The sequence below is a fragment of the Phoca vitulina genome, unplaced genomic scaffold (genome assembly GCF_004348235.1).
Source record: "Phoca vitulina isolate PV1807 unplaced genomic scaffold, GSC_HSeal_1.0 scaffold42, whole genome shotgun sequence".
Taxonomy (NCBI): domain Eukaryota; kingdom Metazoa; phylum Chordata; class Mammalia; order Carnivora; family Phocidae; genus Phoca; species Phoca vitulina.
The window spans coordinates 12,241,626-12,385,804 of NW_022589745.1; the positions used below are offsets into that span (position 1 = coordinate 12,241,626).

The window sequence follows — 144,179 nt, forward strand, 5'->3', positions numbered from 1 at the left end:
GGGCCCTGCCCATCTGTCTCAGCCTCCCTGAACCTAGGAGGGCTATTTCCTGTTTGCCACATTCAGCCCCAGTTCCATGCCCACCACCTTCAGCCTGGTGTCTCTGCTTCAGCTCTGACCCGTGACAACCCCCCGAACCTCCCTGCTGTCCACAGGGTACAAAGCGCACCTTCTCCAAGGAGGTGAATCCTATCCTTGGAGAAAGCCCTCTGACTTCCCAGTTTATTTGCCCCATAGTTGCTCTCTGTCAACGTTAGGGAATTCTTTAGGATTACTCATTACTCCTTTACAGATTAACTATAACTGTTGTTATAGTTAGTAATTCCTTGTGTTAAACTTTTCTCTGTTCAAATAAGTGTATGCATTCTGTCTCCTGATTGTACCCTGACTACTACAGAATTGTGGTGGGAGGGTCTCAGGAGACAGACCACAAAGATGGGATCTAAGGATTGGTTTGGCTGGGTCTTCAAACTTGACTGTAGTGCTGGGTTTTTGTTTTTGCTAATGGGATATCAGATGCTGGTAGTCTATGGCATGCAGTAGCATCCTGGTTAGTCAAGCTATCACCTGTGGTTGAACGTGGTGAAGTGCCAACTGAAGGCATGTCTTGGGGGCCCCAGTGGCTCCTGCACATGGTCATTATGGTGGTGAGGATAACTATAGGAACTGTGGTGTGGGAGGATTCTTCGGAGCACAACTGAGCAATTACACAAAGAAAATGACAGTCTAGTCCTTTCACTATCAGCTCAAGTATATTGAAGGTCAAGAAGGCCCTAAAATGTGCTGTTATTTCTTGTAGCCACAAGGCTGACATATGAAAAATCAACCAAAAATTTATTGTGTCAGCTGCTGGATTACAATGACAGTTGAATTCAGAGTCTAACCAGGTTTCTTATGTGACAGTTAGGACATTTGGGGGGAAATACTAGACTACTAAAATGTGGAGTGAGAATATCTGGTTGAACCCAGATGAAACCAGCAATCTTGAGCCTCCAAGTGACTCAGGGGTCCCTTTGCCACTGAATTAGCATCTTCTAGACTAGCCTTCCTTTACCTGAAAACCTCATCATAACCCTACCGGGGGTAGGTTATTCCTATCCCATGCCTTAATAGTGGATGATCATTTTCCTCACAATCCACCACAGCCACACCTGTTGCCACTGGACCCGTAGCTGGGGGCACATCTCCACATGCTCTAGCCATACAGATATATGCTAAAGCCCCGGGGGAGATAGTTTAAACCAAAAAGGATTTAAATTGTGTTTCTATATAAGCAGAAACCCAGGAACATGAATGGGGATGGATTTTATGGATGTTAGACCAAGGAGGGTGGAATATAACAATAGATCGGGCCAAATGTATTGATATTACTAAATATTCCAGATCACATGCTAACTCCTATATCCAGCCATGGCTCTCAGAGCTTACTTGGGAATGGTGAGCCAGCAGGAGCCATGGAATTTATAGAGTGAGGAAATACAGAGAATTTCAAGCCTCACCTCTACCCTCCAAAAGACGATAACTCTGCTGGGGAGGAAACCATGTGAAAAGTGAATCAAAAGCCATCTCTTGGAAAGGCAGCCACCTTGGAAGAGTAGGAAAATAAGCAATATAAACAGCCAGAACTGTGGTCCTCAGAGGACTGGGCTGGAGGAGTCAGAAACTATTTCCTTGGAAGGGAAGGGCTTTCTTTGGAGCTAGACAGATGCCTCGGTGTGAGGAGACCATGGCGACGGGGCGGGATAGGTGAAAGAGGGAGGCAGGCTTTTAGATCAAGAGGGGAAAGTATGGCCCCAGATCAGGGTCATGAGATCTGTGGAGCCTGACAAATGTCCCACAGATGCTTAGGAAAACTCAAGGTCCCAACGGGGCACTGACTCCCATGTGTGAAGTGTGATCTACGGCCTCAGCATCTTCGGCCTGTATTCAGGGCTGTGGTGCATTTTTTCCAGATCCAAATGGCTTATAATCACAGTAATAGCACTTTGACAAGATACCATAGTATCTTGACTAGGGATTCTGGTACAAAAAAAAAGGGCTCAGCCCTTGGGCAAGTCACTTCCCCTTGGTAAACTTGCCTTCCTGCCTAAATGGTGAGGAACTTGCAGTGGGCAACCCTTCAAGCTCTGAAAGTTTAGGATTCTAGTCCTTATGTTCTTTCATTCGGTCCACACAAAGTGTCCTATTTGAAGTTCTGGAAATCAGTAAGCTAGGAATAGGGGTGCCAGGTTGTCTCAGAAGGGACAATCCATGTATGGATCAGCAGGGAACGAAAAGTCAATACGCCCTACTCGTTCTGTCTCCCAGACTCTGATGTTCATAACCCTGTGTCACTTTAGGTTTCTAAGCATTGGTAGGGGTTGGTGAGTCAAAGGTGCCATTAAAAGAACTATAATCCTCTTTTTTAGCTGAATATAAAGAACATATTAAAAATCCATTTTAAATAGTTAATTGACCAGTGTCCCTTTAGAGGTATAAGCTCCCCAACCCTGGGGTGTGCAGACATCGGCAGAATGACTCCCTTCTAGGAATGTCATAAAAGGGCATTTCAGAATGGCCTAGAACCCAGGGAATGCATGCCAATCTGCCACTTTCTGGATTTATGCTGATTAAGCCATGAGATAAATATGTGTGCTGGTCACGTGGGGTTAGGCTTACTCCACATACCACAGCAGAGAAAGAGACACTTCCTTTGTTCATGGGCCCATCTCTGAATTGCATGGACCTTACAACCCTGATATTATCAGGACTTGATGCTTTTTTCTTAAGTAAAGCAGACACTTGTGAAAAGAAGTAAGAGAAGACCCCAGGAGCTGGGAGACTGCCACAAGGCTAAATTGGATCTGTCATGAATAACAAAATAAAGATGAAATATGCCTTATTATTTGCAAATTTAACTAAATCTATTAGAAATATTTAATTATAGCTATAAAAGTTGTCATCAAAATGACCTACCCTAATATGAACATAGAAGAGTAGACAATGAAATCTTCATTAGTTAATTAAAATTTCTTAATTTAATGAAGTAAGTGTCATTCTGATAGATTAAGTTAAATAAATATGGTAAGCTCTGTAGTTTACAAATGAAACCCTGAAAATAAAAATAGTCAAGAAAAAATAACATTCTGTCTTTGTTTTGTTCATCTGTTCATTCAGTGCCCTCACTATAGTCCGATAGGACATGCATAGTATCAATGTCAGAGCTGGAAGGATCCAAGACAAGGGATGGAACTCAGTAAACCTTTCTGCATGCACAGATAATCATCTCCTCCAGCACACACTGGACACTCAGAGGAAGAAACACCCAGTGCCAGAAGCACTTGCCTTTTACTAAGGACAAAATATATCTTCTAGAAGGGTATTGCTGTAATGGGGGCTTTATAGACATTATCTGACATGTTTGGATGAATTGCCCAGCGTAGATGCCAAAGATTGTTTTAGGTTGAACCAGGGGTGAGAGAATGAGGACGATTGGATGTCTGTCTCTTCCGCTACTGCATGGCAATCATCCTTCATAGATTGCAAAGCGAGTTTAGAAACTTCATTAACCGATTCAAGCCCCAGCCCAGGACTTGCTGAGAGGAATTAATTAACCCTGGCTTCTGCAGGAAAGTGGGCCAGTCTCAGGACCCCAACAGTAGGCAGGATTCCAACACTGTGATGTGTGTTATGTGAACCAGCCAGTGTGGGCAGATCCACTTGGTAAAGGATTCCTTTGTCCCTCTACACAAATCTGTCCTTTGAGGTGATAGTTGTATATACCTCCAGAGCTATCCTAGATCCAGTCTTTGAATGATCAGAGATTGATTGAAGTCTTCATTCCTGGACCCTCCATTCATATCTCATTACCACTTCCCGAAGCTGTCATTTCCCTTACTCTGTGACGTATCAGTCCCTAGGCTGTGGAGTCCCCAAGCCCTGAGATTCAACTTTGAGGTTTCTTAAGGCCATAACAGCTGCCAAAAACTAGCATGTTGAGGAGAACCCCAGGAAATGTGTAATGGGAGCCATGGAGAACTGGTGGTTTGGAGAGCAGTGATGTGACCCAGTTCCTCACTTCCCATTGACACCAGGTGATTTGTCACCAAGCCTGGCTTACTGGGGGACACTGTGACCTTTAAACCTTTGTACATTTTAGCTGTGCAGACACTCCTATTCAAAATGTGACCTGTTTCTAGCCTCAGTTTATACATCATGGGCCCTAGGGAGATGACTCTCATAATGCCATCTTCACATCACTTATCTTCTCGTTCTATAGGGAATTAGAACCTCAGAGCTCCTGGGAAGCTCCCATAACTTCTGGACAAGTAGTTTCTAAAATGTGGAGTTCAATATCTTTGGTCTTCAGTGTTCCATGGATATTGGGCAGTGAACAGGTAGGTATCCAGATCCATCATCCCTGCCACTTCAGCCAGCTCTGCTTGTCTGTGTTTCACCTGCTGGTATTCTAGGCAAGCTTTTGTTTAAGCAAAGGGATTTTTTTAGGCAAACATGTTTAAAACTATTACCTACCAGTGCCATTGTTGTGAAGAGTAACTGGAGGAAGCTACACTGAGTGCTTAACACGTGGCCTACTTGTATCGAGTGCCCATGAAAATTCACCTTGCTAAATAAAGCACAGTGATTGAGAGCATGAGTTCTGGAGCTCAGTTGCCTGGTTAAGAATTCTGGACCTGCTAATTACAGCTCTGAGAGCTTGGAGCATTTACTTAATATCTTTGTGCCTCAGTTTTCTTCTCTGTAAAAATTGGGGTTTTAAAATAGTAGGGATCACATAGAAAGGTTAATATGCATAATTCACCTTCTGGGTTTACCTCCTGGTAAGTGCTATCTGTAAGCATTTATACTTATTTGTATCCTCATTACTAATTACTGGTCCGTCTCCCATTCCCTCTCTTCAGTTCGTATTTTCCAAGTCATCCTCCCATAGAGTCATCAAAATAAATCTCTGGAAGGCATAATTTCAGCCATGTCAGTTCACAGTTTAAAATCTTTCCATATCTTCCTATCACCCTCATATATTTCTGCCTTCTTGTTCAGCCTTACCTCCCATTGAACTCTCACCTTTTATACCCCCAGAAGAAAAAACCTATATACTCCAGCCACATGAATTCCCTGATGGCGTCATGTTCTCTTGCCACATGCTGTCAATTCTATCTGATAGAATCACCCTCTTGTCCTTGTCCCCTTGGAGGTCTCCCTCCAGTCCTCAAAGTTCAGCTAGCTGCTATAACCAGGATGACCTCCTTGACGTTCCCTCAAGCTGACCAGACTAGGTTAGATTTCCCATGTTCTTCTTATGATGTGATTTTGTATTTATTTCTACTATAGTAATTACCGAATGGAATCATGTATTTTATGCTTCCCCTCATTAGAATGTGAATTCTCTGACTTTCATAATTATGTTTTTGGCAATTAGCACATGGTCTTATACTCAGTATAAGTAATTTGGTAACTGAAAAATGAAAAAAAAATTAGTTCAGAGAAGAGATGAAAAAGGTTTTCACATAGAATTTCCTCCCTTTATCCCTGGGTCAATGATCTTGCCTATCACCTCAGGAATTCAGAGATGCTAATTTGACAACCCTCTGAAAAAGATTCGGTAAGGGAAACTATAATTCTATAGGTACAGTCTAGCTATCTTGAGGCTACAAAATGAGTTAATAACAGGTAGTTTAAGTCAACATGCCATGCATGGCTGCTTCTCAAACAACCCAACTCAGTCTAAGGCTAGAATGGAACATTTATTAAAAACACTGGCAAAGTCTGTCAGAGTGAGACCTTTCATATCTGTAATTCCTACCATCTGTAACATCTTATGTTACATAAGATCCCCAATTACCAGTAGCAGTGTTAATCCATCATCTGTCCTAAATATTTTTAGCTGTTCTTTATATACCCTACTTAGCTCTTCTTTCTGTTTTTGTAAGTGTATGTTCTTTACTTGCCACAATTAATTTATGCTGACTTTATCATATTATGGGACTATCCAAAATCCTTTGGGAATGATTTTTTAGAAGTATTATAGGGTGCAATAACAATTTATATTGAAATCAAATAAAAAATTACAAGTCTCTTAATTAAGGAGAGGCAATCGAGTTTTCCTCTCCTTTCATATAATATTACAAATATTTCTTATTTTACTTAATAAGAAGTCACTCTATAAGGTTTGTGTTACTATTTGTAATAATAAGAAAAAATACATTTTCAGGAAATTACTAATGCTAATGACTTTAGAATGTATCTATTCTATCTATTCTTAATGAGTACTAGAGAATTATTTACTCTTCAAGTTCCAGTTTAACATAAAGAAAATCTTCATCAAATACATATGAGCAATTATTTGCCATTTGTTAAGTCAGAAGATGATATAGAGCTGTATCTCTATTTCTTTTGGAATGGTAATACTCTCATGTATCACTAAATAGTATCGCCTGCCTTGTGAAGTATTGAGCTTCTTCTTTATGCAAATTTAGAAGGCAAGACTGGAGACCATACCTCAAAATATACCCTTATTGTTAGCACACTTTACAAATGGAGATGATTTTGTGAGTAATATACAATATGGGTCCCCACACCTGACCCCGTAGGTCTACCCCGTGATGTCAGAGGCAGCTGACTATGATAGGTGGGCAGTTCTCAGGCACGTTGCCAGTGGTCTGCTCAGGGGCGGAACTCTCTCTCCTCACATTTTTGTTTCTCACTTTCTCTGAAGTCAAGGAAGCTTGCTCAACTCATGTACAGGTACAGCTCAGGGATAAAGCTCAACTAATAGAGGCAGGGAAACTGTGAATGAATGCTCCAGCATCCAGCCCTTCAATAAGAGAATACTTAGAAGTTTCCTGTGCAGTTTCTTAGAGGGTTTTGAGAGGACTGGACCCCAGTTGCCACATAATGTAACTTGTTCAACAAGGCATCTGGTGTTAGGTGCCCCTCTTTTCTTGTTTCCTTCTCTCTGTTCCCTTGTTCCTTCTGTCTGGTTCATCTCCTCAATAAACTGCCTATGTTTAAGTCCTGGTATTGGGCTGTGTTTTGGGGAGGAATTTGAACCAAGATTAGGCTACAAAGAAAACGTTGATGAATTCCAAAACGGTACCAGTAGCAGAGATTAAACATTCTGATCATGATACAATAATACTAATGTTAATGACAAAATTAGAGTACCAAACCCAACAAAATCCTCAACTACTTGGATATTGAAGATCACTCCTAAATAACATTTAATGGATTGAAAATTATACCCAGAGTATAAAACAGCTTAGTAAAAACAATAACAAGAAGCAGCTAAGGTGTTGCCACAGAAAAATCCATTTCCTGAGTTTTTCCATGCACAAAGAAAAAAAAAACACTAAGTGTTCCACATGAGATCATTATAAAATATAAATTAAAAATTTAGTAAACAAAGATAAAAAAGTTTCACCAGGAAAGCAGGAAATAATGAAGATAAAAATTACTGCAGTAGACATTAATAGTTGTAACTAACAATTACTGATCTGTTACCATATGCAAGGCCCTTTGTTATTTTTTAATAATTAGTATCATTTCACAGATGGTAAAACTGAGGCACAAAGTTGCCCAAGATTACACATTTAGTAAGTCATGGGACCTGAATGGAAACCCAGGCTGCTGTCTGAATTTGAGCTCACCTCCCTCTTTTAAGCCATGCACTTGCCACTCAACAGCTAGTTCTTACAGCACACACATACATGCATGCAATAAATAAAGCATGTGTTTTTCTAATCAAGGCCAAAAAGGAAGAAACACAAACTCAAAAATACTAGTTCCAAGGAAGTATATGTAACTACAGAAAAAGAGAAAATAGTGAAACAATGAATAATTTATAAAAGTTTTTGTTAAATAATTTTAAATATGGATAAAATATATCACTTTCTGTGAATATATAAACTACTAAAATCAAAAGAAATGTAAATAGTACATGAACAAGGCTCCCAAATATGGAAGAAATCAGTAATACTGACTGAGAATGCCTCCCTATAAGTATCAGTTGAAATAGTCTCTTAAGTAATTTGTTTCAGGTCTTCAAACAACACATATGTCTTTACATATTTTTTAATTCTAGAGTTGATAGAAAAGATAAGTAAATCTGATTCTTTTAAAGAAGCTAGCATAAATTCTATAATAAGGATCATGTACGTGCATACTTATACATGTACACACAAAACAGACTAAAATCACTAGTGATATCACTAATATTGCTGTTATTATTTAGAAAAATACTAAATAAAACTAAACCAAAGAGAAGGCAGCTATTTATGATACTACATTATAAAAAAGTATACAGTATGACTATGTAGAATTTATCCCAGTATTTAAGGATGGTACAATATTAAGAAATTTGTCAATATTATTCTTGACCACATTTTATCTCACAGGAAAAAAATATAATCTTCTTATTAGATACTTAAATGGGCATTTGGTTAAAAAATTAATTTACTTAACAAGGAAGTTGTCTAGGTCTACTATGGGCTATGTATTACTAGGCAATTGCGATAGAATGGTGAGCAAGATGGAGAAGGACTTTGACTTGATGAAGCTTATAGCTGGCCAAAAAATTAATGGTAATAAAGCAATTATAAATATAATATGTGTTATGAAAGAAGAAATATAGTGGGTTATGGCAACATATACCTAGGGAAGATGCAAAAATCTAAGGATTGGAGATGGGCCTTCAAAAGGAAGTGATCTTTAAGCTAATACAAGAAGACTGGGAAAGAATTAGGTCAAGGAATTTAGTGAAGGGTGAATTCTGTCCAAATTCTTCCAAAAATTGAAGAGGAGGAAAGACTTTCCTAACACATTCTATGAAGCCAGAATTATTGATACTAAAATCACGTGAAATCATTACAAGAAAAGGAAACTAAAAGCTAATATCCCTATGAACATAGGTGCAAAAATTCTCAACAAAGTTTTAAAAAGTCAAATAAAAAATGTGTAAGAAGGACAAAAAATCATGAATAAGTAGAGTTTATCTCAGCAATGCAAAGTTGGTTTAACATTCAAAAATCAATATAATTCACCATATTAATAGACTAAAAAGAAAAAAAAAAGATGTGATTATCTTAATAGATTCAGAAAAGCATTTGCCAAAATCCAACATGTATTCTTTTTTAACTCCTTAATGATATTAATAATAGCTTTTTAAAAGTTTTTGTCTGCTAATTTTATCATTGCTGATATTTATGGATATGTTTCTATTGTACAGATAAATGTTCCCTGATTCTCTGCATGTCACCTAAATTTACAATATGTTGTATGTTGTAGATGCTATATTTCTGAGAGTCTAGTACTTTTGTGGTGTGATTGATTGATTTAAATTCCAGTATAGCTAACACACAGTGTTATATTAATTTCTGTTGTACCATATAGTGATTCAACAACTCCACACATCACCCGGGGCTCATGACTACAGGTGCACTCCTTAATCCCCATCTCTTTCACCCATCCCCCTACCCACCTCCCCTCTGGTAGCCACCAGTTTGTTCTGTCTAGTTAAAAGTCTGTTTCTTGGTTTCTCTCTCTCTCTTTCCCTTGGCTTGTTTTGTTACTTAAATTGCACATAAGACTGAAATCATATGGTATTTGTCTTTCTCTAACTTATTTGCTTAGCATTATATTTTCTAGCCCAATCCATGTCATTGAAAATGGCAAGATTTAATCATTTTTATGGCTGAGTAATATTCCATTCTATATATATACCACATCTTCTTTATCCATTCATCAGTCAATGGACACAAGCTACTTCCATAATTTGGCTATTGTAAATAATGCTGCTATAAACATAGGGTGCACGTATCCCTTGAATTAATGTTTTTGTCCAACATGTGTTTTTGATAAAAGTTCTCAGCAAAATAAGAGAGAGAGTCTCAATCTGATAAATGACATCTACGTATAGCCTAAAACTAACAACACTCATAATGATGAAAGACTAGATGCTTCCCCTTAAGATCAGGAACTAGGTAGGAATGTCCATTCTTACTACTTTTGTTCAACATTGTGCCAGAGATTAGTTGGTGTAATAGGGAAAGGAGAAGAAGTAAATAGGATTCATATTGAGAAAGAAAAAGTAAAGCTATCTTTAGTCACAGATAGTTTATGTAAAAAATCTTATGAAATCAAAGAAGTCCTAAACAAATGGGGGAGATTTACTATATTCACAGATCAGAAGACTCAATATTGTTAAGATGTCCATTCTTCTCAAATTGATATGTAGATTCAAGGAAATCTTAATAAAATTCCAACAAGCTACTGTGTGTGTGTATATGTGTGTGTGTGTGTGGAAATCAACAAGCTGATTTCCATGCAGAATATGCTCTACCTTCCTGTGGAGATGTACAATGAATAAAAAAATTTGGTATTAAAAAATAATGTGTTTGGGGTGCCTGGTTGGCTCAGTTGCTTAAGCATCTGCCTTTGGCTCAGGTCATGATCCTGGAGTCCCAGGATCGAGCCCTACATCAGGCTTCCTGCTCAGTGGAGAGTCTGCTTCTCCCTCTCCCTCTGCCACTCACCCTGCTCGTGCTCTCTCTCTCTCAAATAAATAAATAAATTTTTTAAAAAAATAATGTGTTTAACCTTGTTTCAAAAGTACTTGAAAACTGAAAAAAAAATTTTTTTTGATGGAACATCAATTAACATCTCTGGGAACATATTTCAGGAAACTTGCTAAAGGCAATCGTATGACAGGCATGCTCAGATATATGTCACAGGAAGATGGTGTTGGCTGTATAGAGAGTGGGCAGGAGGAAGAGTAAGGGCTGGATGATCTTCTAAAGAAAAAAATGGTGAAGCATAGAGGAAATAAAGCAAAATGAACTGGGAGAAGTTGATTTTGAGACCTCTTTAGAAAAGATATTTGTTAGGACTTAATGATTAGCTGAAGGAGTTAGGGTAAAGAAGAAAGAAGAGTCATTCTTATGAGTTTAGCTTGAGTCTAAAACTATGAATATGAAAACCCAAGATGATACTGGCACCTTTCCAAAACTATTTTCTGCCCATCTTATGTGATATTCAGAAGTCTCAGGACATAGAAAAATGCTTTCCCAGCTACTTAGCAACTTAAATTTTCTAATGAACATATTATCTTTGATAATCAGAGTTTTAGAGACAAAGTGGAACCAAGTAACAGGACTTAACAGATTTCAGGATAAATGGCTATGGACTGTTAGGACAACATGCCTAGATTGCTATCCAAGGTGCTGAATTGATTTGTCTAGTTACTGGAAACCGGCTTTTATTGCCCTTTTGCCTTTGCCTCAAGCTCAGTTCTCTGAAGCAGCCTTGTCCCAGACCAAGCTAGACTTCATCTGATAGTATGCCTGCCCTTGCCAGGACTAACTGACTCTGACTTTTGATCAAGACAACAGCCTGATTTCTCAGCTGGACTCCTGGCATATCAGCTGCAAGCTGCAAGCTGTGTCCACAGATGTTAAAAATATCCTGGCAGGTAGGTAAGTATTTCCTCCAGGAATAAAGTTGACCAGCCAAGGGAGCAGATACTTTGTTACTGTGGATAGTTGTGAGCTATAGAAATTAATTCTCCAGGTTTCATTTCAGTGCATTCGGGTGTCAGAACCCTGAAGTTTCCCCTTTACAGGCAGCTTCCATTGGCTGCCGGCTTACATTGAGCTTCACCCTATAAGAGACACATTCTCTTCCCTTACGGACTTCACATCTACTGTAAGAAACAAACATATAAAGTGCTGTTCCGTGCCCTATATTTAGCATCAAATAAATGCATTAGAGACCAAGAACAGGGAAGATTAGCATGAATTGGGGTGGTTAGGGAAAGCTTCTGGAAGACGTAGAGTATGACCCAGGCCTTGATGTCTAGGTAAACTTCAGATAGGCAAGGAAGAAGAGGGGGTGCATTAATGACTATATCATAGGAGTGGAAATGCCCATGGCACACGAAGGTAGTTAATACTCACCTGGTTCAGCCTAGAGCTCCCTATACTTTTAGCTTCCCCACCCACATTCACATATAACACTATCACCTTTATACCCTTCCCCACAGGGTTTGCATTATTTCTCTTATACCAAAGGAAGGAAAATCATATATATTGACATTTTGAAGAAAATAATTTTATAATTTCCTCCAAGTTCTTTTAATATTTTCTGGAGACAGGCTTTTTCAATGTGGAAGGAGCCTTTTAAAACCACTGGTCCTCAAGTCACAACATTGTAAGAATGGCTAATAAAATATAACTCCTGACTTGAAACAAAGCCTGTCATGGGGCAAACAAGGACAATGAAAAAATGAACAGTAAGTGCAGGCAGAGAGAAGAAACTAGAAATATGCAATTTGTGGGGAAAACAGGAAGATTTCATAGGGAAAAGACTTTCTCAAATGAGTTTACAAGATCTCTCAACTTAAATGACTCTACAAAAAAATTCTGAGATTTATCTAAAATCCTACTTACCACAATTTCAAAAGGTATTTTTATGGAATTTGTAACTTGATGTGACCAGAGCAGAAAAACTCCCTTCTTTGTAGTCTTTGAGCTGAAGAGAAAGAACAGTCAAGACCTCTCTTTATTACTGTATAAAAGGTATATGAGGGTGTGATCAGCAAGGCTTTGTTTCTTTGTTTTTTGTTTTGTTTTTACGATTAGAGACCAGGATTTTGGCATTGGATGGAATAATGTATTAATGAATATGAATAGTACAAGTAAATTGTATAAAAAGTATAAGTACATATTATTTAGTATTATTTAATCACTTAAGTTGTGATGACTAAATATAGTACAGACATTTCAAGCAGCAAATGCTTGCCTAGAAATTCTATCTACTCAATGATACCCCGGAGTATGAAGTCAGTGTGAATACAGATTACATATATTCACTGTTCACCAGGTTTCATGAATGTGGCCAGCTAAACTCCTCATCTCCATCCTTCCAGAGAGCCCTGATTAACAACCAACTTTTTGGCTGGCATGAAGGGTATTCCTCACTAGCTGTATTCCTCTTGACAATCACACATACACTCATTTTTTCATGTCTCTTGACTTTCAACACTCATTTAACTAGGGTCTTTCTCTTCCTCTCTTGGTCCTTTCTCTTCTCTGTCCTTCCAGCTTGTGTCCATTTATAATTTATCAATGTGTCAATTTACAGAAAATTTCCCATTCCTACTCATTTCCCTTTGAGTCTCAAATAGATATAATTATTGTACCTTTGTCTTTTGTATAGAGAAGCTCTCTTTTGGGGACTCTGACCCATTGATAGCACACACAATTAAGTCTCAGGTGAAAAACTTAAAATATGCAAGGATACTCTAAAACAGTTTCAATATTCAGTTTTTAAAAGAATTGTTTTAAAGCTTAAGTTGACTGAAAAATATACATATATAGAATAAGTTAATGGCCGACTTTGTTGAATCCATAAAAGGCTACTACTCTCAAAAGATAGAATGCATGTTCCTTAGCATCCTTGGACAAGTAGGTCTCATGCATCTCTAGATATCAATCATGCCTCTTTTTATTCTATACCTTTTTAAATAATGAAAAATCTTTGCTGAAATTAATAAAATATAGCTGGTCCCAAGAGCAGAATATTTTGCGTATTTTATGTTGTATATAAAGAGAGGTGGAAGGCAGATGGTGTGATTTGCTGGTCCCCAGAGAGGGTGTTTAGCAAATATCGATGTTTAGCAAATACCTATGATCATGTGCTCATCACCCACTCAGCATTGAACATCATATAAAATAGAGGTATATTTTTAAATATATGTACCAAACTTTAATTTTCATTTCACACTCAAAACTTCTGTACAAAAAGAGGCAAAGCAGGCAAAAAAAAATTACAATGACTTTAGCAAACAACGTATGACAACTTTAAAACAGCTTTGTGTATGCAACAGCTTTTATAGATGTAGTGGGGAAGTTAGGTTCCAAAATGTCTTTAAGATAAAATTCCACTGTTTATTATTAATGTCTAGAAAAATTTGTAGCTGTTTGGATACAAGACTGAATGAGAATTCTCTGAATTCTACTTGTACAATTGGATTCCAAGATTGGGTAGGCTTTGTTTTTCTTTTGAGGAAGCATGATTATTACTTTTTTGTAACTTAAATGTGATGATGTATCAAAAACCTCAGTTTACCATTAATGTCTTGATACAATGATGATGACTAGAAGCAAATGATGAAGCATGAGTTCTAACAATTAAGAGATTACTATCAAGACTTTCTTTCTGGTTGTTAATAAATACTCCAGCCCTAATGGGCTACCACAATTCAAAACACTCACTGCCACTTGCTTTCATTAGCAGCTCTTAGTGATGCATGAAAACTTCTGAGAACAAAGTCATGGTGCCAAAGTAGCAGCGCATCTGAGAAATGTAATTTTCACCTGTTGTCTGCCCCCAAATAAATATCTGAGTAATGGAAAACACTGTTTATTTGAAAACTATGAAACATCAAATATGAAATATAGTTAACATCGACATGGGTACTGTGGCTAGCACTTTCCCCCAAACCACCCACGGGTCTTAAACACATGCAGCGCACACAGGAAAAGAAAACATGACTTTTCATGGACTCCTGATGCCTGGAGGACAGTCTGTTAAAAGAATTTGTCTCCCACAGTAGCTCAGGAGTGGACCCAATATCCATTACCTGTTAGTGATCACAGACGTTCAATTAACTTGTCCTCCTGATCATCAGAGGCAACTGGGCTTTTGAAAATCCATGGACAGGTGGATATTAGCTTTGAAACAAGGTGGCCTGGCTATATTGGGGCAGGCCAGCAGCCCCTCCTGTATGTTTGGTCCCATTTGATAAAAGTCTAATTAAAAATTATAAATGTGCTCAACAATTTCCTCTGCAAGTCCTTTCCTCTCTCCAAGACTTAAGCTCCTCACCCAATAAAGGGAACAAATGGACCCAATGATGATAAACATTGAGTGCCTCTATAATTCTTGTCTTGACCGTTGCTGCCCAAAGATGACGTGAGGCTGCCAAATAGAACATTTCTTAAGCTGAACAGTCAATGAATTTTCTCACCTGTTGTTACCCCATTTCCTGGCTTCTTCCAAGGTGTTAAAATCCCTAGGTTTGAAAAGGCCATGAAGGCCATCTAAGTGCATTCCTGTCCTGATGAGAGGAACCCCCCCCTCATCCAAGGAGCTGTACTTGTTCAGCTTGAAAAGTTCTAAGGAAAAGGGCCTTTTTCTCTCTGTTGACTGACATTTAGATATAAACCAGAGAATCTGTTCTGTCACTTGACTGGATTTTTTGTTGCTGTTGTTAAAAATAAAACAAAACAAAAGTATCTTTCCCCTTTCTTGGAGGACTCGAGAGAATGCCAGCTGGATGGAAATCAATTGTGTCTGACGGCTCATTCCTTGGGACATGGTGAATGACACCCTAATGTACCCAGGCCCAACTTCTGGGATTATCAATCACTGGGCAACCCTTTCCTTCTATCAGAAATAGGCAAGTAATAAAATAAGCCAGACTGAAGATTGACTTAAAAGTGTCCAATCTCATCCCATAGTATGTATGCATAGGCCACATGGTGAAGAGGGAAAGAGTCAGGAGTGAGGGATCCTGGGCTCCAGTCCTACATGGGGGTTGATCCTGTTTGACTTCACCCTCGTCACATTTCTCTACTGGACATTGGAACAGGAGAATTTCAAGGTTCCATTATAAGCTCCGATCTGCAGACAGAATGACTCTAGGCCTGGTCCTATCTTCAAGACAAGGTGGGGTGATGATTCCTGGACTCTATTTCCTAAGGAAGCATGTAAGAGTCAGCCATTTTATTGGCTCATTGCCTTGTAGGGCTCTTGGAGATCGTCTGTTCTAATTGCCCATTTTATAGATGAAGAAAGTGAGACACAAAGAGCTTAAGTGAATTTCCAAAGACCACATAGTGGATCAATAAGGCTAGGACTAAATCCATGTACTCAGACCAAAGTTGTACACATTGCAGCAAGCTAGCCATGCAGTCAGGGAGGAGCTACCTTTTAAATACTAGGGAACTGGAAAATGTAGCATTTCCCCCCTCTGGAGTCCCCAGTTTTCTGGAAATTAGTGAAGTACCCGAGACCTCTGTCACCACATGATCAGTCCACAAAGGGCAGGGCCCATTTCAGGAGGGCTGCTGGGTACCCAGGACCCCACAGATACCTGGAATGTCAGTAAAATTACCCAAAGCCAGAGGGTTGAAGTGGAGAGAGGACCGTCCTGTTGCCTGTGTGTCCTTCCTCCCAGCCTGTCCCCCACTTCCAAGACAACCACCTTCACAGCTCAGCTATGACAGCACATCTATCTATTCTCACTTCTTTCTTACAAATGGATTCAAGCGCAGGTGATTTTCCTCTTGCAGAATCAAAAGGGAACGTTAGAGGAATATAAATCCAGAGAGAAGGGGAATATGTCGCTAAATAAAATAACGTACAAACAAAAAAGCTGCACATGTGGTTTGCAGTCTGAGGGAAGAGAGGTGAGGGGCGTGCTGAATTCCAAATACTTGAGTTTGTGTCTTCACATGCATTTTTCTTTTCTTGGATTCCTCTCTCCCTCTGTCAGGATAACGGTTGTGTTTCTTGTAGCCAAGCCGGCACAGGAAATCAAATACTTCGTGTTTCTATAAGTAAACTTCCCAGAGAGATTACACATCTAGAATTAAAACACTACCACAAACTATTGGGAATTTTGGATTGTTACAGGTGTAGTTAAAGGACTCCAGTAGTAAAGATCAACATCTCCAAATTTTGGCTTTGGAGAAGAGGGTTTTGTTTTAGACATCAAAGGTTAGGTTCTCAAGTCAATTTATGCTCTGCTGGGTTGAGTCAGTCAAGATACAAATTAAAGTCCATATATTTCAGTGACAAGAAGGAAACGGTTATGTAAATACACAAGTATTAACATCAATCTGTATTAAATTATGTAAACATATACATCTTCTGAGGTCAGTACATAGATCCTCTTCTTTGAGCAGAGCTCTACTGAAGCATTGCTCGAATCTGTTTGGAAGTTGATTCATCATTCAAGTGCTTGGTAGTGAACCTGGATGGAGAGAAAGCAATGGGGTCAGTGTGTAAACAGTGCTCTGCCAATACTTCATGATGACTCTCAGCCCTTCTTTACCTTGAGAGACACAATGGCTATTTAGAAATCAAACTTGGGCTCGTTCCTTACACAAATAACCACACTTCATGCCCAGCGTATTCTCGGATGGATTTAGGATTTGATTCTTTTTCCTAAAGGAATTTTGCAGTGCGGTTATTCAACAAGTAGACCTTTTATCTAATCAAATAAATATACAGAGGAGATAGAAGCCATCACATTTTCCGGGGAGGTCAACTTCACGTGAAGGAGTGCAGCATCTCAACCATCTAGGCTCCCGCTGCTGAGTTACAAATTTCAGAATGTGGATCTGCATCCCAACATTCCCCCAAAACTTCAACGCTGATGGTTTTCTACTTTCCTGGGAAGGTTTATGCTCATTGCCACCACAAGGGGGCACAAAGGCAGGTAAACAAACCAAAATAAGGAGCAGCGCAGTCTGCAGCCTCCCCATTAACCTGGCGCAGGCACGGTGTATGAAAGGAAGGAAAGGGGAATTATCATGTCATCAAACCTTGCCAGGTCCTGGACACTCGTGTAAGTCCTCATTTCACCCACACTAACTCTTTGCGGAAGAGGTTCCCGCCTCCATTTTACAGGTGAGAAAACTGAGAATCAGAGAGGTGAAATGACCCATTTCAGACCACAAATCTGCCAATGTGTGTGATTCGTGAGGGATCTGTGGCTTCTGATTTGGACCCAAGTCTGTCTGCCTCAAAAGCCATTCACCACAACACCTACAAGAAACCACAGATGCCAACACTCAGATGGGACTCACTGCTCAGCCCAGTGCCCTGCTCTTCACAAAGCCTTGCTCAATTAAATGAGGCTGGAAAGTTAAAAAAAAAATTCAGGCACCAGAGTCTTACTGCATATGGGAAGTCAGCCTGCTGGGAAATGGGCACCAATGGAGAAAAGCTTGGTTCACGCACGGAATCTGGAAGGCTACTCTGTTAATGCTACATCTGTTCTGAAGAATGATGACCTAGCAGCTCCACAAAACAGCATCAACCTCAGTTTTATTCATTAAATGTGTGGCTGTTTCTTCATTTATTAAATGGGGATAATAGATCACCTTCCCTCTCTTGAGTTGTGATAATTAAATGAGACAACATACTCGGGAGTGGAGTATAAGACATGAGCATTGTACACAGATAGAAGATTATTGATCCAGTCCACTTACACTTATTGAACACTTACTGCATGCACAACAGTGAGTGGGACTCGGGAAAATCAAAGATGAATAAGAGAGCGAGGACCATAAACCTTCCAGATTGCAATCCAGCAGTGGAATGATTTACGTGGTAGTATGATTTAACAAATTCCTGTACATGTGTCATGGCTGAAAAATAAGAATCCCTTCTCTGGAGTGTATTAAGCACGTGTATCCTTGGAAGAGCGGCTGCCTGGGCATCAGCTGTTAGCGGTGAGAAGCTGAAATGAGCCATAGCTTCCAAATACTTGGGCCTCCGGCAGGGTAGAGCACATCACCCAGGGAGCTTTAGAACAAACACAGAGTGGATGCCTGTGTCCCCACCCTGGAGACTCTAATTCATTCGGTCAGGTTGGAGCCTGAGCATGAGAGTTTTCAAAAGCCACCCACAATTTTCACATACAGCAGGTGAAGGGGCAAGTGAGACTCAGGAAGCTTCTTCTTCTGATGAGTCTCCACTGACCACAAGGCAGTGCAGCCTGGAGTCAGGCCCACGGCCTGTGGGGTCACCCAGACCCAGGGGCATGTTCTAGCTCTGTCCTGTGCTGTGTGACGTTGGGCAAGTTATTTCATTTCCCCACATCTCAGTTTCTTCCATCTGATAAAAATGGTGCTGACTTCAACTGGTTGTTGGGAGGATTAAATGTGTGAAGACATGCACGGGGTTAAGCCTGGTGCTCTAGGGCCTGGTCCCCAACAGCATCTAAGTTTGAAGTCTCTCTGAAGGGTCACAGGGCTGAGGCTTACCTGAGGGCATTCAGTAGCCCCTCCACACTGTCCGGGGCCTGTTCCTTCAAAACCTTTATGCAGCCTTTCATCTGGGAGGAGAAAGCACAACATTTTGTTAATAGCCTAGCAACTGTGTCCATGATAGTATCCGTTCATACCACCATCGGTGCCTAATCAGATCGTGTTATTTCTGCCCAGAGAAATCAAATACAGAAATGACCAACAGACCTTCCTACTCCTTCATGTTAGTGAGTTGCTCTTTGGGGCACTTCTAGAAGCTGTGTATCACTTTTCATACTCTACTGCCATTGAACATTTCATGTGTCTGCCATTCGGGGCCAAAGACTTGAGACTGTGATCTTGTCTTGTGCTCCAGAGCCAAGCGTAGGGCTACCCCCACCCCCCACCCCCAGTAGCTGCTCAGTGGACACTGACTGCATGAATTACAAACCCAATGATTTTATGCCACCCCTCTTTCCAGGATGCTATTCCTCCTTTAGCTGTTTGATTGGCATTTTTTTTTTTTTTAGGACAGAGCTAAAGGTCACCAAAACCAGGAGGCCTCTGCACACCTCATTACCTTCATCAGGTAGAAGTAACCACCACCTCTTTGTGCTTCTAATAGCATGCTGGCATTTATCAGAAGATCTTGGAGATCTTGGAGATTTTAGTGCCTGAATTATCTTGGCTCCCTCACTAAGAGGGGACTGGTGAAGGACAGAGGTTAAGAATTTGAACCACTGGGGCACCTGGGTGGCTCAGTCATTAAGCGTCTGCCTTCAGCTCAGGGTCATGATCCCAGGATCCTGGGATCAAGCCCCGCATCAGGCTCCCTGCTCAGCGGGGTGCCTTCTCCCTCTCCCTCTGCTTCTCCCTCTCCCTCTCCCTCTGCTTGTGTTCCCTCTCTCCTTGTGTCTCTGTCAAATAAACAAGTAAAATCTTTTTTTGAAAAAAGAATATGAACCACTTGGGGGTAGACAGCTTTGGTTTCCTCCATCCTTGCTTATTTAGTACCTGCATGAACCTGGGTAAGTTTCTTAGTTTTTTGTGCCCTTGGAATATAATTTATTCATAATTTGAGAAGTCCATGAAAACTAGGTTTACAGAGATCACATTATATTATGCATATCCTAGAATTTTTTTTTTTGACAAAGAAGTATCTTCCCGCAAAAAATACAATCGCTCATTTTAAACTCAGATGTTCATGCTCTGTATTGAATTTGGATAGACCAAGGACCTCTTTTATAACGGTCTCTTTCAAATATTTTCTGTGGGTATACTTCTGGTGTGTAGGAAGTTTTATCTTATGGCCTGATAGACCCTGGTAGATTGATGGAGGTAGCCAGAAGCACAGGGTTGAGAGTCATTTGAGGGTCACATTATAGGCTCATCAAGAAAGAAGGTCATGGTCCATCAGAGGTGCTGGACAGGCAGGATAGGCAGAGCCTACAACATGACAGGTGTGTGCCATCCCGAGCCTACTCACTTCCAAGAATGGGCTCCAGCCCAGGGATGTAGAGATTTGGTCCCTTTCCCGGTGGAGCTCATGGTCTAGTGGTAGAAGAGACCCCCAAGGTTCTCTGATAAGTGCCCGCATTCTATCAGGAACACAGAGAGCCTGGCTTTCTGGCACCCAAGAATGGCATCTCTTCTCTCAATGACCCAACCCTTCTGGGCCTCAGTGACGTGGCTCTGACAATTCACTGCCCCAGGGCTCCCCCCCTCCCCTCTGTCCACTTGGGAAAATCCTAGCCCTTCTCCAAGATCCACCTCCATCATCACCCTCTGTCTCTTCTTGAAGCAGAATAAGCTTCTCCCTCATCTGGGTTTCCAGGGTGTGTTCTTTGTAAGTGCATATTATGAATGACACACATCTCAGGGCTTCACAAATCAATATTTGTTTTTTCACAGCTGATGACACTTAAAGGATATATAAACCCAGTGCCTATAACTGCTGGCTTAGAAGCAGACTGGTATCTGAAGGCGCCCCTTTATGGTGTCAAAGGAAATGGCCCATCTTGAATACATGTTGTATTTGGTAAGCCTGAAACTTTCTTAGAGAAACATGCACACTTCAGTATGAACAAGCTTTTCCTAGTGAGACTGAGGAACAAATAGATTTCATGAAGACTATGAGTGGTTAGATTTAACATTATATAATGATTATGGCCTCAACAGAAAGACTCAGTAAATGACCAGCAAGGACAAGCTTTTAGAATGTTAGGGATACAAGCCATAGTTGTCCCCAGTGTGTTTTTAATTGTTGACTCTGTGACAAGTTAACAAGTGGCTCTGGTCAATGAGAATGTCCTGTGGGTACCAAACAATAAACTCAATCCACATTCAAATGATGTTCATGGAGTTATTAGAGTTATTTATATTTGATCCATAGTATAAGAATGTTAAAGCCTCACAAAGAATATAGTAAAAATGTTCATTGGTACAAAAATAATTCCATGATATACTGTGATGCAAATAAAATACAATTATAGCAGGGTGCTGATCTGTTATGTACACACACACACACACACACACGTGCATATACACAAACATCCATATAAAAGGAAGGGAGGTAGATATGCTGCCATATTGACCATGGTCATCGCCTATGGTAAGGTTACTATAGAAAGATACATTCAATTTTCTGTATTTTGATTTCTTATGTTTTCCTAATTCTTTTATACTAAATACTTTTTTTCTTGGTAGACAGAAAATAACAAAATCATACTAAAAAATAAAAAATAATAATAAAGGCTCTATGAAGAACCATGCCTAGCTGTGCTAGGAAGCCAGACCTTCAAAATAAGTAGTCTAATTCCACTTTAATTGATAAATTTCCTTAACTCTCTTCAGACTCGTGGTCCCTCTGGGCATGAAGACTTTCTGTCTGCACGGTACTAAAGTATCAGAGAGGCTTTTCTGTGCAGATGAGTGAGAACAGGGTGTGCCCCCCAAACTTAGCACAGTCAGAATGAGTTAATCCCAAAGGGGCCTATTGTGCTCTTAAAAGGCTTTATATTAACACACAGGATACACTATGGGGATGATGCTGCAGATGAGGACTAAGAGGAGATGTCCCTTATGCTACAATCAACAGAAGTCACTTGCACACCAAAATCGTGAGTTTTCCACTTATATTCTTTCATTCGGCAAAAACACTATGGAGTATCTATTGAGCATCATGCTCTATGTCGCGTATGGTGTTAGGCGGTAGAGCAGGTGTTGGGCATACAGATCATAGTCTCTGCCCTTACAAACAAACTTGGAGTCTGCGAGGGAATCAGAAAATCCAAAATGGTCAGTGCTCTGGGAGCCAGCAGAGAAGGGAGGTCCTGACCATGCAGAGTACAGGAGATGTGTTCCTGAATGAGGGGACATTTGTGGAATGGTTTAAAGGAATCCACCCATCAGAAAGAAGGGAGGGTCCTCTGGGCAGGGAATGGGGCTCAAGCATATCTCAGTGACATCAGGTAGAGCCACCAGTGGGGGTTGGTAGGAGAGGAAGTTGGAATGTTGTTTGAAATTTGACCATGGTGTCTCGTAATCCAGTATCCCCCAATGCTGTTTACTTTAAGACACATATGACATATTAATATCTATATATTCATATGGCACACTGGGTACCCAAACTGAAGGGGCAGTTTGCAACTAAGTGACTATTCACATCTGCTCAGCTTCTCTGCAGGCTGAGGGGATTAGTGTCTCTGAGCTCCTGCTATGGTTTTTGATTGGATGTTTTGCTTGTAAGCACATGAAAAAGATTGGACTTCTTGCTATGAGGATAGCTGCCATGGGGGGGGCGCTTGCATCTTGGAGAGATCCCCACCTCTGAGTAGTGGAGGGAGGAGAGAGAGAGAGAGAGAAAATCAAGGTCTGTCTGGCACCATTCACGAGAGCTCTTATTTGGAAAGCAGAGTTCATCACTATTCTTACATCAATCTTGGATGTCTTGCAGAACGCTCCCACGGGGTGAACGTGGTCATAGAGAATGATGACCCCCACCATCACCCTCATGCAGAACATCAGCGTTTCTTCACTTGTGAACCTACTCCTGTACTCCCTGGAAGAGAGAAGAAATGGCAGCCGCGTTAACTTCCTTGCTGGAGCACGTCCATTTCTGGCCACTTTAGACTCCTCCAATTATCTCTTGAGAACAATCCCGGACCTGCAACAACCAGGGTAATATGCTCTTAAAGAAGCCCATGATGATAATTCTCCCTGAATCTATCCAACCAGCAATTCAGTGTGAAAATAAGGTAAATTAGAGGGCAGTAAATTCTCTTCTCTTCTGCCCTTCAGTGGGCCAGCTCGTCACGTACATCACTCCCCCCACCCATCAATCTTGAATATTTTATAGCAGGACCCTCTGGCTGTCCAAGATTATAGAGAATAATGGCTTCATTATGGAGAAAAAGAATCAGGCTCATTTCTACAGAGCGGCTATCATGTCTCCAGTCAGAGTAACTTCCTTTGTTAAGACACAGGCTGCAGATTGAATTGGATTGGCAAAGATACGTAAAAGAAATTATGTGCCATTCATTGGGGCTGGGAGTATTTGTGGAGTTTGAATTTTGTTCACTTACCTTGACAGGGTCCCTGATGATTCAGATAATTCAAGATAATTCTAGAGGCTTTCTTAACTAACCTATTTCATTATGAATTGGGCCCACAATGAAGACGATTACTATTTCTGTCTTGGAATAAATCTTAACTTTGGTATAAGTGAAATATTTGAAATTAACACCATATTACATTTGAACAGAGCATCACATTTCATATGGCTCTTTTGAGGTCTCTGGCCCTCCCAAGCCCTCTGCCGCATAGATGGCATTATGGGAACCTCACAGGAGAAGGAAACAAGGCCCTGCAGGCCATACCACCTGTCTACAGGCACAAAAGTGGCTGAAGAGATAACTGGAACCCTGGCTTGTGGGTGTGGACTTCCTCATTACCACGCTGCCTCTCCATTAACAACCTTTGCCACTTCTAACAATCCAGCAGCTAGTTTAAGTACAACGAAACTGTTGTGAGAGGCAGAGTCAGAAGGGAAGGGTAGGGAAGGGTAGGGAAGGGAGAAAAAGAGAAGGGAAGAGGGACAGAAGTCTGATAATCCATTATCATTCTTGCAACAATATTACCCCTTCTGCTCTTCGTTCTAAATCTTCTGCCAAATCTCTTCTCCAATATACTTATAATAATAATAATAATAATAATAATAATAATAATACCCAGTCATTTAGGCAGCCTTCCATTTGGCCCTTCCCCATCTTCTACAGCATCTTTGGTTTGGGTCCTGGTTTTGCCGTCTAACAACTACTCAACCTTTGGGAAGTCGGTTAACCAGTTTGAACCTCAGGTTCTTCAACTATACAATGGGGCTGATTACATTTATCACCCAGAGTTCTTTATAAAATTAATTCAGATAATATACCTGTAAATGTCAATGTGCTGACCCGAATGTTACCACCACCACCACCACCACCACCACCATCATCAATATCATCACCATCATCAACAACATCGTATTAACAAGCTCTCTCCACGTGACCTCTAGACCATGAATCCGCCTCTGATCTCACTTACGGCGTTTCCAGCATGACTTTACAAACACTTGTCATCGTGCTGAGGCAGTCTGTCGTGTTCTCTATTGGCAGGGTTTTGTTCTAAATGGGAGACACAAAAGTATATTAGCCCTGCTAGCAGCTTCCCTGTGCAGTTAAGAAAAAAAGCACCTCAGTGCTCAGCCTCACTTACTTCGGAGACAAAGTGCATGGTGGCATTGCTAAGGGTTTTCAGCATTGGCGTGGCTTCTGCATAGAAGAGGGACATTCGATTGGCCATCTCATTATTGACTTCATTCTCAATGTCTAGCTGATGAAAATAAGAAGAGAAGACACAATTGATAAAGACAGGGTCAGAAATCCCCAAACAGTGTCTGCTGGAAACGGAATTACAGATGAAGGCTGTCTTTTCCCCGGGCCCTGCCTGATGCAGCAGTCAAAGGACGACGTGGAGAATGGGTGTACAGACCAGGAGACCCAGGGGCTCACATGCATGTTGTTGATGCGGTTGCGACTTATCGTCCTTCTGTAGTAGCTGAAGTCGTTCTGAATAGCTGGGTTCCTCATCTGAAATTCAGAAGAGAAGAAAAAAGGTCATCGCTCCCCACCACAGAGAGGATATGCATTAGGAGCCCAAACTCTAGACTCGGTAAATATACCAGGACATCTCTTGGTTATACAATAATCAAAGTAACTTCTGGTTAAAAATACTCAGAGCCTCATTGTTTTAACATAGGCCCTGCTTTTCCTATCAGCCAGATTGCAGGGAAAGAATACATGTTCTCAATCAGCACAGATACTTTGAAAAGATTTCCTCTTCTCGAATTTGGCAGATTTTGAATTTCCATGCACAAACCGCCATCCTACATCACGTTGACTATAAGGAATGCAAATTCTCACCGCATTTTATGTCTCTGTAGGGAAGGAGCTACATCGTACTCATCTATTCCCCGCCCCACGGCATTAGCAGAGTGCTGGCACACAGTAGGTCCTCAGGACAAGCCTGCTAAACTGTCTTAGCGTGTGTGGTCTAACCTTCAGCTCATCAAATCGCAGGGTAAAATGGAGAATTTCCGCGAACTCCTTTGCCAGGGCCTGCTCCCGTTCCAGGTGCTGGGTTGGCGTGTAGGGTGGACAGGTCAGAGACTCTAATAAACTCTGAAGAGCTTTCTCTGAAAGTCAAAGTGATAAATATATATCTGAGGTAGCCCACAGAGATCATTCTAGAAGCCCAGTTCTTAGGCCCCGTTGACATTCTCAGAGATAACCTGCTTGAGTCTTTCTTCTCCATGTCTTTTCCCATAGCCATGTACAGTGCGACATGTGAAGAAAGGAGAAGGAGCCCATCAGGCCCGAGCAGGCTGCCCCCCTACCTGTGGAAGACCCCCAGGGCCACACAGTTTTGCCCATGTCCCTCAGAGCTCAGCTCAACTCTCAGTGTTCCATAGTGCCAGCTCCGACCACTGTTTGGAAACCAGACACAAGTTTTTGGATCCTGTCCATGAGACTGTGTGGTACTTTTCTGCCAACTCACTGCCATATCGACCTCCATTACTGTCCTTGAAACAGTCTCATTACTCCTTCTTGTCTATCCCTAAACATTCCCTCCCATTTTCCCTTCAACATATTTCTAACAATACTGACTCATTTAATCAATCCTCTGCAGCGGGGGTTGGCCAACAATAGCACAAAGGCCAAACCTGGCCCATGGTCAATTTTTACAAATAAAGTTTTATTAACACATAGCCCCACTTTATTTCCATTCCTTAATGTATTGACTCTGGCTACTAATGTGCTACAATGGAAGTGTTGGGTGGCTGCAACAAAGACAGGGTGGCCCACAAGCCTAAAATATTTATTATCTGCTCTTTACAGACAAGTCTGCTAGCACCTGAGCTACAGTCCTTAATTGTCTTTTATAGCATCTTTACAAGGACATCTCTTGCCTTTTCCATTTATGGGGATGTACTGCTTTCTGAGGTAGTCAGTTCTACCTTGGTCTGCTCTGACAGGTGGATCTTTGTCCTTCTGTTAAAAATCTGGCTCCTTAGGATTTCAGTTCATTGGGTCTAGATTTACACTTTGAAGAAACAGAGAAGGAGGAAACAGGGAGAAGCTAACCGAGAGTCTCCAGAAGCTCTCTTTTCTTGAAAGACTATTTTAGTTCATTCAACCATTCCCTTTGGGTCTTAGCTTCAAGTTCTCTCTACACCATGACTATTATTCCCCTAAAGTATTTCAATTTCTCTAACTCTTAAAATGTGACATTCATTTACAGCAAAAGTAAACATGACTCTCCCTTTCCTCATTCTAGCTGTATTAACTAATGAAACCTCAGACAGCTTTACTCTTGGGGGAGTGGTTAGATCACACAGGTGGTCACATCGAGCCAATTGTTAACCAGACTCGACTTTACTCTTGCTTCTGCAAAGCCATCCTGTACCCGTACAGGTTGTTTTTAAAGCTTAAGGGCAGAATATTGTTTGTTTTTCCCATATTTTACTATATTAAATTTATCACATGACTCCAGCAAATCAAGATTTTGGGGTTAGCAGGTAACCTGTTCATTTCAACTTCTCTGTCATTTAGAAATGTGATCAGCCCACAACAAAACTGTTAGCTGAGAACAAGACCACAGGACATCCACCAGTAGAGACATGCTCAATGTGCAGGTAACTGCAGGGCAGAGAACTCTGAGATGAATTTAAAGAAATGAAAATGACAGGTGTTTCTGTCCACGAATGGCCTCTCCTAAAACACTGCAGATGGATGTGGGCCATTCCCCAAAGCACTGAGCTAGCCCTTTCTGCTCCTTAAGCAAACTCTGTAACAGAACTTCATATGCAGGATGAAAACTATAAACACATACTCACCTAGCCTTATGGAAAATTCATAAAATCTCTTTAGCCTCACAACCAGAGGACATACTGCATTCCAAGCTTTTTCTTGAAGCTGAATGTCGTTGGGATTCTGAATTGCCTACAAAATCAAGATAAAATTGTCTGTTTAAAAGGAAGCAATAAGCTCCACATCAAAATGCCTTAAGATTGAGAAGGGATTTTAGTTTAAGAAAATACAATGCCTGACAGACTTCACTAATGTGCTCGTAAACTGACATCAGTTCACCGAACTGTCCTCCAAGACGTTCAATTAGAATGGAGATTTTAGCCCTTGAACATAATGTAAATGACCCTACAATTAGATCCTGTCATCTTGTTTCTCTTATTTTAAGTGCAAAAAATTGCAAATCTAATTGGAAGCCATTCAGCCTTCCTCTACCACATTTTGATTCTACTAAAGTAGAGCCAGAGCTCATTAGGAAGTGCAGATCCTGTAGACATCCTCCTTTTTCTATAATATGTATTACGTGCCTTCTGTTCTGTGACCTACAATATTTAAATCAATGGCGATCCCTAAGTAGAAAGACCACCTCTTAAGAGGCTGTCACATTCTTGGAAATGTTGTTTTGTCTGGGTTTCAGCAGCTTACGGATTATGTTAGTGGGTTTTCTTCCAGAAAGATGGGGACAGTGGCAGTAGGGTGTGCCTGTAAGTGCGTATAGACGTGCTCATGTGCGCACGTGTGTGTATGTGTTGACGCTTCCACAAAACTAATTATTTCAAAAAAAGGTGCGTGAAGTTTCTTGCCTTTAAGGCATTATGAAGTCTTAAAAGCCACGCTGACAATCTTCTTCTTTGTTTTGTTTTTCAGGGATTTCTTTTTTTAAGCTCAAAGTCATTTCAAGATGGCAGACCTGCAGGCTACTTAGAGCAACCTAGTTTCTGGCTGATATTTGTGATACTGTGGGACCTGCCAAGATTATTACAAAATGCTGAGAAATTCATGCAAACCCAGACCTCATGATTTACAGTTTTGTCTTTTTTTTTCTTTTCTCATGACTTATATTTCAACTGTCGTCCTAGACTTTATATGTATATTTCCCTTACATGAAGTAATATGCTGAGGAATCACTGTTTAAACGTCAGTCCTGTGCTATCAAATGTATGATTGAGAAGAGAATGGCTAATGTTTTACACAGTCTACAGCGCCGTGTGCTCAGATTAATGTACTAGAATAAAAGGGGCCATTCATACTTCGTGAAAACCACATTACCCTCCTTGTTCTTCCTAGTACACAAGGAAATACTAGGGCTATTACTTAATCTTGCTGGGTGTGTGTGCATGTGTGGGTTTCCCTTCTCGTCTGAGGGTGTTGTCAGCTCAGTGTTATCATTGGCATACATCTCGGATCTCTGGCCCCGCGCCCTTGTAAGCCTGCAGGTCTGCGAGGATGCTCTCAGAATCCTGGAGGACGGCGCTGATCTGGTTCCATATTTCCCTCTCTCCTTCTGTAGGCTGGGCATCTGAGCAGAAGGGAAACAAAAGACACAGAGGGATGATGTTTACAAATGGCTTGGAAAGAAGATCAGCATTCAGTTCTACCTGCTAGACAGTCCTGTTTAATTCCTGCAGGTTTGGTCTTTACTTTTTTTTATTTTTATTTTTTATAAGCTGCTAGGAAAGGAAGCTGAGACAACTTCTGTCCACGACTCAGTTCAAGCCAGTCATCCATCTGTCTGCACACGTTACACCAAGCATGTTGGAATCACTGCGGGCACTTTACTCATTTGTGTAGGACATACTTTTTGCACACCTATTATGTGCCAAGTGATTAAGCGGGTGATAGAAGGAATAAATATTGTCTTTGGGGGGCCACGTTTAATAGGAGAAGCTACTGAATAGTTCTGTTATGACTAAAAATCTGTGAATCTGAGTATAGGTGGGAAAACAGTCCCCCTTATATTACCATAGAAACAAATAAGCTTAAAATATTAATCATGCAGAGCCATGACAGAGATGTATCTTTCTGGAACACAAAGTCATGGAGAAAGCATTGAGATTTATCACTGAACGTGAACTAAAGAAGTATAGGATTTATTTATTTTTAGTAAGCTCTACACCCAATGTGGGGGCTTGAACTGATGACCCCAAGATAAGGACTTGCATGTTCTACTGACTGAGCCAGCCAGGCACCCCCAACAGGAGGTTCATTTTAAAGCACTTGTACTGTTCAACATTGATCTTGACTATAAACACTACCCACAAGAATAAGTGACACATTCAGGTTTACATAAATAAAGAACATATTCTAACAGCCACAGAAGCATTTCCTTAGCTCTTAATTCCCACTTTTACATTGCATTCCTATAGCCAATATATATTCTTGTCCCCAAGAGTATTTTGTGGAAGTTGGTGGGTGGAAGTCAAATGGTGGTAAAGATTAGGTTTTATCTCCCAATACCTATAAAATAGGTTACATGCCTGGGCTAAAAAGGAAATTAATCTCCATCCCAAACAAAGGCACTGCTAATGGAGGAGGGGGATAGCTGTCACCTCCTAAAAATTCATTTTCAAAAATCCAAGTCCTAAGATAGTGAATTCTCTCAGCAGACCCCACTCATGAAAAGGTAGGATGGAGTTACGTCAGGTATAACACTCATGAGTGCATCGTGAGGAACATGACAGAGACCTACTAGGTTATGGTACAGAACCTAGCCTGGGAAGCTAGATTACTCCTTTATCCTTTTCGACTCTCCCACTGCTTCTGGAAAATTCTCAGGTACAGTGTTACGCATGATATTAATGACTTCACAGCCTATCCTTTCCTGTTTCCCAAACTTCTCTCAAAGTGATATGGGTGTCTTAAACAGAAACCTTTAAAACCTCGTAAGTTAGGAAGCCTGTAACTGAGGAGAGTATTTCAGTCAACAGAATTCCAGGGTAATTTCTGAATAAGAAGAAAGTCCGGGAAGAGAACGTGTGACAAAAATGCAACATGAAGGTCCTAGAAAACAAAGAAAAAGAAAAAGCTCATTCCCTCAAATCCTTTCCCTCCTTTGACGAATGCACTGAAAAATCGGAAGCTAAAAAAGGCCATTTCCTAGAGAGAGAGAGATTTGAAGAGGAAGAAAAGAAAAACAGACTGTGACCAAATTCTGGGGGGCGTGGGGGTAAGCTTCTTTGAGTGTAATTATAAAGTAGTATGTAAAGAAGACACTTAGAGACCAGGAAAGGGAGCCTTCTGATGGTGGCTGAACGATGGCTCCATCTGAGAGAGTTGTCACTTGAAGTTTTAGACAAAACAGAATTAAAATGAAGTGGCTAGAAGACGAGGACCAGACAAACACAAAAACCCATTCTTCTAGTGATTAACACAAAAGAAGAAAAGTTTCAGTCAGTTTTTAAAAACGAAAGCCCTTTCTTAAGTGCTTCAAAAAGAAGATCATCTCCAAGAGAGTGGCCTAAAAGTGGTACTGGCCACAGACGGGCAAGCTCCGCTCTCTGATATGACTCAACCCCAACACTGATGTGACCACAAAGAGCTGGATGAGTGACATGGGGTGCTGTCACATCTCTCTCAGGGGTGGCAGAGTTGGGGCTGTGGAGAAGCCCTTCCGTCTTACAGGAACCCTCTCACAGCACTGCAGTGATCTGTGAAACAGGACCCCCCAGTCCCAGCCTTCCTCTCTGAGAAAATGTTTCTTTTGGCAGATGTCCTGGTGTCTTATTAAAAACGTTTTTTATATGGCCCCATTTAGCAGGGGTGGGATCGGGTCGAAGAAGTCCAATTCATCATTCCTTCTTCATCCCGACTAGAAACGTGTTGGCTCGTTTTCTTCCATAATTTGTTAGTCTTCTTGGATGCCCTATTTTTTTTTTTTTCTTCTTCCCCTGTCATGGAACAGAAGTCACTTCTTCATCTAGCTATCGACTAGGCCCTTGATGGTGGCAGCAATGGTCCCTGCCTTCTAGGGACTCAAGTCACATGTGGGGTCAACTTGCAAGGTGGAGAGTGCTGGCTGGGGAGAAGCTCTAATCTATCTGTCTTTGTTTTTTTTCAAATAGAAAAAGGACTCTGTAATTCTAATTTGGCATTGGCTCATATCCCTATGGAAGTTCATGATTCATTCTACTTTGATCCCCCAGCCATGTGACCAGACAGCCAAGACTAATTAATGAGAATCTGACCCATTAGGCCACGGGACTCTGGCTTTATTTCATGTGACCTTAAATCTCCAGGGCCTGGCATGATGCTGGCACATAGTATATGCTCAAGAAAGATTTGCTGGATAAAATACCTGGATGAATGATTTACTTCTCACACTACGTCTTAATGATGATTTTTCTGCTTGTCTTTGAATTGGAAGATTTTTGGAGACAGAGTCTATATTCTTATCCTCAGTGCCTCCATATGTCCTACCCATTGGAGACACTCAATAAATATGTCATGACTCAATGAACATATGAGGACATTGACCAGGTGGTAGAGGATGTGGGTGTTGGGAAGCAGTGAAAGAAATGAAGATCCTATTACTTCTGGATCCTCTCCTCTGGCTCTTCTTCCAAATAGTTTCTATACTGTTAACCTCTCTCACTATTATTGTTTTTATATATGTATATTTATCTACCATCAAATTGGCTATTCACCCTTTCATTAATACTTGTGTTTTTAAATCATCCATTATTCATCTACAGCCTCAATGTCTCTTCAGTATGGTTAACACACTATTAGGATATTTGTTGAGTGAAAAACTGCACCAACTATGTTGACTATCCCAATCCTAAGGCTGTTATCATTTGTTTTCTGGACTATCTCTTTGAGAGGCTTTGGGGTCTTTACTTCTGGTTTTCTCTGTATTTAGATTCAGTTGGTAGCCATGTTTTTAAAAATATATTGTGTCTTCAGATGTCAAAGGGAAACATCTTGAAAAATTAGTGATTGAAAAGGTACGCTGATATTTAACTGATCGGCAACCTTCTAAAGCACCTGCTGAGGGAACAGGAACTCGGAATTATGGGTTTTGTTTTTCTACTTTTAACACAAAGATTGACCTTTAGTCAAAGGTACACACACATACATATGCCCACCAATAATACTACTGATGTATTACTGATGGACATGAGGCCTTATTTCAGTTGTAGCCAGTGAATCCCTCGGTGATGTTTCCTCTAAGAATCACATTCTAAAATTCTAATCATTGTCAATGATTTTATCTCCATTGAGAAGAATGGTTACATCAAGCTGGGCTGCTCTTGTCCAACAATGAAGCTGTTAAAAAAAAAAAACAACAAACAAACAACCCACCCTGTGATTTACACAGGCAATTTAGAAACCAATCCTCCAAGGGGCCCCGGAACAAGCCTATTCAGGGCCATTCCCCAGGCGATGATTTAAAACCCTGTTCTGGATTTGCTGTTGTGCGAAGTATGAAAATGTATCATGTGCACTGTGACCTTGAATACATTGTCAAGAACTCGCTGAATTCTAAGTGCCTAGAATTTTTTAATGGAAAAATAACCCTCTTATCAAGGAAGATAGTGAGGCCGTATTCATTTTGTTTACAGGGGCCCTATTTACCCTCCTTTGGCTCAATTTGCTAGTGACTGTGGATATTAACTGTCAGGATTCTGGTGTCACTGGGGTCAGGTGGAGGCTTTGCTGTGGAGGCCTGTGATGTTTACTGAAAGCAGAATGCCGTGCATTCCACGGGGCGGGCGGATGGAGAGGAAGGTGGCTGAGTGCTTTGTTTGTCAGGAAGGAACATCTTTGGTGAACATACCCCAGGGCACAGGCAGCGGGGCTCAAACCAGAGTAGGGCTGTCAAATCAAAGGGTTCTTATCTTTGTAAATCAGCCAAGGACACACTGTGTCTTCACAAGGGCCGGGGAACACACATACCTTCTCCTCACAACCTATTCAGAACTGTATGGAAAATCTGACAGAGAATCAAACAAATTAATGGAAGATAATGTGAGCAGAAGACACCATTTATTTGGAGATGTGTTTGGCTTTGAAGGAAGCCGTGGCATTTCACCAATAGGATATACTGCTCTCTCACACCCCAGCAGCTGTTGTATAAACACTGAAGAGGATTTGCCACAGCCGTAAATTAAATCCCTAGCTCTTCTGCCCCACCACTTCCTTACCCCTCCACCCTTCTCCCCTTCAGGAAAGACTAAGAAATATAACTAATTATCTGTGATTAACATTTGGGGATATAAAGTTGGCAATGATTTATAGCAGAATACTAGCTGCTTGCAGAAACCACATAAAATTGCAAAGGTCCATTGGAAAATGTGTGACTGGGCTGACATATTTATTTGCACAGGGACATTAGTCTTCCAGCACCAGAGCCCTTTCCTATGGAAGAGTGAATGAGGGCCTGCAAAAAGCAGGGAGGGCTGAGGTTGCTGGAAGGCTCATCCATTTCAACCCCATGCTGTGGGATCCCGGTGATGCTATGGGAGAAGGAGGGAACTTCAAGGACGGAGAGTTTTGAGCCTCGGGTCCCACTGCCACCTCTGCCACTCACTGAATATAGACTTTGGGGCACCTGGGTGGCTCAGATGGTTAAGTGTCTGCCTTCGCTCAGGTCATGATCTCAGGGTCCCGGGATCAAGTCCCGCATTGGGCTCCCTGCTCAGTGGGAAGCCTGCTTCTCCCTCTCCCACTCCCCCTGCTTGCGTTCCCTCTCTCGCTGTGTCTCTCTCTGTCAAATAAATAAATAAAATCTTAGAAAAAAATTAAACGAATATGAGACTTCAAGGCCCAATCCGTTCATCTCTCTGGCTCTCAGATTACTTCTTGGTAAAGGGAGGGACACTGACAAGAGCCCTGTCCCCTCCCTGTATAGTCTTGTAGGGACTATGGCCTAGAGGGTCATAATGGGATGTTGACATAGATCAAAAGCATTTAAAAAGAGAAAGTGCTGGGGCGCCTGGGTGGCTCAGTCATTAAGCGTCTGCCTTCGGCTCAGGTAATGATCCCAGGGTCCTGGGATCGAATCCCGCATCGGGCTCCCTGCTTCTCCCTCTCCCACTCCCCCTGCTTGTGTTTCCTCTCTTGCTGTGTTTCTCTCTGTCAAATAAATAAATAAAATCTAAAAAAAAAGAGAGAGAGAGAGAGAGAGAAAGTGCTGGAAATTTAATGACTCGCTGTGACTGAATCTCCATGTTGGCATAAGTATTAATTGCTTTCCAGGTATGTTCTGTTCTGTTGTTTTTTTGTTTGTTTGTTTCATCTGTAAAGTGACCAGAAAACATCTCTTATTTTCCCCCTTTCCTCTCCCAAGATTATCTAGCCTCCTCTGAACAACCTTAGCAGAAGTGAGGGTACCAGAGAAGGGAGAGATGAAAGAAAAGCTGAGTTGTATCACTATATTGTACACCTGAAACTAACGTAACATTGTATGTTAACTACACTGGGATTAAAATTAAAAACTTAATTTAAAAAAAAAAAAGAAAGAAAGAAAAGCTCAGTAGTGACAGGAGGTAGCCTGTGTCATCAAAATCATCCCAGCTGAGGGGCTCATCTGACACTCCTCCTCGTTTCAAGAAGTAGGAAGCTGTAGTCCTAATAGGTCACAATATCCAGAGCCTTTCTGGGAGTATAATGAGTGGCTTGGAGGCTTTAGAATTTCCTTCCTAACTAGCCCCCACCCCCACCCCATGACCACTATTATTGTTCTTGGTATTCCTATCATGCTCATAAAGGTGGATTTGTCTTATAAGAAGAACATTTCTCAGTTACACTCTGCCAAGAAACATTTCTTCGACCTAACTCTAGAAGCTGCACTTTCTCTTCTGGCTAGCCCGCCACTTGCTCTCCATTCTCTTCTAGGCTTCCCTACTACCTGTACTATTGTCTCTGCTCAACGTGCTTGCGTCTCTCCCCAATACAGTTATATACTCTTGGAAGAAGAGAACATGTTCTCCTAATGTCCCCCCAATACTGATGTGCCCTATGTCATCCCTCTGTGCCTCTCTGCCCCCTAAGACCCCATCCCCATTCCTGCTGCTCCTGCCTGATGCTACAATGCAGGAGATGCACTGCATATAATTACTGAATCAGCATCAGTACAAAAAAAAAATCAAAGTTCCTAAGCTGATATTTCATGTCCAGCTCTATGCTGGACACTGGAGATGCAATGCTAGAAGCATAAGATGCCATCCAAGTCCTCTCTGCAGGGAAGTTCATGCAGAAGTGAAATGATACCAAAGACACCTAGTTGTGAAGAAGCAACGGGGGACACCAGAGCCAGCAAATATGTCCACAAATAGAAAATATCTATTTAAATTACACACACACACACACTGAGAGTTAAGTAAAGGAAAAGGCCACCACACATTGCAATGGGGAGTTTCTAGCAGATGTAGAAGCAAGATATACAAGAGCACAAGAGTGGAAGGATCTGTGACAAGAGTCTTTAATTCTTCATGAAATGAAGAATACATGTTGAAGATCGATTCTAATAAGTTGAAGATGTATCCTGTAATCTCTACAATAAGCATGAAGAGGCAGAACTAAAAAGCCAACAGAAAAGATCAAAGAGAATACCAAAATTATTATATTTAATCAAAAGGCATGAAGACATTAAGAGAAAAACAAAGGGCAAATACAACAAGTAGAAATCAACATCAAGATAGGCTCAGATACAAACATTAATTAAATGTAAATGGGCTAACGACTCCAATTAAAAGGTAGATATTATCAGCTTGGATGTAAAAGCTGGGGCCAACTACATGTTGTTTACAAGAAATACCCTGTAAAGATAAAGGCACAGACAGGATGGGGAAACATATGCCATACAAACAATAAGCATAAAAAAGCTGTTATGGTCAAAATATAAAATGCTTAATGATATATTTAGCAAAAGATATGCAAGACCCCTAAAAACTATACAACACTGCTGAGTGAAATCAAAGAATATCTAAACAAATGGAAAGATATACCATACTCATAGGTAGGAAGAATCAATATTGTTTAGATATCAATTCTCAAACTGAACTCTGGATTTTATATCATTATAATCAATATCCCAGCAAGGTGATTTTGTAGCAATTGAAAGCAGATTACAAAATTAATTTAGAAAAGTAAAGGAACTGGAGTAGTCAACAAAATCTTGAAAAAGAACAACAAAATTTGAAGGACTTACTCTTCTTGACTTTAAGATTTATTATTTGTCATAGTTTGGTATTACTTGGTGAAAAGGATCAATAAATCAATGGGGGAGAATAGAAAGCCCAAACATATAACACTGAGCTGATTTCTGATAATGGCATTCAAGCAATCTACCTGTGCTAGAACAAGTTGATAGCGCATGAAAAAAAAAAAAAAAACATTGCTCATAAAATAAAAATTAGTTCAGGATTGGTCACTGGTCTAATGTGAAGCTTAAATTTCTAGAACTTCCAGAAGGAAACAGTATAATGTCTTCAGGACCTTGGGGTGGGCCATAATTTCTTAAAGAGGAGATAGCATGCACTTAGTACAAAAGAAAAACAATAATAAATTGCACTTCACCAAAATTTAAAACTTCTGTTCATGCAAAAACTAGGAATAAAGAGGCAAGGCACTGAGTGAGTCAGAACATTTGCAAGCTATTATCTCATGAATGACAGGTATCCAGAACACCTACAAGGAACTCCTACAAGTAAGAATGCATAAAAGACTTGAGTGGATTATATATTCTAAAAATGCTAAGGGAATATTCAATAAGCACGTGCAAAAGCGTCCAACATTATCAGTTATCATGGAAATGCAAATTAAAGCCACAAGGAGAAAACATCCCATAGTCACTAGAATAGCTGAAAGGAAAAAGATTGACAATGTTAAGTTTTGGAAAAGATGTGTTACACCTGAGCACTCTAGACTGCTGGTAGAAATGGAAAATAGTACATCCCATTTGGAAAACTATTTGACAGTTTTTTGAAAAGCTGCATATAACTGACTCAGCAAGTCTACCCTTTGGTATTTAAGAAGGGATGCATGAAAAGATTCTACAAGAATGTTCACAGCATGTTTACTCATAGTAGCCAAAAACTGGAAGTAGCCTAGGTGATCATCAACAGGAGAATGGATATAAAAACTGTCCCACAATAAGAGTATTCAGCAAAGGGGCACCTGGGTGGCTCAGTTGTTAAGCGTCTGCCTTCGGCTCAGGTCATGATCCCGGAGTGCTGGGATCGAGCATATAATTACTGAATTAGCATCAGTACAAAAAAAAAAATCAAAGTTCCTAAGCTGATATTTCATGCCCAGCTCTATGCTGGACACTGGAGATGCAACGCTAGAAGCATAAGATGCCATCCAAGTCCTCTCTGCAGGGAAGTTCATGCGGGAACTGCTCCACAGGAAGCCTGCTTCTCCCTCTCCCACCCGTCCCGCTTGTGTTCCCTCTCTCGCTGTATCTCTCTCTGTCAAATAAATAAATAAAATCTTTAAAAAAAAAAAAAAGAGTATTCAGCAAAAAAGGGAACACACTATGACACATGCAATAACATGGCTGGATCCAAAAAACATTATGTTGAATGAGAAAAAGATAAAAAAAAAACATATACTGTATAACTCCATTTATATGAAGTTCAAGACTATAGATTAGCTAAATTAATCTTTGAGATACAAATCAGATCTGACCAGTAGTTGTTTCTGGGTGTTGGTCAGGGACAGGGGATTGACAGAGAAGAGGCATGCTGGAACTCTGGAGTGAAATATCCTGTCTTGACAGAGTGTGGCATTGGTCAAAATTGATTGAAATATACACTCAAGCCCTGTCCATTTCAGCACATGTAAATTATGCCTCAATAAAAATAAATTTTAAAAAGTGGACTAGTCAGGCAAAGAAGAAAAATTATCTATTTTGAGTGGATGGAATGGCTTCAGAATTAACCAGCAGCAAGAAATCAGATTTTCTAAAAGAAGCTTTTTTTTTTTTTTTGTAACGGCTTTATTGTGATATAATTCACATGCCACACAATTCACCCATCCCAAGTATTCAATGATATGTAGTATATTGCCATTGTTGCATAATCATCACCATCATCAATTTTAAAACATTTTCTTATCCCTCAAAAAAATTTGTAACCATTAGCAATTGCTCCCCATTTCTTCCCAACACCCTCAGGCCCAGACGACCACTAATGAACTTTCTATCTCTGTAGATTTGCCTAATCTAGACATTCCCCATAAACGGAATGATACAATATGTGCTCTTTTGTGGCTGGCTTTTTTTCACTTAGCAGAATGATTTCAAGTTATCCCTCCATCAATACTTGACTTTTTACCACTCAATAATATTCAAGTGAATGGATATACCATACTTTATGTGTCCATTCATGACTTGATGGGCATTTGTGTTGTTCCCTCCTTTTGGCTATTATGAATAATGCTACTGTGAATATTTATGTACCAGTTTATGTGTGGACCTTTGTTTTCATTTCTCCTGGGATGTACCTAGGAGTGGAATCATTGGGTCATAGGGTAACTTTATGTTTAACATCTGAGGAACTGCCAAACTGTTTTCCAAAGCATCTGCACCATTTTACATTCCCACTGGCAGTGTAGGAAGGTTCCAGTTTCTTCACATCCTCACCAACACATTTTATTATTTTTATTGTGAAGTGCTATCTCATGGTGGTTTTGACTTGCATTTCCCTCTTCGCTAATGACAGTGAATGTTTTTTCCTGTGCTTATTGGTCATTTGTTTATCTTTGGAGAAATATCTACTCAGACCCCAGAGGAACATTTTGATAGATAGAGTTGTTTGCTGAGACAGAGTTTCTCTGAAGCAAGGTGCCCTTGCATAGATTTTAATCTACTGGAACTTCTGCCTTTCTTGGAGACCTTCTACTCCAAAGTGGACACTGTATGAAGGTTTGAGGACATATGTCACTCTATAATAGACTCAGAGTTCTGATTTATGGCTAACTCTATACCACCTGGCAAGGGAAAAATAGGGAACCAAAAACTAAAAGGAGTCTTCTGTGACCAATTCCGGAGACTTCAGCTCTGGATCTGGGAACTCGAAAGTTTGTTTGGTCAGCTCCACTGTCCCAAACCCTAGGGTGGGTTAATGCTTCACTTGGATGCATTAGTTAAATGTGGTTCCCAAACTGGCTGATCATCAGAACCACGTGGGAAATGTGGGCAAAAACAGATTCCTGGAACTAGGCCACTGAATCAGAATTTGGGGAGAAGCTGAGACAACTATGTAAAAACTATATCCACCAGATGTTTCTAATGATCATTTCAGTCTGGGAATCACTGGAGTTATTTTGCTGGAGGGCTAATGCCTGCTGCCCACTTTGGGTGCCATAACAGGTAGATTAAATTAAACAATCGTCAACAGACCTTCAGGCATCCATCTTCCTGTACACTGTCCCCAAAACCATCACTCAGGCAAGATTAGGTTGCATTTTATTCCCCCTCTGTCTCCCAGCCTTCAAAAAGGAAATGGAAATATGACAAGGAGATAGAGACAGAAAAAGAAAAAAAAAAGTAGTGGGATAAAAAAAGAAAAACTCAACAACAATAAAAAAGATGTTAAATTGTTGTGTAAAAATGTGAGCACAGGGTGTAGAACTCCCTGCAAAGGTCAGACAAGAATTTAAATTAAATCTACACAACTGGAAATCTACACAACCTTAGGACAGATGTATCTAATTTTGTCTTATATTTTGACCCAGCTTAATTATATCTATTTGACCCAGTTCAATTATATTCCATCACCGACTTCAAAAAGAATATTCAACACTCAAAGTAGAGGTGCCAAATTTATTTAAGCTGTTGCTACATGCTGTTTGGCCTTCCTTCCTCCCTCCGTTGCTTTCTCCTTAACTCTTTGCAGTCCAGACTCTATACGCAAAGAAATATGTCTTGAATCTGTTCTGCCAGTTGACTACAGTAGTTGGGCAGCTCACAGCCCACCCTGCCCATCCCCTCCCAAGCCTTATCCCTCTGGAGCGTTCTGCAGCACATGAATCCATTTACAGTCCCTCCTTCTTTACTGTCTGTGCTCTCCTGACTGCCTCCATCCAGCCTGTTCTATTCCATTCCTTCACATGGCCAGCATCTGTTACTAAAGCTCGTTTGGTGATCCGTGCTCCATGCTCAACATGGGGTGAAGTGCTGGGTTGCAAACCTGAGTGGGGCCCAGACCCTGCCATCAGGAGTCTGGGTTTAGTAAGATGTTCTCTTTCCTCTACAATGTAGTCTCTTTTCCTGATCCTCTGACTCATCAACCTCCCGTTAAGCATGAGCATACCTAAGGTTCCCACATGCCAAGCTTTTGTCTGCTCTCGAGTTTTCCCTCAGAGAGTTCAGCTATTCTTTTTGAAGGCAAACCGCAATTGTGGACTGCTAGCCCTGAGCTTCTGCAACCGCTGTGGTCTAACTCAAACCAGCCTTCCATTTCTGCCCGCATTTCCTTTCAGCAAGAACGTGATGCTCTGTCTAAATTGGGGCTCTTGCTAGTCTTCAAACACGCCCTTCCTATTCCTATCCCTATTTCCACTGTTGGAAAACTCCTCTCCCTATATGCTTATAGAAAAATCACCCATTCTTTAAAGCCCACTCTAAAGGCCACCTTTGGCTAGAAGACCTCTCCAATTCCTTCTGCTGTCTTCCATTCCCTGAAACTAGATGCATGTTCTTTCTTCCTCTTTACTCCCAGACCACAGTGTGGTCTTAAGCCCCTTATTTTTATCTTGTCTCGAAAAATGTGCCTATATTACCCTGCACAGCAGTCTGAGACTCCAATGACTGTGCTTGTTTAGCTCTGTCTCCCTGGTGTTGCCTGGCTTACGTGGATGTTCATAACCATAATGCACATACCACTATTGTGCTGAGCTGAGATCTACAGACTCACAGAGAAATCATGGCCACAGCCTACCTTTGCTACCCTCTGGTCCATCACCACTCTTTTTTGAAAACCATCTTTAGGAAAGAGGATTTTCAGGATCAAGAAAAAAACATTTTTTCCATGAGATGTGTTAGTTCGTAGATAACAAAGATGCTCTCTAGTCAGGAATAGGATGATGGCTGTCACACTCCTCAGAGCTGCTTGTGATGGGCTCTTGAGGAGGAGAGCCAGAGACTTGTGCTCCATCTCAGGTTCTCACTCATTCCCTATGTGACATCAGCCCAGCTATTTATCTTTTCAGAGTCTCACTGAAATAATGTTAACCTTCTCCTAGGGGTTGATGGGGAAATAAACAGTTCACATATTTTTTGGGTAAATTTATAGTTTTATGTTTTCCTTACATACTAGTGCTCTAGTCCTAATGAGCCCCAAGGCATGAAAATCCAGTCCATAAGGAACCTTGTTGAAGATACTATAGCATATCTACAAATGGAGTTTTTGGTACCATAAACCATCATCAAAATTCAAGATATTTAAATGTTCTTTTTAGCCACCATGACCTTTTAAAAATAAAAAAAAAATTAAGAAATTATCCAAAGTACAAGATTGAGTAGACTTGAGTGCTGGGTCTTAGGAGAGAGGAAGAGCAACAGTCCTTCTGCAGCAGTGGGCCGGGGACCCCCTGAGGCATAACCCCAGAAGCCTGGTACTCCAGAGAACACCCGTTGAAAACCACTGCTTTAAATCCCTGCAGATTGTAATTTTCTCACTTGGAAGGCTTTTCAAATTAGTCTTGACAAAGAACTCAATACTACTCTTTGTAAAAGCATGGAAAACCAAGAATGCAAGAACAGCTAAATGGACAAATGGGGGCCACTGAACCTGGTAGGCATTTATGAGCAGGATGTGCAGGTGCATGTGGAATTTAGAGCTTCAAAATTAAATGCAGGCATTTAACTCCCCTAGGTGTTTATATGCCCCCCCAACACACACACAAGTTTTGAGTGAATGGAGTATTTTACCTTCACCACTGTTTTGGACTTTGTACATGCTGGATGCAACAGTGTAACATGCATGTGACAGGAAGTGGAAGGAATCAACTAAACATGCAAGTAGTAAGATTAGGGGGATGGGATATTAGGTCATTTATCTTGTAAAATTCTTAAAAGTTATTAATAAATCTTCATTTTAACAACAAGAGCAGCCACAACAAAGATATGTGTATTGGAGTTGTAAAAGTTACACCGGGAAAAAAAAACCCAACATTTTTTTGATGTGTCATATCAAGCTGGTATTGATCCCACCTATACCACTTACCAAACCCAGCCAAATCCAACCCAAACCTACCCAACCAAATCCAACCCAAACCTACCCAACCAAATCCATCCAAACAGCAGCAGCAAAATGAGCTTCGGGATCACTTTTCCTTTTTATGCAACTACCTGAGACCTACCGAAGATTCTGAAAAGACATATATATCTAGGGAGCAGTCACCTTTTGCTTTACTGTATCTTTGAAGGGACTTCTAGCCTTTACCTAGAAAATCTCTGTTAGCAAGTTTAGTCTATATGTAAGGAAATTCTGACTTATTTTTTAATATACATAAACACTTGAAAAATTAAAGTTTAACGCAGGTTAAAGTTTGCAACAAATGGTAAATACTGGGGAAAAAGTACATTTAATGTGCTTGCTTTTGTGGAATTATAATTTAGGAAAAGGGGAACATAATAGTAAAGGTGCAAATATGAGCTTAGTTGATAAATTTGCAGATGTGTCACTCATCTGCAAATATATTCAATCAAGAAAATAAACAAGATAAGAAAAAAAACCCAATATTTTTTCAGTCATAATTCACAAGCCATTTTACTTAGGAAAAAAAAAATAAATTTTTGATAAAAGAAACATAACCTTCAGATAAAAGGGGTATATCTCAAAAGTTTTACATAGTTTTATATAATCAAATAACATAAACAACAGAGATGACTCAAAAATAATCTATAAGCCTATTTTCTAGTTTTGATATTTTTTCATGTCTAGTGATATTTGTTTTATATTAATCTATGTAAGTTACTACATGTGCTATTTTTCTTTAGAATATGATATAGTGTTTCATAAAATTTATTAAGAAAAATACATGATGATGATTGATGCTGGCTGATGAAAGTGGTTCTAAAATCAAAGAAAACCATGGACACATTAAAAAGATTTTCTATTAGATTTTTAAAAAAAATAATAGAAAAGAAAGAAATGAAATAATCTTTGAAGACTCAGAAAGAAATGCATAGTGACATGTAGATTTAAGTATCACATAATAAAATTTAAAAAAATCTTTACGTTATAACTTCTCTATCAACAAGCTATAAAGAAAGCAAAAAAGTTCCCATCATTATCTTTTAATTTTTGGAACTTACTTTCAAAATCCAGGAAAAAGTGTGGATAGTTTTCAATTTCCCTGGTAAGGACTTTGAGCAGGTTTCCCATCCCAGCAAACCTAGGAGAGGCAACATAAAACCAAACACCATTAGCAGGATGAAAAATAGACTTCGGCTTCTTCTTCTTCTTCTAAGAAAAAAAAATAGACTTCTTAAAGGGCTGGACCTATTTTACTAACTTGCATAAATCACACTGGACCCCCATTAGTTGCATCTGAAGAGCAGATATAAAGCATCTCCATACCAGGTGATGACTAATAACTTAGCAACTTCTTCCTAAATCAGGGACAGATAAATATCTCTGAGGTTCTGGCTCTCTAAAAGTTAGGGATATCTGGTGTAAACCATATAATGTATGACAGTGAGAAGAATGTCACAAGCTGTCTCTGGAAAATACACTTGTGTTTTGTGTCTCATTCACTATAATGACAATTAACCAAAGAAGATGGTATTCTAAGAATCAGGTATTTTAGTTATAGGAGGCAGAGCTTAGGTATATTCTGCATTGTTTCCTTCTCCCCTTCACCAATTCCCTGAATCTTTACAGTTAATACTTCAGCATTGCTTTGTTTCCTTTCTACTGATAATAGGAACATACCATGTTAATGGACAAGCACAATGAGGATATTATTAAAATATCTGTCCAGAAAGGAAAGTTTCTTAAAATTTCTGAGGAAAAGAGTTTAGAAAACACAGACTTAGAGCCCAAGGGACCCCTCATGGCCTATACAGGAATCCAGATTTCCCAGAAGTGCAACTTCCTGGCAAGTCAGAAACTCTTGTAATTTGACATTTCAGTGGTAACAAGATTGGCTACTTCGTGAAGTGCAAACATGAAAAAGTATTGATATTAATCCAAAAAGTTATTTTCAAAGAAATTACAGTGTAATTGCATGAGGGGATCAAACCAACAGAGAAATACAGATGTGATATATATTTGCAATCCCAACTTAACAAAAAAGAATAGGGAAAACATAGTTTTACTAGGTAATCAGCAAAATTTCTACTGCTCTCAGCTCTAGACATTAAACTATCTTTTTCAGGAGGCCACTGGTCCATTCATTCATTTGGCACATATTCATGGAGCCACAGTTTGATGCTGGGTGCTGTGCTCTTTGGAAGGCATTTCTCTACCTCGTGACTCAGACACCTCAGTTTGTAAAGGATCAACTTGAAAAATCATTGGACCAGTAAAAGAAAACCGCAGGGCTGCAGTTTTCTGTGCACGGGGCTTCAGACAGTGTTTATGCTGATACAGGAATTCCTAAAAATACACCACTATATGAAAGATGTGAGGAGCGGAGAGTGCTTTGTGTGAGACAGTATGTAGCCAGCAGTTCCCTTGGATGCAGAAGGTGATATTTTAGTCCTCATAATCCTCCCCTGAGAAAACACCTGCACACATCATCCATGGAATAGGCCACTAATGTGAAGCTAGAAAAGAGCCTGGGGAAGCCCGATTTCAATCCTAGTTCTGCGTCCTGCTACCTCTGTTAGCCAGGACAAGCTGCTTAATCTCTCCAACCTCAGTCTTCTCATCTGTAAAATGTATTTTTGAAATGTATCTATTTCATTGAGTCCTGAGGATTAATGAGATCAAAATATAAAATGCTTTGCAAATCACTTACAGGAAGTACTCAAGAAATGTTATGTACTACTGGTATGGATAATGATGATGACAATTACCACCATCATCATTATCATGATTATAACAGCCTTCAAATACTTATTTAGGATTATCCTATGAAAGATGGGTTAATAGGTTGTATGCAGCTCTAGGGAAGAGAGCTGGGGTCACTGAAGAAATAACTGAAGAAGATCTTCATTCAATGTCATGAAAAAAAAAATTTAACCATTCCAGTTGTCTGAATATTGAGGGATTTGCTTTGTGAAATAGTGAGCTTCCTGTAACTGGCAGTGTTGAAGTAGAAATGTTCTCTATCAGCCTGTAAAAATATTATAGAAATGAATTATGTGTTGGGCAGAAGGTTGGACAAGATACATCTTAGACTTCTGCCATCTTGAGACATGTATCTGGGCATGTGCATACACACCCACACACGTGCACTGGGAAGCAAACAGCATGCTTCTCTCTTCCAAAAGAATCTTCCCTATTCTTTCTGTCATTTTTCTCTTCTTCCTGTGCCTTTATGCACATTTCTATTTAAGATATTTTTGAGCAAAGCTCTGTATGAGGTAGATTCTGCCAAATTAAAGCTTAGAACTGGTGTAGTCCATCCCTGCCACTGGGCAATATTCACAAACCCACCTGGGTCTCTTGGAAAGAATCTGTATCCAGCTTAATGAACAATTCCAATTCAGACCCGGAGACGTTTCTGGTAGGAAGATGATTCTACTGTTTAGTAGCAGTCCCAACTTTCACATAAAATGCCTTAATGGAAGTTAAATATTCTTGATTTTCCTTGTTTTGTGCTATTAATGTGTCACAAGAGACGTGAATGGATTTAGCTCCTTCCTAAAACTTTGTCTTGTACGTGATTTTACTGTCAGACTACCTGGGCGGAAAGTATGTCAAGCCTTTAAAATTAGTAATAGACACACTCAAATATCTGCCAGCTACAGAATTCTATCTGTTCAAAAGGTCATTTCAGCTGGCTGGCTGATACGATCAAACATTTTGCAACATGATTCTAACATCAACTGCGGTCAATTAAGGAACTCCCAGTATTCTAGATGTTTCATATACCCAAAAGGAACTGTCTGGAATGATGACTTTGGGACTTTTTGTAGTATTAGGGGTGAAGTCCAATCCCGTGGAACCTACATTTCCATATACACTCTTTGAATAAGTACAGAAAGATTTGATACTTCTTGCTCCTCTTCAAGGTCACCAAGATTTTATGGAAGTGTATTCTGATTTCAGGTCTTCAAAGTGAGTTAACATCACACAGACGGTCACTGAGAAGAGACCCCAGAGTCCACTTGGAAGGGACCTTCATCTGTGGGGTTTCCACCACCGCCCCAGCCATATCCTCCTGGCAGTGACTCTGCAGTCTTTGCAAATAACTCCTCACTGCATAGAAAATACATCTCTATGCAGCACATTACGAGTGAGATGGTTTAATTCATTCATATGAAGATTTTTAAAAAATATTTTATCTTGTTCAATAAAAGAACGTAAGATAAGTTATTATACGCTATTAGAGAATGCAAATACTTACATAGCAAAAGCGGGGAGAAGAGAAAAAAAAGTAGAACAGGAAGATGAAGATAGAGAGGCAAGGAACACGTGAATTATAGGACATCTGGGCCTCAAGGTCTTCACATTTACTGCAGATAAGTGTTCAATTTTGACCTAAGCTTCTGCCGGCCAAAGCAAAGGAGAAAAAATGGTCTCTTTCAAGATTTGGTGTCCAGAAAATAAAAACAAATGGGTTATGCTGAAGAAGTAGAGGTTTTTTTGTTTTTTTGGATTAAAAAGAAAAAGGAAAAATTGATCATAGCTAAGAGGCAGCTGAGACAAAGAGAAATCTCCTCTGGCTAAGAGTAGACAGAGGAAGTCATTCATATCTGAGGAGGAGCCAAGGCTCCCAGCTCCCGCGGGCATAGAAGTGGTTTCGCAGCTGAATGAGTGGCAGAACAGCTTGGCAGGCAGTCCGGGGCTGTGCTTGAGAAAGCGGGAATTCTGGTTTCCACATTGTATTTGGGTCTGTCCCAAGGGACGCCAGCTACCTGCCATTCTCCCTTATGGTGTGGGAACTTCTATCAGAACAAATACAGAAACTCAGCAGGAGCTCTGCATCTCCTAGGAGGACCTTAACCTGAGTCCCTTAAAATGATGATGGTGATTCTGATGATGATTCTTGGCAGTTTCTATAAGGAAAGAAGTTGTTTATGTAAGTTCCAGGGACAGGAAAATTCTCCCCGGTAATGCAACAGGGGGAGGAGAACCATTTTGAAGGAGAGAAGTATAGCCAAAAATGTAGATGCTAAAGTACTAAAATACTAGAAATAGAAGTCACAAAAGAGGATGGTAAGAGGGATTCCAGGCATAAAAGAGATCAAGTAATAATGTATAGAGCATGTTTATTACTCAAAGGGTATGTTGTCTATATTGTGAGGTGTAGGCTTACTTTAAACACACACACACACACACACACACACACACACAACTCCTTTGACATCTTCAGAGATCATCTTGACGTGAAGCCTTCCTGGGACTTGCTATAGCTACCGTGTGCACCTGAGTGTTGTGAGATCTGAATTCATTTCTGCGAGGAGAGTCTGGTAGAGGTGCAGCAAGGGAAGAGGACAAGGTCTTGGCTATCAGATGAAGAGAAAGGAAAGGTGTATCAAGTTGGGTAAGACCTTATTAAGGGGTGGGCCCTGCAAATACACTCTCTGACTCTTTTAGTTGGGAGGTCTCTTGCTTTTAGAGGATAGCATTGGAAGGTGGTTCTCATCAGTTACCACTCTGGATGGCCCTTTGCTCTTAGAGGCACCAGTCTTCTTCCACGGCTGGATTTTCCAGGACTACCCCTTCTCTACCAAAGCAAAGGTCTACTGGGTTCTTGGCATGTTGGCCTTAGCTATTGGCTGGACCTGTTTTCCCATGGCATTGTAAGCTAGGATTCACGGAAAAAGATTAAGACATAGTCTTGAGGATTTGAAGCACAGAGTAGCTCAAAATAACAATATGGCCAACTGGTGTTCTCAAAAGATGTACACCGTAAGTAGTAGATGAAGGAGATCACCCAGGAAAATTTGAAAGAGCTGCACAAGTATAAAGCACCATCCAATTCTCCCATTATTCTAGAGCAATTCATTTCAGCTGTGAGTCCTGGGTTCCTCATCTTACATAATGGTCATATAATAATATCTTCTGCATGATGTTCTTGCAAGGACTAAATGAAATGGGCGTGAAAAGATTGTGTATACTGTAAAATGCCATGCAAATATCAGCTACAATTATTCAACATTACAAGTCATTTTATGGTTTAAGATATTCAGAGAATCAAAGAAGTATAATATCCCCTGACTTATATAAATTCCATTTCTCTTCATCTTTCATGTTTGGTCTCATGAGATCCATGTTTCTTTATGCAAATCACTTTCACTATCACCAGGTCAATATTTAAAGGCATTAATAGTTAACACTGCAAGATATTTTTCTATGTGCCAAATACTGTATTTTAGATATATTTTTCTTATTTTATCTTCAAAATATACCTAGGAGAAAGATACATTTTCTAAGGATCAGAAAATTTAGGATTATTAAAATTAAATATAGAAGCTGATTGAAAAAATATAAATTCTTATAAAAAACCAAAATTTTCAGAAAAACAATATTTATGCAAGTTTGTAATAATTAGAGGTTGGGGTCTTCAGATAACTCTGTATACATTATTAGCCATTTCCAACACAAAAATTCCAAGCATATACAAATGCTTCCGAAAATAGGAACAACTAGGTCACTCTTTTAGTAAATGTTAGAAAAATCATTGAAAACTGCAAATTTTAACCAAATGATTGTGTCTATGATTGTGTCCGATTTCATAAATACAGCATAAAGTCCAAGAAAAACATAAATATCTAATGAAGAAAACCCTGCCAAAGTGACTCATGAAACATCTCCATTGAAAAAGAATGAAGTGAGGATGGGTTAGCCTGGTGATGGGTATTAAAGAGGGCACGTTCTGCATGGAGCACTGGGTGTTATACACAAATAATGTATCATGGAACACTACATCAAAAACTAATGATGTAATGTATAGTGATTAACATAACATAATAATAAAAATAAATAAATAAATAAAAAGGTAAAAAAAAAAAGTCAACATAACTGAACTTAAAAAAAAAAAAAGAAAAAGAAAAAGAATGAAGTGCCAAAAGACAAAGGGGTAACGTATAGATTTGCCAGCAATCTAAAGAAGAGGAAGTTAGGATTATTGTCCACTCAGTCCCAGGAGACTTGGTTCCTTCCAGTGTTGGCCTTCCTCAACACTGATTCTCTTGATGACAGTGACCTATCTAAATAAAAGGAAAAAGGAAACTCCTATCCCAAGACAAGGGAATCTGATAGCAGTTTGGTGGAAACTTTCTCCCCTTCCTCCCCCCCAACTTTGTTTTTAAAATAAAAAAAAGACACCTGTAATAACTACTGGAGAGATTCAGTCAATTACTCATTGAACACCCTGACTACACAAGGCACATGGGGGTGGGGTATGCAATGACAGAAGGCAGGGCCTCAGCACTCAGGGGATGCATATTCTATTTAGGGAGATAGCAACAGGCTTAAGAATGTGATCTACCAGGAAGCATATAACACATTTCTGATAAATGGTAAGTGCTCAAAAATGTTAACTGAATGTAAAAATAACAGTATGTACTTGGTACATATTAATAACCAATCAGAAGAATTATAGCTTATTATTATTATTATTTTTAAAGATCTTATTTATTTATTTGACAGAGAGAGAGACAGCAAGAGAGGGAACACAAGCAGGGGGAGTGGGAGAGGGAGAAGCAGGTTCCCGCTGAGCAGGGAGCCCAATGTGGGGCTTGATCCCAGGACCCCGGGATCATGACCTGAGCCGAAGGCAGACGCTTAACGACTGAGCCACCCAGGCGCCCCTATAGCTTATTATTATATTACTACTATACACGAGAGGGACAAGAACATCCACAGTTTATTGAGTGCCTACTGTGTGCGTGGTGCTATGCTTGAGCTTTCACACATTTTAGTTCACTCAAAACTCATAGCAACCCTTGAGTTCACTATAATTATCTTCATGTTTATTGGAAGAAAAAGAGGTTCAGGTGGTGAAAGCATCTTTCTGAGCCCTGCAGGAGAATAAAAGATAAAATCATCTTTGACTTTGAGAGTCTGGGACCCCGAAGTCTATGCTCTCTTCCCCATAGGAGGAGGCCTGGAGCTCCAGACCCCTAGGTGGCCTCTGTCTGGGGACTTTGGGAGTCCATGAGCTGTGCAAACTGCATGCAGGCTAACCTGCTATCACACGGATGCACTCTCTCTTCTTGGAAGAGGGTCCACAGTTTCTGTTCCATTCCAGAGTGGCCTGTTTCACATGAGCACTGCTCAATGCCATAGATAGGGAGGGACGTGAAAACCATGGCAAGTGGAGTGTCCCAGAAAAGCTGGCTTAATAGAAATGAGCTGTCCTGAGAGCATGAAGCACCCTATGGATCTGGACTGGCCAAGAGAAGTCCCCCAGCTGGGGGGTGGAGGGGGGTGGGATTTAGGGATGAGAGGAGAGCAAAAGGCACAAGCTGGGTGACTTGTCAAGTCTTCCAAATACAGAGGGCTTATTCCTCAAGGTTCTTTTACTGCTATGTAATTTTGAAATGGGTCCTTTCACATTTTTTTCCCAAGTAGTCTAGAATGAGGGCGTTTCTCTAGTCACTGTAGGAGTGTTAACAATGACTGTAGAGACAGGCCCACATGTCCCTGCCAAGGGAGGCCCTCATCTCCCATGGGCGACAATTTGGGATGTGCATGTGGTATTTTCTATGACTACTTTCTTGGCTCTGGGCGCAAAATGATTTCCATGGGAGTTAGCTCTAAGCTTCCTCAGTAGAAAACAAAGACTCTTAAAAAATATTTCTCTGCTAACATTTCCAGTTCCAAAAGAGAGGAGAAAATTAAAGGACACACACACACATACACACACATACACGTGTGTGTATGTGTGTGTGTATAATTTGGAACTCTGTTTTTGTTTGGAAGGAAAAATTGAATAATAGCATTAGCTGTATTCCCAGAGTGTAAAACCAAATAAAACCAATCTGAGCTTGCTTTTAAAAAATGTGGTCATAGTTTGTGAGGAAATTAATCTGTTTACTGTAAGTAAGACATAACAAAGGACTCAGGCCCAGGGTGCAGACATTATTGTGAACGCTGACCTTTTCCTGCATCCACCAGAATTTCAACGCCAATTTTCTTGATTAGAGAATAGGCCCTCAGAAGATTTCTTTAGTAGCTAAGACTATTTGAAAGGAGAATTCCAAAGCCAAGATCACCTTTATCAATAAGAACAGAAGGTGAGGAAAAAAATAGATAAAACAGTAGCCCTGCAGGGTTTTACCTTCTAATATTTTTTTCCTTAAGGTCTAAGATGACAAATGCCCAATGCCTCTATCAGAAGGGATGGGTTTTGTTAGCCCTTGGAATGAGTCAATACCTTCCAGAATCTAAAATACTTAACATCCCTGCCCCTGGTGCAAAGATTTTAAGAAATCAAAGACTTCGTGGGTGACTGGTGGCACCTGGTGGCTCAGTAGGTTAAGCATCTGCCTTGGGCTCGGGTCATGATCTCAGGGTCGTGGGACTGAGCCCCACATCAGACTCACTGCTCAGCGAGGAGCCTGCTTCTCCCTCTCCCTCTGCTGCTGCTCTCTCTCTCTCTCTTTTATTTATTTATCAAATAAATAAATAAAATCTTTTTTTTTAAAGAAATCAATATTTTGTGACATAAGAAGTCCTGGTTGATCCTAACATTCTTCTGCGGCACCGCAGACAAGCCACGGACCAATCACAAACACAACAATGACATATATTCATATAATATCACACCTTTGTCAGAAAGGTGTCTGGCCACATTCACCCTCAACTTCAGCATGTGTCAAATGTAGAAAAGGTATTATTGGACCCATTTTACAGACCAGAACTCACAGGTCAGGTGTAGTGTCTTTCCCTAAGTCTTCCAGATGGATTCTGGACTTCCTGATCCAGAGTCCCAAATGTCATCACAATATATCCTATATTAGAACTGGGATCATCTTTTTATAGCTTCTATTTTGACAAAAAAGCACTTGCTCAAGGACCCAAAACACATTAGGGCCAAAGAAGGGACCAGAATGGAGATAGCCTGCCTCTCGATCTCATGCTCCATCCACCAACACAAAAAGTAAATGGGACATCCAATCCATTCTTTAAGACATAAAAAGTACAGTGCAGTGTGTTGTTGCCACTGGAGGGTTTCTGCTCCAAGTCCGTAAGATCTCACCAGAATGTGCTAATCGGCAACCTAACAGGGACATCCCCATGGATGGTTCATACAATTGTGCACACTTCTCTCTGCCCCTCCCTTGATTATCCTAATTCTGACACACTCAGCAGAACTTGCCTGCATCCAGCAAATACCCCCAGACCGATCTTCCTGACTCGTCTTGTTACCCTGCCATTCATCTCCACGCGACTGGCAACACCCTCTCTCTAAGCACAAATCTGATTATGTTATTTCCTTGCTTAATAGGCTTCCACTGCTTCCCAGTGCCTGCAGGATAGAATGCATTCAGATACATGCACTGAGCACAGAAGAACCTGGCCTCTGGCCTCTGCTCATCTCCTCTGTCCCGTCTTCCTCCCTATCCAGGGACCCTGCATTCCCCCCACACCCTGTGTTTCTCTAAAGGAGCCCTGCACTTTATTGCCTCAGGGCCCTTGCACATGCTTCTCCTTCTGCTTCCAATTATTATAACAACTAACATTTTTTAATGCTTTGCAGGCCATAGTGATGAGAGCTTCTCGTGGATTAGCATATTTTAATTTTTACAACAACCATATGAGGTAGGAACAGTTATTATCTCAATTTTAGAGATAAAGAAATAATCTTCAAGATTTAGAAACCTTCTCAAGCCCACAGGTGGCAGAGCAGGGTCTGGAATCCAATTCCATGTGACCTCTAAGCACTAGTTTTGGCAAGTGCCTCCCTGGAATTCCTTTGAAGTATGAGTTTGGAAACCAGGGCCTTCAGAAGGAGCCCCCTGACTCCTCCCTACTCTTTGACCCCACCTCAGGTAAAACAAAATCCCATCCCTCGAGCGAGCTCTACCTCTCTCCGTTCATCCAACATGCTGTGTTGACTATGTCACGGTGCCCATCAGCCTGGACTGCGAGTGATTACACGCTTTCTCCCTTAGCTCTCTCAAGGCCCGGTCTTCTTGGGCAGGGCTGTTTTTATACCTTACTGTACGCCCAGCACTTAGCACACAGTTAACACTAAAAAAAATAAGCAATCCTTAACTGCTCTGCCCTGTGGTTCCAAAGCATCATTAGTCTAGGGCAAAACATGAGAAATAAAGGCTATGTCATGAGGCTTGCAGAAAGCTAAAGCTATTCAAACATGTTTATGCAGCAGCGTTTTTTATTTATTTTACAAAGCAAAGGTGACAGTTGCATCCTAAATCCCCAAAGTTTGTTTTGAAATTTTACTGGTTTATTGAAATTAAAAAAACCTCAGAACTGCTAACCTGGTCAGTTACTTGCCTGGACTCGGGAGCAGAGCTCCAAGGGGAGCCTGGTCTAGGCTCTCAGGCCAGGGCCTCCAGCTGGATCCTGCTATGGGCCTTACGTAGTTTTATCTGAAGTCTGACCTACTAACTACAACAGCGCCCCAAGATGTCCCCCAGCAGAATAGAGAAAAGCAGACCAGCTCCGGCTTTGGGGGCTGTCTGTGAATTTAGGAGGGCTAGTAAGATAATCTACCTTTCAACCTGATCAACAAGGTTCAAAGCTGGAGAAATCATGACAAGGACCAGGATGGCAGGGGCTGCCCATGACACCAGAGGCTTGTGGGCTCCCCACACTGCCCTGCAAAGCAAAACAACCCCTCTGGCTTGCCGCCCATGAACCATCAGCAGCTTTCAGGGAGATGTCCCAGGAGGAAAGATAGTCTGTGCTGTGATAGTCTGCTATTCACAGGGCTCCCAGACACTTTCTCTGGTCACCACAGAACCCCCCAGTACACCATTTACACGACTTGACTGCTTTGAATTATAGGCAAAACCAGTTAACCATCAGCCTATAATTCATTAGATACAAAATAGGTGGCTTTAAAAAAAATACCTCTCAACTAAAATAAAGGTGCATTGCCTAAACAAAATAAGCACCTGTTTTGCTTGGGGCGGGGGGACAAAATGCACCAACGGAATGAAGTAGCTCAGCTTATAAATTCCAGGAGCCGGAATCTGCTAAGCCAGGTCAGCGATTTTAGATAGCTGGGCTGGGCTGGAATGCCCTTCCCCATCTGCCACTTCGGTAACGAAGTCGTAAGGTTCTCCGTTGTGTTGCCAAACGGGTTGCCAAGAATCCAACAGATGATTTCATTCTGAGATGAAGGAGGAAAACTGAAGTAGAGTGAGTCTATTAAAGCACTTTCATCTGACAATAAAAATGAGTTAATGGCTAAAATGTGTTTTCAAAACGTTTTAACACTACAAGTAATGGCACTCAACTGGGAAAATGCCTTGAATATTCTCATCGATCATTAATACCATGGTGTCCCTCAAAAGGGCTTGGCGGTTCCCGTGGAATACAAACTACTAGAGTCCAGTTGTAAGACAATCCGTGGGAATTCTCAAAACACAACAACAAAAACAACAACAAAACAACAAAAAACCAAGAGACCATTATGGAACGCAACGATTAAATGCAGGTTTAAAATAGCCCTTTCAGTATCTGAGTTCAGTTTTCTAAAATAGACTATTACCTCATCATAGCTAATTTCCCCATAAACATCAATATTAAAGCAGCAAAAAGCCTCCAAGAAACGAGGGCAAAATCCGATTCTTTTTTAGGGAATGGAAGTCAACATGCCCCCCAGTTTCAAATGTTCGTGAATATGGAAACAATCAAGCTGGGGCTTTGCTCTGGACCAGCCCGCCACTGGGAAGTCATTAGTGAATTTGTTCCCTTTCACTTGTGAAATCAAGAACATGGTTGTGAGCAAACAGGTTGATCAGTCTGCCCCTGACCGAGAAGGAGGGCTGACAGTCTCAGCCCACCCAGGCCAGTTCTGCTTAATTTCAAAGGGGAAGTGACCCCTTGCAGAGCCAGCAGCCTGGGGACCTAAGCGTTAGTCTTGGAAAAGCCTTTCGTGGGGTAGTTACTCGACTTTTCTGGGATGGCCTCAGTTCAGTCTAGAAACTGAAAGGAAACACCAAGAAGTTACTTAAAATTTGGGCTGTCCAGACCATCAATGATTTAGATTAAACACTGTCCATTCTCTTGGATTACAAATCTCCTTTTTCCAGAATTCCTTCTCAGGTAAGTAGCTCAACAAGCACCCGGCCCCCCCTCCTCTGAGGGAGGAGCTGAGTCTTGGCGCATGTGCTCTGGGTCAAACCCGCCTCCCTGACTCTGCTCCCTGATCTCTGCTCCTCCCTCCTCTCCCTGAGTGTTCCTTCTCAAGTTTCCACTTCCCTCCATCGAACCTTTAAGTGTCGGTCTCCAGTTGTCTCTCTTCACACCTTTCCCGCCCTCTCAGGTGACACCCTCCGACTCCCAATTTTTGCCCATATGCTGAAGACTTCTCAATCCCTAGCCCCAAACTGGACCTTCCTCCTCAACTCCAGGCCTGCAAACCTAAGTGAATTTCCTGAAAGCACAGCGATTTGGGTTTGGGTTTTAATATCCTCCGCAAATATCCCTTCCCTCCCTTGTTCAGTGAAAAGCATCATCATTCAACTAATTGTATGAGCCAGAAACCCGAGTGTCATCTGAGATTTCTGCACCTACTACACTCCACAGATCCATTTTCTTCCCCAAACTATCCACTTAACTTTCACATCTCCCCGAGACCCACCCTTCTCCATGCCTCCTCTTCGCCACAGTTATCTCCTTATCGCCTGAGTCACTCTCCCCAACCCTCCCACCCCCACTAATGCAACACCAGATACTCCAAGCACCTCAGATCACGTACTAGTCTCCGGAGCATGTCACAGGAAATGTCACGTGCAAAACGATTGCTGGAGGATTAAATCTCTTCCATTTCTGTTATATTACAATATAACATTAAAAAAAAAAAGATTTCCCCTCGTCTCTGCCTGGTTTTCATTCCATGGGCAGCTGCATCACACATTTGTGCTTGAAGTTTCTTTGCCTCCATAGTTCACTGTCAGGTGGTGAAATATGACCTAGCAGGTTGATGCACAGGGAGGTGCTATTGGAAGAAATCCTTCTGGGAAGTGAAAGCCCCCTGGAGAATCCCACCCACCCCAGTGCCGTGGGTTAACTTGATTTGTAAGTCTAGGTTTTCAGATGCTGAGTTTTCTTAAACTGGGGCCCACCTGTATACCCAAGGAGACTTGGAATTGACATGTCAAAGCATTCAGGATATTACTTCCCAGGTCAAATTTATTTGGGGGGAGATGTCAAAAATTATGTAAGTGCCAAAAAGACCAACAAAAGCCATTTCACATACTAAAAACTTGAAGAATTTGAAGCCAACGGAGATTGGCATGCTCCATTATATCTCAAGCATGAAGGGCATCTAAGGGCCTGAAAACCTCCCTTGAAATCTCAGAGGTAGGAGTGGTTCTGCTTTTGTTTCCAGTTTCTGAAGACAGCCATCAGCTTGATTTCAAAGTATTGTTCATGGAAGACCAAACTAACATTTTCAAATAAAATCCCTGGCTTGAACCCCAAGCAAGTGATCGAGGCCATCAACCTGGGCTGGGACGGGAGAGGTGGGTGGGGCCGGTTGGCTGAGCACTGGGATATGTGGCTCTTGTGCAAGGAGCTGCTTCCCGAGGCAGACTCCATGGCTGAGTGGGACGTGGGGTTAGCTGGGGAAGGAGGGCGTATTTTAGCATAAATGTTTTCCAAGCTGGCTGTCAAATTAAGATAAGTACAATTTTTTTTTTACATGGTATTTAGGACCATAAAATCTGACCCAGAGGTCCCTTTCAAGTTTCAGCTCCTTCGAACGCTATGTACTTTGGTCACACCAGAATATGGACAGTGCCAACAGCTCTGGCCTCCTTCTTGCCTTCCCCCCGCCCCCGCCCCTTTGCTTATGTTATTCCCTTTGCCTGGAATGCCCTTCCCCTCTCCTCTGCCTGCTGATGTTCTGTCTATCTTTCAAGACCCAAATCAAATAGCATTTCCTCCCAGAAACCTCCTACCTGACTCCCAGGCTGAGTAAACAACCCTCCTTGCTGTGAATTCTTTCAAGGGCTATGTCTTCTTCATTTTCAGAATGTTACCCATTTCACTCCATCCTCCCTCCTCCGCCCCACCGAGCACCAAGCCCAGGTCCAGCACAGCACACAGCCCTCCTCACTTCTGTCTGCTCGGAAGTGTGACAAGAGTCGTCTCTGCATAGCTACAACAGTGAGATGTCAGCTATGAATACACTCAATAGAGAAAACAGTCACTGGTAAGAGGAAGAGGTCAGAGAAAAAGAAACATGTCCCCAAATAGAAATATCATCGCAGATGACTTCGAGAATCTGATGTAAATCAGCGTTCTCAGAAAAATGTACACATCCACACAGACCCACATTTTTTTTTTTTTTTTTGCATATAATTCCAGGAGGTACTATAAACACACCGAAGCCCGGGGATGGAAATTCCTCATTTGTTTTAAAATCACCGATTTCAGTGTATGGGCAGCCAGACAGGACGAGGAAGGCATCTTCAAGTGTGTGGACCATGGACCACACTGAAAAGGAAAGAGAGTCGTTTAGTGGGAATACCATGTGCTCTGGACACCTTGGGCAAGTCCTGCTACTCTTCGGAATCGGAGTTTTCCTCATCTGTAAAATGCAAATTATAATACTTCCTTTGCAGTGTTGCTATTGAGGAAATAAAGATAATGCCGATTAAGCAGCTGGCGTGCAGTCAGCCCCTGACAACAAATGCTAGTTCTCTGCACCTCCTGTCATGCGTAGCCCAAACTGCAGCCACCACGTAAACAAGTCATTTCCCTTTTAGCAATAAATACTGCACTGCTGCTTTGGAGCAAGGGAAGAAAGCCGACTCAGACCACCGCCTCAGTGAGGACGTGAAGCTGGGTGCTGAACGGCTGCTGCATGCTCCTTCGCCCGTCTATTAATCATACAAGAGCCCATTTATGACAAATACAGGTCCCTCCCTTTGCATGACAAGGCGTATGGGTCCACAGAGCCCCATTATCCAAAAAAAACAGAGCATTGTGAGCGATGCAGGCGAAGCCGAGTGCACACACACAAGCGGACATTGTAAGGCTGTTTGCACAACCCCGCAGTGCTCCTCGAGGATTTCCTGCCAAGGAGACATTTAGATCTCATAGTCTGCTGCAGACATTTGCTCATTCAACATGGCTTCAGGCAGCGGGCTGGAGAAACCCGGGTGTGTGGTCCCCTCTGCTGGCCATCCCCGGAACTGCATGCCGGGGATACTCGGATGATGGAGGACACGAGGCGCTCTCAAGGTTCCTCCACCCCTTCTCTCCTTTCCCTTCTGAAGCAGTGCAGTGCGACAGGCAGGAGCTCGGGGGTCTGGAAAGCCTAGTTCAGATCTCTAAGGTACCATGTACTAGCTGCAGACCTTGGACAAGTCAGATCTTACTCTCCTAGATGGAGTCCACCGCACTCATTTGCCTGCGGCCTGGCCTAACACAGAGGACAGCAGAGCGGAGAGCCTGCAGAGGGCCAGTGTGCCATGCACACCTGCCTCGGGGAGGGTGGGCGTTGTCCTCTGACCTCTGGCACTAGGAAATCAACAAGCGCCTCCCGGTAATGTCTTTGCTTTAAATTGTACCCGGCGTTTAGAGCAGAAGCGTGACTCTGTCTTGTATCTCATCACTAATGCTTTTTTTCAAATTGTCCCCCCTTGCTTTACATAGTGTGCCCTGTTGGCATGGGCAGCACTCTGTGTCCCCTCGGGCTTTATTTCATCCTGCACCTGAAGTGCCCGATCTTCAGGCCAGGCTTAACTTGAAGGTGGGGGCTGAGCTGGTAGAAATTCTCAGCTGAAAGGTGTTTGGCAAGGATGAGAGGAAGACCATGCCCTTGAACTCCTTAAACTGAGCTGTGATCTGCTTCCTGATTGATGCTCAGCATAGCAACAGCAACATGGACTTGGGTTGAATCCCAGCTCAGCCAGCTTATGAGCTGGGTGGTCTTAATAAATGTTATTTAACAACATTTACTTCACCTCCTTGAGTCAGAGTTTCAATATGAGTAAAACAGAGATTATTTCAACCTCTTCAAGGGTGGTTTTTGGAAATAATGAGACAACAGAGGTAAGCAGCCAGATGCATAAATGGTAGTTGCCATAACTCACTATTACTCTTGTGATTTTTATTGTTCCAACCACCAGTCTGAGTTCTGTCCTCCCGGCCATGACGAAGAGCTCCTCCTTCCTACAGTTATTGATATCTGGGAGGGCTTTCAATATCATCTTAGAGATGGATGCTGATGACTTCCAAATTCTTCCCTGTTGCCTTGACCCCCCTCGCTTGAACTCCCGACTCATATATCCAATTGACTACTTGACTGTGATAAACAGCTGAAACTTAACATACCCAACATTAAAACTGCCCTGTTCCAGTCTTCCCCAACTCAGCCAATGGCAATTCCATGTGTCCAGATGCTCAGTCCGAAAAAGCTGGTGTTATCCTAGACTTCTCTCTTTCTCTCATACCCCATAACCAAGCTAACAAATCCCATCAGCTATACTTTTAAGATGTATCTTGAATCCAATTGCTTCTCACACCCTTCATCACCAGTGCCCTAGACCAAGCCACAAGCCATCACCTCTTGCCCAGAGTATCATAGTCGCCCCTTAAACAGATTTCCCAGCTGTCACTCTTCTGCTTAAATCCTTTTAGCAGTGTCCTATTTTACTCAGAGTAAGGCACAAGATCCCTATCAAAGTCAACAAGTCTCTCTGTGATGGTACCACAAAGTGGTTCATCTCCTGCAACTTCCCCTCCTTCACTCCGCTTCAGCCACCTCAGCCTCCTCACCTTTTCTTTTTTTGAACTTACCACGTATCTTTCTGCCACAGGACCTTTGCACTTGCCAGTCCTTCTACCTAGAATGTTTTCCCCCAATGTATCTGCATGTTTTTTTCTTTAGGCCTCTGTTCAGGGTTTATTTTTCAGGGGAGCCCAACCTAACCACCCAGTCCAAAATAGGATTTCACTTCTCCTCACCTCACCCCACCCCCAGTCACTTTCTTTATTTTTCTTTTTAATCTCTATTACCATTGACATATGTACCTTCAACTCCTAGACTAGGGCCTGACACATAGTAGGGATGTCACACATACGTACATTTGGAATGAATGTAGTCATTCATTCATGAACAGAACTCCCATGACCCCATGGAGCTCTCTGTTAACAAAACCTAAGTTTTTTCCTCCATATCCCACGGGAGGAGACGCTCTCATCAGATATTTTGGTCAGACACGGCCATTTGCATAAGAATGAGGGAGAAGTAGCCACTGCAGGGGATGGGGAAATGCTGTCCAGTGAGCATGGTCCAAACGAGGAACAGTATGAAACTGTAAAAGAGAAAGTGTATTTTGGAGGGGAGGGCAGGGGAAGGGAGGGAGGAAGAGAAGGTCAGAAGAATCAGCTGAGGACTGATTATGTAGGAACTTTGCAACCAGAGAGCAGGAGCAGGGACATTCCTGGGCAGAAATGCAGCTTGGCACCTTGGGTAGGTCAGATGGCTATCGTGTCACCCAAGGCCAAATGGACACAGGACATAACATTGACCATGATGCCTCTGTAATGCCACCAAGTGCACAGAGAGCCATGGCCTCTGCATCCTAATCTCATTTTAGCCATTCATTTGCTGCAGAACCTTGGGGAAGGTCATTTCTCGGCTCTGAGCCTCATCCTTATCCTCTGTTGCCCACCAGGACTGGCTCAATGAGCTGGGAACTCCTCCCTGTCCCAGAGTCCTAGGGTTTTATACAGTAAAAATGTGCAACAATTTCCAAATACGCACCCAGGCAACCTAATGCCAAATCGTGAGCTAAGTTCATTACAACAGGGATGGACCTTCCATGTAAGTCACAGCATTCCACACCAACAACACTTTCTGCAAAAGCCGCCCTGGTCTTGCTCCTTGAAGCCATTTGGATTTCAAGTTATTTGGCAAGGACAGTGATGATAGACCCCCAGCACTTTCAAATGTCCCATGCTGTATCCGAATTGGCCACTGCTGCCATCATGGAGTGCTAGAGCGTTAGTCTGTGAAAAACAGTAGTAATTCTGGAATCTGGTGGAATGCTGATAGGACTACAGAGAAACTGTTCTCAAGCCCTTGCGTATGCTTGAGGCAGCAAATGTCATGAAACGCATAGGCGTGCAAACTACAAACGATTTTCATATATTCAACAAAGTGGCTCCAAAGTAGCTCTATGAAGCAATGCTCGGACAGCCTGGTTTCATCTCTCCTGTGTCTCCAAAGGTCTGATATGACATTCTCTCATTTAGACCCCTTTCCTTTGGAACTTGAGAAGCAATTGAGGACCTGCCATGTCCCAGCCCTAGAAGCCCAAATCAGCTTTCATTGCAATTATAATAATAGTACAATTTTAACATGAAGGCGCTAGGTTGGGGATAATTTGCAAACACCAAAGCTCTGTCCTTTGGCTTTCAAATTTCAAATTTAAAAAAAAATCCATGAGGTGACAAAGCGATGATGTTAATACAGATCCCAAGGCTCTGGGAGTCTAGTTATATTGCCCACGAAATGGCAGCATTTCACTGGAATAAGTAATAAGCTTTTTCAGAATTTCTAGAAAGTACCACTATAACCAAAGATTTTGTTTAGTTGGCAAAACTCTACTAGCTGTGCCAGGCTATCAATTTATATTCAATATAATTTAGCTGATGGCCCACCGCCAAAGAATTCCAACACCTCTCCTCACCCTGGCCACTTGCTCCCAAGTTTAAATAACCTCTTCCTTCCGATGACCCTAATAACCTCAATACCTAGCACAGTCCTTAATAGAGTTTGGAAAGTTGATGAATGGTCTAAGGAATAAGTACATGAACATTTGCTCATTTTAGAGACCCGTGCTCAGTAAAACTCGGTCCCTGCAGTGGTCTGAGAGCACAATCCAGTGAGGGCAAGAAGCCATGTTCAAAGCCCACTGTAAAGCATGGAACATTCTAGGGAGGGCTGTGGTTTGGGTGAAGGGAAAGTGTTCTGGAAAAGGGGTGCAAGAGAAGGGGTGATTATCTGGGCTGGAAAACACTGGAAAGGTCTCATGCAGAAGGAGGCTGTGGAGTTGGGAGGGAGACCTCTCAGTGGACATCTGGCTACTGGGGAGACCCGGGAGCTGGACGGAAGCCAACCCCAGGTCCCTCTGCTGAGAGCACGCACTCTTGGTGGGGATGGACGTGAGGGTCTTGGGAGTGACAGCTCTCACACGCTCAGCTTTGCGATCCCTGGGCAGATCCCAGTCTTCTGGTTATGATGAAGTGGTGGGACTGGTTTTCCTATGTGCATTTACACCTGTTCTCAAGGTAGTTCTCTGCCCGGCAGACTCCCATCCTCCACTGGCCTGGGGCCTGTCCTGATGCCTGTCCCCATTCCCAGGGTGGGGGGCGGTGTCCCCTGCCCTTTGCCTCTCACCAGAGCCCTTGGAGTCCTCACATACCACCCTACCACCACCATTCCAGTCACTCCTGCTTACCTGTCTGCCTCTCTTCCTAGAAGGTGAAAACCTCCAGGACAGGAGCTAGGACTTACGCTTGAATCCACAGCAGGCCACTCAGGGAATACGTGTTTGCTAATAAATGGAAAAAAAAATGAGTGGAGAAGTCACAGCATGAATGCCAAAATCTGTATCCATCTAAGATCTCTTGAGTCCCAGCCATTTACTTAGAAAGAGAAAGAGAGAAGGAAGGAGGGAGGGAGGGAGGGAGGGAAGGAAGGAAGGAAGGAAGGGAGGGAGGGAAGGAGGGAAGGAGGGAGGGAAGGAGCAAAGGAAAGAGGGAGGGAAGGAGGGAGGGAAGGAGCAAAGGAAAGAGGGAGGGAAGGAGGGAGGAAAGGAGCAAAGGAAAGAGGGAGGGAGGAAATGTTTTTCCCCCTTTCACCTAGTTTAATAAAGATATAACTAGTTTCTGGCATATGGAGAAGCAGACAGGGATCTCATGCTATGCTTGAAAATTGAAAGAAAGAAAATTTGAGTCATCTGAAAGGCCAGCTACAGTCTCAGGGATGCACAAGTGAACTGAAGACAGGCAGCAGGCTCTGAGAACAGCCTGCCTCACCAGCTTGGAGGAGATGGCCAGCAACTCCTCACAAAAGAAGCCTGTGACTGGCCCCGCCTTTGGCCCTGCCAATCAGCTTCAGAGGCCGAGCTGGGAGAAGCCCAAGGTCAAGGACAGGCATGACAAAATAACACGTCTCAGGTCCATGAATTCCCACTTGTGGATGCCTCTTTGTTTTTGAAATATTTTATTTATTTATTTTTAGAGAGAGAGAGAGCTGAGGGAGGGGCAGAGGGGGAAGGAGAGAATCTTAAGCAAACTCCCCGCTGAGGGCGGAGCCTCACATGGGGCTGGACCTCAGGACCCTGAGATCATGACCTGAGCCTAAATCAACAGTCAGGTACTAACCAACTGGGCCACCCAGGCGCCCCGTGGATGCCTTTTTGAATCAAATTTCCTGCACCGTGAGAATATGTAAGGCTGAACCATGGGTGCGCTTTCGGAAGTGGGTCTTGCAGCCTCCTGCCTCCAGGCAGGTGGGCCGGCGGGAAGGGAGTCCTGTCTCAGGTGAGGATGTGCAGCTTCTGTCACCTTTCCTACCACATATCACAGCCGACACAGAGGGCCCTGAAACTGAAATTCTGGGGACTCCAAAGACAACTTCAGTCATCCCCTGCTTCCCCATATCCTCGTTGTCAGATGACCACGGTCACGGCCACCGGCAGTCCTGGGCTCCGTGCTGTTTTAAGCGCTGCCCACAAATTATCTCATTTGATTCTCGCGATGACCTTCAAAAGCAGGTACTTTGTTTAGTTTTAAGAATTGTGAAAGTGATGTCTTGCTGCCCAAACCCAGTTTTTCTTTGGGTAAATACAAGGGCTTGCAGTTAAGTAGGCTCTCCACTAAGAGGCATTATCGCCTCACGTTAAAATTGCCAGACCAGGTCAGGGTAGGGCCTTCGTACAAACGCAGAAGTTTGTAAAAAGGACAAAGCAGCAGGATCGATTTCAAAGTCCTGGATATTTTCTAAACATTATTCCTCTTCGTAGTAAACAGTGTTCAGATTCACAGCTGTAGTACCCAATGCTCGCTTAACACCATAATTCACTTAATTCCTGATCAAGGTCATTTCAAAAGCACTGGTCTTAACCAGGCTGCCAACAGTGAAGCCATGGCAATTGGGGGAAAAAAATCAATGGATTCAACCATTTGGGTAAGTAAGCATCCTCCCCAGCTGCTCTCACTAATTTCTTAAGTCGCATTTGCCACCAAGGGAAACATAGCTTGTGACTGAATCACCTTGACTCCAGCTGGAGTGGAAGAGAAAGAAAAAATGGGGGGGGAGAGGGAAGGCTGAAATTCTATCCTAAGCTTATCAAAATGAGTTTCTATAGTTTACTTTGGCCCACCTGGAAAATACTCTGAAAGTGTAAATTAGGATAGTGGGAGATCCTCCATTAGTGACTGCACCCCCACCCCCCGCCCCCGTGCTTATAGACAAGCTATTCCTACACAGACGTACAGTGTTGCTCTTGAGAGAGAGGATGCTCCTGCAGGAAACCCACAATACACAGAGAACCCAGCAAAGTCACCATGGGACTTCCCTGTTTGGATTGATCCACCAAGACCACAATTAAACCAAACAAACAAACTCACGGAATTTATCCCGAAATTTATGTTAAAGGCCAGCCCTGCTCTTGATGACTCAACCACGCACTATCCTGATTTCAACTTTACCCTGCAGCTGGGGTTCCCAGGCTGGTGGCCGTGGCCACAAATGACTACGTTTGAAAGCTCTGCTCTCCAGCAGCCTCAACAGATGGCTCAAGTAGTGTTTAGGTTGCATCTTAGTCCTACTTGAAGATGGCAAACTTTTATTCCAATACGAGGTCTGAGGCTGCTGTGCGGTTTGCACCAGCTGAGAACCCAGCGAAATGAAATAAGCTCAGGTCCTGTGGTGCCCAGCGGAGTGTGGGAAGCACCATGGAGAGACTGCGGAGACACCAGCTTACCTTCCCAGACTAGCCTGTGGCCTTGGCTATATGTTTGAGAAGCCCTGCCCTAGACTAAGGATTGGAAGTTCCAATGTCAAGTCCTCTTTCCATCCTGTAGCTCAAAAGTAAGTGGCTGTTTTAGGACGAAGGGAATCAGGAGCTTCTCCTGTACTGGATTAACATGTATTTTGTTTTATGAGTGTTTCATTTATTGATCCCACTTGGCACACATGGAAGTTCACGAAATAATCAGGGATAGCTTTTTCTGAGCCCCGCTGTGGGCCAGGTTTTGTGCTAAGGGCTTTATACACAGGATCCCGATCTGAGAGCCTGGGACGAGAGGCTGGGAAGGCTTTACTCTTCCCATTGTCCACACTGCCTCCTACTCCCCCAGCCTCAGTCAACTCACTTGAAAAAAAAGATCAGACAGAAGCTAGACCAGCCGATCTCACAGATTCCTCTAAAGAGTAAGCTTTTCTTTCTATTTTTTAAAAAAGTATTGATTGATTGATTTGAGAGAGAGAGCACAAGCAGGGGAGGAGCAGAAGGAGAGGGAGAGAGAGAGAGAGACTCTCAAGCAGACTCCCCGCTGAGCATGCAGCCCGATGCAGGGCTTGATCCCAGGATCCTGAGATCCTAACCTGAGCCGAAATCAAGAGTCGGATGCTTAACTGACTGAGCCACCCAGGAGCCCCGAAACAGTAAGATTTTATGAAATTTCGAAGGTAAAACTCTCTACATAAGTCTCCGTTAAAATAGAAACCCCAGGTGTTTAAATGCAACACTTGCTTACTTAAGAGAAAAAAAAAAAAGAAAACCAACCAGAAAACAATCAGCTCATTGTATGCTGCGATCATTAATTTGGCCCTCTGATATTTTGCCTATTCCTGACCACGCAGCTGGCGTTTCTCAGAACCACTACCAGCAGCTCCCATGGGGCTGGGACCAGGCGCCCGGCGCTCGGCTCTGTGCCCGGCAGGACCTGCAAGGTGCACAGGCTCACGTGGTGGGCACCATCTTCCTGCCCTCTGCCGGGGAGCGGGTTGGCATGGTGATGCCTGAGCCAGTCTTCCCTTTCAGGCCATTATCACTGTGTGAGATCTTGCCCCAGAAGAACAGAGATGTCCTGAGGGCGAGGTCTGATGTCAGGGGAGAACAAGCGAGTCTTTGTGGGGCCCTCCAAGGAGAGGAGGCCCGGCCGGGGCTCCTGGGCACACAGAGGGGCCTGTGCTCTCCCAGTGCGGGGCAGCGGGCCCGCGCCTGTCCTGCCTATGTGGGGGGCCTCTGCTGGCACATCCGGAGCCCTCTCCCTCCCCCAACACGGAGCTGGACAGAGTGGAGGGGTCCCCCCTGGGTGCCCTCAGGGCTCTCAAGCAATCCCTCTCTCCTTAGCTCTTCTCCCACCTCCTGTTCAGAGCGGCTCCCCCATCCCTCCATCATCCTTGTGGAGATCCTCCTCCTCCTCACAACCCACCATCTGCCTCCAGCGTCCTGCCTCCATCCCCTTCTGGCCACCACCCCGACTCTGAACCACCACATTGCCCTGAGAAGCCTCCGGGTTCGGGGATCTCTCCTGCTGCCTCTGGTCTCCTCAGATGCTCTGGTTGTTCCAATGGCCAGACGGTGCCGCACGTCTGGGGTTGGACTGCTCATCACTGTGGCTGACTTCAGCTTTGAAACTCCTTCTGGGACTAGTTCTGCACTCAGAAGATGCTTAATAAATAGCTCTTCGATGCCGGAACACACGGCACATCCCGAAAACTAACTTTTAATAAAATATTCAACGAAGGCTTCAGATCAAAATAAAAAGGGCTAACATGAATTGGATCCTTACTATGTGCCAGGCGCCGCCCAGAGCCCACACCTAGACTAGCTCATTGAAAGAGCAGAGCAACCCCAAATGGCAGGTGCCATCGACTTTCTCACTTTACAGACAAGGAAACTGTTGGATGAGATATATGGTCACCATCCGAGCTCACCAGCTAGCCTCCTGGCGATGTGGCTCTAGTCTGTGCTCCGAACCATAACGTGACACCGCATTTCGTGATGACCACTACTGAACCAAACCTCACCTACGGTCCTCGCCGATGCACACCATCATGTCATTCCCTAAAGCCAGGGACACATGCCTTCGCAAATGTCATCACGTTTCCAGGCTCCAGGTATCCCGTGTGATGGCAACTGAAGACAGTACGTTAGATTTCCCTGTTCCCCTTCTTCTTGGACGAGCGGCATGGTCAGGAGAAGAGCCAGGTGGTGCGCTGGGAAGCGAGGTCTCTGGAGGAGACACGTTCCGAGCCTGCTTTCGGCAGTAATGATTCTCTCCCCAGAATGCCTCTGCCCATTTGCAGCTGGGCCTAACTCTGGATTGCAGGTCAGATGAAGTCTCCATCCTGGGCCACCAGGCCGGCAGCTTCCAAGTCCCAGAGAAAGGCAGGCTCGCCCTCAGGGCTAGGCCAAGCACCCCAAGCCGAGTCTCCTATCTTCCAGTGCAGAGAAGGAACACAGAGCTGCAGCAAGCTGGAAAACTGGAACGAAGGGGCAGGGCAAGGGTGGCAGCCACACCAGGGCTCACGGCATCGGGATGGGGGCGGGGGGTGCAGGCTGAGCCCTTTCAGTCTGAGGACCACATCAGCTCTTCTCAAGTCCAGGGCTGACGGAGGCCTGGTGAGCCACGAAAAGATGAGAGGTCCAGTTTCTCACCTTCCAGAGGTGCTTCCTGGTGGGGTGATGTGGATGTGAACCCCACACCCCCACACTGGGGTCCTGCGGGGTCACGTGCGGATTCAGCAGCATTCAAGGACGCTCTCTGGGGTCAAGTTTGGAAATGGAAAGCCCTGAACCATCAAGCCCAACTGCCTCGTAGTGATGATGGAGGAGGGAAGGGGTGTCCAGGGTCAAATGGTCAGTCAGTGCTGCAGCCTGGGCTAGAACCCGTTAACCCTGACACTATGGCCATCCTTTCCTTGCTTCCTTTTCTTTCTCTTCTTCTTTTCAAACTTCATTTTCTGTCTGTTAAAGGCATCCCAAGGAAATTCTTACTCACCCGGGGATGGCCAGGTTTGTGGAGGGAAGAGTGCGGGAGAAAGCTCATGGTGAGGTCTTTCCTTAGAGTGAGAAGAGAAGAAACCCAGCTGCTCTGTCTTCCACTCAGCCTAGCCCATCAGGAAGAACACACAGACCCCCCCAAAGCAAGAGACGAGGAAGCCCCGGCTGATTCTCCTGGTTCTCCAGGAGGAGAAATGGAGAGGGGGTCTATGTCTTGGGGCTGCCTGTGTCTCCTGGAGACTCCAAACCGAGCAAAGCACTCACTCCTTAAGCTGCTTGCTGTTGAGATTTAAGCCTACTAGGAATGAGGGGGTGCCTGGCTGGCTCAGTCGGTAGAGTATGCTACTCTTGATCTTAGGGTCATGAGTTTGAGTCCCACATTGGGAACAGAGACAACTTAAAAAAAAAAAAAAACTGGAAGTAAGCCTACTAGAAATGGGACAGGGTTAGGTTCAGAGATGGCTCTGTAAGGAGGGAAGGGTCCCTAGTGCCCACAACTAGAACAAATTGTTTTATCAAGTAGTGAGCTCCCCGTCCCTGGAAGCATGTAAACAGACACCTGCAGGACAAGATGTAGAGAGTTTGCTGGCACCACAGGAATCCAGAGAGGACTCCATGGCGGGATACCACTGCTCTGCCCAGTGCTGCATTTCAGAGCTCTAGGGGAGGGCCACGTCCAAGGGTGATTCTCCGCCACTTCTCACTGGGTTATCAGAAGGGTGGCGCAGCACGCAGAGCAGTCGAGGGGACAATTACAAGACAGCCTGACTCCTGACCACCTAGGAGCTTCAGGCCTCGGACAAGCTGCTCCGTGGCTCTGAGTCTCAGTGTCCTCTTCTGTCCCTGGCATCCTGGGGTGCTTGTGAACCCCCAACGCCGGGAAGGACATAGACCGCAGCACAGCCGGGGAAGTGCGCAGGTCGGCAAGGCCGCTTCTAACCCATGCCAGCACGTGTGGCTGGAGGGCTTGGCACCGGGCTCTGTGAGGTCAGCATAGACTCTAAATAACACAGATGTGTGTGCGTCTGTGTGTCCACATACCTATATATACACACACAGACAGCTCACATATGTACATGTGTCTGGGTACACACACACACACACACACACACGTATTTACATATATATATCTCCGCGCGCCCCCTCAAGAGGAAGGTAGAGGGACAGACACGGTTCTCAACCTCTCTTACAGTTTTCACAGGGAAGCAGCAGACCTAGTTTTCTGGAAAGTTGAATTTTGCTACCAGAGAGCCCCAGTGCAAGCGACGTCATTACATCCATGTTTCTGGATGATGGGGATGGATTCCTCCTCCTCCTCCTCTTTCCACTTCTTTCCGTGGTCCCTCTCATCCTATTCACTCACTGACACCTCCATGGGGTCAGAGGAGAGAGCAACTCAAATTAGTCAATCTGATTATTTTTAGTCACTGTTGGGAACAAGGTGGGAGGCTGAGGAGGCGGCTACTAATGGGCTCTGAAAAGCAGAGTTGAGGCATTATCTGTGCGTGATGATCACTCCAGCTACTTTCTCTCCATCACCACCACCACCACCACCACAGACATACCAATGTTGGCCCGTATTTATAGAGTGCCATTCTGTACTAGGGTTGTCTCTTGCCCAGCTCCCAGCTCCTACTCACCCTTCAATGCCCAGCTCATTTGGCCCCCTCCTGGAAGCCTTCCCTCACTTCCCGGGGCAGAGAACATTCTCCCTTTCTGCACTTTTTAAAACAAAGATTTATTTATTTATTTTAGCAGGGGAGGGGCAGAGGGAGAGAGAGAATCTCAAGCAGACTCCCTGCTGAGTGAGGAGCCTGACACGGGACTCAATCCCATGACCCCGAGATCATGACCTGAGCCGAAATCAAGAGTCAGACGGGCTTAACCGGCTGAGTCACCCAGGCGCCCCTCCCTTTCTGCACCTTGTTCGGGCAAGGGGCCCCTGCCCACCATCTGTGTCTGACTGCTGTCTTCCCTGTCATTGCCACAGACTGGACCCCCTTGGAGGGGTGAGCATGCTTGATCCGTCCTGACGGTTTCCGGGCCTAGCACAGCGTCTGGCCCACGGCAGGAACTCTGGTATTGCCTGGCCAGTGAATGTGTCCTTTCTAAAGAGAACATTCAACTAGGAGAGGGTTAAGAGATGGATATTACCCATTTGCTTTCTGACTAGAAGAAAATGTATCAAGACGTAAATTCCACCATTCCTCCTAGAACAGCACAGGCTTTTGCCAGCCACTCTCTCCAATGAGAAACAAGGCTCATGTTCTAACCACATCCCAGCAATTTGTGCACCCAGGCTGCACGCGAAACGGTCAACATTTACCATTCACGAGGGCGACAGAAAGGGCTGCGTGTTCATTGGCACCAGACGGCTATCTCCATCAGTCCGTCTGTATGAACCTACTTTACCTCTGAGGAGACTCTGATCTTACAATTCTACAAGAAGTACGTATAAAACAAGCACTTTAAAAACCAACCACTTTTGGGGCGCCTGGGTGGCTCAGTCGTTAAGCATCTGCCTTCGGCTCAGGTCATGATCCCAGGGTCCTGGGATCGAGCCCCGTGTCGGGCTCCCTGCTCAGCAGAGAGCCTGCTTCTCCCTCTCCCTCTGCCTGCTTCTTGGCCTACTTGTGCTCTCTCTATCTCTCTGTCAAATAAATAAATAAAATCTTAAAAAAAAATAAAAAATAAAAAAATAAAAACCAACCACTTTTGATAAATAAGAATAAATTTAGGGTCAGTAAAATTAGACCCTTTGCTTCATATAACTCCAATCTCATCAGACCATCGATCTTTGCTTTAAAAAGACTCTTCACAGCTCTGAGCTGTCCTCATGTGGACTCGACACCCCTGGTGGGCGTTCGAGGCCCCTGGTGAGCCTCCCGTCCTCCCCCTCTGACTGGGCCCCTCAGACCCGCCTCACCTCACACTCCGCGGCCCGGGCCCCTCAGACCCGCCTCACCTCACACCCCGCGGCCCGGGCCCCTCAGACCCGCCTCACCTCACACTCCGCGGCCACAGTGACTGACAGGCGCAGTGCCTCTGATGGGCAGCCCTGGCTTATCCCTTTCCTCCCAACACCCTTCCCTGACGTTGCCCACCCTCCCTGCTATTCGCTTGGACTGAGTGGAGATGACACGGCGCAGGAGCTGCCCCATTCTGCCCCCTCCGTGCGGGTCAGGAGCCTCTCCTTGGGCTCCCTCACACCCACTCTTACCACAACACAGACGGTATCGTCTGGTCACTAGGAAAAGCATCAATCCCTCGAGGGCAGGGAGCGAATCTAGTCATCATCTGTAGCCAGCGTCTACGCTGACGCTGAAACAGAACAGGCACTCAAATGTTTGCTGAATGCACCGATCCCCTCTCTACCCTGAAGGCGAGACTTGGCAACACAAGAGAATGCATTCCAAGAAATCGGGTAGAAGCGACCTGTGGGAGGTTCCAATGGAAAACGGCCACTCTAGCAAACTGGTTCCACAAGGACCAATTTAGAACAACTCCTCACTTTGGCCTAATTTATCAGGGCAACTTTCTCAAGCAGCCTGAACTAGCGCTGGACCGCAGGCTCCTAGGACAGGCCCACATCTCATTCATGCATCTCCAGAGTCTTGGTACCAAATGCCCAACACGGGTTTTGGGATGGGTGGCTCATACTCTATTGGGCAAGAGCATCCATCCCTTTTTCTATTTAGGGATGCTTCAGGGAGGGGGAGATGCTCTGGGGAAGAGGGAGGAAAGGGAGAAGAATCTCTGGAAAGGCCAGCCAGAACATAAAAGTCCAAGTCCTTACAGTGGCGTATGAGGCCCTACATGATCTGATTGCTTCTCTCTATCCTCACCTCCTTCCCCAGTCCCCTCGCTCCTTCTGCTCCAATCCTACCGGCTGCTTGCAGGTCCTTAAAGCCCAGGCACATTCCCACCTCAGGTCTTCGTTCCTTCGAGCCTCACTCCCTCACTTTGTTTGGGTCCTACTCCAATGACGCCTAAGCAGGGAGGCCTTTCCTTGGATCCTGTTCCTTCTTTCCCCACTTCCCATCTCTCTGGCTTGGTGTTCTTTATTTATGTTTTCCTGCTTTATTTTTTTCTATAACACTTAACACTGCCTGATATAATGTACATATGTTTACTTGTTGACGATCCCATGATCCCACTAGAATGCAAGCCCCATGAGAACAGGAACTTCGTTTTGTTCTGGGCCGTATCCCTAACACCAAGAATGGCACCTGCCACGTACATCTGCGGAATGAAGGGATGGCTGGACGAATGAGTACCTCAAGCTACTAGACACACAAGGCACAAGGTGCTAATAGAACCCGATGGGGGGGGTCAAAGCTCTATTTAAGTAGCTCTAAATAAGATTGGAGAGGAAACGGAGCTAACATTTCTTTGAGGAAGAAATTATCTCCTTTGATCCTGATCACAAGCGTACAACATAGGGCATATTGTCCCCATCTTACTGGTGGGGAAACAGAACCTCAGCAATTTAAAATGATTTCAGCAAAATCATGGAACTAATAAATAGCAGGACTGAGATTTGAAATCAGGTCTGATTCCAAAAGCTCTTCTCTTTCCTCTGGATTATGCTGTGGCCTGGTGGCCACCGTAGGAAAAGAAACCATGAGATGAAGAAAGGAAGGGAGCACAAGATAATCCTATCCCCCCAAAGAATGAGAGTGTGGTATCAGGAACAAGTCTAGGATAATATGATCCTGGGCACTTGGACTGGAAACCACCTGAGAAATCTCCTGGTCTTACCTTCTGTGTTATGCTCAGCTACATGAAATGCTTTTGCTTTTAGCTTTCAAGGGAACTCAAGATATCTAGATGCAGAAGAAGAGCTTTAGGACAGAGGACAGCAGAAGGGAATGCCAGCAACTGGAGAAAGATGAACAGGTGTGTGGCCATCTCAGGGTACGGGCATCTCCTTCGTGACTCCTGATCTTGTCAGAGTGGGTACCCTGGGCCAGCTTAAGGAACTGTGCTAGAACACCAGCACCCAGGGTGCTGAGCCCCTCAGTAGATCTTTAGTCATTTGGGAGGTGTGTCAGCTCATGTCAGGTCCAACTTCAATGAAGAAGTTCAGGGAGGTGTGGCCCAGTCCTGGCAGATAAGAAGAAAAATGTCCATAATGGATTGGGAGGAGGTGACAGAGGAGGGAGGTAGGAACAACGAACAAGCGGTAAGGCCCGGCAACCCATGGCTGGAGCAGCACGGTGGTCTTGGATGATAACTGCACAAACTGAAAATGTCTCAAAAAAATGTTATAATGAGTGCAACGCAAGCCAGACCTCTGGCATGAGACCCAAATTCCATCTCGGGTTTGCTACTAAAGGGCGTCTCCTGTTCACTTAAGTCTGCATGACCAGGATGGACAGAATGGAACCTGGATTATTCTTCATCTCAGATGAATTCTGCACGGAACAGTAACCTAGAACTACAGCTCAAATCTGCTCTCCCCTGCCTGTAGTTCTAAGCTACTCTACTCCACGCCTCAGCATTCACCAGACCCAGAATAACAACAGCTCCCACTCAGAATGCAGTTGTAGAACCCAGGGACTTTTAACTACTTCAAAACTATATCCTTGGTATTTTTTGGTTTTTTGTTTTGTTTTGTTTTTTTCCCCCCTTTTATGTGTATGTGGTGTTAGGAGGCATGACTTCTTCTTTTTTTTTTTAATGTAAATTCAATTAGCCAGCTTATAGTACATCATTCGAGGAAGCACGACTTCTAATCAAAGATGACAAATCTGGTAAAATGACTACCCTTCATACTTGCAAGTATTCTAGAAGCATGCATATCACATATTCTCTCCACCAACCATGCTGATTATCACTGTGCTGTCTACTATAACCAAAGTCAGTTGTTTCTTTTTTTTTTTTAAAGATTTTATTTATTTATTTGAGAGAGAGAGAATGAGAGAGAGCACATGAGAGGGGGGAGGGTCAGAGGGAGAAGCAGACTCCCTGCCGAGCAGGGAGCCCGATGCGGGACTCGATCCAGGGACTCCAGGATCATGACCTGAGCCGAAGGCAGTCGCTTAACCAACTGAGCCACCCAGGCGCCCCCAAAGTCAGTTGTTTCTTACCTGGAGCTCTCCTGTGTGATTCAGGTTCACCAGTCCAGGCTGATGGGACAAAATAGCTGAGCAAGCTGGCCAAGGCAAGTCTGGCTCCCAAATCAAGGCTGTGGCCCCCTAGAATCCTGTTGTTTCTCTGTCCTCAAGTGAGTGATGATAATCTGCTAAAAGGGAATGCAAGTCATGTTACTTTGAGAGGCCATTTCCTGTTCTCTTCTAGAAATAATCCATTTGTTAAGGAGAACAGAGAGAATACCAGAATTACAGATGACCAGGGCTACAAGAAATTGATGCAATCACCACTTGTGTAATGTTTTCGTTTTGTAGTTGGGGAAACTGAGGCTCAGAAGCAAACAGCCTCATTCAAGGATTCAGCCGCTTGCAGAATTCAAATTGAATATGTCTCTGACTCTCTGGCCTTTGGAATTTTTTAAAAAGTAGCTTCATGGTCAGGCTGACTTCTCAAACAAGTGGTCATTGACCCTAGTTGGGAAGTCTTTTTTTTTTAAACAGATTTTTCAAGAAGGGAGGTGGGACTTTTTCCAGATTTCTGCTGTTTTTGTGGTTTTGCCCCTGGGAGCTAAATAAGTGAAAACAGGCCACCTCAGGCCTGTGGTTGGGATTGTTCTATTTCCCATCAGAAAAATATTGTTATGGAATAGCAGGCCCCAGGAGCACAGTGGTGGGTGGGCTTTGTTTTTCAATGATTTATGCCTGGCCAGTAGATCGCTCGTCTGTCTTTTTCTCTCTCTCTCTCCACGTTTCAGGAAAACACAGTAACAGATATGGACCCTCCTCCCAGGGCTATCATTTATTATGTGATTTTTTTTCTGGCTACTGTAGATTTGAACAGCCACTTCCCTGTGCGGAAAACCTCAACCCAAGAGGGGATCTCACATTTATTCAGCAAATAAGATCTGCCAGGCCTACCATATGAATCTTACAGATACATTTTCCTGATCTGTCCTCAAAAATTCCCTATGAGCCACCCATAACTCCATTTTCCCAAAGGGCTAGGGAACTGAGTTTCAGAGAACCAGAATGATCTGTAGAGTCATAAGGAGAATAAAGTGCAGAACCAGAAATAAACTATCAAACTCCCTCATCAGTGTTTTGTCCATCTAAACTGGACTTGAGTTATTCGGTCCAAACACTAGCAGTTGTCTTATTTTTCCAGTGTTTTAGCTTGAACGCAGGAGAAAGTTCTTTGGAAGCTATGAATGGTTGCAAGGACATGAAGGATTCCTCTTATTAGATTCTCTCTCAGACGGAGGGCTCTAAAGGCCAGGCTTCCTGCTGGGCTCCCAGCAGAGGCTCCAGTGCCCCAGAGAACCTGAGCCTGGCCCTGGCTGTCAGCAGTGAGAGAGGGCCCATCAGGAAATCATGGTTATCTACACTCTGCGCTTTGTTCCTGTTCTCAGACAACAAGGGACAGGGCTGGAGAGCCAGGCTTGGGGGTGGAGAAAGAGGAAGAAAAAACAGGAAGTGAAAGCGGGGGGGGAGGAAGGAAGGAAATGATATGGAAAACACAGCAACTCTGAAAAGTCCTTGGCCTGATGAGAAAGTGAATCCTGAGCCGGCATTTGTGAGGCTGGCCCTGCATTTTGTGAAACCGGGTCTCGAAGGTAAAGGGGGAAGGAGGTTTGTCTCCTCTGGACTTGGGGTTGAGTTTGTAAATTCCCATCACAGAGCACAGCCTGAGGAAAAGGGAGCCCTGACACAGGGGCTGTTTCCTGTGCACTTGGGTGTAGACTGTGAAGAAGGTGAATTTCTGAAGAAGGATCTGGGGGTAAGACTGCATCTCTCACCTCTTGCTGGATGTGCCACAGAAGGACCTGGAAACTAGAGAGAAGAAGTTGAAGTGACCAGGTCTCGGGGACACGGTCCCGTCCCCACTGCTTTCTCTCTCAAACACCCTCAAAATTAAAATCCATTTTCCGTGTATATGATAGGGACTTGATTGGCCCAGCCAAAATCCCACTTTCTTCCACCACAAAACTAAGAGGGTCAAGCCAGTAGAACGCTAGGTCTTTGCCAGACTCTGACTCTCTGGTACTTCCAGAATGTTCTTCTACCCATGCTGTCCCCTCAAAAGTCCCCCAACTCCCACTGTGCATCATGAAGGGCACGGTCACCTGGTTAAGTTAACAACCACACAAACAAATAACCCTAATCATAACCTAATCGTACCGCAGAGCTAATACTGTTAACACTTTCTAGCGTCCTGATGGGGACCAAGAAGGGGTGGGTAATGTGGAGCCCTCGGACAGGCAAGCCCAGTCCCACCCACGTTAGCAGTTCCCAAACTGACTGTGCATCTGGAGAAGCTAACAGAAAGTACAATTCCATCCTGGAGTAGTGCTCAAAGCTTCTGGAAAGTTTTGATATCACCATCCTGGCTCCGGTCCACGGACCAGCATTTGGGTAACTTACGATCCTATCCGGCCCCCAGCACACCCGACCTCCTTCCATCCCACTGATTTGGTCACAGAGGCCCTCCCAGGGAGGGGCTCACTCTGAGGATCTGCCCTCAACTCTGTAAATTACTCCCCCACCATCCAAACAAACACACAGCAACACAAAGTAAGCTTATCTTTGAGAGGAGTCCAAGCTTTTTGAAGTGATGGCTGGTAGTTTCCTGTTTGAGTCACCCATGGGCCAGATGTCCCTCAGAGAGAACAGAGCTCAGGCAGGGAAGGACACTTACAACTCCCACCTCAGGTCCCCACAAGCCACACAAGCTCACACAACCCCAACGCTGAGGGGCTTCTGTCGCCAGCAGCGTGGACTGTGGCCAGAGCTGTGGCCACATCCCTTGGCTCCATCTGAGACCATCAGGAGCCCTCGCTTCAGGAAAAGCAGAACACTTTTCATTACCTCATTCTGGGTCATTTTTTAGAGGGGTAATTGCCCCCATTTTGAAACTGGGGAAGCTGAAATCCAGAGACATGAAATGACTTATCCAGGGTCACACCACAGAACCAGGACTATGGCAGGCACCTCCTGACCTCCAGTCTACAACCTGTGACATTTTCTCCACACCCTGTGTCCCTGCCCCGTTCAGTGGGGGCGCTGAGACCTCAGAATGGCCATGTGTCCTCCACTTTTGAACGGCTCCAGAAGTGAAAGGGCAGGGCAGGGGCAAACCAAAGAGAAGGCAGACCATGGTGAGAAGGCCAAGCATGGGTAGGACCCATTCCCACCATCCAGGCTGAGCAGGTAAGGACTCAAAAGCCCCCAGGGGGAGCGTGCTGCCTAGAGTCCCAGCTAACCAGCAGCAGAGCCTAGACTCGGATCAGGAGACCTCCCTGCAGCCTCCTCCCCACAGCACCAAGAGCACCAGCCGAGCCGAAGAAATAGGAGCAGGCAGGATTTTACATAATAAAAATAGCTCCCATTCAGCAGGTGCCTACTGGGCATCAGGCGTTCTTAAGCTTAGTGACCCCTGACACCTCCCAGCAACCACACGAGGGACGCATCACTCTTGCCCCTTTTTACAGATAAGGACACTGACGCGCTCCTCCAAGGGACTCAGCTTTGGAGCGGTAGGTGGAGCCAAGGTTTCAATTCAGGCAGTCTAGGTGGAGTTCCTGTTCTCAACCACTAGGTAATCCTCGCTTTCAGAGGAACGAAAGAAAGAGAGAAAGAAAGAGACAAAGAGAGGAAGAGAGGAAGGGAGGAAGGAAGAGAGAGAGAGAGAGAGAGAAAGAAAGGGCAAGGCATGAGGAAAGGCACATTAGTGGAAAGAGCCAGGGAATAAAGCAAGGACCCTGGGAACAGAGGACACCTTCATGCAAGAGGCACAGGAAGGGAGGAAACTCCCCAGGTAGAGAACACTGAGAGGTGCTTCGCAGGCCCACCCAGGAATCTGGACACTGCCCACTTTTGGTTGGCACCCCCCGTCAGCTGGCACCAGTAAATGACATTCTGGCCTTGGTGTTTACACAGCGCTGTTCACGGGAGGAGGAGGTGGGCTAGGCTGAGGAGGGCCAGCAAGGAGAGTCATCAGGGCGGGTGGAAGGATGATGATATCTTGGGAACCTATCTTCCGTGTCACAGAGGGATGGATCCACTGGGCAGGAGCGCGAGTGAGACTCTGCCAGAAATCCTCGCCTCGAACAGTGCGCACAGTCCCAGGGACACTAGGTTCTGGGGATGCTACTTGCTTTCAGTCTCACAAAGACCCAGGGAGCAGGGCAGGACAGGGATTATCCCTCACCATGTCACAGACGGAGAGACTGAAGCCAAAATAATAACAGTCATGAAATAATAATAATACCAATAATAATAACGGCAATGCCATATGTTGGTAGCTTCTTGTGTGTCAGGAAATAAGCACTTGTTGACATAGGTTATTTCATAATGACAGCAACTGTTGAGTCTGTAGGATTATTCTCAATTTATAGTTGAGATAAGCTAAGTAGTCTCCTCAAGATCAAAAAGCCAGCCAGTTATGAGAAAGGATCTCAACCGCTATCTCTTTGACATTTTGGCCCATGAATTCACCTCGAAGCCACGGGTGCTATGAGACGGTGACGTGCCTTAGTCACAGCCGTCCAGGGGTGCTCACCCACAGCCAGCTTTGGAGCTGTCAAAGCACACAGGTACCGGGTTTTTATTCAAATGTATCATCCACACCATGTCTCTACCAAGTGCACATACAAGGAGACACGCAATTAGGGTGACCACGTGATTTATCGGCCAAACCCAGATCCTTCCGAGAGTGAAAAGGGGATTATTAATAATGCCTCTGGGACAACAGACATCGAGCAGGAGTGTCCCAGGCGCACAAGATATCTGGTCAACCCTAATATAATCCACAGCCCCGTGAGGCGGGTTATTTTTATGCCTAGTTGTGCTGGACTCTCCTGGATGATCCCCTGCTTTCCAATCCATGCAAATGCCCCTTTGCAACCATTCACTCTCCTTTGATCAGCAGAATGCCTTCCAAATCTGCTGGGCTCGTAGGCCTTACATATAAGCAGGCTGATGTAACTAGATTATAAAGCAGTTGTGCTATGATTCAAGAAGCAAGGTGTGACGAGTTTCAGCAATATATTTTAAAAGGACCATTGGGTTCCTTGAGCCCTCACACCCAGGACCTGAATGTGCAGGTGTTCTGATAGCCAGCCAGTCCCCCAAAGGTGAGGGCTCAGGGGCTCTCCTCTACAGAGCAGCCTAAGGCAGCAGGACGGCAACCGGGAGGGAAACAGCCACCCAGCCTCACTGGAGAAACTGAGGTCCACTGACAGGGTGCAAGACCCACTTCCTCAGGCACAGCATTGCCCCTGCCCCAGGGGGTGCTGAGCTGGAGCCTTTGGAAAGGAAGGCCTGCTTAACAATCAGGCCATAGCGGGTTCTCTGAAGAGACCATTTCCGGCATTCATTTAATCAAGGAACATCACAGCGCTTGTAGTCCAGTGATTTCTGCGGGCTCTAGAGATGCGCACGGGGCTGAGGAAGCCTACCCACGCCTGAAGGGGCTGCCCTCAGAGGCACCGGCCCCAGGCCTCATCCTACAGTAAAACAGACAGCAATGCCTGTTATCTGCTTCCTGGAGGAGCTTCTGCAAGTGATGATATCTGATTAATAGGTGAGACCCTTGTTTCTAAATTAGGTCACATTCACAGGTTGTGGGGGTTAGGGTGTGGACCACCAATAAACCCACTACTGCCATCGGTACTATCATTACTACTATTAATATGATTGTTCATGCCATCAGGGGATCCCCGAGTTCTAGAAAAGGGGAGGGACTTGTCTATTGCCACCCAGCAGGTAGGCGGAGAAGCCAGGACTGGACACAGTTCTCCCGACTGATTCCAGTTTCTTGCATCTTGGCATGTAGTCTCTTGTGCTGGGAACACAACCTGGGAGCAGGCCGAAGTCCAGATGGTGATAGCCCAGAGGGTCTGGGGCAATCCTGGACTGTCAGAGGTCAATGAGTGGATGACCCGGTGAGGGGACCAATGCATGGCACTCATTTGCATTGTGCATTGACTCTGTGCCAGGCCTTGTGCTGCACATCACGTGGCCCTCCTGGAAATGGCTGTGCTCCCCTTAGCCTCATCATTCAGATAAGGACTTAGAGAGCGACTCAGAGAGGCTGAGTGAGCAGCCAAGGTTGACAGTGAGCTGGCGGCGGCGGGGGGCAGGGGTACACCTCTGAGCCCAAGTTCAATCTCTAACACCGCATGCTACAGCTCACAGCTGGTGTATCTGACATAGGGTGAGAGGGCCATCGCCAGTGGCAGTGACAGGTGGTGGCAGAACCAGGACATGAGCCTGGGTCTCTACTCCCGAGCTCACATCTGTTCCATTTCCAGGGTCATGGCTTAACATCTGTTCACCATCTCTGTCATACCTCAACAGCCCTAAGGTAAGTGTCCCCCATGTGGATGGCAGGAGGACACCAGCTTAATTGGCTGGACCCTTCAGAAAACTCTGCCCAGTTTCTCAAGAAGTTCACATCTCACTCTTTGCACACCACCACTTCAATGGTTCCCTCCTCTTTGAGAAGAAGGCATTTTATAGTGTTGATCACATCAACCAGAGGTCCTCCTCTGGGGTGGGCGGGGGGAGACACTTCTTAAATTGAATGGGGCCAGTGTCCTCCCCCTGACGACCCCGAATGTCATAAAATTAAATCCCAGACAACAGGGGAATTTTCACCTTTCCTCCTCCCTTCCTGGGCTGCAACCATAGGATTGCTGCCTTTCTGGAAGGAAAGGGGCACAACCTAACAGGTTTGAGGCATCAGCAGCTCACAGCTGCCTTGTCTCCACAGGCAGGAAGGAATAAGAAAGAGAGACAAACAGTCCAGCCTGCAGAGGCTGTGCCCGACCATCCCCAGTGACACAAGCCGGGAGGCCGCCTTGATGTAGCGGGAACGTTTTATAGGCGGTCAAGGAAACCTAGGTCTACTCCCAACTTGGCCTTGGCTGGGCAGTGTGACCTTTACTTAGTCACTGCTTCTCTCTGATCTTCAGATGGAAAGTCTATTAAATGCAGATCTTTCAGCAATATACACCAGCAGCCTCTTTGGGCCACTGTGAAGATCAAATGAGCTTTGTCTTCTAAAGTATCAAAGCTACTTATGTTCATGGTTTCTTTCTGCCACTGGACAGGGAGCTGGTTAAGAGGAGGGGCCTGTCTTACTTATCTTTATAGGGTAGTTATAACTCCAGGGTCCTGCAAAAATGGCAAGTATCAATGGTTGAATTTGTAAAATCTGGCTTCCTTGAAGGTCAGCGTGGCTGGGGAAGAAGGAAAGTGGTAGCGGAGACAGCAGGAAAAGAGACTGGTGTCAGGCTGTGAAGGACTTTACCCGCACTGGTGTTTCCTGTGATGCTGACCGTGGGTTAGGACATCAGATACTTTTTAAGTGTTAGTGGGAGGATGAGATTGTGGTAAGAGCCTGGGGTCTCGAGCCCAGCAGTTGTGAACTATAACTTCTTTGCACCTTGGCCTCTCTGTCTGTCCATTTCAGAGTTGTTACGGTTACCCAACACTAAAAGTGACCAATGCTGTACTTGGCCCCTATGTGAACTTTAGCAAATATAACTGCTCCTAAATAAGTGGGAAAAACTGAACTGAGCGATGAGAGTAAATGATTGCTCTGAAGTTCAAGGCCAGGGCTACCCAGGAGTAAGAAACTAAGAAACGGTGCTTTGGCCAGATTGCACTGAGCACAATCTGAAAGCCAATCTGGCCGGAGTCATTTGCTGTCCAATTTCCTGATGACTGGAGTGTTCCGGCATTCTGTGCAAACATCTGCAGCCCTCACACTCCCAGCGCCACATGCATCTCCCACGGCCAATGCCACCCGAGTGCCACAAACCACCTGTGAACTCCCCACCAGCCCCTGGCCTACAACAACAGAGGGCACTTTTTAGGCAGCCTGTGTTGGGTGTTTTATAGAAACAGCACTTTTGCCATGAGACTGAAGGGAAGCAAAACACTGTGGGTTGAGAAGCTAGTGAACTGGGCTCCCGTCTCTGCTTTAACACCAAATCTCTAAGACATTGGGCAAGTCACTCACTGCCACCTGTATAATGAAGTCCTTGGAACTTGGGACTCTTGATGTCTCGAACAGCCCATCAATGGAGCCCATCAATGCAGTAAGAGCCTAACCTAGGATATATACTGCCATTTGAGAAAGTGATTTTCTTACAAGGCAGGCCTCTGCTAAACTACTGTGCAAATGGATCCCCTCCTGTGGAATGGCCGAATCCAAATCCAAATCCAACAAGGATACACTGAAGTCCAGAGGGTGTCTGGTTTCTGTCCTCGCGCTACCAATTCCTGACAGTTCCACCCGGGGTGAGTCATTTTCCCTTCTGAGCCTGTTCATTCACGTGAGCCTCAGAGGTTATGCTACCTGGCTCGGGCCATTTCCCAGAAAACTCTTGCTTTCTGACACTTCACGGGAAGCCCCAGTCTCAGTTACCTTGGACACTGTGAGGCTGGCCATCCTTCACCTCGTGGACAGGGACAGACACACTGTCACGAAACTGACATGCGTTTCCATCCTTCTTAGTAAGGGCAGAGGGTCACAGTCAACACGGCGGTGAATGATGGAGAACGTACCTGCGACAGCTGGGAGACAGCTTATCGCAGGGGACCATGGTCACCTTGGCCTAGGCAGACAAATACCGGGGACTGCGAAAGCACGACAGCACAGCTACCCCCTTCCTGGGCCCCCCGCCGCGAGGCAATCAGGAGCCATCCATCAGCATTCAGTGCGGCCTTCATCCTCAAGACTCAGAGGGACGGCGCCTTCCTCAACAGCACAGGGCTGGGGTGGGGGGCGAGTGTATGCACCCCTCGTCAGGGTCCCAGGGACCCCACACCTCGCCAAAGGCAAAAAAAGCAAGTAGGAGTTGCAGACAGGAATATGCCTGGGATCTGGGCCCCATGGAACCTGAAAACAAGAAAATAAGCTTTTCCTGTGAGGCCCACTGTGTTCTAACAGAATCTACTTTCCTAAGCTTAGTGTTCAGGTCCCTCCATCAACAGGTCCTTTGTATCGCCATCCTTTACACAAATTCTCAGTTTAAGCCCAATGTGATTGACTGCAGTTTTGTGGTTTTCTTGCCCTGTTCTGCAGCCTTAGACTTATACCTCCATTACATCTCCATTCTTCCAAGTCAGCAGCGGCCTCACCTCCTCCAGGAAGTCTTCTCTGATACTCTGCGACCTCTCCCTTCTCTGAACTCTCATAACATTTTCTGTCTGTGCCACTCCACATTAGTGCCCGTGCAGGGCTTCCTCACTTTTTTTTTTTTTTTAAAGATTTTTATTTATTTATTTGACAGAGAGAGACACAGCGAGAGAGGGAACACAAGCAGGGGGAGTGGGAGAGGGAGAAGCAAGCTTCCTGCAGAGCGGGGAGCCTGACGCGGAGCTCAATCCCAGGATCCTGAGATCATGACCTGAGCCGAAGGCAGATGCCTAACAACTGAGCCACCCAGGCGCCCCAGCTTCCTCACTTTTTGACTGGACAGTTGTACCACCCCCTAACTGGTTTCATCCTGCCTGAACTCTGGCCCTGTGCTCTGCAGAAAGAACTTTCTAAAGCACACTTCTGATGATGCGTCTTCTCTTTAAGCACTTCTCACCGACTTCAGGATAAAATCCAAATGCCACATCATGCTCCCACCCTTCCCGTGGGGCTACCCACATTCTAGTCACACTGAACTACTTCCCAGGGTTATGTAATGAGGTGGTACCAAAGTTGGGATGAGAACCCAGGTTTTTCAATAACCCAGCTGAGGGTTCTTCCCACAGTCCCAGCTCCCCCAGGTCCAAGGCTAGACCAGAGAGAAGGAGCGTACGGCACTGAACAATGGCCAAGGTGAAAAAGCCAAGACCAGCGAAGTCCTTAGGCCTGATGAGCTTATACTATTATGACAACCAGCCAATCCTTCAAGCAACTGAGTAGGTGAGGCTCCCAACATAAGCTAGTTCCCCTTTCACAGGTGTGGAAACTGAGGCTTGCAGAAGTCAAAGTTCATATCTGGACTAAAACTCTAGCCTACTCCCTACTCCCATTCCCCCAGAATGGTATGTCCAATAGCCCTGTGGCCATCACTACCTTGTACCTCCAGGTACCTCACACTCAATATGACTGATGTTGACTAACAGCCCTCAGCTCCTGCTTAGGAGTTGATTCAATCCAGGAGATCCCACTGACGAGCTCCGTAAGCTTTCTGCTCTAAGACCAGAGCTGCCTGCTTCTGCAGCTCCTTAGGTGGAAAGATTGTGAAAGCAAATGTTGATTTAACAGGAGAGGGAGAAAATTCCACCTTAACTGTTCTGTACTTATCCAAAGAGGTGATCAAAGCCCTCACCAGGCTAATGCTTCCCCATGGCACCTCCCAGTATAAGTGCATCTGTTGATGGGGAAGAGGGAGAGGGGTAGAAGAGGTCTAGAAGAGAGCAAAGCTATCTGAACAGAAGCACACGTGTGCCCAGTGGCATCCTGGAGCCTGCTGCACCAGCCGACCAGAGCCAATTATGTGTGTCTCCTCCCACCTTCCGGGTCAGGGATGTCTTTTGAGAAGAAACCAGCCATGGTGGGTGTACTTGTACCATGACATTGGCAACCACTCCTAATCAGGTTTGCTTTGTTTTTGCTTTTCCCAGAGAATCAGTTACTAAACATTTCCAGCACACTGAATGGATCCATAAGGACGACACTGGGTTGGGAAGACAGGAGACTTAAATTATAACCTTCGCTCTTTTCCTGACTCACTGTTTGATAGGCAAGTCTTCCCTTCCTGGCCCCCAGTTACTTCAGCTATAAAAGGGGAGCAAAAATCCTTACGCATAACTATATAAACTAGGACAATGGACAGAAGGGTGTTTGGGTAAGTGTAAAGTCTGAGGATGTATTTGGCAATGTCTGTGGACATTTTTGGCCATCCCAGTTGGAGGTGTGTGTGGTGCTCCTGGCATCCAGGGTAAGCCAGGGATGCTGCTGAACATCCTACAAAGCCCTGGAGAGTCTCCCACAATAAAGACGTATTTTGCCCAAAGTGTCAGTAGTGCTGAAGTTGAAAAACCCTGATGGGAGATATTCAAACACAGTGGCCCTTTCAAGTTCCCTAAACACTGGAACCTGGGAGAAATGTGAACGGGACTTGGGTCAGTTCACAGGAACCCTAGACAGCCGATGGGTGCGGAACAGTGTGATGCAGGAGACAGGGAGAGAGGACCAGAACAAGATGTGGTTCTGGGCACACGGTATGGGCTCAATAATGGATTGTGGGAAAAGCAAATGGGTCTGAAACCATGATGTGCTCCTTCCCGAAAGCCCATACTCCAGTGCGCATGCGCACACCCTCCCCTGCAAGGTGACACCAGGTGGAAGAATGTAACTAACACAATTTCAACTCCTCTGGGAAGGAAATGGTGTCCAGTTCCAGCCCTGGAGACTCGGGTTAGACAAATAATCACCAGTCTGGCAGTCACAGCAGCTGTGGTCAGAAGAGCAACTTTATTAAAGTCACTTTCTAATAGGAGTTGAAACAACTTGAAAGGTGAGGTTTTCAACCTCTTCGACCTCAGCCGTAGCAACTTCTTCTAGAAACATCGCCAAAGGCAAGGGAAGCAAGGGCAAAAATGAACTATTGGGACTTCATCAAGATAAAGAGCTTTTGCAAAGCAAAGGAAACAGTCAACAAAACCAAAAGACAACTGACAGAATGGGAGAAGATATTTGCAAATGACATATCAGATAAAGAGCTAGTATCCAAAATCTATAAAGAACTCATCAAACTCAACACCCAAAGAACAAAGAATCCAATCAAGAAATGGGCAGGGGTGCCTGGGTGGCTCAGTCGTTAAGCGGCTGCCTTCAGCTCAGGTCATGATCCCAGGGTCCTGGGATCGAGTCCCGTATTGGGCTCCCTGCTCAGCGGAGAGCCTGCTTCTCCCTCTCCCTCTGCCTGCCTTGCTCTCTCTCTCTATCTCTGTCAAATAAATAAATAAAATCTTAAAAAAAAAAAAAAAAAAAAGAAATGGGCAGAAGACATGAACAGACATTTTTCCAAAGAAGACATCCAAAGGGCCAACAGACACATGAAAAAGTGCTCAATATCGCTCGGCATCAGGGAAATCCAAATTAAAACCTCAATGAGATACCACCTCACACCAGTCAGAATGGCTAAAATTAACAAGTCAGGAAATGACAGATGTTGGTGGGGATGCAGAGAAAGGGGAACCCTCCTACACTGTTGGTGGGAATGCAAGCTGGTGCAGCCACTCTGGAAAACAGTATGGAGGTCCCTCAAAAAGTTGAAAATAGAGCTACCCTATGATCCAGCAATTGCACTACTGGGTATTTACCCCAAAGATACAAAAGTAGGGATCCAAAAGGGTACGTGCACCCCGATGTTTATAGCAGCAATGTCCACAATAGCCAAACTGTGGCAAGAGCCAAGATGTCCATCAACAGATGAATGGATAAAGAAGATGTGGTATATATATACAATGGAATATTATGCAGCCATCAAAAGGAATGAGATCTTGCCATTTGCAACGACGTGGATGGAACTGGAGGGTATTATGCTGAGCGAAATAAGTCAAACAGAGAAAGACATGTATCATATGACCTCACTGATATGAGGAATTCTTAATCTCAGGAAACAAACTGAGGGTTGCTGGAGTGGGGGGTGGGGTGGGAGGGATGGGGTGACTGGGTGATAGACACTGGGGAGGGTATGTGCTCTGGTAAGCGCTGTGAATTGTGCAAGACTGTTGAATCTCAGATCTGTACCTCTGAAACAAATAATGCAATATATGCTAAGAAAAAAAAAAAAGGTAGCAGGAGGGGAAGAATGAAGGGGGGGAATCGGAGGGGGAGACGAACCATGAGAGACGATGGACTCTGAGAAACAAACTGAGGGTTCTAGAGGGGAGGGGGTGCGGGGATGGGTTAGCCTGGTGATGGGTATTGAGGAGGGCACGTTCTGCATGGAGCACTGGGTGTTATGCACAAACAATGAATCATGGAACACTACATCTAAAACTAATGATGTAATGTATGGGGATTAACATAACAATAAAAAAATTAAAAAAAAAAAAAGAAAGGTGAGGTTTTCAACCCTCCTCTGGGGAGGCAATTGTTAAAAACACACAGCAGGCAGCCTTGCTTTCGACACATTCAGAAATCAGTTTTTTTTAAGACAATCCTTTTATCCCTTCTACCACATGGGATTGCAAACGCATTTAGCACAAGCCACCCGAAGCGGAAAGGGTGTTGGGTAAGATCTACTCCAGGCTTGCGGCCACCATGGGGAGCCGCAACCGAATCAGCCCGGGCGGGCACAGCTCAGACACTCACAGGGAAAAAAGCCACGGCGGGCCACACATCAGCTGTCCCTGAGCCTCTGGGGCCTGGAGTCCGTGGGGCCTCGGGGCCAGGCTGAGCCACAAGCCCTGCCTGGAAGGCCCCCATGAATCTCCCAGCTCCCTGTCCCTGCACTGGGAGAGGTGGCCGATTTCTCAAGGAGGAGAGATGGCAGGACAGAGGACCTCCCTCCGTGTCTCCCTGAAGATCTGAATCTGACCATAAAACATCTGACTCACAAAGCCCTTTAATTAAAAGCCCAAGGGTTCAGAGCTAATTCTAGATGTGGCAGGACCCAGCGGCTTCTCAGGCACCAGAGCCGAGAGCAGAATAATGAGGGTAATTTGGCCCTTCCTGGTCTGTGAACGACAACCCACTCAACTATAAATTAGACTCACAGGATGCCAGAGCTGGAAGCCACCTGGGCAACTGTCTGCTCTCCCCCTGCACCTTGTGGACGAGGAGCTGGAGGCCCAGGGGAGAGGGTGGACTGCCCCAGGCCCGCTGCCGAGTTTGGTACTGACTCTCGGGCAGATGCAGTTTTTTTGGGTTTTTTTTTTGTTTTTTTTTGAGTGCCCAGAAGATGCTCTTGTTCAGGTCTCTATACTAAACTCCAAGGCTACTTGGAGCTCAGGCTAGTTACAATCCAGGCAGAATTCACAGATGGGAGTAGAACAGCTTCAGGGAAAGAAATTTCAAAACCACTTACTGAGAACCAGCTCTTTCCTTGGTTGCACGTGGCCTTTTCCACCCCTCATCTCTCATTCATTTCTCACATCTACACCCTGACAACACGGTCTCATTACGCCCGTAACGGAGATAAGGCAACCCAGGCTAAGAGAAATAAGAAAACGCGTGGAAGGCCAAACAGCTAGTGATTTTTCTTTTTTATTCTGATGCTTGTGCCTTGAACAAATTCTTTTCTTTTCTTTTTTTTTAAAGTCATAATATCTAAAGCAACACTAGGATGACTTTCTTCCTCAGTAATGGTAAAATCATTTTGCTATATATATATTTTATTTATTTATTTATTTGACAGAGAGAGACATCAAGAGAGGGAACACAAGCAGGGGGAGCTGGAGAGGGAGAAGCAGGCTTCCCACTGAGCAGGGAACCCAACGTGGGGCTCGATCCCAGGACCCTGGGACCATGACCTGAGCCAAAGGCAGACCTTAATGACTGAGCCACCCAGGTGCCCCATTTTGCTATATTTTTAATAATCTGATTTATTGGAGTGGAAGTTGGACTTTTTTTCATGCTCAATAGTTTGAATATCTTTTAGGTACCAAGTACTTTACAAAATAAGCTCTTGTCATTAAAAAATAGCTTCATACAACATCTCTTCCCTCATTTTACTGAGACAGATACAAAGGCTCAGAGCATTTAGGTCAATTTCCCGAGATCACACAGATCGCCCACTCATGGCAGGAGTGGGATTCTCACGCAGGTCTGTCTGTCTGAATCCTGTGTTCCTTCTACCCTAACAGCCTGCTTCTCCCCCAGTGACTTTGTTGACTCAGTGCTAGATCAAACACCACAGATCCTGGAGACTAACCTTCCCAAGTGTGTCAGCTGGGCACAGTACAAAGGCCTGGGTCAGGGGAGGTGATAGATGGGACAGCAGTGGTGACTTCATCTTGGGGTCTGAAAGCAGCCACACACCTGAATGGTACACAGGACAGTCATCAAACCCAGCCTGGCGGGCTGACTCCTTGTTTGGGGTGCATCCAGAGGGACAGTGATGGGAGGAAGAATCCCACCAAGGCCCACCCTGCAGCCTACTTCTACCTTCCTGAATTTTTTTCCACTCTGGGGATGAGGATTCTGAGAGCAAAGTGTGGTGCCTCACTCATGTTTGCTAGTAACTCCCGAACTACCAGAAAAGATAAACACATGAAACGACAATTAAGATACAGTGTGGCAGTTGCTGCAATGGGAAGTGACAGTAATGGATGACTAACCCACACGGTGGGAATCTGGGGGATGAAGGCTTCACAGGAGGACCTGCACTGAGTCTGGAATCCACCCAGAACATAGCCATGAAAATGAGGAACATGCAAAGGAGAGTGGGAAGAGAGGGTTCTGGGGCTCGGGTCACAACAAGGCAACACGTATGGACAGAAATGATGAGGCTCTGGAAGTAAGGAACTCCATGCGGTGGGGTATGGCCGGGATGTAAGAACATGATGGGGTGCAGCGGGAGGGAAGCCTGAACAGAAACTCGAGGCAGGGGCTGAGCTAGAAGACAGAGTACCAGCAAAGCCTCGTAAAGGAATCTCCCCTCCGAATGGGAGCTGGATCGTAGGGTTCACCTTTTATAATTTGGCAGTGGCAGGATGATACCATCAGGTTTGTATTCTAGACCACATATACGTGTGTGTGGAGATGTATGTGTATTTCACTGCTTAGTGACAGTGACCATAGTCAATTACATCTCCACTCCAGCTTCCAATTATTTCATCTCTAAAATGCTAAAAACATGTGTGCCCACCATATCCCAAAGCATAATAAGAATAAAAGGAGATAACCCAAAAAAAAAAAAAAAGGAATAAAAGGAGATAGTTAATAAAAATATTATTAAAGATTTAAAAAAGATGAGAAGCCTATATAAAGAATTGTAGCTGGCTTCTCTCGGGCTATCTAAAGGAGAGCTCAGCACTGTGAAATACCCACCCCAGAAGGATGAATTGGGAGGTAGATTATGGGCCTGGAGCAGAGAAGATCCCTTCCTACAGCCACAGGCATTCTTGTCTGGACGCCCTACCCAATATATCGTGTCCTCTGCACCTGTGTTCTGGGCTAACGTTCTGATCCCTTCCAGAGCTCTAAGGAGGAAAAAAAAAAAAAAAACCAAACACCAAACACCTCCCTTTCCTCTTTACCCAGTGGATGGCTCCAATTTCAGATCAAAGAATTATTTTCATAAAGCCCTTCTTGAATCTGAGAGAATACACAGGTGGGGAAAACATATCTGATATGCAGATGATGGCAAGATCTTTGTCATAAAGGGTGGGTGCACAAATGCCCAGTTCATGTGTTGCCCCTCTCAGTCAGCCCTTGCTCTGTGCATGTCTGACTCCTGCTGAAATCAGACAAGACAAAGCCGGAGCAGGCTGCTCCCCTGAGTACCTGGAGAGCAGGGCCAGTGTGTGCGGGACAAAAGCTTCCTTCTGAAGAGAACAGAGCAGTTTCCAGTCATTGCACAATTACCTTTATTAGCATAACGTCTCCTCGTGCATTTTGTAAAACACTTTCCTTTTCCATCTAAGGAAAAAGGCAGAGACTGAAATTGCTGCCATCGAGGGAAAAAAAAAAAAAAAAAAGGTCTGTAAAATTTAAACCATGGGGCATTTGTTCAAGACTCTTGGGTAATGATGTCTCTTGATATATAATTCATGATAGCCTTAAAGCTTGGCCTACTTCTGACACAGAGATCATATATTTTGGGGAAGTCAGGGAGGGGGAGGGAGAAAATCACTTTTAAATGGTCCTGCTATACTTTGCCTTTTGAGTAAAGCCAGACAATATTTTGGACCATTCTTTTCTACCATAAGGGCTTCCCTTAAAAAGCTTTTTATTTTTTTTTCCTCTTGTAAATTGAAGAGGCCAGCATATCATCCAGTTTTAGTTTTATCTTCTGTAACACTAGATAAAAGATGAGTCTGAATCCATCTGTTAGCACATACAGGCTGGAAACTGTGTGAAAGCAATCTCTCTCCCTCTCTCTCTCTTCCCCCTGCCCCCACCCCCCCACTTTGCAAAAAGGGGGGAAAAATCCACACTTTTAAAAAATTTATCATCAGCAATCCTACCCAATGCCGACCAGATAGCAGCACTTTTATCCTTTTATGGGCAGATTCAGGAGGAAGCCAGCCTTGCCACAAAGGCTCGTCCCCCTACGCTGCCACATGAATTGGGATGCTGGTGCTGGCTGCAGGCCAGCCCCTCCCCCCACAGCCTGGGGTTCCAAGCTCACCGAAATCAGTGATGATCCCCCTGGGTGTTATTACCTGCTACGTCTGAGCCCACTCGAGCTGATGCTGGGAGAATCGCAGAGCAGCGGGAGGGTTTCTGTCCTCCGGTACAAAGGCCATGCTCCTGGGGTGGATTTACTAGGGAAAATGAGCAGGCAGGCTGCCCGGGCCCCATCTGGGTCACTTGGCATTTCCTATGGCACTGCTAGGCAGGGTGGCACCGTGCATTGCCCTCCCTGGGCTCTGACAACTGCCTTGCCCGACAATTCGGGAAATGCTGTGCGCAGCTGATCCACCCAGACGCAACAGAAAAATCAGAGACTGAGGGTTGGAGGTGGCCTGGATGGGCCCTTGCCAGCAGCACTCATCTCTCACATCTCCAAAATTACCTCCTTAAAGTGCAGGCACAGAGTCCAGGAATGCAGAGCTCCTTTGTTTCTTAGAGGCAGAAACTGTGTTAATCACAGAGTTCCAAAAATAAGCAAGCTCTATGCCATTAATGAGGTGAAGCTCAAGCACTCCCCGTTCAGATGAGGATGGGGGCAGAGGTGACAAGTACGAGTGACCAGTGACTTGCAGAGGCCACTGCACTTCAAAAGGCTCCTGTGGTTTTTAGGGAGGGCCCAGAGCCCCAGCTTACATGCCAGGCACCCCGCACTCTTGAGTGCTGTGTCTCACAGCACCCCTCCTCCCACCCCTCCTCCCACCTCCCACTGCCACTGCCCTAATTTAGGTCCTTCTCTTTCTTTCTTCTGGACCGTTCTGCACACGCAGCCAGATGACGCTTCCGAAGCGGCACAGCTATTCCCACATCACTCCGCGGCTATAAAGCCTTTCATGATTTCCCCGTTGACCAAGAAATAAAGCCCAGTCTCTAATTTCTAAGACTCTCTTCATCAGGTCCTGGCCAAAATTCCAGGCCTCGTCTCCCACTAGTCTCTCTCCTTCCCACACCGTACCCTCCAGCTCAGTGCCCCTTTCCAGCTGTCTCCCTTGCTCTAGCGTTCCCTCTGTCTGAAATAGTTCTCTCTTCTCCGCCTTCTCATTTCCAAATCCTGTCCATCCTTCAAGACCACATTCAAAGGCCACTTCAGCCATGGACTCAACCTTGACCCCCAGGGGAAATTTCTCTGGCTCTGAACTTGCATAATTTTATCCTACCTCAGTCTCTTCCTGGCACTATAACAGAGCCCAGACACCTTGGTTTTCTCCCTAGACGGTAAGATACCTGAGGGCAGAGAAGTGTACAGTTGACACATTCATGCCATCTAGATAGGTCCTGGTACACCAGCGGTGCTCACCAACGTTACCTAAGTAATTAGTGAGGACGGCTCCAGGCTTGCAGACATAAGCTATTTTGTGGGGGCCTGGCTATTTGAACAGATCGCCTCGCTGCTGTGTAGAACATCGTGAAAGGAGCACACAACATGGGGGGGGGGACAAACAATGGGTGGGTGGGGCCCTAGTGGACCACACCCATGACCTCCAGGAGCCTAAATCCCATGGTCATTTCTCAACCTTCATCTTTACTAGACCATCATCAATTGTGACACAGTCACTGACAGTCCTTGTCTGTTCCATAAAGTCTTATTTGCTTGACCCCTAGATCACAGTCTCTCATTGCTCCTCCTACTTAATGTCTGTTCCTTCTTAGGTCTCTTTGGCTGGTTCCTTGACTTTCTTCCCAAACTCTTCACCTTGGCATTTCCTGGGACTCAGGCCTTCAGGCCCTTTCTTCTCTATCAGGACTCATGCCTTTGGTGACTTTATCCAGTTTCATGGTTTTAAGTACCTCTCTACTTTGATGAATCTCAAATCTATAATTCCAGCTTTGACCTCTCCCCTACTTGCTATAACCACAGCCTACTCAAAATCTACACTTGGACGCCTACCTCAAATTTATCTCGGCCCCAAACTGAAATCCCCGTCTCCTCTCCCGGTGCTGCTCCCTGCCCATCCCCTCCCCAGTCTTTCTCATCTCAGCTAATGACAATTCCATCCATCCAGTCTTAGGACAAAATATTGAGTCATCCTAGCCTCCTCTCTTATTTCACATCCCACATGCAAAAATCCTTCTGGCCTTACCTTTAAAATACATCCAGCATAGATCAAAATGTATTCCCTTTACATTCTGCTCCATTTTTTTTCCATTGCTTTTTTGACCTTCTAATATACTAGAAGGTAATAAATATCACTTCATTACCTTTCCCTGATTTATTATGATTATTCCTTTATTATCTACTTTTTCCCCTTGCTGATGTAAGCCTATCCCCAGAGCCTAGAACTATGCATGCACTAAGTAGACATTCAATAGATAGTTGCCCAATGCTTGAATGAATGACTTTAGCCGATGATCTCTGAACTGTAGCTTAAAAAAATAAACAGCATTTAGCCACAGAGAAAGGCATCTGTAGGCAGGGGAAATGTAAGAAGCAAGGGCCTAGAGATACACCCTTCTCCACCATCTTAAGACACAGCAGTGTCCGAAAGCCTGCCTGAATTATATAAAACCACTGAAGGAGCAGACCTGAACAGTTCCCAACTTGTCCAGACCAGCCAAGGAAAGGTTCAAGGGACTTCAGTAAATAATTATGCTTTTTTTTTTTTTTGTAAAAAACAGATCCAGTCAAAATGAAACAAAACACACAAAAGTTGGTAAATAATTGTGTATAAACATCCCCTCTGCAATTTTATTTACCTTACACATTTTCCACATTTTCCCCCCTAGGATATTACAAGGAGAGTATCCCTGGTTCTGTCTAGATTCACCTACATTTCAATATCCTGTGTATGTTTTCAGGACCAGGCCCATGACAGTCTCGCTCCCTGTCATTCCCTCAGTGCCCGCCATAGTGTGAAAACACTATGTCTTCAAAGTATGTATCTGATCAATGAAGGTATGAGTAAATGCCTTCTGGATTTCTCCTGCCAGGACCAGTTCCATGATATAAGAAAATATTCTAAGAAACAACTCTCCACCAGACTTATCCTTGAGGCAGAAAATGCATTAGCCCTCACTTGCCCCTGGCACCTAGCACCGTGGCCAGCTTCCAGCAGACATTTGATGGATTTGATGCCTCAAATCAAGTTCATCTACCTGCAGGACTGAAGTGGTAAAGGGTGTCAACATACAACCCTCTTGTTGACTCTGTACCCGCATCTCAGCCCTCTCTGCTCTGTTGCTGTGATCTGACTCAATGTAGAGCACAGGCCTTGGGGGCAGTGGAACATTCCACTTAGCTGCAGTGTCCACCTGCCCCACAGGCAGGTTATGATAGGAACCAGAAAGGCTCTGCTCTAGGACCAGCCCCTTTAGTGGTCGGGCTGAGTCACAGGGGCCTCAGTGTTTGCATCCAGAAAAAAAAAAGGACATCTTCATAGGCTGTGGTGAGGATGTGCAAGAACCTTTGAAGGCTGATCTCATTGATTTTAGCCTCAGATGACCATTTCTTTTATGGGCGCTCCCTGTCGCATCCCCCAGGGAGCTGGAGCTGAGCATGCCATTCAAGAAGCATCTGTCATGCAGGTGCTGGGGCTTAGCTACTGTTCTCTACCAAAAGATTCCTCCAAGCATGTTTTCTTTGCAGATGTTTGTGAAGAGACTTGCCATGACCAAACTCAGGAGCATGATTAGGGGCTTTGGGCTCTGATTAGAGTCAGGAATTAACTGGGTGGTCTTTACTTTTGGAGGGTCTTTACCATGGAAGGGGTCAATTATTGCTATGAGAAATAAGAAAGTAGGGCAGAAAACTAAAGCAGGACGTTCACTGCCCTGCCCCCTACACGTGCACACACGCACACACACACACAGGGAGCGGTGGCCACCAGGCCTCCCAGAGACTAGAAGCTGATTGGATTTACCTCCTAAATGGCAAGACTTATCAGGGAAACTGATTAACATCCAAATGAAAAGGTATAAATTCCCGTTTTCATTGTGGTAGAAACCAGGGGAGCAAGACATTCTCGCATCTGAAAGTCACATTTCAATAGAACTTGCAGACATTCCAGGGGACAAGGGGAGGTAAGCAGAACGCATCCACGAATGCAAATATTCTTTTCATTTTTCTCCAGTACGAAGGTACTTTTATGACCAGTAACAAAAATCACACATGACTTAGGTCCGGCGTTTATCTGCCTCTGAGTTAACTAGCTCACTTCTTCTTGGCTTGCATATTGGTTCCACCAACAGCTAAGGTCAGAAGGACGCATCCCCGTGCAAAGGGTGGGAGACTTGGGGCCAGAGGTTTTGGCCTCAACTAAAACTGTCTTGAATAAGTACCTTCACTCTTCAAATCTCAGTTTCCTTGGCCCATAAGAGGAAGCTAACATGTCACGGCCACCTCACAGGGCTGCCGAGGTCAACATGAGCCCCTGTGCCAACAGACTACGAGCAATGTCTGATATGCAATCGGCCCTCCTCGAAATACGCTGAACACGAATCGGATGTCGGCTAAGTCAATGCCACTCTGTTTCATGAACCACACGTCGCTCTCCTTTCAAAGTGGCTGTATTATTGGAAAGGACAATGGAATGCATTCACCTGTGACTCCAATATAAGGGAGAAAGTCATAAAAGCACTCAGGTGTCATGAAAAGGACTCTCTGGAGGGTCAAACAAAGCAGATTATTTACAGCCAGGGACATCAGGGGATGCTTTCCGGCAGAAGGGACACTTGACGTAGGAGTACACCGTAGTTTACTTTCAAGGTTACGGATGGATGGTTATTCATTTATACTTTAATACAGAGAAAAGTCCAAGCCATTATGCTTGCTGACTTGGAGTGTGAAGAAAAGAAAGAGAACATGGCAAAGACTCTGTCCCCAGACCATTGATAACCTAGTGGGTAAGAGGTCATGCATATATATACATACACACACGCACACACACACACACACACACACACTCACAAGGCATCCGTGTCTGGCAACTTGTAGCAAATGATTAATGAATAATTCAGAAATTTGGAGCCATGCACGGCCACCAACGGTGTGCTCTGCTCCTGCTTTTCCCTCTCTGGGCCTCAGTATTCCCATCTGTAAAATAGATGGCTTGGGCTAAATCAGGCTTTTTTCAACCATGTGGCAAAGATCGGCTAATGTATGCCCATAGTTGGGGGAGTCAGCTGGTGGGCTCAAGGTGGCCAGAGGGGCCCCCCCCCCGCCCCCGGCCACTTCCCTGTGGCCACAAGCAGCTTCACCATGTTCTCTGTGTGCTGTACAAATAGTATCATTTTCCACGTGACCATGACATAGACCATGTTAGAAAATCCCTAGTGCAGATGATCTCAGAGAATCCTGCCTGTTCAGTCAACCTATCAAGTGGAACTTGAATGTTGCTCTGAAAATGAAGGGCATTTGACTAGCTAAAAGCAGTCTTAGGAATCTAGAGAAGCTGGGCCACGCAAGGGGAGAGGGCTCTGGGCATGGTCCCGGCAAGTGAGCTCAGGCCTCCCTGCAAGGCACATCTACCGTTGAAGCTTCCTCACTGCAACTTTCAATTTTCTTTAATTGTATTTATATTTATAAAAATGGTCTCTGTGATGTTGAGTATCCTGTATCAACCTGCTGGGACATGGCGTGCCCAAATACCTGGTTAAACATTATTCTGAGCATGTCTTTGAGGATGTCTCTGCATGAGATTCACATTTTTAAAAATTTTATTTTATTTTATTTAAATTCAACTGATTAACATATACTGTATTTGAATCACTAGGTTGAGTGAAGCAGATGCCCTGACAAATGGGGGTGGGCCTCATCCAATCCCTTAAAAGCCTGAATAGAAAGGGCAGAGTAAGGGAGAACTTGCACTCTCTGTCTGTCTGTCTTTAAGCTAGCACATGGGTCTCCTGCCTTCCTTCCAGAAGAGCCATCGGCTTCCCTGGTTCTCAGGCCTTTGGATTTGGATAGAACTACACCAGCAGCTCTGCTGGGTCTCAGCTTGCCGACTGCAGAGCTTGGACTTCTTGGATACGCATGTGTATCTCCTATTGGTTCTGTTTCTCTGGAAACACACTACCCCATACCAGGTAACAGCGGATGTGTTAATTTGCTCAAGCTATGAAACCAAATCTGACATAATCTCACTTCCAAAAAGATGTGTTACGGCCATGACCTGTGTTCATGCAAATCAGAGAGGAGAAATTGAGCTTTCCTACATCATCATAGTTGATACAAAGCAGAGAAATGAGCAACGATATTCAAATCCTAAATGCAGTTGACCCTTGAGTAACACGGGTTTGAACTGTGCAAATCTACTTATATGTGGACTTTTTACAGGAGAGTACTACATGTGTTTGTTCTTCCTTATGATTTTCTCAGTAACATTTTATTTTCTCTAGCTTACTTTATTGTAAGAATACAGTATATAAAGCATAAGATACAAATATGTGTTGACTGTTAATGTTACTGGGGAGGCTCCCAGTCAACAACAGTAAGCTACTTACAGTTAAGTTTTTGGGGGAGTCAAAAGTGATACAGGGATTTGTGACCACTCATGGGGTGGGAGCTTCTAACCCCCATGTTGTTCAAGGGTCAGTTTTAATGAACACATGTCTAAATTTGAAGCAGGTCTGCGATATGTTCTGAAATTCAAAAGACCTTGTCCAAATGCTGTTTTGTCATTTGTGAGCTACCGGATTACAGGCAAGCCCCTCAGCTTTCTGTCCCGTTCCAGCTATTCTGGCAGAGTTAAGAAAATAATCTTTTTTAATCAGATGAGACCCAGCTCAGAGCTTAGTGGACGGTGGGTTCTCGGTCAATGTTAGTTTCCGGTCGCCCTGTTAGAGACCCATTCCGCAAGGCCCTTCAGGTCCTGCCGACTTCCAGCTCTCCCCTCACCACTCTGGCTTCATTCACTCCCCCACACATCCCGCTGGCTCTTTTCTCCTGTCTTTGAACCAGCAAAACACACTCTTACTTTCTCTTCCTTCTGCCTTATACAGTCCACCTCTCCCCGCACACTGCCGAGGCCCAGCTCCCACTTCTTTCAGGAGTCTGCTCGTCAGAACGCCTCCTCTGAACCACCCACGTAGGCACGAACCTTCTTCACTCTCTCCCTGCACTACCCAGCTCCACTTCCTCCCATAGGGCTCCCCACGGCCTCACGTAGTGCGTGTGTAGGTCAGTGTGTGCGTGTGTGTGTGTGTGTGTGTGTGCACGTGTGCATGAAAGGTAAAACTTGGGGCTGCATTTTGTTCAGTGCCAGGGACATAACAAGTGCTAATAAATATTTGTCGACAGATGTAGGGAATAAATTCATGAATGAACCCGGCTCAGTCGTCACAGTCCTGTTGCCAATGCATGTGAGCAGAAGAGAAAACAATCAGTCTTGGGTAGAAGCTGACAACAGGGTATGGATGGGAAGAGCTCACCCACCAGGGAGCCCAGACTGGATTATCCTGAGCTCTCCTCCCTCCCTTGCAGACTGGGCCCTCTGTACAGGTACCCATTTCTCCTAACTGCTAAAACCACCCTCACATATACACTTTGAGCCAAAGTGGAAAGGTTTTCATAAACACAAATCCTAACTCACTTTGGCCCAACCTGCGAGGGCCAAAGTACCCTCAAAAAGTTCGATGTGATCCTCGTGCAACTGACCGATACCCCTACCCTGTGCGGGGGCCAAGACCACATACTCCTGGCCACATCTGCTTCCAGGTTCAAGTCGTGGCCCCTCCACTGATCAGCTATCATAACCTGAGCCAAGTGCTCACATGAGCCCCTGAGCTTTAGTTCCCTCTTCAATAAAATGGGCATAAATAATAAGGTGTCATTTCCAGAACTATTGTGCAGAGTAAGGGAGACATCAGAAGTAGGAATCAACCTGGAAAGCAGTGCCCATGCACCCTTGAATGATACGTTTTAGAGCAGAACGTCCTACCCCCCTAACACCAGCAGAAGGGAAAAATGATAAAATGGAAATAAGGTCTACATTTTCCAGTATTACAAAAACACAGCATTCTAAATGAGTTGTTTCAATTTGCTAATAGTACCTGTTAATCCTGGTGACAAAAAGGTTAGATGTTGAAATGGATTTTAAAGTTTCTGGATGCTCCAGATGAAATTATTTAAATTCAATGCCATTAGAGGAAAGGTAAATCTCAGTTATAGACGGAGAAGCAGAATGACACGTCATGTTTTTCAAGTTCCCAATACAATACACACTGGCCTCTTGGAACATTGTCTACTCAAGGTCTTGGAAGGAAAGAGCTGTGGAGGGCTTGCAAGGACCCCCAGAGGATCTTATATGCATGCAAGGGGGACATCTGGGTGGAGGGGCGCCTGCCTACCTTTCATCTGGAACCCTCTCACCTGAAGCCAGCTCCGAGCCTGCTTCTGGAGCCATGTGCAGAGGCTCGATGCCTTTGATAGACAGGCGGGCACTGCTTAACCCAGGCCATCACTCGAGGCCCGAGACAAAGATGAACAACATCCCTGTGGATGTCCCTGGCGTCTCAACTGAGCATTGCTTTGGAAAGCTCTTGCCCAAGTCATCATTATAGCAATGGGAGGCCCACGGGCTGGAACTGACTAGAAGCCCTGCCCGAACTGGAAATCTCGCAGACGCACCCTACCCCCCACCCAAGCTCAGGGACAGCAGTGATGAAGGCCCTGCACCTGAGGAGTTTTCCAGTCTCTGCACCACGTCATGAGATTTCTTCAGACAGGAGCACGGCCACGTCTGCTACAGGGTCCTCGCTTCCTCACCGCCCATCTCAGCCCTTCAGTCCATGGGGTCCCACATCCCAGTCACAATCCAAGACCTCATTTCTGCTCTGGCTCTCCCTTCAGTGCTGAGGCTGGACAGAGCTACTCATTAAAATGGATCATGAGAGGCACCTGGGTGGCTCAGTCGTTAAGCGTCTGCCTTCAGCTCAGGTCATGATCCCAGGGTCCTGGGATCGAGCCCCACATCGGGCTCCCTGCTCCGCGGGAAGCCTGCTTCTCCCTCTCCCACTCCCCCTGCTTGTGTTCCCTCTCTTGCTGTGTCTCTCTCTGTCAAATAAATAAATAAAATCTTAAAAAAATAAATAAATAAAATGGATCATGAACGTCCTGAGCACTCACTACTGCTAAGCATAGCTCCAAAGCCTGCACACATATTACCCCAATAGCTCCTCGCAACACCCTGGGAGGAAGATGCTATTATGATCCATACTTTGCAGATGGGAACAATGAGACACAGAGAGGTTGAGTAACTAGCCCGAGATCACACAGCTGGGGGAGCAGGGGCCCACGCCCACTGCATAGCCTTTGGCCCTGCCCTCGCATTTTGGCATCTTGGTTTTCTTTTCTCTAAATGTAAGAGACTACCAGCGAGACAGGTTAAGAACAACAACAAAAGATAGGAGGAATAATCCGAGCTCTGGAAAGCCCCAGAGAAAGACACAACAATGGCCAATAGCACTGTTATTATTGCCCCTGACGAGGACAGAGGTCATCAGCACTGCTGGGGACCTTGAGTTATGTTTGCATGAGAGTTCTTTGATGTAATGACAGGAGTTCCAACATAAGAGAAAGAAAGGCTTCGGAGATGTGATTATGTTTGAATTTAAGAAATACACTGATAACCTGTTTATCTAGTGTGCAGTTAAAACCCGTGCTTTGCCAAATTTTCTCATCTTAAATAGACTGTGGAAACCTTAATTATATTTGGCTTTTGAGTTCCCAGAGAATTAGAGCAGTGTGACCTCATGCGGTTATTCAGCACACCTAGTATGTACTGTTACCTACTATTTTCCAGGCTCGGCGCTAGGTTTTACCCCCAGCATATTGGGGGTAAATGACATAAAATTTCCTCCATCCTGGAGCACCTATCTTCTAGTGTAATCAAATGTTGGCTAGGTCAGCGTATTTCAGTTAACTAAAATATCAACATGAAATAGCAGCTCAATATTATCTTACTAGGAACCTAACACGCCCATCTTGTTTCATAGGTTTATAAGGTATGGGTTAGGCTCCAATGTCTTCTCAACTGTAAAAAGATTATATTGCCTGTCTGGCTGCCACGTGACTTGCATGTCCGACCTCCCCTCCCATGGAAGGGGGACACACCTGATAGAGGACTTGGCCCTTTGCCCTGTTTAGCAAATGGAATGTAAGTAGAATAAAGCAGAAGCTTCAGGAAGCACCTGAAGTTTCTGCCACCTTCCTCACTTTCTTCCTTCTGTCATGAGCATGACACACTCCCAGAAGCACCTGTCCCTTCAGCCCAGGTGCCAGAATAAGAAATGTGGAGCAATACCACCAAAGCCAATCTGCAGGCCCCGACATGTGACATAAGAGAGATGCTTGTTGCCACAACCACTGAAATTTGGGGGCTATTTCTTACCGCAGCAAAGCTGACGAATACACCACATTATCACCTATAAAATCATTTCATAGGTAGTAATGTTGAGGACAGCAAAAAGGAATTATGTCCAGTTTATGGATGAAGTCCCCAAGACCTAAGAGTGGTTAAGTGATGGCCCAGAATCAAACAGCAAAGAGACGAAGGCACTAGAAACAAAATCATAGGTGTTATCATAGCCCAGTGTGATTAAAAACAGGACTGACACATCTTTAGTGTAAAAATTTCTTTTGCAAACTGCAGATTGATTAAAACACTAGCAAACTACACAGGTTTCCCTGGTCTCTGGGCCATTTCCTGAGATCAGGGATGATCTAGCCAAAGAACAAGAGATCTACAGTAAAAGAAATGCAGAACCAAAGGACTAAGCTTCCATCTACATTGAACTGAGTGGGCAGCAGGGCGGGGGGAGGCCAGCCTCAGCTCTCCTGCCCCACAGCTGAGGGGCTCCACGTGGTCCTACTGAAACTTCTCAGGGACAATGGCTGTTCTCTGGCCATAGCAAGGCTTCCTGAGTTTCCAGAGTAGCCCCTCAGCAGCTCCATGTCACATATCCCCAGGATGCCCGGCACATGCCTGAAGCCAGCACTGGGAACAGTGTGTCATTTTATCAGGAAATAGCATAAAGAAACCATGACCTTAAAACCTTGTCAGGGAGGTAGTAATTCAGGACAGAGGCTCACAGGATCTGTTTGGAGTGACTAATTCAATTCTCTTATTCCTATTGTTTTAAATCCAAACCAATTGTTCTCGGTCTTTGCTTTATTCTCTTCTTTCCCTCTTATTTTCACTTTTCAAAAAAAGCTCCTTTCCACAGGAGTGGGTGTGAGTGAGTCACCTTCATTATTGATTTAGACACATTTCAGGCAGGCTTTACGCTCTCTGTCCCAGCTTACTGACATATACGGAAGGCATTCAGCAACAGCTAATCTTTTCACCAGAAAGCTCAGTTTTCAAAAGCTATATTTGGGGGTCTGAGAGAGTTGGCACCCTGCGATGCTCCTTTTCATTCACACTATTGGTTTCCTACCCTGACCCAAGCGAGGCTGACTTCTGACACCTCCCTCCCCGCTCTCTACCCACAGATGCTATTTTCATACAGCACCCCAGGCTTTTCAGACCCTGAGCGACCATCCTGGCCTTTTTCTTTCTTTAGTGTGATATCCACCAAAAAATACAATCAGCCCCATAGCACTCAGATACACATATACACGTGAAGGTTTTTTAAAGTTCTGCAGAAGCCAGACACTAACATAAAGTCAGGAAAAGCCATTCTGAAAGCTGGAAGAAAGCCCATACAGGCTGTCAGAGACATACCAGGGGAAGCAAAGTTTCTAACGATTGGGTTGCGAACAAACGTTAGGCTTCATCCAAACTTCTCACAGGCGCCACATTGCTAAGGGAGGTCCCTCCCAGGCAGGTGAGTAACACCTTGCAATTTATAGAGTGCTTTTAACTTGTTTTCAAAGTTTGTTATGTCCATCAGATCCCCGAGAGGGTGGGCTGCAAGGAAAGAAGGTCAACTCCACCGGTAGGGAAGAGAGGAGAGCCGGGCAAGGCTGGGACTTGCTTTCAACAGGTCATTGGCGGGTACAGACCTCGCTCCCTGTTCTTCGAACATCAGGTACTGTGAATGTGTATTCCCCCACTTTTAAAGATTTGCAACATGCATCTGAAGCCAGGGCATTCAAGTGATCTTATCTCGAGTGTCCTGAAGAACAGTTCTTCTAGAAGTCCCAGTAGAATGGAGACTCCGTGAGGGCATGGGGATCCAGCTACACAAGCACCTTGCACGGTGCCTGCCCACGGTCCATTCTCAAAAAAATATATATGTTGTTGAATAATTATGAGACAAACTTTTCTTTTTCCCACTTTATTACTTTTAAACAAGCCCACCACCTGACACACCAGCTGTAAAGGAATGACCCTCCTCCCCGGCTCTCATCGGTGAACTCTCCGCAGCTTTGTGAGTATGTCAACCCGCTTTGACACACAAGTCCCTCTGGTTGAAAGTCCAATTTCACCACTGCCTTGTTGCGATTCCTTAATGACTTCCCACAGACTTCAGGATGTCCGGCTTCGGTTCCCCTTCCCCAGATCCCCTTGCTTCGACCCTACTGAGCTACTTGTGCCAAGGGATATGAGTTGGGCCAAGTTGCTGTAAGTCCCCTTTGTCCTGAGGATGCAGGATTCTGACTGGGAGCAGATAGGAAGGTGGGAGCCGACAGTCACAGGCGGTCTCCGATGCTGGCACGTGACCGAAGGCCACACGCTTCTGCCCGGCCCTCATCTCTTAGCCCAGCTGCATTCCACAAGTTCCTGCCCCACCTCAGAAGCAGCCCAAGCCTCTCAGAGACCACTGTTCCACTCCATGAGGGGAAACTCCCTAGCAGGGGAAATGCTCTTTTCTTTCCAGAAAGGTCTCCAGAGATGAGGCCTTCCAGGTCCCTGGGGGTCCCCCCTCCCCAGCTATCCTCTGAGAAGCAGTGAGTGGAAAGTCCTGGCTGGTCTCCTGACACGCTTTGAGGGTTTCTCGAGAGCCTCCTCGTTCCAGCCTGTGGTCACTTTCTGTAAACACCAGTCCCCAGCAGGGAACTGGGCCGTCCTGCTAAATCCCTGGGGATTTCTGGTGAGGCCCTCTTCCTCTGGACTCCAGTGAATACCCTCCTCTCTGCAACTTTCGCTTCCAGCTTTTTCCTGGCACCTTATTCTCTCCCTAGTGAGTCCATCCGTTTGATGGCTGTCCAAAAAGGAACTGGCTAATTGGAGTTTAGAAGAGGCATTCCTTCAAAATAACCATTTTTTATCAAAAGAATCACAAATAGTCTTTAATGAGAACACTTGGCCATAAAAAAAGAAGAAGAAAAGGAGTAGAGTTATAAATGCTGCACTCTTCCTCTCCCCTAGGCCTGAGCTGGGGGCTGGGGATGTGAAAACCACGGATATAAGAGGCCTTCCCTCCAGGGTGCACAGACCAGCATGGGGACAGAGCAGCGGAAAAGGTGAAGGCTCTCAGTCAGAGGGAACAGCAGGAGAGCACTGAAATCACAGGCCAGCCCAAGGCTATCGCCCCGACATGTCTGCCTGCCGCTGCCCACCTGTCCACTCAGCTACAAGCCCTGGTCTCCTTGTTGGCCCGTCAATGGGCTGGGTACACCTATTCCGCTTACTCTCTTCCTGGAGCACGCTTCCCCTAGCAAGCTACATGGTTCATTCTCTCACTTCCTGCAGACCTGCCCTCATCCTCACCTTTCACAAGGACTTCCCTGACCACCCAACTCCAAGTAGCAACTCTTCCCCCCACTCACCCCTCACTCTGTACACCATCTCTGCTTCATTCTTCTTCATGGAACATAGGATGTCTAACATAATATACATGCTCATAGCCCATCTTTCCCCCATGGAATAAAGTTTCATGGGGGCAAGGAGTTTTGCCTGTTGGCTTCACTGCTGAATCTCCAGAAATTGACACAGAGGAGAAAGGCCCCAACACACTGTGAGTGCTCAATAAGTATTTGTTGAAAAAGTAGATGGATAGATGGATGGATGATGAATGGATGGATTTGGCAGGGAGTTGGGGGATGTATCTTGGAGAGGGTAACACCAGAACTGAAACTCAAAGGATCTTTTGGGTAAATAAAAAGCATTTCAGATGAGATTGGGCACATTCAAGGTGTAAGAAACAGCACAGAGGATCAAAGGGTGAGGATGGGAAAACTGAATGGGAAGAAATCAGAGAGGGAGACAAACCATGAGAGACTCTTGACTCTGGGAAACAAACTGAGGGTTGCTGGAGGGGGGGTGGGGGGGGATAGGGTAACTGGGTGATGGGCATTAAGGAAGGCACATGATGCAATGAGCACTGGGTGTCATACGCAACTAATAAATTATCAAACAAAATTATCTGAAACTAATTATGTACTATATGTTGGCTAATTGAATTTAAATAAAAAAATTTTTAAAAATCATTTCAGAAAGAGAATGCCTAGCCCACATGTGATCTTGGGTAAATCATATTACCGCTTTCTCCTCTGTAATAGGAAGCTAATACATAATATTGGCAAGTCTATGATGAGCAATGAAACTAAAACAGGAGTTCAGACGACCTAAAATGAGCTGAGGATGGTGCAGGCTAATGCAAGATGGAAAAGGACAAGAGGAACCATGCCTTTCTCCACAACCACCAAATCAAGTTCCAACCGCAGCAGACAGAGACTGAGGAAGCCAGGCACAATGAGGGTGTGAGCTGGGTGGGTTAGCTGAACTTGATCTTGTGGTTTAACAAGGGATGCTTCGGTCCCAGGCCAAAAGCAAAATCCCAAGCATGCTATAGAACTATATTCTAAACTGTTAATTCACAAAGCAAACCGCCACTTGTCATATGCTATTTGCCTTTGTGTAAATAATTGCATCTGAGTCTGAGTTTTGCCCTCTGTAAAATAAAGTCCACATCGTCTCCTACTAAATGACACATAAAAGCTTCTAGAACAGTGTCTGCCTCTTTGGAAGTGCAGAGTCAAAGTTTGCTACATGGGAATACAATGATTGCATGAAGTTTACATTACAGTAGGGAGAGCCATGGGACGCCATTCTGGAAAAAGGCAACAAACTCCAACTCAGATTTTATTTTCTGAGGCTTGAGGAGAATCACGGCAGGAAAAAAAAAATCGGTATTTTCCTAAAAAAATAAGATTGTGGCCTGGAAGCAGTGAACTATGTGGTGTGGGAAAGTGGAGGACTTTGAGAGCCAGGCAGATTTGAGTCAAAATCCTGGGGCCGCATTTTCAATCCTATGTCTCAAAGCAAGTTTGTAAAATTCTCTTGACTTCCTTGTCTTTATCTTCAAAAGAGAAATCAATAGATCTACCTTGCAAGGTTGTCTCTAGGGTGAGAAATGTACATAAACAGCCTAGCAAAATGGAATTAATAGGTGCTCAATGCATGCTGAAGAGCATAATTCATTACTATTAATATAATTGAACATTTGAGTGTGCTTTGAAAGACGAGGGGCCCTGTTGGTCCTGGGTCATAAAAATAATTCATGTGCATATACCATGAAATATCAAAAACACCGTTGCTATTTTTGTTTATATGAGCTACTCAAAGTATTTCCTGAAGTTGAGGTTGAACGGATAAATTTATACAACCCACAACCTCACTAGCAGGTTACCGACTGAACAGTGTAAAAAAGGGAGGAGGAGGGATGGCGTCTTGACACAGTGGTTTAAAAGGAGGACAAAATAGGAGATACGCCTATAGCACTTCATTCATGCAGGCAGGTGCTTACACGCTTGCCTCCAGGCATGAGGGAGGAAAGCCCCATGTGGACCCCATGGGGAAGGAGGCCACCACTACAGGCCAGAGCCAGGCAACCCTCTCCATCTCCTTGAGAGCCTTGGGCCCGGAGTCTGGGGCCAGATTTCCCTCATCAACCCCAGGAATTGCTTTACACTTCATCTAGTGAAACCCACTCATTAGGCAGTGAGTGGGATCCAGAGAGGGAGGATGATTACAGAAGGTTAGTGAGTCAGTGGCAGACCTCAGTTCCCCAGGGACTCCCCAGGCAGTGCTCCCTCCATATCCCGCTAGTGCTTCCTGCTCCTTGGAAGCTTAGGAAGCGGAACTGAGCCAGGATCCCTAGCTCCCTACTTCTGTTCCTTCTCCCCCCTCCCCTCCAGGCTCCTGACTCTGCTGAGCTTGCACGAGAGGACCCAAGGACCCCCGTTTCCTAGGGCAGAGGCAGCCGCCACAGTTACCCTTCTGGGTTTCTCTTTTTCCTTCTCTTTCATCATCTTTTCCTATGTCCCCCAATTGGCTATTAAATAAAACTGAATATTTTCCTAGTCCTTTATTTTTTAAACCTTATATTCGGTTTCTCTTTCATTGATTTTATCTTTAAAGTAATAAGCTCAAAGGATTTGAATGTTTTCAAGTATGTCTAGAATAACATTTGACAGGGTTCTGTGCTTCCAAAGCAAAAGGATTAGCTATTTCTCCCTAAGAAACATAATTTAGTTGCCTCCTGCCAGTGAAGCCCAGAATTGCCGATCTCAGGGGTCACACTGGTCCTTGAAACACAAAAGGTCCCTTAGCCCTGGGGGAGCACCTCAGTGTTCAGTTCCCCAGTGAGCTACACGAAAACCAGGGCTCAGGTCGAGGTGGAGCCTTGTTCAGAGAGCACCTAGCAGGGCTCAGGCCCTGGCAGCACCTCCCAGAATTTGAAAGGACTCCCTAACACATGCATGCACACCCACACACACATGCAGGAGGCCAGGCCTCTCTAACTGATAAGCACCAGCCATCCTCAGAAGTACCCCCACCTCAGTGTGTCCCGGTGTCAACCATCTTTCCCACTCCCCAGTGGCTCCCACAGTCTCTGCAAACAGAAGGGCCTCAGGATCCTAAAATTCAAGGTCACTTCTCCATGGTGGAAACCCCTGTCCACAGTCAGGCCCTTGGTTCCTAACACGAGTCACTGCTAGGTGAGAGGATCGGGGTGGGTGCTCAGGGAGAGGCAGAGTTACCGACTTCTTCAACGTAGTTAGATCTGGGAGGACAAGTGAAACGTTCAACCTGGCAAAAGCCAGAATTACGCTACATTAAGTGTAAACTTAAAAGGCAAAGAAATAAGAGAGAGAGAATGAGGTTGGTCCCCAAAGCCCTTTCCCTACGTGTTCTATAATCAATGCTTAGCCCACAAAGGTGCAGACTATTCCATTTCCTTTGGGCAGACCTTCCCCTGGTCCCACGCTCTACAATAGGGAACTTTCACGCTCCTTCCTGACATCTCCTCAGCGATGCCGAACCACGATCTCGACAACCCTAGTCATGACAGCAACCGCAGGGACCGGCCACCTGCAGCAGGGACCCGGTCACCTGCAACGCTTGCTGGAGACCACTGAGCCCTTGCTGGGCATCCATGCAGGTGCTGGTGCCCCAGTGGATCCCACACAAACCAGCCCCGGGAATGAGAGGATCAGTGTTGTGAGAACGAACAGCCGGAGGAAACCGATGCAGAGTGCGGGGGGCAGCCTCTTGGCCTCCCTCTCCAGTCTGTGGAGGCCGGATGGAGGCTACCAGAACACAGGCAGCAAGTCGCTCAGCGCTTTTCACTCTGCTGGGGCCCCCACCTCCACTCCTAGCCTCTCAGAGAGGGAGAAAGAAAGACTTAATTACTTAGAAACTGAGTTCCTAGGGCCGGGAGAAGGGAAGCAACATGCTCAAGCTGACTCAACAAGTCAAGAGCAGACCCAAGATAAGAAGCAAGACCTTCTCACGCTCTGCCGGCCGCTTTCACTTCCCCTGGCTCAACTATTCAGGCCCTGGTTCCTCCTCACACGGCTAAAATGATGAGTAAGATTTAAAAATTCCCTTCCACCTTCCTCCAAAGGCCAATGATGAAATTGGACTATAAGCCACACTAGACCAAAAATTCCCAGCTTATTTTTAGTTCTATGGAATTTTAAAAAAAATTACTTTGTCTCAATGAAACTTTGGAACCTATGCTTTAAAAAGTTTTGTTGTTGGGCGCCTGGGTGGCTCAGTTGGTTAAGCGACTGCCTTCGGCTCAGGTCATGATCCTAGAGTCCCAGGATCGAGTCCCGCATCGGGCTCCCTGCTCAGCAGGGAGTCTGCTTCTCCCTCTGACCCTCCCCCCCTCATGTGCTCTCTCTCTCATTCTCTCTCTCAAATAAATAAATAAAAATCTTAAAAAAAAAAAAGTTTTGTTGTTGTTGTTGCTCCTGTTGTTTTGGGTCCGTGCCAAGGATGGTCATTTAATTTTTTTCCCTATTACAGTGGATCCTTCAATAACACAGGTTTGAACTGTGCGGGTCCACTTATACATAGATTTTTTTTTGACAATTGCAGTACAGTACTATAAATATATTTTCTCTTCCTTATGATTTTCTCAACATTTTCTTTTCTCTAGCTTACTTTATTGTAGGAATACAGCATATAATACATATCACATACAAAATATGCTTTAAGGCTTTTGATGAGCAACGGATGAACCATGTCACCATACCATCTGGTACCAAAGGTAGGAGTCTCGAGGGCCCCACCCATGCCTTCCCAACCCCCCAACCCAAGGGATGCTGTGTGTTCCTATGGGCTTTTGAAGAAGAAGCCCACAAACACTTCTTTGAAATTTCTTCCCCACATGTACTTCCAAATTCAGAATCTTTCAGATTTTAGAACAATAATATAGTGCATATACTATGTTATGTATACCCTGGGCAGGGTCAGGGGCACTCATCTATCTGATGAAAAATCTTACTCACCTAGAGCGGTATAAATAAAAACTATAAATAATCTTATGTACGATCAGGCCAGCTTTTGCCTCCAAATGAGCTATGAAAGACAAAACTTTAACTTTTCAGAGTATTTTGGATTTTGGACTTGCAAAGAAGGGAATTTCAGAAAATAGCTTACAACCTCATTTATTCCATCTGAAGGCACTCAAGGGCCCAGATTTGAAACCTCAACACTCCAGAAAGAAAACACACACACACATACACACACACACACACAAAATAAATAAATAAGAAAAAGACTAAGGGTGGGGAGACGCATTACTTATAAAGTACAACCCTTGTCTTACACTCCAGCAAACACTCCAGCCAGCTTCAATTCAAGTATAACAGCTAGAAATATCAACCCAGAGGAGTGGATTCGGGGGCTTTGTCAGGAGCAAGGAAAAGCCCCGTGTCATTTTTCACCCCAAACAACAAATAAAGAGGAGCCTAAAGGAAGTAGCAAAAACTTTTCAAATTTTCTTCAAAGAGCAGGCAAAAAAAGGGAGACTGACATATGTTTAATTAATTTGTCCTTTACAATATGCCTGAGACACAATTATTATTAACTTCAGCTCATAAATGACAAACTTAGGAACCTTAGCAAGCCTAAGGAATTTGCTGAGGCGAAGAGCCAGGATTTCAACCCAGGTTTGTTTGCTTCCAGGGGCACATTCGCCTTGTAGCCCCGGGATATTTTCCCAGAACTTCTAGATGCTCCTTTCACCTCTAGACCTCTCAAAGAGGTAGAGCCCAGTTGCAGCTCTAGCGAAGCTGAATTCTTGCCCCAGCCTTGGAAAAGCCTCTGGTATTGGCTCCCCATCTATCTGTCTCTTTCTCTTGACCTCAGTTTTTGTACAATAGAGGAAGTAGACCAAAGGTGTCATTCCAGTTTCGAGGACAAGCAAGTCCGTCATTGTGTGAGCTGAGACCACAGTTCTCGCGTGTTCCTGTGACCTCCAGCTGTCGCAGGGAGAGGTCTGAAATATAAGTTCTGCACAACCTGTCTCAACTGGGTGGGCTTCACAGCTCAGCAAGGCCATATGCCGCACACACCAGAGGCTCAGCTCATTACTGCCGGATGGCATTCTCTGATGAAGTGGGCTGAGCAAAGGACACCCTCCAAGGACATCAGCCCAATGCAAAGATACCGGTCATGGGGAAGCACTGAAAATACAGCTCTATTTTCTTTGCTGCTTCTTCTTCTTCTTCTTCTTCTTCTTCTTCTTCTTCTTCTTCTTCTTTCAATTTCAAGGTATGGAAGCACATCTAGCTCTTGAAGATGAGGACTCTACCCAAGATGCATGCTTCTTAATTCCACGCTCCTCACATAGGCACGGTTCTCATCTCTCGTGTGGGTGGTAGAGAGAGACCAGGCTTTGCAGGCACATAGAGGTGGCTTCAGGCAGCAGCCCGCAACCTTCCTTAATGAGGTGACTTGATGCAAGTTCATTAACACCTCTGCATTTCTGTTTCCCCATCCAGAATGAGGATATCTCTTTCAAAAGTTCATCAGAAGATGGCTAAAAGTGATCCTAAATGCTCATGATTGCTGCCAACAATAATTTACATGGCTCAGAAGGTGTTGTGGCCCACGCTGGACCAAGAGGACCACGAGACTCAGACAGATGAGAATTTGCTCGTCCCCCAGCCACAGCACGCTGCCATGCTACTCTAGGCGACTGGGACCCAGTCCCGTGGTTGCTACTAGAGGGGCCTGTGTTTGGTGGTCAGTGGGAAAGACGGGACTTGATGGAGTGTTGAGGAAGTTGTGTGTTTGTCATTGTTCCTCACGATCCTAAGATGATTGTGCATTTTCATTTATTCTAAAGCCTGGGAATCATCAAACCAAATTATTTTTTTTTAAAAGGACATTAACTTAAAACAATTGCAGTAGCCAAGGCTTCTGTGAAGCCAAGCCCTCCATCTCCATGTCAGCAGAGACCCTGGAAAGTGGGAGTAAGCTGGTGACTCTCCTCCCCGCCTCTGCTGAGCTCCTGCATCCCTTTTGTCTCTTCCTGTTGTCATTGGCCTTGACTTCCACTCATTTATCTGATGCTCAACCAGAACAGCGGTTCCCTTTCTGGGGAGGAGAGCAAGGTTTCTCTGCTCTTTGAGAGGATTATTTGAAAACACCCTTGGCTCTCGCCCTCCCCAGCTCGGCCTCGGCAGCCCCACTGACTAAGGCTGCCAGATTTGCCTCTTCCCCTGTCACTCAGGAAAAGGAGCCCTGGGCGTATTAGAATCATCAGGCTCCTCGATGCAGAAGGACTCTTTTAAGTCCTCAAATTCAACCTTCCCGTTTCACCGACAGAGAAACGGACCCAGGCAGCGAGGAGCAGAGCTGAGAGCCACGCCCGGGTCATCAGCTGTCCAAGCCGCGTGCTTTCCCCCTCTTCCCTGCAACATGTCCGGTGTAATTCAGGTGCTCCACAAATAACACAATAGTAACTCTTGCAGTAAGAGTCGAAACGATTACATTTCCCTCTTTCTGGCACACGGCACTCTGTATGACAAATGCCAAGCTCCACTTAGGCGTGCGTCTCCTCCTCGGCCTCCCCTGGAATGACAACCAGCTGTGGGCAGGGATGATGCCCTATTGATCTCTGTTCCTTACCTAGTGCAGCACAGGGCAAGAACCTACCCCATACATATTTGTTAAATGAATGAATGAATGATCTCATTTTAATGCTTGATCCATCATAAAACTGCAGTTCAATTCTTTGGGGGCATACCATTTCCCCAGTTTCATTTTAAAGATCTAATTATCTACACCATACAGAATTTTTATTAGAAAGTGAAGTCATTAAATAAGCAGACACCAGACTCAGACCCTGAGATAATTGCAAATAGAAGCACATCTGTCTGCGGCGCTAAGCTGGACCCAGTAAGCACATTGCTGGTGGACATGGCACCCATTTTCAGCACTTGGATTCGCTGGGACAACGGGTTCCCCAAACCAGGGAAATTAGGCTTCTAAATTACCTGAGAAAGGCTAGGAGTGCACAATTCTGTAATCGCTTTTCAATACCTCCATCTTCCTAGACGTGGGTTATAATGCCAGCCTGAATCCAAATCACCCTCACATTTAAAAGCCATCCACCCACATTTTCTGACCTTGTTGCTTCGGTCCGTATATATCCCTGGGACGCACCTGTCATGTTTTCCGTTTGTATGTTCAGTTACAAAATCAGTTCAATTTATTTCAATGACAAAGCAGCAATGCATTCTTGTGCAAAGGAAGCTACTCCTAACATCGTCAAACATTTTCTCTTAACTCAGACGTATCAGACTCTTCTTCCATTCATCACTTCTAGGAATGAGGCCTTCGCCAACTGCACAAAGCTTTATTAATGCTACGCTGAGAGCAAAACCCTTAATAAAGTCTCTAAATATTTACTATGAGTCTAAGTTACTGACCAGTTCCACTCCCATTGAAATCTGCTCTCCTTCTCCAAACACAATTATTTTAGGTCACTGACACACCAGCCAAGGAAATGACAAGACTGTATACTATGGCAGAAAGTGCAAGCAGGACCCAGTTTTAAATTCTGGCCCTGTCCCTTACTAGCTGATGGACTCTTTGCAAGTTACCTTGCCTTTCCCGGTTTCCCTAACTATAAAAAGGGGACAAGAATACTAACGTCACAGAGTTCTGGTGATGATTTGAGAAAAATGTATATACATATATATGGTAACTTTAAAAAAAGGAAGCTAAACATGTCCAGTATGAAACGTATGAAGCATTCATTTTCAAGTATTCTTTGACAAAGGAGCCAAGAATATACAATGGGGAAAGGACAGTCTCTTCAACAAATGGTGCTGGGAAAACTGGACAGCCACATGCAAAAGAACGAAAATGGACCACTATCTTACACTGTATATGAAAATGAACTCGAAATGGATTAAAACCTTGCAAATAAGGCCTGAAACCATAAATCGCCTAGAACATACAGGCGATAAGCTCCCTGACACTGGTCTGAACAATGAATTTTTGCATTTGACACCAAAATCAAAGGCAACGAAGCAAAAATAAACATGTGGGTCTATATCAAATTAAAATATTCTCACAGATAGTAACCTATGTTTGAAACTCAGAGTGTTTTTTGGCCATTTCAAATTCGTTCCCCTTTGAGAAAGCCAAAGTGTTGGTGATTTGCATAGAGGCACCGTTTTGTGGAGTATAGTTTATCTGGTGAGAGATAACTCAAAGACTAACCAACAGTTGAGGAACCAGAGCATGGGCAATTTTTAACCTTCCCAGATAACGAATAGATCTCTGAAGGCCAGAATTAGTCCAAAGAGCTCCCCACCGCAGTTCTAAGAGGACCCAGAGGCCCAGTAACTGAGAACTCTTTTCTAATCAATGAAAGTAAATAAGGGCAAGTCTACTGTGAGGTGGGCACCATGCCAGAAGCCATAAAGACATAAGATCATTTACTTCCTGGAAGACAAGTATCAGTGTTGCCATTTTACAGGTACACAAACTGAGGCTCGGAGCTGTTAGACAGTCCTTCAGGATCCCCCAACTGGGACACAGCAGCAGCACAGTCTGGATTCATAGCTGACTCCAAAATCCACTTCTTTCCAATCACACCATGCAGCCTCTGAGAAAGGATTTTAACCTGGATGAACTAGGAACCAGAGGATACTGGGTCGACGAGTCGAAACTCAGCAAGGTAGGCAGGACTGGCTCCCTGCCATAGGCCTCTGCTGTTCCTGCTCAGCTGCTGAGTGAGGGGCTCCGCAGCAATCACCCCATCGCAGTGAGGGCTGGACTCGGGCTCCCCAAGTGGGCAGCAGTAGGACAACTATGTTGTAACCACCAAGCACAGGCTGCCTGATTCAAACTTAATGGGTGACCTAGTCAAGGTGTCTGGGGCCCCACATCACCCCAACTTTCCCTTCATCACACCACCTCTCTGACGCATCAGAAGAATCTCTTTCTATGTCTGACTACATTCTTTGAAAAAAGGAATAATGGACAGTGTTTTAAATGCCCAGTTGCCAAAACTGTATTTGGTACAGAGTAGATGCTCAATGAAGGTCAAGTGCATGAATGGAAGTGAATTCAACATCAAGGCTGGACAAGATGACTTTAGACAATGCCTCCCAGACCTGAGCTATCACAGCTTAATGATTCCTAGATCAGCTTTCCATCTCTGGGCAGCAGCTCAGGGTCTCTTCAACACTGAGATTTCCCAACGGGATGAAGACATTATAGGTGCTTCAGGCTTTCAAACCTTTAAAGTACCCTCTTCAGGCTACTCCTTACCATCCTTCAGGAACAAGCAAACACGGCTATTGGAACAGATGCTCTCAGCCCCATTTTAAAGACGGTAAACTGAGGCCCATAGGAGTGAACTGACTTCCCCAGGGCCGACATCCGGCAATGAGGCTGCTGATTCCCTAGTCTCTTCATGTTACCAAGCCTGGAGCATAGATAGGCAAAGTGAAGGGAAGGGGGTGGGAAAGAAGAGAGTGTGTGAGAAAGGGAAAATAAAAGGGAAGAGAGGGGGCAGCTTCTCTGGAGAGTGTCACCGACAGCTGACAGTCGGTGACCCTATGGCCCTGGCAAACTCTGAACTCCTCACTCAGGGCTGGCTGGGATGGGGGCGGAGGGGGGGAGTGGGTTAACTTGGCTCTCAGTGCCCCTGACTCACCCAGTTGCATCTAGGCCCGGAGAGCAAAAGCAAACTGAATGCTTCTCGGGGCTGAGTAAAAAAACAGGAAGTCACAAGTGGCTTCACTCTCCTCTCAACTTGGGTCTCCCACAGTTGGGGTCAAGGGTGCACCAGAGACCTGACAGGCAGCTCCCCGGCAGCCTGCCACTGTGGGAGTCAGCGGCACCCCCAGAATACAGGGCTTAGGGGGCTCTGCTGTCCCGGGAGGAGCAAGACCAGGAAGCCCACAGGGTGGGAAGTCAGGGAGATGGGCGTTTGGTGCCAGTTCCATCACTGTTTCATTCATTGAACAAAAACGGAGCGCTGACTCGGTGCTAAATCCGGTGTGACCCGAGGGAGAAGGCTCACTCTGAGCTCAGTCTTGTCATCTGCAAAGTGGGGACAGTCCCTACCACACAGCGCTGTCATGAACCTCAGTGAGCTCCTCCAGTACACATGGAATCTCTTATTAGCACCGAGGTAGGATGCGAGGCACCGTGTGCCCGAGACGGCGGCGCTGCCCGCTTCCCAGAGCTGAGGGCAGGAGGGAGTGTGGGCAGGTCTGTCCCCACCTCTCTCCCCTCGCAGGAGCCCAGGGCCAGAAGGAGGTGAAGTTCTGCCAGCCCCCAGCCTGGGCCCAGTGCCCATGTTTATGACTGTTTATTTCAGAGCAAGTAGAAAGGAGAAATTAGAGCCATAAAAGACAGGACAACAGACCAATAAAAACCAGCTCCCAGAAGAGTCAGGAGGAGGAAGAGAGGCAAAACTGTCACCATAGCAACACAAGACAGTCAGAAGCACGCAGGAAAAACAGCCCCTGCTCTGCCTCCTCTCTTCACAGCAAGGCGAGCCTGGGACCCCATTCGGAGCTCAGTGAAAGCCAAGGACCCACCCTAAAGCCTTAGTCCCCAGGCCCAGATGCCCAGCCTGACCTGGCTAGCAGCCACCCTCCTCCTGCTGGCCCTCATGCAGCACAGGTCCCAGTCCTTCAAGATCCCAGCCCAGCCTGCTGTGCCCTGGAGACTCAGTGCTATGAAGATGGCCCAGGCCCTATCCAGAGGGATGGTGATGGTGAAAGACGGGAAAAGTTTCCAACGGAGTAAGGCAGGAGGGCCACAGAGCTGTGGGGGCGATCGAGGCCGAAAACACCTGCCCCATTACTCTGCCCTGGAGTCCCGGGGAGCAAGCAGGGAAACAGGGACATGGGCGAGGAGACCGGGCCCAGAAGGGTGGCCCGTCAGTACTGGACCCTACACGCCCAACACAGTGGCTGGGGGAATTCTGAGGATCTGGGGGGTGGGGTCAGCATATACCTCTGGGGGTCTTAAATGGCAAAGGTCTTGGTTCTGGTCCCTGGGGACACTGGCCAGCAAGTCAGGACAGCCTGGAGAAGGATCCAGGTACCCACTGGCCCATTATGAGAGAGGCTTCTTAGTCCTTCAGCTGGCAGGCAAGACAGGTGTCTCCAACAAATTGCATGGCTGGCCTGGGACCAGCCTTTTGGGAAGTGGGTCAAATTGTTCCCAAAGCGTAAGATCTGTAAAGTCCCTTTTGCCAGACTGGGATTCTCAGGAGGAGGAAGGTGATAGGGCCAGGAGGCCTGGGTCCTAGGCACAGCAGTGCGCTGACTGGCTAAGAACATCTGGGGCAGGCTGCAGCAGAAGGGTCCAGGTGTGCAGGCACTGGGGAGGGGGGTCATCCTTGCTTCTGGCTCTGTAGAGAGAGGTGGGGAGCCTGGGCCTCTGGTGGTGGGAAGGGGGAAGCAGAAGGTTGGGGTGTCCTGGAAGAATGGCTTTGGAGCTGAAGATACCTGGCTGGGGGCGGGGGGACCGCGGTACCGCGTGGCTGAGGGGTGACAGGGGTGATCGGGGAACACAATCAGGAGGCAGCCCTGGGGAGCGGGGCAACGGGCGCACAGACGGACATCTGGACGGCGGATAGCTGGAGAAGGGCTGAAGGACTGGGTCCTCCGCTCTCCCTCCCTCCCTCCCTCCCCTGAAGGCTGCAGGGGCGTCGGGAGCTGGGAAAGGATGGCAGGGCTCGCCCCGGCGCCTCCGGAGCCCCCTTCCCTGCCGACCCCCACCCGCGCTCCCCGCCGCGCCCCCGCCGCGTCCGCGCTGCGCTCACCCGGGGTCGCCGCCGCCCAGCTCGGCCGCGCGTCCACCGCTGCCCCAGCCGCCGCCGCTGTGGACGCCTCTCCCGCGGCCGCCGCAGCCTGCGAGACGGCCCCGGAGCCCCGCCCCGGCCCGCCCCCAGCCCGGCCCGCCCCCAGCCCGGCCCGCTGCGGCCGCCCCGCCCCGCCCCGGCCCCCGGGGCTCCCCACCCCCGCTGGCACCCGCCTCGCCCCACACGCGCGCGGCGACCCCTTCCGCGCCCGGGAGCTGGTGCCGGCTACCCCGCACACGGTACCCCCTGCCCTTCTTTCGGCCTTGGCCCCTTGGCACTGGCCTCCGAGAGGAAGCCGGGACCAGCCCTTGCTGCTTCTACACACGGAATTCCTTCATACCCATTATTCCCTCCACGAAAACCGGAGAAAGGCCCTGCAATCAGTCCCTAGACGCGCACGCCCACCCTCAATTTAGTGCCCGCGCCACCAGCCAGACCACCCTAACCTCTATCCTCACTCTCACGTTACTTTGGGTTCTGAAGCCGGCCTTCCTCCCCGTCCTTCCGTGTTGATACTATGAGCAGATTCCCAGCCCTGGGGGCTGCAGCGATCTGATGGGACCACCAAAAAAGTCTTGCAAATGATCGATCCAAATAACCTAACTACCCAGAAGAGTAAGCCTGCAAAAATATTTTAAAAAATTCTATGATGCAAGGGGAGTGTAGGGGATTAAGGTGTCATTGTCATGATCATTGTTTTAAAACATCTGCCATGGAGGCTTTCTGCATTAGAGAGAGAGATCCAGGAAACCGGAGAGGTGCACGGTGCCAAACAGGTTGTGAGTCAGAGCTCCTCTTGGGAGGGGTGAGGGGGTGGGGGGGGCCTTCTCCGGCTTCCTTTCCCAGTCAGCCAGAGCATCATGAAACATTTATTAAACCCCTACAATGGGCCTAGCCCTGTGCGGGGAGCCCGGTCAGTTTCAGGGGGTGCGTGGGCTGGGAGCATAAGGCGCCCAGGTCCCAGAGTGTGGAGAGCTTCGGGAGACTTTGTTCAACGCCATCTCCTTTCTGAGTTCCGTCCCCATGCGTAAGGTGATGCCAACCCAGCCTCCTTCAGACTCTGGAAAGCTTCTGTGAGCTGCCTAGCATGGCTCCTGCTCTGGGTTTTGGTAGGAATTCGGGTAAGGCCCAGGAGGGCACAGTCTAGTTAGAACGAAATATTCTCCCAATTGGAAGTGTCCTTAGAACAAACACTTTCCCCTTCTTCATTTGGGGGTCAAGGCCCCTCATGCCCCGCCCAGCCTCAGTTGTCAATCCCTGCAAAGACAATCCATTTTACCTTTGGGTGGCTCTATCAGAAGAGCCTTCTTAGCGCACCCCCATACATCCACACACCACAACTTCTGGCTTATTCTCTCCACCTCGGACCTGGCCAGGCTCTGGAAAGGACAAGGATGAGCCAGCCACAGATGCCATTCACCCCATAAAACACTATCATTTCGGACCACAGGAATACTCCTTACTTTACACGGTCTGTCTCTAATAATAGTATAGCTTAGGTTGATGAGAAGAGACTATTTGATGTATGAGATTTCACTTCCACACACTTAAAAGATGGCTTCTGTTTCAGTAATTGAGGGATACCTGTGAAGCATTGCCTAGCCCATTATGAAATAATAGGGTTTCTAATTATCAGTGTGGAATTTAACAATTAAGTGTTTCCTAAGACACAATAAATAGACGAAATGGTCTTTCAACTTCATTAGTAATACTAATAACAGGTTTAGAGGTTACTATAATAAAGATTATAGTGAAATTAAACTGTCATTGAAGGGGCAGGTAGGTTGAGATTAAATTTCAGATGGTTTTCATTCACAATATAAGTTTGCTAAAATGAACCTTAATGTCTTAATTAAATTAACTTTAAAACTGAACTGGTCTAGTTTCAAGGACATCCTCTTCATGTATTTATTTTTTAAAAAGAGATTTCTCGAGCTTTGACACAGGGCCAGGCTGTGCTAAATGATGGCATAAAGACCCAGGTCCCTGGCCCTGAGGATTCAGACAGATTGCCAGGCCTGGTTTATGACCAGGCAGAAAAGAAAGCAGGCGAAAATAGGAGCATTTGGTGTATAGGCCCAGGTCAAGAAGGAATTCATCGAGATTGGGAGAAACGGGAAGTAGATTCTTTTAAGCTGAATTCTGAGGGGTGAGTTAGTCTTCAAGAGGCAAGAAATGGGGTCACTGACACTCCAGGTAGAGGGAGGCCCTGGTGGAAGGGGGTTTGGTGTGGCTGCAGTGCTTGAAGGATAGCACAAAGTGGCTGAGAGTGGAGAACCAGAACACCAGCCCAAGAAGGCTACCCTTGACCCTGGCAGCTTCAGGGAACTGGGCGGCCTTGACCGGAGTGTCAGATACAGATACAGAGTCTGACAACAGATGAAGTGTGCTTGGGGACTGGGTGGAGAAAGAAAAGGCAGCAATGAGAATGGTCAGGTGAAAAATACCATCATCACGGGGGGGGCTGTGGGCTGCCCCCCAGGGATCAGGTTCTACTCTCTCACATTTGAAAACACATTCTCTAAACATCCCCAGTGCAGAGAACAATACGTGGCACAAACTTGGTGCCCACTAATATTTACGGAATGGAATGGCAGGGTCATGAAGGATGAGCATCCTCTATGGAGACAAAGCCACAAGGGCTGATCTCACGTGGGGCTCCTCGACATCCACTGAGATCCATTCTAGGGCTGGGAGAGCATTCCCTCTAAATTCCTGGACAAATTAGGTTTTCTTTCTCAGAGTAAGTCCCTTCCTCCAAAAGATCATTTCTGCTTCTGAACCTTTGCTTCTCTGACACCTAGGATGATTCCCTCTCCCATCTCCAGCTATCAAAGACCAACCTGTTCTGATGCTCATGATGTCTGTGGCCAGTGTTTCGTGCCTCTTTACTCTGAATTCCTATGAAACTAACAATCTGAGCCACTTACCTCTCTGAGTCATCACATACACAAGTTTCTCGAGGACAAGGACCTTCTCTGAGACATGGATAAAACTTCCACTTGATGTGAAATCGAAGCTGAGCATAAATCCTGATTCTGCCACTCACTGGCTGTGTGAACTTAAGTTACTTTGGAGTTTTGGTTTTCTCTTCTATAAAATGGAAGTAATAAAACCCACCTCAGAAGGTTGATGGGAAGGCTAACGTAAACTGCTCTGTAGCTGTGAAGGACAGAGCAATCGGGTATGTGTGTATGTTGCCTCCTAGTGCCTTGAATAATGCTGGCCACACAGTGTTGATTGCGGATGAGCTGGTTACTGGGTTGATTCATAGATGAGGATGAGAGGCGGAGGCTGAATGATTGATACCGTATCCCAAAGCCCTACAGTGCTCTCTGTTTGCCACACTCCAGGAAGGAATCTTTATTTTATCTTATTTTAAAGATTTTATTTATTTATTTATTTATTTATTTATTTATTTATTTAGAGAGCCTGAACAGGGGGAGGGGCATAGGAAAAGAGAGAATCCCAAGCAGACTTCCCACTGAGCGCAGAGTCCCACGCTCTGTCCCACAACCCTGAGATCATGACCTGAGCTGCAATCAGGAGTCGGATGCTCAACTGACTGAGCCACCCAGGCTCCCCAGGAATCTTGATTTTTGTCCTCCCAGTTTACTTTCCTCCAGCAGGAATTATATAGCACTTGTTTTCCCTCCGGCTTACTATAATGGCTTCCAAAGGTGGTGGATGTTCTTGCCAATTACAGGCCAGGGTTCCTTTATGTAACCAGGGGTTTCTACGGAAACATGGCCCAGGCTTCAGAGGGAGCATAATAGATTTGATTATGAATATTGAGCCAATTTTCACAGCTGACATACCGCACACTTCCTTGTTGCAAAAAATCACAGTCCAAACTGTGTGGAGAAACTTGGTAATGCCTGCAAATTCTGCATGTGGATGATTTGGAGCCTGTGACTTAAAATATCTGACTTAAATCATTTTTTCAATCACTGAGCATGTCAGGCTCTTTCAGATTTCCCTTGCTTTGCACATGGTTCCAATCTGCCTTGAACGACCTTCCATCCTGGTTCATTCATTGAGTTTCTACTTTTTTTTTTTTAAATCCCAGCTCATAAGCAACCCCTCTATAATGCCTCCTTCAGCTCTCCTGGGTGGAGTCCATTGTTCTTTCTTGTGTGCTTCTATAGTTTTGCATTCACACCTTTACCATCACATTCACCAGACTGTGTCTTGCGTGTGTTTCTGTTGAAAACACCTTATTTAATGTGCACCTTATATGGTTTGATTCATTAACATTGAACTGGCCAATAGCACTGTAACTCATGCTTGAATGAAGTTTGCCTAATGTGTGTTTTCTCCATAAGACACACCACCCCTTTGCACACTTTGGAGCACTATGCACGGGGGCCATTTTAAACATGCAATCGCCAACAAAAAGCACAAAAATATGAAAAGCCTGGCCCTAAGTAGGCCATGGAAATGGCACGTGTTCACAGTATGAGAGCCGAATAAGAAGACAATTTTGCCTCAGTCAACCTCTGCTAGGAACATGAATGTTGGCGACTTGAGTTTCTCACTGCTTGGTGCACATTGGAAAATGACACATTGGAAAAGTACCCAGAGTATTGATTTTGAGGTTACAAATACATTTCAGGGAGTGGGCAAAGTCACAAACATGAAATCTGCAAATAATGAACATAGACTATAGGTGCCTCCCGCCTAGACTATGAACTCTTTGAATCCAGCATCTGTGTTTTATTATTCTTTGTATCCTTCTAGTACTTTGAAGAGCACCTGATACATAAAAACATGGCACTCAGTGAATGCCAATTGTATGAGTGAGCCATTCAATCCCGTCTTGCATTTCTTTGGCGATTTCCCCAACAATTTATAAACATATTAATAAAGCAGCAAAATGTCTCTGGTTCTTCTCCCATATGAAGGTCATGGGCCTAATTTGATTCTTCACAGTTATTTGAGAAAAAACCCTGCCTTTGAAAGTAAGGAGCATTATATATGGAATAGATCCCTCACATGTGGCAAATCTGGATAATACAGGTACTGGCTTCCAAGATGGGTAAAAAATGATACACAACAGCATCCACCCATCTCCTCCCAAAGAGAAGAGGGAGCAATACATTTCTAAGATCTGGAAAAATAGTGTCAAATGATGGCCAACAATGGAGAAAGATGACATAGCCCAGGATCTGAAAGGGGGACACTGGTGATGAAGTACACAGTGGTAAGAGGGAAAGAAAGTGGACGACTAGAGGCAGGGGAGTCATGGGAACTGTGCAGAAACTTTGCAGTGAGGTCAAGATTTCAGTCTGGGCTCTCTCCCACTTAGAGCAGTATGACTTTGGGCAGGTTTCTCAACTTCCTGCTTCCTTGATCATCACACATATAAAACAGGGGTAATAGGATGTACCATACAAAGTTGTTTATGCAACCGACATTTATTGATGCCACTGTGTGCTAGATAGAAACATGAATGAGATAACATATAGGCAGATAATTAATTAGTACCTAACAGAGTGCTTGATGCAACTTCGCTACCAAATTTTAAAAATGATTTTCACTATTTCCACCCTTAGGTTATTTCTACTTTCATTCTTCCTCTCTTCTCTCTCGTTCCATCTCTAATTTGCAAGGCTTCAAGGTAAGACTTCTTCTAGTCTCTTCCAAGTCCAAACCCTCTGATACTTTTCCATGGTCAGTTGATCTCAATATTTGGCTAGCCAGGTAAATCCAGAAATTTCTGATTGCATCAATTTTTGGCAGCTTAGACAAAATGAGTCAGTCCCTCTAGGGGACTCTGCCTCACCACCCACAAAGCCCACACCAACTCCAAAATCACCATCAACAAAGTAATGACACATATATGGGGACCTTTGAGCAAAGGCTGAGAGCATTTTATAGGCATTGCCTAGTCATTTATGCAGCATCACAAACAGGTAAGTGGGGCTTGCTTCTGAGTATACCTATTTTATAGCCAGGGAAATTAAGGCTTGATGTAACGCGTTCAAGTCATCAGTTGAGTCCTAGCCACAGCCAAGAAAATAAAACATAGGTGTCATGAATCACAATTGAGAACCAAGCATTGAATTCCTTGGACAACCTGATCTTCTTCCTTTTCTTTACAAATGGTGTCTTTGCTTTTCAGGAAATTTATCAATGAGCAAGCTGACAAGTTAATTTGGACACAAGCCAGGATACTCTCTCTTGCCATCAGACTTTGTGTCCAATGTGGGGAGCTGAAAACACAACTGGGTACTAAGATGATGTAAAAATTCTCACCAAACAGAATGATTAACTGTATTGAACTTCTTTACAAGCCCTGCTAGTAATGTACGAAGGTTTCATGTCTACATGCACAGAAATACTGTAGGTGACATTCACATAGATGGCCATGTTAATGGTTTTCAACCTATTGTGTTTGCCTTTTGACTCTTCAATCACTTCAAAAATACCTTATAATAGTGATGCTTGATATATTTAGAACTCCTACTGCTTTGTTTTTTTGTTTTTTCCATTTTCCCTTTAGCCACTGCCCAGATCAACCCCTTACCAGCTCTCACTTGAATTACCTGGACAGCTTTCTGATTGGTCCTCTGCCTTCACATTCAATCCACCCCACTACTGTCCTTCGGAAGCCCCAGCAACCCCGCTAAGAGACGTATGTGATGGGGGCAGCCCCAGGACCTAGTCTTACATCTTTGTAGAACTCACATGGCTGTTTATAGTCTGCCCTTGCTTGTTCTTCCTGCTGCATTTCTTTCTACTCCTTAACTCAAAATATTATATCACTCCTCTCTCTGTGCCTGCTATTTCTTCTCCCTGGAATGCCCACTCTCTGTTATCAAATGGACAAACTCCAAGTTACCCTTCCAGGTTGGAGAACATCATCTTGTAACAAAATCTTTTCTGAATCCTGATCCTCAGCCTGCCCAGGCCCACTGACTCACACACACTTTATCTCAGTGTTTTAATTCTGTGCCTCACTTCTTGAGCTCCCGAAATTTAGAAATACATATATATGTACATATGTGTGTATATATTTGTACATATGTATATATATCTCATATATATGCATACATATACATATTTTATACATATATACATATATAAACATATAAAAATACAAATATACCCGATAGGTATACATATATACATATTTATATACATATAAAACATCTGTGTTCTTAGTGCTTGACATCTAAGGTCCACTAGATAGATATCCACTGAGTTAATATGAGTTAAACTGAATCCCTCAAGATCCAGAGATTAGAAAAACTGTCCTTTCAAGTTAGTTCTGGAAAAGTAAAGTATAACCAAGCTTGAAAGAACCAACACAGGATCTTTTTAATAGAAGAGTGCTTTTTTAGAGTGCTTTTTTTCCCCGATGAATAATAATAAAAAAAAAACCTTCAACAATGCGCTTTTCTAGCTGTGTGATCTTAAAATAAAATCCACATTAGTGATTATTAAGCAAATCTAACTAATAGTTCTCTGCTTCTGATGTTGAAACGATCCCTTTCCTTACATGCCAACACCTCTACATTTTCTTTGTTTTAATTACACTAAGCGTCTTTTTGTTCTTCCTGGGACATTTGCCTGGGAGGCTGGGGCAAGCTATAAATAATAATCATCATCATTATAAGAAATAGTATTTACAGAGTCTATTCTTGGAGCTGAAGACTAATTCATGAGCATGCCCAACAGGGCCCTGGTAGAGATGCCGTGATTTCTTGGGCAGAATCCTGGACTCTTGAATATTTCACCTGTCTCATTAGCGTCACTCATGTGGTGTGACTGCTCAGATGGCAGCCGCTTCATCCAATAAACTCCCTCAAACTGCTTCCCATCTGTTAATGGGGAGGAAATGGGAGATTTTAGAAAATATGATGATTTTTATGTTGTTGTACATAAATGCAATTCGTTTTCTGATTTCTACATTTCCTCTATACCCAAGGCTTCCAGGAATCTATTTAATATGGGTTTGATTTTTTTTTTTTAGAAATAAAAAGAACATTATCTTTTATTACACACATTTAGGCACTTCAAGGTCTTAAAAGAATCTCAGAGCAGAAGTGGCCCTGGAAATAATCTAATTCAGTTTGTTCATTTGACAGATTAAAAAACTGAGGCCCAGAAAGGGAAGGTGATATCCCAAGGTCATTTGGTAAATAAATGGCAGAAGCTGCGATTTTTCGGGCAGGGGGTGGATTTAAAACATAGTGTGCTGGTTCCAGCCTAGTGTTTTTTTCTCTCCTTGATGCTGAGCAAATCTTCACACACCCCCCCTTCTGATTTAAGCCCTAAAAATTTCAGTTTGTTACATATTTAGGATACTATCTTTTGCACATAAATTATCCAGTTACCTCCATAATTGCTTATTAAGTCCTAAAACTATTTTATTGGACGGCATTGGGTGTTGTCCCCAAGATGGATGAGCCTATGGAGTGAGAGACCCAGGCGAGTTCTGGAAACAAGCACTGGAAATTACCAATCCAAACAGGCATCATGATCTGGTGGGAAGAGCTTGCTGTCCTCAATCCTGTGTTCTAGGAACAGATCTGCTAGATTTGTTCTACGATTTGGAGTAGGTCAGTAAACTCATGGATAATAAATGTCTGTTCTGCCTTCCCTAGAGAATGTTGAGGGAATCAAATAAAATGACAGATGTGAAAAGATAAACAACAACAACAACAACAACAAATCATTATTTCATTCAGCAGCAGAAACACAGCAGACTATTTTGCCTCTGTTTATTGCCGAAGTGTCATGCATGGTAATTTCATGCTAATTTCCTGCAGGTGGTCAGGTTTTCCTTGGCCCTTACTTGTCTCCTACCAAAAATCACTGAAGTTCAGAACACATTTTGTAATTTCACATATTTAAGAATTTACTTAGCATTTACTATATGCCAGATACTCCCATTGGTGCTAGAGATACAAGGAAGGACGCTCTTGTGAATTCACTGCCCAGGTGTGAAACAGACATGAAAATAGAAGCATTTAAGGAATTTAGGGACAGGCATTCAACCCAGCTGTGAGAAGAGCTTCCAGGAAAAGTTGTGAAAGACTGAGAAGGACTGATCCGGGGAAGAAAAAAGAAAAGTTAGAAATAACGGCAAATGTACTGTGATGCTGATGTACTTGGGACATTATGAATACTGTGGTTAGACAGACATGACTGGGGATGAGAGATTTAGAGAGTGGTCATTACAGAGAGACTTTCTGATACTCTCAAGAGCTGATACTAGTTGTTGAAAGTGAAAGGGAAAGTTTGATTTCAGCATGCACCCATTTCCTTTCTCCTATTTTTTGTCCTGATCCAAGCACAGACACTTAAATTGACACTACCGAGTGATGATTGAGAAGTGCTTACCCCTTTTTGGGGAATATTTATACAAAGAATAATGTAACAAATATCCATGTTCCCATCACCTAGAATAACATCTTCTTATTTGTGCTTCATTTTTTTCTATTAAATAAAAGGATATTAATAATTCATAATAGGACATTAATGATTAGTAATAGGATATTAATGATTATTGATTAAAAAAGTTCCCATGGGTAGTAGGAACTTTTAATGCTAAAAAATTCTGGTTCTTCTCTCCTTCTGGATGCTGGGGGACCACACTTCCCTGCCTTCTTTCAGGATCTTGTCACCTATTCTGTCCAGTGCTTTGTGGGCAGATATAAGGCCCTTCTGGGTTTGAACACTCAACTGCCAAGGTGACACTCTCCAAAAACTTTTATCCCTCTAGGTCCCGGAGAAAGCATGACATTGAGAAGCCACCCGGTCTCTACCACCAGTGCCTGATGGACATATGGTTTGAGACATAGATACATCCAATTGTTTAAGCCACTGAGATTGAGAATTTGGAGTTTTTTTTGACAGCATAACCTTATCTACCAACTGACACATCTTTTAGCCCCAATCCCAATCTTCCCCATCCAGAGACACCACTATTACGAAGCCATAGGGAATATTTCCATTCATATTTTCGAAAAATTTCCTAAATAAGCATGTGCACTTAATATATGGTATTATAGTTTTAAAGTTTTCATAAAGGCCATCATATGGTATTCTGGTTATCACCTCTCTTTATTCAATAGTATGGATTTTTAGAACTATCGATCATGATCACTATATAATTATGTAGATTATGTAGATTATGTACATGATGCATATATGGGTCATCCCTGTCTCATTTCTGAGTTTATTGGGAATGCCTTCAGAATTTCACAATTAGTTATAATAATTCAGAAAGTTCTTGGTAGCTGCTTTTATGAAACAAGAGCATTTTCTTCTATTCGTAATTTGCTAAGGATCTTTATGCTGAATTTTATCTAATTATTTTTCTACATCTCATATAGGTTTCTTTTTCATTTTCTTTAATGTGATAAGCTATTATTGATGGATCTTCTGTTGTTGAACTATTTTTTTAAATAGATTTTATTTATGTATGTATGTATTTATTTATTTGAGAGACAGAGAGCAGAGAGGGTGAGGGACAAGCAGACTCTGCACTAAGCACAGAGCCTGATGCAGGGCTGGATCCCACCACCCTGATATCATGATTTAAGCCAAAAATCAAGAGTTGGTGGTTCAACTGACTGAGCCACCCAGGTGTTCCTGTTGTTGGACTATTGAGAATCCTATGAGAATTTCTAAGATGAACTTCCAAGTTGAAACAATTGTATTTTATTTAGACTTTTGCATTTGTGTTTACAAATGAAATTGGTATGTTTATTTATTTATTTATTTATTTATTTTTACTACCCTTGTTTGTTTCAGGTGGCTCTCTTTGTTCTCAGAAATAGTTGTGTGTGCTTTAAAATAAACAATAATTATCAGTTTCTTGAAACTATAACTCACTGTGATGTTCCCTGAAGAAGGGGCATTTTTAGTTATCTATTCAATTTCCTGAATGAGATTGATTTGCTCAAGATTTCAATTTTCCTTGAGTCAATTTTGGTAATTTATATTTCTCAAGAAAATGGTTATATCTAAATTTCAAATTTATTAACATAAAATTTTGCAATGTACTATTATGCATTTTTAAGTTTTTTATTAGTAATTATATAATTCGACATGTGATCTTTTTATTTTTAATATATTTGATATTATTCATTTCCTTTCATTTTAAAAATTATGCTAGGGGTTTGTATATTTTGTTAGACTTTTAGTATGTAAGCTTTTGATTTTAATGATTATCATGAATGAATTTCTGTATTTTTTGTTTGTTTTCTTTATTTTTATCGCAGATATTAAGAATTGGGTTAATCATATCATACCCTATAATTCTTATATTGCATTTTCAATTAATTTAACTTTCATCTTTGTTATTTCTTATTTTTTTATTTTTTGAGGTATATTCTGTTTTGCTTTTTTAAAATTTCTTAAATAGAAAACTGAATTCACTTTTATTCTGTATCTTTTTATTTGTGAGTAAATGGATTCAACAATACAAATTTTCATCTAATTGCTGTTTTAGCTGTATCCCAGAAATTGTGAAGGTGAGTAACTTAAATGTTATACTGTGTAAACCTTTCTTTGTTGTTAGGCACTAAATATTTATAACTTCCATTTGGCCTTCTTTTACAGTCAGTAGGAGTTTATTTTTTAGGGTTAAAATTTTTCAGTTTGAGAAGTTTCTACCAACGTGTCTTCAAGCTCGCTGATTCTTTCCTCAGCCCTGTGCAATCTACTGGTGAACCTGTTAAAGTCATTCTTGTTTCTGTTACAATGTTTTTTATTTCTAGTTCTTGTTTTGATTCTTTCTTAGAGTTTTCAATCTGTTCTTGCATGTTGTCCACTTTTTCCATTAGAGCCTTTAACATATTAATCATAGTTATTTTAAATTCCTTGTCTGATAATTCTAAAATCTCTGCTATATGTGACTCTGGCTCTGATGCTTGCCTTGTCTCTTCAGTGTTTCTCTTTCTTTCTTTCTTCCTTTCTTCCTTTCTTTCTTTCTTTTCTCTTTCTCTTTCTTCCTTCCTTTCTTTCTTTCTTTCTTTCTTTCGTTCTTTCGTTCTTTCTTTCTTTCTTTTCTTCTTCCTTCCTTCCTTTCTTTCTTCCTTCGTTCCTTCGTTCCTTCCTTCCTTCTTTCCTTCCTTCCTTCCTTCCTCTTCCTCTCCTCCTCCTCCTCCTTCTTTTTCCTTTTGGCATTTTGCCTTTTAACATCCTTTGTAATCTATTATTGAAAGCCTACATGATGTTTCTATCAGGTAAAAGCAACTGAGTTGCGAGGTTTTATATTTATCTGGCTAGGAGTTAAGCTGTGTTATTGTTCCCTGTAACTTCTGTGCCAGAGGCTGAGATTTCCTCTAGTGTCCTTGTTTTATTTCTCTGGTTATCTTTGGGTTTCCTTAGAGACTTCTTCTTAAATGGGGGCTGAGGCTTGCATTTTCTTTTGGTTTTAATCACTTCTTATTAAAGAAGAGTTTTGTTGATGTTGTGATGTTAGAAAAGGGGAAAAATTCTACAATCTTGTGATTAAGTCTTACTCCTATGAGGGGGTCCTCCTAAGGCTCAAACTCTCTCAAACTAGTCCTCACTTCATCTCCAGATATTAGTCAGTGAATCTTTAAGTGTTCCTACCAGGCTCCACTGGAGGTTTCAGCCTCTGCTTCTGTGACCTCAGGTCACTGATATATAAAAGGTTGTTGTTTTTCATTTAAGTTTTTTAGATTTTTCTTGTTGTGAGCGTGGGAGTGAAAATTTCCAAGTTCTTTACATGTTGAAGTGGAAACTGAAAGTCTCCACCTTCGAATTAAAAAAAAAAAAAGTTTTTGTTTAATTTACTTGCATTTTGATCAAAGAACACATTTTCATTTGTGTCCTAATACATATTTAGTTTTTAGAAATGGTTCTCATGTACTTGAAAAGAATGCACAGTCTCCGTGTTTGGAGTGTCATAGGTTTTTTTGTTTGTTTTTAATTAATTTACATTTCTAGAATTTATTTTTCCTTATCTTATATTGTCCTTTTCTTACATTGTGATTTCTATTTACTCTTCTATTTCTGCAAACATTTAAAAATACTTATTTTACAGTCTTCTAAATATTATTCTTTTATCTCCGGGATTATTTGTTTTTCCTCTTGCCTCTTCTTCCTGGTCATTCATTTTCTCATATGGTTTATAATTTTGGCTATGATCTAGTTGTCAGTGAGGATATTTTCCATGAGAAACACATGTGACTTGCTTTAGGTGACAGTTTCTCATTTGCATCTGCAGGGACTTTATGGATTTAAGTGTACTGCACGATGTTTATGCTAATTTATGCTAATTTATTTATTCAGGGTCCTGAACTATTCAGGTGGCTTAAATTTGGATCCCTCATTGTGTTCTGATTACCTGCGGGTGTGTCTATTTTCGTATATGGGCCTAGGTGAATAGGCAGCTTCATTATAGCTTTCTTGGATTAGGTGGACAGTGATTTTCTTACCAGTTGCAATGCTAGTGGCTGCAGAATCAATTCAGGCCACTCAGTCCCAGCTGCCCACCCACATGAGGCTGCTGGCTAAATTTCTCTCTCTGTGTGGGCATTAATCCCTAGTCCCAGCTGTTAAGGTTCCAATTCTCCTGTAACACTTTTTGGTTTTAACTCTCACTCACCATTTTTGAGATTCCCTCTCATCTTTTTTTTTTTTTTTCAACTTGGGGTTTTTCCCTTCTTGGTCTCAAGTTAGAGCTATGAATTTACAATTGTTAGTTGATTTGTTTTTTCTATTTTTAAGCCAGCAATTCTATCTTGTTTTGAGTAAGAGGAGCATCTTTCATTTCAGCTCAGGGTGCCTTACTTTTCAGAGGACTGGGGACACATACATTCTGAAAGGAAGAGACAAACCCTGAGCAAAAAGGAAGGCTCTCCTGTGGGCAGCCAGACACTTAGTAGGTGCATAGGAAACACTGGGCTGAAGCTGGCTTATCCTTTTTATTTTATTTTATTTATTTATTTGACAGAGGGAGAGAGAGAGAGGGCACAAGCAAGCAGAGCAGCAGGCAGATGGAGAGGGAGAAGCAGACTCCGCATTGAGCAGAGAGCCAGACGCAGGGCTTGATCCCAGGACGCGGGGGATCATGACAGGAACTGAAGGCAGATGCTTAACTGACTGAGCCACCCAGGCGCCCCTGAAGCTGGCTTCTTCTTAACTTCAAATCATGCCACCTATTTAGCAAAGAGGCAGCCCTGCCCAGTTACACAACTCACCCTTTCACCACACCTTTCTTTGGCTTCTGAAGTCCCAAAGTCTGTGCCTGACTCTCCAGGACCTGTCCAGCTAATGCCTGCTCTGAGTGGTGCCCAGCTTGGTTCCCAGGAGACACCTCAGCCTAGAGTATGTGCCTAGTCTCTGTGTGAAGTCCTCTGTCCATCCCTACAGGAAAACAAGACACCTGCACCCTGAGCTGTGGCTGTGGTTGTTGCATAGACATTCATGCTTCTAGAACGGATGTCCCCTTTGTCTCAATCTGGGTCAATCCCTAAGCTAAAGGACTTTAGCTAGAATATGTGACTGCAGTTAAAGATACCTGAAGATATAAAAGACCTTTTTTTTTTCTGTCTCAGAGCTCATGAACTTGAAAAAAAAAGTTATCAATATTGTTTGATGACTGCAGATGTTTAAGGCAATGCGTCCCTTAGTCCATGTTTAAAAAATTTATTTAAAGAAAATTATTCATACCCCAAGGTTACTAAGTAATGAAAATAACGCTATGTGAGTTCATTAGTCTCTAATACGATTTTTCTCCTCATTTTATTTCCCAATAAGGAAAGCTTTTCCAAATGATGTATTTCAGAGGCTGAGGAGAAAGAATTATGATTGATTTCTGCATGGCTATTATCAACCATAAGAGAAAAATTCAGCTAGTTTGCAATTTTCAAAGAAGTGGAGAGATTGCTTTGTTAATGTCTATTCAGTTCATTTTCTATTTGGGGAATTGAGAATTCGAGTGTGGTTGTGGAGAAATGACGAGGGAGAGCTTACATTGCTCTGCCTACAGAACTTCCTTGCAGTTGTTTATGATGAAGGTGGGAATGTGAGTAAAAACTCTAGCCTTGTGCCCTAGACATAGGCCAAGGGGATGTGTTGAAGAAAACACTGGAATGGAAGATGAGAGGGCTGGGTGTTAGGCCAGGCTTTGATAGTACTCAACTTGAGGGATCCCCAACCTCTCTGGGCCCCATTTTCCTCATGCAAAAGTGATCAAAACTGGAAACTTAGATAACAGTTATTGATGAAAAAGTCACACCCAGTTTCTTTACCTATGGTCCATAAAACATGAGCCTCTGCCTCCAAGAAGCTCCGTGTGTTTAAGAAAAACAAAGAGCCCCAAGTGACATGGCCAAGACCACGGCCGCAGTAGAGAAATCTCTGGCCAGTGTTACTGGAACCGCTGCAGAAAGAAGCCAGAGCTGGCAAAGGTCGGTTATCAGGTACGGCTTCCAGAGGGAGGTCCCGGGAAACGTCTATCTGGAAAGAAGAGCTGGGCATGAACCAGTAAGAAAGGAAATCCAGGTTGGATAAAGGCATGACTAAAATCCATGGTGGAACTGTTGTCCACTTACAGATCCAGCACTGGGCACTGAGCCTGAGGAAGAGAAGGTTCCAGAAACCAATGAAAATAATTTCCGTAAAGAACAGTGGTGCAAGTTCCGCTGGTGTGGGGCAGCGAAAGGAAAGGGGGTCCCCCGCGTCCCCAGAGGAACAGCAGTCTGGCTAGAGGTGACATCACAGGAGGCAGAGCTCAGCTACACCTGAGAGACCGTGCAGCGGGGTTCACTCAAAGGTAGGAAGGCGGTGCAGTTGTTCTAGCCCAGACATGGCTCTGACTTCCCCAGTGACTGGGCGGTTCTTGGAGCGCTCTGGCCCCGTTTCACGCAGTACCACAATAGGTCTGTGTTCTGGGAACCCGACAAGGCCCGCCTTTCCTTCTCTATGATTTTGAGGAAGAACTTTCTGTCCAAGTTGCACAAATTGGAGAGGAATATGGTGTGGCAGGGACTCCCTTGTCATTGGCTACGTTCGGGCAGAGCTGGTCGGCCATGTGGCAAGGCTGCTAGAGGGGGTAACTTGGACCATGGGCAGGGAGAGGGCTTGGGTCACCTCGAATGCAGCTCTGGAAACGCACTGTTGGCAGCAGCATGCGGATCCACAGAGGCCAAAGGCATCGGAAAGAAGGATGCAGGGGCCTGAGCTAGCAAGGGTGAGGGGCGGAGGAGGGCAGCTTCTCGGGACGCTGTGACAGAAGGGCAGAGCCAGCTGGCCGAGAACTCACACATAGAGGAAAGGGGAGGAGATGACACGGCTGTTCCGGGAATGGGAGGAAAGACTCTGTGGGCGAACACAAGCCGAGGAAGATGAACGAATGAGTCTGCTTCTGCCAAGTTCGCTGCTAGGCGGTGGGATGGGAGCTCCGGGTTATGATTCAATTCCACGCGTCCTAGCCGAGGCTGTCAAAGGCTGTTCAGGGCGTCACCATGAGGGCACAGATGCAGCCGACCCAGTCGGGGCACGTAGAGCTCAGCCCTCTAGGGGAGAGAGGGGGCCTGCTTGCCCAGACCCAGAAGCCAGGCCCAAACGGAAGAGTCAACCCGGAGAAGGTGGTTGCAGCCAATCCAGTTTGTCCCTTAGACCCGGAGGCCCGAAAATGTGCATGTCGACCCTGATGCCAACCCTCAGACCTTCCCTGGAGGCTCAGGGATGGGTACTCATCAGGGACAGATGAAGCTGAAAGCTGAGGTGACAATGTTTGTTCTGGCATGACTTGCTAAGGAAAACAACTTAAATGTCGATGGTTTTCAAGATAGCTGTGGTAAAGCAAGCACGTTACTGTTCTCAACACTCTCAAGGACAGCCTTGTAATTCTGGACAAAACACCACAGAGCCGGCAGCTGGAGGAACCGTTCTCCGGGGGGACAGAGGAAAGAGACAGGGCTGAGAGCAGAAGAGACGGGATGGAGCAGAGCACTAGCCCAGGTAGGCTTATTCGCATCATAACTCACCAGAGGGTCTGTGAGAACTCATCGCTGGGGCGGGAATTTTCCTTGCTAACAGTGGCACCCAGGCCAATGGCAGTTGATTCTGATCTGTACACGTAAAGGCCCTCTGGGCCATTGGCCTGGGTGCCCTCTGACGGTCCCTTCTCGGAGCTGACTCCATGAGCGCAGAGCCAGATGCAAAGCAGCCGACACTCGCTGGAGGTTTCTCGAGCTGTTCTCACAATAAAACTTGCTTTATAACCAGATTTCTTCTCCTCTCCATAGGCACCGTCGCTGAGACCCTGGCCCACACTAGCCCAGAGCCTGACACCTGCCGATGCAGAAAGCTGAAAAAAGCAAACAAGGCCAGAAGCCCCTTGATAGGATGTTCTGGAATTCCTGACAACCTGAGCAGGTTCCTCCCTCAATTCCCAGCAGTGACGGGTCTACACAAAGGCCATTTCTGGGCCACTTGTATAGAGCGCCTTCTTTTTGTTTCTGCTCCCTGGTTCTTATCTGACCTCATGTCTCTGCCAGGCTGTGCTTCTGTTTCTGCTCAGCTCCACTTTCAATTCCCATTCTTTGTGCCCACCGAGGCTCAGCATTTGATACTCAGAAGCTAAGAACTCAGAACAGAAGGGAAGTGAATGGGCTTGGGAGAGGCATTGGGACAGATGGAAGGAGGAGGCCACCACTTCAACGAAAAGAGCAATTTTCTCATGATGAAGCCGTAGTACATTTTCTGAGACACTCTAATTTTGGAAGAAATTACCCTTGGAAAGGGATTGGGTAGATGAAAGGAAGAAATGAGAAAAATATTTGAAGGTCGGTTGGGAGAGATCATAGAGTCAGTTAAATATCTGGTTAAGTGATTTGCTAGGATTTTACTCATTTGCTCTTCTTCCTGCTCCCCTTTCTTTTTAACAATTTATTGAAAGGCTGCTATTGGAAGGAGTCACAAGGTACCACTCATAACAACTTGGATTTTCAGAGAAAATGACAATTATTAGTTTTTCATTTGCATGTAATTAAATGGACGTGCCCCCCAAATCTCTACGTACTGGTTAGCCAGAGGAAAACAAAACATACTCACACGCATGCCAAACACACGCGGAACAAAACAAATACTATCCAGACCTAAATTTCAATCTGGTATAAAGCTTATTCTGATCTTGAAATTTAAACCATCTCTTGAGACATTATTCAATCTCTCTTTGGCTAAAAACTTCTCTGGAACGTCTGGGTGGCTCAGTCGGTTAAGTGTCTGCCTTTGGCTCAGGTCATGATCTCAGGGTTCTGGGATCAAGTCCCGCATCGGGCTCCTTGCTCAGCAGGGAGTTGGCTTCTCCCTCTGGCTGCCACTCTCCCTCTGCTCGTGTTCTCTCTCTCTCTCTCTGGCAAATAAAGAAAATCTTTATTAAAAATATAAAAAAATAGATAATACTTAAAAAAACCCTGCTCCATCATTTGGGGATCCTGCTCCTCCATGCTCCAGTGACTGGGACAGAGACTGAGTATGTGGGAGGAAGTTAAGTTGTCCTCTGGCGGAGGGAACACAGAGACCCTAGGCTTTATTCTGGTCTACAGACTCACACCTTGTCCTACCAAGAAACTGCCCCTCTTCAGGTGATCGACAGCAAGAACATCCCTCCTTTCAGAAGAGACAGGTCACATATTATAATCCAGAAGCTAAAAAAAAAGAATAGAATCTTCGAATCTAATGACCCAGAAAGTGCTGCTTGAGATTAATTAAAATAAGCAACAAAAGAAAGAAACACACAAACAAATAAATAAAGGATGGGACATCCATACCCCTGCTGGTAAAAGCTCAGAATAAAAGAGAAGAGAAATCCTCTCAAACTTTCAGAAATAAGAAAACTGTAACCGGGGTACCTTCAGAGGCTTGAAGATTAGATTACACATAACTTCTCTGTGGCAGTGTTGGAAGCTAAAAACAGTGGAACATGCTTTTTACAAAGTTATGAGATAAAATCATTTTGAAACTAGAATCCTAGTACAAACTCCCAACTAAATTTTGAATGAGAGGACAAAGATATTTGAACAACCCAAGGAATCATACAACTGAGCACTCAGAGAGCCTTTGAATAAGCTTAAGCACAGATTCTGACAAATACATAATAAATTCAAGAAAAGATACAGGTTTAAAAAAATGACCCTGCTAAATAAATAAATAAAACCTACAACAAACAAAACCACACCACGCAAACACCAGCAGCCAATAAAACTTACGGTTGAAGTGATTATTTTTGCACACATTAAAAATATTTTTTTAAAGATTTATTTATTTATTTGAGAGAGCGAGAATGAGAGAGAGAGAGTACATGAGAGGGGGGAGGGTTAGAGGGAGAAGCAGGCTCCTCGCCGAGCAGGGAGCCTGATGCGGGACTCGATCCAGGGACTCCAGGATCATGACCTGAGCCGAAGGCAGTCGCTTAACCAACTGAGCCACCCAGGCGCCCCAACATTAAAAATATTTTAACGCCAATCTGAATGTAGAAGGAGGCTGAAGTTAGAGAGAGGAAGAAGGTGAAACTTAGTATACTAAGGTTTTGCTTTGCTGAAGTAAAGGATGTGGATACCAGCTGGGTCAGCAGTCCAAAAGTCACAACACAATTTACAAGTTCTCCCCAGCAAAAGTGAAGTAGGATGCATAAACATTAAAATGCCAGAGGAGCAATATGAACAAAGAAAACTCAGCTGATTAAAACAAACCCAGGACAGAGAAATAAAATGATGCACCAAGAAAGTGGACTCAATAGAAAATACGGGTGCTGGGCGCCTGGGTGGCTCAGTTGGTTAAGCGACTGCCTTCGGCTCAGGTCATGATCCTGGAGTCCCTGGATCGAGTCCCGCATCGGGCTCCCTGCTCGGCAGGGAGTCTGCTTCTCCCTCTGACCCTCCCCCCTCTCATGTGCTTGCTCTCTCTCATTCTGTCTCTCTCAAATAAATAAATAAAAAATCTTTAAAAAAAAAAAAAAAAAAAAAAAAAAAAAAGAAAATACGGGTGCAAAACTAAGTCCAACAGACATCATTACGATGAATACAAATGGAAGAGAGCCTCAGATGGGGTGCTAGCTCTGAACCATCTACAAGTAACACACCTAAACGGAAGGAAACACAGGAGGCACAATTTATTTTTTATTTTATTTTTTAAACAATTTTATTTATTCGAGAGAGAGAGAGAGCACTAGAGAGAAAGAACAAGCATGAGTAGGGGGCAGAGGCAGAGGAAGAAGCAGGCTCCCCACTGAGGAGAGAATGAGTCATAGAAAATCATAGAAAATCCCTGGTTTTAGAGCAGGGGTTCAATCTCAGGACCCCAGGATCATGACCTGATCCAAAGGCAGACGCTTCACCCACTGAGCCACTCAGGCGCCCCCAGAAAGAACAATTTTAAGCAACTGTTTTAACTACACAAGGCACGTGGCTGTAGACAAATGCTCAAATAGCAATATTAAGTTTAGGCAAGAGAGAACTGAAAGTGAGGATTTCTAAGCAAGACAACAGAGAGATAAAATATTTGTTACAATTGATAAATCTTAAGAAGAACCAGGTTGTTTTTTAGACCTCTAACAATCTTGTTGCAAAATACGTGAAATAAAACTGGAGACACATTCTGAGGGAACCAGACCAATCCACATTCATGTGTGACATGTTAATACATATTTTTCTGATTGGTAGATTAAGTAAACAATAAAAAAGGATGGAAAGCTGAGCGTCCTGATTCTTCCCCACAGCGGTAGGGGCCGCAGATGGGTCACTCAAGTGCTGAGTTATTGAGCCACATGGCCATGGCCTCTCCTGGAGGCACCTGTGGCAGCCACAGCCTTGAATCAATGGCTTCAGGCTTCTAGCAGCTCTGTACATTTTCCGAAGGTGTCATCCAAATACATTTTTATGTGAGCTGTACTCTGACCTGAGCAAATTTGGGAATGACCGAGGATAATTAAATGAAATCTGAAGCATGAGGTGATGGGATATGCACGATATATCACATGTCTTTGTATGATATGTATTTGCATATAATTTCTATGAAACTTTATACCAATAAGGAGGAAGACTTTTTTTTCCAAAAGAGTAAATAATACAAAAAATTGACATGTTAAATCTCAAAGAAAATCTTAATAGAATATATAAAAAAGGAAGCATTCATATAGATCTTATTCTCTGGCAATATTGTAATAAAATTAGAAAATACATCACAAGGATGGGTTACACTAAAAACTAATTTCAAATTTAAAAAAATTTCACACATCATCCTGATACTTTTTGTGCACTTTTCTGTATGTATGTTATGCTTCAAGGCTAGAATGCAAAGATATTACATAAGCTTTGAATTAAAGAGGCAAGGTATCTATTTAGAAATAAGTTACAATATGTGTATTACGTTTTTAAAAGCTATAGCATGTCAGTTTGGTAGTATTCATAGGAAAACATAGTCTTACTTTCATGTAAGAGAAAAAAAATTGAGAATAAAAGAAGCATACAATTTAAAAATGTAGGGAAAACCCTTAAAATAAATTTAAAAAATAGATTTTTTGACAAAGAGAAAAACAAAAATATGGAAATTTTTAAAAAGTGACCAAAAAACCTGAACAGTTAAATGAAGTGATGATTCATTGAAAACATCAATAAAGTGGAAGATCTCTGACAAATTAACCCAAAACACATAATAATAAAAAAAACGTAAAGGAACAAATATGGAGATTAGTAAATGACCATGATTAAACATAATAAAAATAATACATTCTTTCTCTTAATGAAAATTGAAAAACTAAAAATCATGGGTGATTTTTCTGGTGACATAAAATTTAGCAAAATTGAACAAATAAAAGTTAACATACCTATCTATTTACATGAGAGAGATGGGGGGGAAAAGTAGCCAAGATCCAGCCCTATAGAAGATTCTTCTCCAGGTAGCTTTTATAAGTGAGGTAATTCCTATGTTATATTAACTGTCCTAGAAGCACAAAAAAAGATGGACACTTCACAGCCAATTTAATATCCTGATAATAAAACCTGCACAAGATAACACACCCACCCACCCACACACACACACACAAATCTTTGCCAATCTCACAAGCGTATGTCCCAAACTCAGAAGTAGCACGCTTATAAAATTGAGTTTTGCAGTGGAATTAAAAGAATAGTGCCTTATTCTATCTAAGGTTTCTCCCAAGACTTGCCATGTAATAATGGTTCTCCATGAGGAAACCAATAAAATTCAATATTTAGCACATAGAGGGACAAGAGCTATGGGATCATCTAAATAGATACCAGAGACATTCTTGATAACACACACACACACACACACACACTCCTCAGTAAGTGAACAATAAAGGAAACATCCTCACTCCGATAAAGTGAGTCCACATAGTTACATAATTCCCACAATGAATCAGAGTAAGAGGCATAAATACTAGAAAACAAAAACAGTATTTGCAGACCATTTAATTATTTCAGTGATAACGTGAACATACAAGAATAACAAATTGTATTAGGAGGCTAGATTCAAGACCAACATGAAATCTGAATAGATTCCAACATATAATAACTATTACTTGGAAATTACAAAGGAAAAAACGTACTTCCTATGGCTACAAAATGAATTAAAAATACCTAAGGAAAATGCTAACAGAAATATGTCCAGTCTTTGGGAAGTAAATTAGAAAACCATTGAAGGATTTAAAAAGAATACCTGGATAGAAACAACCTAATATTATAAAAATATCACTTCCCCACAAGTCAATGTATAGATTCAATACAGCCCTACCTGGATCCCCACAATTTTTTTTTTTAAGATTTATTTATTTATTTTTAGAGAGAGAGAGAGAGCACAAGTGGGAGGGGCAGAGGGAGAGAGAGAATCTGGAGCAGACTCCACACTGAGCATGGAGCCCGACTTGGGGCTCAGTCTCAGGAGCCGGACTTGGGGCTCAATCTCAGGACCCTGAGATCACACCTGAGGGGAAACCAAGAGTCTGATGCTTAACCCACAGGCAGCCCCCCACAACAAGATTTTTAAAAATATTTAATAGGTTCAGATGTTTACATGGAATTGAAGATAAAGGTAACTAATGCAATTGACTAACCACGAACTGATGACGTAATTAAAACCCGAATCTAAGATGTTCAGAGGAGGTCATTTTCCTCTGTCCTCTGATGAAAACTTCAGCAGACATACGATTTGCCTCCTCATTCTTGGATAACAGATAGTTCTATGGTTACTTAATCTCAGTCCAGAAAGTAGAATTTGAAGTCCAAGATACCAAGTGAAAGTCCAAACTTTTAAGTTTAGAGTGAAATCTCCTCCCCTTCCCCACCATGAATGTGTTTTCGCAAGAAGCCTTCCACTCTTTATTTCTCTTTATTTCTCCACCTTACCTTACCCGTTCCCTGCACCCCTCAACCTGCCCCTGCAGACACTGGCTTGATTCCTCTGCAGACGGGCTTCCTGCTCCCTGGGTCTGGGAGACGATCAGTGTACACTCTTTTGGATTCGGTAGTGCGCGTGCTGGGGAGCCCCTCCGCCCGGAAGACCTCTCACCTGTGCTTCCCAAGTAGATGGCATTTACAGGCATCCTTCTGACTCCATTTTGAAAAATTATTTTGTTTTAGTCAGGAAAGGATATTAATTTTCTCAAATGTCAGCTTGCTCTCTACAGAAATGATCATAGGGTTTTTCCTTTTTTATCTTGTTAATGTTCTAAATTCCTTTCATAGATTTCCTAAAGCTGAATTACTTTGACATAAATAAAATGAATCCTATTTGTTCCGTTTGCTAAAACTGCTAAAATGGTATCCACTGTGCCCTGTCTTTATATCATGTTTTTATATCATGAAATATACAGTTGAATTTGTGAAAATGTAATTTATTTATACACATATATTTCCTTTTCAAATGTTAGGTCTGTGGTTTTATTTTTGAATGTCTCTATTACATTTTGACATTAGAATTCAGCTATAAAAATAATTGGGAAACATTCCATCTCTTTCTGTGCTCTAAAAACATAATAACATGAGAATTATTGAATCCTTCTTTTTAAAAATATTTTATTTATTTAGGAGCCCCACGTGGGACTCGATCCCAGGACACTGGGATCATGACCTGAGCCCAAGGTAGCGGCTTAACCAACTGAGCCACCCACGTGCCCCAGAATTATTGAATCCTTAAATGTCCACTTCTAAAAATATTTTGTACTATTGCCATTTTAGGGGGCTGGTTTTAAGTGACTTGAGTTTTAAGTGGCTCTCGAAGTTATTGATCCATTCAGATGTTGGTTTGGTTCACAAGCCAGTTTTGGAAATTTGTGTTTTCATAAAGGGTTTTCAAATTCATTAGCATTCCGTTATACAGAGAGTTGTCTTATAATTTAAAATTGTCCTTTAAAGTTCTGCTTTTTGTTGCTTTTAAATTCTGCTTTATCTCTTCTTTTCCATGATATCATTTACTAGAGAATTATCATTTTATTGGTTTCTTCCCTCAATTCTATTTTTTAAATTTTTTTTTAATTTAACTTTTGTTGTTTTCTGATTCACAATAAATTATGGCTTTATCTTTAGGAATTTATTCCCAGTTTATTTTGTTTGCCTTCATTTAACTTTTTGAGCTTGATGCTTATTTCATTTATTCTCCATCTTTTTTATTTAATAATGAAAAATAGGCTAAATTCATGGATTTCCTTTAAGTAAATGGATAGGTTTTTCTATGCTGTGTTTTATTGTAATTAATTATTAATGTATTAATAATTTATGACATCAAATTTGATTTTTTTAAAAAACAAAAGTTATTTAAAAGAGTGGTTTTTTTTTTTTAATGTTTTATTTATTTATTCATGAAAGTCAGAGAGAGAGAGAGAGAGAGGCAGAGGCAGAGGGAGAAGCAGGCTCCCCGCCTAGCAGGGAGCCCGATGCGGGACTCAATCCCAGAACCCTGGGATCATGACCTGAGCCGAAGGCAGACGCTTAACCATCTGAGCCACCCAGGCGCCCCAAGAGTGGTTTTATTTTTTTTAAGCTTTTTTCCCCTAGTAATTTCCTCTTTTGTTGCAATGTGGTCATAGAATATGGCCTGTCAGTCTTGATTTTGGAACTTTTTTCTATTTTGAGTTTTCCATGACCACTATCCTGCATACATTTGGAAAAATGATTATGTAGTTGAGCTTGCTTGATGTATACTTAGGCTATCCTGTTATCGTTTATTGTCTATTTGTAATAGCAAATTCTGAGGAAACTTTGGAAAAAAGGCTTTCTAAGTGTACATAGGTATTCTATGTTCATTATGAAGCACTGTTTCAGTAAACCGTAATGTCCCATTACTGCTTTTTTCTTGAATTCCACTTTGTTATTATAATGCGATCACTACAAGTCGTATTCTGTTTGCATTTTTCTGGTGTAATTTAATTTATTATTTTATTTTAAACTTTTGATATATTTTATTTTCATAACTCATTTACATTTATTATGGATAATGGATACGCTGACCTCATTCCTGCTTTGTTATTTTATACTTTCTGTTAGTTTTGCTTTCTTATTATTTCCCCTCTGGCTTTTTACTGTATTGCTTTGGAAGTTGTTAATCCTAATTCATTTCTTCTCATGATTACTTTATATTTAAAAAAATGCACCT

The 144,179-nt window shown here is 44.1% G+C and overlaps 1 protein-coding gene across 7 annotated transcripts; it reads right to left on the reverse strand.

Moving 5' to 3' along the window:
• Positions 1-13,738: 13,738 nt before the first annotated feature.
• Positions 13,739-118,633, reverse strand: CYRIA (CYFIP related Rac1 interactor A). 7 transcript variants are annotated; one of them, XM_032430131.1, is made up of 13 exons: positions 118,533-118,633; positions 74,786-74,937; positions 63,132-63,227; positions 43,707-43,786; positions 28,837-28,958; positions 27,469-27,574; positions 25,631-25,767; positions 25,085-25,162; positions 24,789-24,905; positions 24,618-24,697; positions 22,968-23,094; positions 19,053-19,123; positions 13,739-17,032 (listed from the first exon to the last, which is right to left on the reverse strand). In XM_032430131.1, the coding sequence occupies exons 4-13, from the start codon at positions 43,774-43,776 to the stop codon at positions 16,969-16,971; spliced, it is 972 nt and encodes a 323-aa protein (XP_032286022.1). In that variant the 5' UTR covers positions 43,777-43,786; positions 63,132-63,227; positions 74,786-74,937; positions 118,533-118,633; the 3' UTR covers positions 13,739-16,968. The 7 variants fall into 7 exon arrangements, with proteins under 7 accessions (XP_032286022.1, XP_032286021.1, XP_032286023.1 ...); XM_032430130.1 differs by having other exon boundaries at positions 74,786-74,940; XM_032430132.1 differs by lacking the exon at positions 118,533-118,633 and adding an exon at positions 92,138-92,214 and having other exon boundaries at positions 74,786-74,940.
• Positions 118,634-144,179: the final 25,546 nt, after the last annotated feature.

Coding starts and splice junctions, on each gene's coding strand:
- CYRIA (XM_032430136.1), bottom strand. CDS start 43,776: ATGGGAAACCTGCTCAAAGTCCTTACCAGGGAAATTGAAAACTATCCA. Junction 27,575..28,836: donor CGGGGCCAGAGATCCGAGAT/GTATGCCAATGA, acceptor TTGATTTTGTAG/GCAATTCAGAATCCCAACGA. Junction 24,698..24,788: donor CCATGCACTTTGTCTCCGAA/GTAAGTGAGGCT, acceptor TCTCCCATTTAG/AACAAAACCCTGCCAATAGA.